The sequence below is a fragment of the Cervus canadensis genome, chromosome 2 (genome assembly GCF_019320065.1).
Source record: "Cervus canadensis isolate Bull #8, Minnesota chromosome 2, ASM1932006v1, whole genome shotgun sequence".
Classification (NCBI taxonomy): domain Eukaryota; kingdom Metazoa; phylum Chordata; class Mammalia; order Artiodactyla; family Cervidae; genus Cervus; species Cervus canadensis.
The window spans coordinates 19,191,354-19,301,645 of record NC_057387.1 but is presented as its reverse complement, the minus strand read 5'-3'; the positions used below and the strand labels follow the sequence as shown (position 1 = coordinate 19,301,645).

At 44.6% G+C, this 110,292-nt stretch overlaps 2 protein-coding genes and 1 non-coding gene across 6 annotated transcripts; all 3 read right to left on the bottom strand.

Annotated features, from left to right (window-relative positions):
• Nucleotides 1-21,633: 21,633 nt before the first annotated feature.
• On the bottom strand, nt 21,634-64,243 carry TUFT1 (tuftelin 1). 4 transcript variants are annotated; one of them, XM_043458333.1, is made up of 13 exons: nt 64,113-64,243; nt 43,816-43,890; nt 43,303-43,404; nt 39,320-39,406; nt 38,674-38,763; nt 36,655-36,720; nt 33,246-33,359; nt 29,076-29,204; nt 28,232-28,326; nt 25,921-26,026; nt 24,994-25,077; nt 23,970-24,070; nt 21,634-23,151 (listed from the first exon to the last, which is right to left on the bottom strand). In XM_043458333.1, the coding sequence occupies exons 1-13, from the start codon at nt 64,170-64,172 to the stop codon at nt 23,088-23,090; spliced, it is 1,173 nt and encodes a 390-aa protein (XP_043314268.1). In that variant the 5' UTR covers nt 64,173-64,243; the 3' UTR covers nt 21,634-23,087. The 4 variants fall into 4 exon arrangements, with proteins under 4 accessions (XP_043314268.1, XP_043314275.1, XP_043314289.1 ...); XM_043458340.1 differs by lacking the exon at nt 36,655-36,720; XM_043458354.1 differs by lacking the exon at nt 38,674-38,763.
• On the bottom strand, nt 61,737-61,866 carry LOC122437542. The gene has a single exon (XR_006268352.1). It is a non-coding gene; the product is annotated as a small nucleolar RNA SNORA11 (small nucleolar RNA).
• Nucleotides 64,244-65,616: 1,373 nt separating the features above from the next.
• Nucleotides 65,617-90,393, bottom strand: CGN (cingulin). Its single transcript, XM_043458325.1, has 21 exons — nt 90,298-90,393; nt 82,879-83,753; nt 82,036-82,136; nt 81,827-81,896; nt 81,630-81,719; nt 79,838-79,965; nt 79,065-79,197; nt 78,285-78,497; nt 77,700-77,848; nt 77,321-77,453; nt 74,380-74,580; nt 73,842-74,048; nt 73,002-73,259; nt 71,841-72,011; nt 70,659-70,820; nt 69,214-69,303; nt 68,653-68,736; nt 68,421-68,539; nt 67,994-68,102; nt 67,409-67,572; nt 65,617-67,118 (listed from the first exon to the last, which is right to left on the bottom strand). The coding sequence occupies exons 2-21, from the start codon at nt 83,737-83,739 to the stop codon at nt 66,977-66,979; spliced, it is 3,585 nt and encodes a 1,194-aa protein (XP_043314260.1). The 5' UTR covers nt 83,740-83,753; nt 90,298-90,393; the 3' UTR covers nt 65,617-66,976.
• Nucleotides 90,394-110,292: the final 19,899 nt, after the last annotated feature.

The following is a 110,292-nucleotide window of genomic DNA, read 5'->3' as shown; positions in this document are numbered from 1 at the left end:
TCGGAGGGAGCTTTTGTGAGATACCAACTTAAACTGTGGGACAGCAAAAGAGAGAGAGAAAATTAACCGGCCCGAACACACTGCCGGCCGTTCGCAGAACAAAGGGTCTGAGCAAGTCCAGAGGAGCTAGCCGGCTGCGGACCGGCCCAGCCCCACCAGAGGCAGGAGGCAGGGGGGAGGGGAAAGGGGCAGGCTTGGCCCCAAAGACGGCATCCCCTACCACACTGCAAACAGGCCTCCAGTTTCTAACCAAAGACTTCCTGAGATTCTGGATGGTCGACATCCGCTGGGAGAGTCGCAGCTAAACACGGGGTGCACGCACCCGACCGGCACGGGCGGAAACTGAGGCTAGGGCCACGGAAGGGAGAAGGCGCACTGCACCCGGGGAGAGTGCGCCCGTCAAGCTCCGGGCTGCCTGAGCTGCTCGGGCCGGGGAAGGCACAAAACGCAGGCACAACAGAGTCCACGCTTTTGTGGAGGACCTGAAAACTGGAACCGCACACAAGGCAGGGCCCGCTCCATATAGAGCAGCTGGGAGCCTAAGCAGTGTAGATGGGGAAAGCAGCGCCCCTCCCTCCCTGCAGCGCGATGGAACTATCGAACCTGAACAAGAGACCACCTCCGCCCGCCTGTGTCAGGGCGGAAATTAGGCCCTGAAGAGACCGGCAAACAGAAGCCAAATAAACAAAGGGAACCGCTCCAGAAAGGACCGGTGCAACAGATTAAAATCCCTGTAGATAACACCAACTACACCAGAAGGGGCCTATAGATATCGAGAAGTGTAAGCTGGAACGAGGAGCTATCTGAAACTGAACCGAACCCACACTGACCGCAACAGCTCCAGAGAAATTCCTAGATATATTTTACTTTTTTTTTTTAATTAAAAAAAATTTTTTTCTTTTCTTTGCTTTTTTATTTTTTCTCTTTTATTTTCTTTTAAAATTCCCTATTACTCCCCCATTACTCCTTAACTGTTATTTTCATATATTTTTACGATTTTTTTAATTAGGAAAAAAATTTTTTTTCTTGTTTTTTTTCTTTTACTCTTATTTTCTTTTAAAGTCCTCTATTACTCCTCTACTACTCCTTAAGTTTCATTTTCATTTCACTATAACCTTGCAAAAAAAAAAAGAGAAGCCCTATTTTTAAACCGAAATTCATATATATTTCTAAAATTTCCTGTGTTTTTGTTTTTGTTTTTAATATTGTATTTTTAATAGTCTAACCTCTACTCTAGATTTTTAATCTTTGTTTTTCAGTATATGATATAAATTTTGGACATTTAAGAATCCAATATTCAGTTCCCATTTTTATTCAGGAGTGTGTTGATTACTCTCTCCCACTTTTGACTCTCCGTTTTCTACCTCAGAACACCTCTATTTCCTCCTTTCCCCTTCTCTTCCCAATCCAATTCTGTGAATCTTTGTGGGTGTCTGGGCTACGGAGAACACTCTGGGAACAGACAACTGCATAAATATGTCTCTCTCCTCTTGAGTCCACCTTTTCCTCCTGCTGCTCATCTCTATCTGCCTCCTCCCGCTCCACTTCTTCATGTAACTCTGTGAACCTCTCTGGGTGTCCCTCACGGGGGAGAATCTTTTCACCATTAACCTAGAAGTTTTATTATCAGTGCTGTATAGTTGGAGAAGTCTTGAGACTACTGGAAGAATAAAACTGAAATACAGAGGCAGGAGGCTTAAGCCCAAAACCTAAGAACACCAGAAAACTCCTGACTACACGGAACATTAAGTAATAAGAGACCATTCAAAAGCCTCCATACCTACACTGAAATCAACCACCACCCAAGAGCCAGTAAGTTTCAGAGCAAGACATACCATGCAAATTCTCCAGCAACGCAGGAACATAGCTCTGAGCGTCAACTTACAGGCTGCCATAGTCACACCTAACACATAGACCCATCTCAAAACTCATTACTGGGCACTCCATTGCACTCCAGAGAGAAGAAATCCAGTTTCATGCACCAGAACACCGACACAAGCTTCCCTAACCAGGAAACCTTGACAAGCCAATCGTCCAACCCCACCCACTGGGTGAAACCTCCACAATAAAAAGGAACCGCAGACCTCCAGAATACAGAAAGCCCACTCCAGACACAGCAATCTAAACAAGATGAAAAGGCAGATAAATACCCAACAGGTAAAGGAACATGAAAAATGCCCACCAAGTCAAACAAAAGAGGAGGAGATAGGGAATCTACCTGAAAAAGAATTTAGAATAATGATAATAAAAATGATCCAAAATCTTGAAATCAAAATGGAGCTACAGATAAATAGCCTGGAGACAAAGATTGAGAAGATGCAAGAAATGTTTAATAAAGACCTAGAAGAAATAAAAAAGAGTCAATTAAAAATGAATAATGAAATAAATGAGATCAAAAACACTCTGGAGGGAACCAAGAGTAGAATAACGGAGACAGAAGATAGGATAAGTGAGGTAGAAGATAAAATGATGGAAATAAATGAAGCAGAGAGGAAAAAAGAAAAAAGAATCAAAAGAAATGAGGACAACCTCAGGGACCTCCGGGACAATGTGAAACGCCCCAACATTTGAATCATAGGAGTCCCAGAAGAAGAAGACAAAAAGAAAGGCCATGAGAAAATACTCGAGGAGATAATAGCTGAAAACTTCCCTAAAATGGGGGAGGAAATAGCCACCCAAGTCCAAGAAGCCCAGAGAGTCCCAAACAGGATAAACCCAAGGCGAAACACCCCAAGACACATATTAATCAAATTAACAAAGATCAAACACAAAGAACAAATATTAAAAGCAGCAAGGGAGAAACAACAAATAACACACAATGGGATTCCCATAAGGATAACAGCTGATCTATCAATAGAAACCCTCCAGGCCAGAAGGGAATGGCAGGACATACTTAAAGTAATGAAAGAGAATAACCTACAACCTAGATTACTGTACCCAGCAAGGATCTCATTCAGATATGAAGGAGAACTCAAAAGCTTTACAGACAAGCAAAAGCTGAGAGAATTCAGCACCACCAAACCAGCTCTTCAACAAATGCTAAAGGATCTTCTCTAGACAGGAAACACAGAAAGGTTGTGTAAACGTGAACCCAAAACAACAAAGTAAATGGCAACGGGACCACACCTATCAATAATTACCTTAAATGTAAATGGGTTGAATGCCCCAACCAAAAGACAAAGATTGGCTGAATGGATACAAAAACAAGACCCCTATATATGCTGTCTACAAGAGACCCATCTCAAAACAAGAGACACATACAGACTAAAAGTGAAGGGCTGGAAAAAAATATTTCACGTAAATGGAGAACAAAAGAAAGCAGGAGTCGCAATACTCATATCAGATAAAATAGACTTTCAAATAAAGGCTGTGAAAAGAGACAAAGAAGGACACTACATAATGATCAAAGGATCAATCCAAGAAGAAGATGTAATGATTATAAATATATATGCACCCAACATAGGAGGACCGCAATATGTAAGGCAAACACTAACAAGTATGAAAGAGGAAATTAATAGCAACACAATAATAGTGGGAGACTTTAATACCCCACTCACAACTATGGATAGATCAACTAAACAGAAAGTTAACAAGGAAACACAAACTTTAAATGACACAATGGACCAGCTAGACCTAATTGATATCTATCGGACATTTCACCCCAAAACAATCAACTTCACCTTTTTCTCAAGAGCACACGGAACCTTCTCCAGAATAGATCACATCCTGGGCCATAAATCTAGTCTTTGTAAATTTCAAAAATTGAAATCATTCCAGTCATCTTTTCTGACCACAATGCGGTAAGATTAGATCTCAATTACAGGAAAAAAAATTGTTAAAAATTCAAACATATGGAGGCTAAATAACACGCTTCTGAATAACCAACAAATCATAGAAGAAATCAAAATATGCATAGAAATGAATGAAAATGAAAACACAGCAACCCAAAACCTATGGAACACTGTAAAAGCAGCGCTAGGGGGAAGGTTCATAGCATTACAGGCTTACCTCAAGAAACAAGAAAAAAGTCAAATAAATAACCTAACTCTACACCTAAAGCAACTAGAGAAGGAAGAAATGAAGAACCCCAGGGTTAGTAGAAGGAAAGAAATCTTAAAAATTAGGGCAGAAATAAATGCAAAAGAAACCAAAGAGACCATAGCAAAAATCAACAAAGCTAAAAGCTGGTTTTTTGAAAAAATAAACAAAATTGACAAACCATTAGCAAGACTCATTAAGAAACAAAGGGAGAAGAACCAAATTAACAAAATTAGAAATGAAAATGGAGAAATCACAACAGACAACACTGAAATACAAAGGATCATAAGAGACTACTACCAGCAGCTCTATGCCAAAAAAATGGACAACCTGGAAAAAATGGACAAATTCTTAGAAAAGTATAACTTTCCAAAACTGAACCAGGAAGAAATAGAAGATCTTAACAAACCCATCACAAGCAAGGAAATTGAAACTGTAATCAGAAATCTTCCAGCAAACAAAAGCCCAGGACTAGACGACTTCACAGCTGAATTCTACCAAATATTTAGAGAAGAGCTAACACCTATCTTACTCAAGCTCTTCCAGAAACTTGCAGAAGAAGGTAAACTTCCAAACTCATTCTATGAGGCCACCAACACCCTAATTCCAAAACCAGACAAAGATGCCACAAAAAAAGAAAACTACAGGCCAATATCACTGATGAACATAGATGCAAAAATCCTTAACAAAATTCTAGCAAACAGAATCCAACAACATATTAAAAAAATCATATACCATGACCAAGTGGGCTTTATCCCAGGAATGCAAGGATTCTTTAATATCCACAAATCAATCAATGTAACACACCACATTAACAAATTGAAAGATAAAAACCATATGATTATCTCAATAGATGCAGAGAAAGCCTTTGACAAAATTCAACACTCATTTATGATTAAAACTCTCCAGGAAGCAGGAATAGAAGGAACATACCTCAACATAATAAAAGCTATATATGACAAACCCACAGCAAGCATCACCCTCAATGGTGAAAAACTGAAAGCATTTCCCCTGAAATCAGGAACAAGACAAGGGTGCCCACTCTCACCACTACTATTCAACATAGTTTTGGAAGTTTTGGCCACAGCAATCAGAGCAGAAAAAGAAGCAAAAGGAATCCAGATAGGAAAAGAAGAAGTGAAACTCTCACTGTTTGCAGATGACATGATCCTCTACATAGAAAACCCTAAAGACTCTACCAGAAAATTACTAGAGCCGATCAACGAATATAGTAAAGTAGCAGGATATAAAATTAACACACAGAAATCCCTGGCATTCCTATACACTAACAATGAGAAAACAGAAAGAGAAATTAAGGAAACAATACCATTCACCACTGCAACAAAAAGAATAAAATACTTAGGAGTATATCTACCTAAAGAAACAAAAGACCTGTACATAGAAAACTATAAAACACTGATGAAAGAAATCAAAGAGGACACAAACAGATGGAGAAACATACCGTGTTCATGGATTGGAAGAATCAATATTGTCAAAATGGCTATTCTACCAAAGCAATCTATAGATTCAATGCAATCCCTATCAAGCTACCAAAGGTTATTTTCACAGAACTAGAACAAAATAATTTCTCAATTTGTATGGACATACAAAAAACCTCGAATAGCCAAAGTAATCTTGAGAAAGAAGAATGGAACTGGAGGAATCAACCTGCCTGACTTCAGGCTCTACTACAAAGCCACAGTCATCAAGACAGTATGGTACTGGCACAAAGACAGAAATATAGATCAATGGAACAGAATAGAAAGCCCAGAGATAAATCCACGAACCTATGGACACCTTATCTTTGACAAAGGAGGCAAGGATATACAATGGAAAAAAGACAACCTCTTTAACAAGTGGTGCTGGGAAAACTGGTCAACCACTTGTAAAAGAATGAAACTAGAACACTTTCTAACACCATACACAAAAATAAACTCAAAATGGATTAAAGATCTAAATGTAAGACCAGAAACTATAAAACTCCTAGAGGAGAACATAGGCAAAACCCTCTCTGACATAAATCACAGCAGGATCCTCTATGACCCACCTCCCAGAATATTGGAAATAAAAGCAAAAATAAACAAATGGGACCTAATGAAACTTAAAAGCTTTTGCACAACAAAGGAAACTATAAGCAAGGTGAAAAGACAGCCCTCAGAATGGGAGAAAATAATAGCAAATGAAGCAACAGACAAAGGATTAATCTCAAAAATATACAAGCAACTCCTGCAGCTCAATTCCAGAAAAATAAATGACCCAATCAAAAAATGGGCCAAAGAACTAAACAGACATTTCTCCAAAGAAGACATACAGATGGCTAACAAACACATGAAAAGATGCTCAACATCACTCATTATCAGAGAAATGCAAATCAAAACCACAATGAGGTACCATTACACGCCAGTCAGGATGGCTGCTATCCAAAAGTCTACAAGCAATAAATGCTGGAGAGGGTGTGGAGAAAAGGGAACCCTCTTACACTGTTGGTGGGAATGCAAACTAGTACAGCCACTATGGAGAACAGTGTGGAGATTCCTTAAAAAACTGGAAATAGAACTGCCATATGACCCAGCAATCCCACTTCTGGGCATACACACCGAGGAAACCAGATCTGAAAGAGACACGTGCACCCCAATGTTCATCGCAGCACTGTTTATAATAGCCAGGACATGGAAGCAACCTAGATGCCCATCAGCAGATGAATGGATAAGGAAGCTGTGGTACATATACACCATGGAATATTACTCAGCCATTAAAAAGAATTCATTTGAATCAGTTCTAATGAGATGGATGAAACTGGAGCCCATTATACAGAGTGAAGTAAGCCAGAAAGATAAAGAACATTACAGCATACTAACACATATATATGGAATTTAGAAAGATGGTAACGATAACCCTATATGCAAAACAGAAAAAGAGACACAGATGTACAGAACAGAATTTTGGACTCTGTGGGAGAAGGCGAGGGTGGGATGTTTCAAGAGAACAGCATCGAAACATGTATATTATCTATAGTGAAACAGATCACCAGTCCAGGTTGGATGCATGAGACAAGTGCTCGGGCCTGGTGCACTGGGAAGACTCAGAGGGATTGGGTAGAGAGGGAGGTGGGAGGGGGGATCAGGATGAGGAATACATGTAAATCCATGGCTGATTCATGTCAATGTATGACAAAACCCACTACAATATTGTCAAGTAATTAGCCTCCAACTAATAAAAATAAATGGAAAAAAAAAAAAAAAAGATATGTTGTTGTTCAGTTGCTAAGTTGTATCTGACTGTTTGCAACCCCATGGACTGCAGCACTCCAGGCTCCTCAGTCCTCCACTGTCTCCCAGTTTGCTCAAGTTCATGTCCACTGAGTCAGTGATACTATCTAACCATCTCATTCTCTGCCACCCCCTTCTCCTTTTGCCTTCAATCTTTCCCAGCATCAGAGGTTTTTCCAGTGAGTTGGCTTTTCGCATCAAGTGGCCAAAGTACTGGAGCTTTAGCATCAGTCCTTCCAATGAAAATTCAGGGTTGATTTCCTTTAAACTTGACTGGTTTGATCTCCTTGCCGTCCAGTGACTCTCAAGAGTGTTCTCCAGCACCACAATTCGAAAGCAAAAATAGAGCAAAGATGTTGTGCTGAGCTTGAAAAATGTACAATATAAATTCTTGGTTCTAATAACCTTAATGTTGAACTTTTGCTTAATTTGAATTGTAGGTGGGAACCATTTCCCAGCCTCAGCTATCACTTTTGTCCAAATTGTGTGCCGTTCTCTCCTCTTACCTCACATTAACAGTTATTTTGACCAAGGTGCAGATCAAGAAATTCCATCTCCAAAAAATGCCCAGAATGCAATTAGTCATGATGCCCACTTACTTGCCCCTTGAAGGTTATCTTCCCCTTCCTTCCTTTGTCTTCTAGTCCTTTTTCAATGTAACTGGCTCTCCCCATGCCCATGCCAAGAGGCTTGGGGAAAAGGAGGAGGGGAAGACTGGGAGCCAGAGAGAAGCCCAAGCACAAAACCCCAGCGGGTGTTGGCAGCTCTCGCAAAATCTATTTACTGACAGCACATATGTACTAATATTTACTGATCCCTCAAATGTTTGCAAATGAGGCAAAGCTGTAAGGAGCTGTGTAGAAAAGTGGCAGCTATGTATCCAACTCCAACACCCATTTATAGAGGACCAGGTAATTCCACGTGCAGCTACTAAAGCCTCCACCCCATGTCCAATGCCCAGAGCTGGGCAGTTCTATCACATAAACTTGAAAACAGAGATCATCTATTCACATTTATTTGTTTTGTTTGTTTGTTTGTTTTTTGGCCATAGCATGCAGGATCTTATCACCAGGGATCGAACCCCTGCCACCTGCAATAGAAGTGCGGAGTCCTAGCCACTGCACTGCCAGGGAAGTCCCGTCATCTATTCATATTTATCTTACTCATTCTGGATAGTCTTTTCCAAAACATTTAGATTATAAAGACCTTCAACATGGAGCACTCAACACTCCATTAAATTCATGTCTCAGAGCTTAATTACACTATCAGAAGGTATCTCCTTACATATAACTTTCTACTGTAATTAAAATGGATTCTGGGCAAATGGCCTCCATCAAATTTTGAGTGATGTGTGCCTTCCAATGCAATAGAATGTTAGCAATCAGTTATATGCATTTAGCTCCTGGTACTAGGCAAGCGCCCCAGGGCTCCCTCCAGGAATGATTTTCTTTTGTTCAGTGATCCTGGTTGGTCACCTTGTAAAACACCCTGCTGGTTACAGGAAAGAGAATCCATTTCTGTTCAGCCAGCATTGACTGAGGTTGCACAGTAAGCAATGGTCCAGGACTGAGGACACAGAGATAATTTCTCAGCCCCTGCCCTTTAGGAATTCTCAAGTCTGCCGGGGCAAGGGGACGGGGGAAACAGACAAGAAAACAAACAATGACTGCACAATGTGATAAGTTTTGAACCAGCTGTTCTCGGAGTACTGATGAAGGATGATTAACTGTCTGGGGAGTTAGGGAAGTTTTCACCAAACAGTGTCATCGAATGGGGTTTTGAAGGATGAGTAAAAGTTTGCTGAGCTTCCCTGATAGCTCAGTTGGTAAAGAACCCACCTGCAATGCAGGAGACCAAGGTTGGATTCCTGGATCAGGAAGATCCTCTGGAGAAGGGATAGGCTACCCTCTCCAGTATTCTTGGACTTCCCTTGTGGCTCAGCTGGTAAAGAATCCGCCTGCAATGCAGGAGACCTGGATTTGACCCCTGGGTCGGGAAGATTCCCTGGAGAAGGGAAAGGCTACCCACTCCAGTATTCTGGCCTGGAGAATTCCATGGACTGTATAGTCCATGGCAAAGAGTCAGACCCCACTGAGAGACTTTCACTTTCACAAGTTCACTGGAAAGCTGAAGCAGGGAAAAGATTTCCAGGCAGAGGGTGTATGCAAAGGCAGAGAGGTGAGGAAGCACTTGGTGTGTTTCGGAAACAATTGGCAAGGTGGCAGATGCTCAGAAATGAGGCTGGGCAAGTAAGGCAGTGGGCAGTTTAATCCCAGCCATGACCCCTCCGTGGCCCTGGGGGAGGGAGGCAAAAAACAAAACTCTAGCTCTATGGCTGGTGAATAAGCAATGTTATCTTTCTATAGAAACCTCATATCCTTATATATCCTTTTCTGTGGGTGTTCTAGGTATTTTGCAAGGTTATATTCTTCTAGAAACTGTCTTCTCAAGGAATCAAGTTCTTTTATATATTTAAAAAGACCCTTGAGCAGGCCATGTGGAATTTTTGACTGCTGATCTGATCTGAAATGTGATCATTCCTGAATGGAACTCTGAGGAGAGCAAGACAGGCCAGTGCCCCACACTCCTTACCACCCTCACTGAATTCCCTCTCCATCCTTTCAGATCCCTCAGGTGCCCAGGCTGGCACTCTTCATTAAATAAACACATGATAATTTTGTTTATTTTCATCCTTTCCAGAAAAATTGATTGATTAAGCATTGGTTTAGCTGAGCTTTCTGGAAACTTCCAGAGCCAATTCTTTCTTGAGTAAGAGCTTATTAAACATGAGCAGAATGAACAGAGACTTCTCAAGGAACTCTAAGAAATGATGGTCTAACACACAAGCCTTACAGATGAATTTTAACAATCATCTTTCTGCCTGCTAAAAATTTTGTTCAGTCCCTTAGTCATGTCTGATTCTTTGCAATCCCATGGACTGCAGCACATCAGGCTACCCTGTCCTTCACTATCTCCCAGAGTTTGCTCAAATTCATCTCCATTGACTCGGTGATGCTAGCTAACCATTTAACCATCTCATCCTCTGCCGCCCTCTTCTTCTGCCCTCAATCTTTCCCAGCATCAGGGTTTTTTCTAATGAATCACATCAGGTGACAACATACTGGAACTTCAGCTTCAGCATCAGTCCTTCCAATGAATATTCAGGGTTGATTTCCTTTATGATTGCTGGTTTGGTCTCCTTGCAGTCCAAGGGACTCTCAAGAGTCTTCTCCAGCACCACAGTTCAAAAGCATCAATTCTTTTCTCCCAACTCCCAGCTCTTTTCCAAGCACTGCCTCTGATGATGTGAGCTGTAGGCAACTTAAACCAGGACAGAGATACATTTTCAGTTTTTCATAAAATATTTATTTTCCTAGAATCCAAATTCTTTTTAGGCCCAGACTTTCATCTTTCTGGTGCTAGACTTAATTTGCAAAACTGCTCCCTTGTCTCACTCCAACCTGGCTGGCTGCCCTTCACTAAATAAGTGAGTTTGGGATTTACAACAGGAAGGCTCCAGGGCCAGGCAAGGTCTATGGAGAGTGGTTGCTTTTCTTCCTGTGAGGCCCATGGTAGGCACCTGCCTAGGGGCTCAAGGACCTGCTGCCCTCTTGTGGCTGCAGCCTGGGGTGTAGTAGCACCTCCTCTTGGCAAACAAAAAAACCTCCTCTAGTTTTCAAGTTCACTGGCTGAACATTGTAGGGCCCTCTCCACTCCCACCCCTACAAAGATCCATGTAATTTTAGAACTGGAAGAGGCCTGGGTCCAACCCCCTTTTTTGATGGTGGAGGTTGTTTTTTCTTAAGAGAAGGAGCCCAAGGTTAAGAGAGATTTGGTCATTTAGTTAAGGACACACCCTGGTTAGAGAAGTCATCTGGAATGGAACACTCACCCTCATTAGAAGACAAGAAAGCTAAAAGAAGTTGCCAGCTGAAATTTAGAAAGACAGCGGCTGCTAAAGAGTTGCAGATGCAGTGAGTCAGCTGAGTATGGAGGATCTACTGGGCTTCTCTCCACCCGTCAGCGACCACTCCTCCCATTTTTTTGCTTGCCAAGGAAAGCTGCATTATCATTTCACACAGGCTTTGGATAAGAACCACCTCTCTGTCTTTTTTGAACACTACATTATGCCAAGGATGCAGCACTCCAGTGTAGGAGATCAGGACTTTTGTCCAAGCTTCACTTTTTAATTACTCATATACCTCACTCCCACTTTGGGGCCTCAGTTTTCTCCTCTGAAAAATCAGGGAGTTGGATTGGATGTTTTCTTTTTTCTTTGAATTAATTTATTTATTTTCATCGGAGGATAATTACAATATTGTGATGCTTTTCACCATACATCAGTATGAATACATGTGTCCCCTCCGTCCTGAAACCTCCTCCCACCTCCCTCCCCACCCCATCCCTCCAGGTTGGCACAGAGCACCAGCTTTGGGTACTCTGCTTCATACATCAAACTCGCACTGGTTATGTATTTTACATATGGTGATGTATATGTTTCAATACTATTCTCTCAAATCATCCCACCCTCTCCTTCTCCCACTGAGCCCAAAGATCTGTTCTTTACCTCTGTGTTTCCTTTGTGTCTCCTCGTACGTAGGATCCTTGGTACTATCTTTCTAGATTCCATATATATGTGTTAATATATGTTATTTGTCTTTATGACTTACTTCACTATGTGTAATAGGCTATAGGTTCATATACCTCATTGGAACTGACTCAAATGTATTCCTTTTTGCAGCTGAGGATATTCCATTGTGTATATGTACCACAGCGTCCTTATCCATTCATCTGCTGATGGACATCTCGGCTGTTTCTATATCCTAGCTATTGTAAATGGTGCTGCAGTAAACACTGGGGCACATATGTCTTTTTCAATCTCGTTTCCTTGGGGAATATGCCCAGTGGTGGGGGTTGCTGGTTCATATGGTGGTTTTATTCCTAGTGTTTTAAGGACTCTCCATACAGTTCTCCATAGTGGCTGCACCCGTCTGCATTCCCACCAACAGTACAAGAGGGTTCCCTTTTCTACACACCTTCTCCAGCATTTAGTTTGTAGACTTTTTGATGGCCATTCTGACCGGTGTAAGATGATACCTCCTTGTCGTTTTGATTTGCATTTCTCTAATAATGAGTGATGTTGAGCATCTTTTCATGTGTTTATTAGCCACCTGTATGTCTTCTTTGGAGAAATGTCTCTTCAGGTCTTCTGCCCACTTTTTGATTGGGTTGTTCATTTTTCTGGTATGGAGCAGCATGAGCTGCTTGTATATTTTGGAGATTAATTCTTTGTCAGTCGTTTTGTTTGCTATTATTTTCTCCCATTCTGAGGGCTGTCTTTTCACCTTGCTTATAGTTTCCTTCATTGTGCAAAAGCTTTTAAGTTTAATTAGGTCCCATTTGTTTATTCTTGGATTGGATGTTTTCTAAAGTTTCCTTTAGTACTGATAGTTTATGACTGTCTGTTTGCCTTTTGGCATAGGAATGTCTGGTGGCATTGTTAAGCCTGGGAGAAACTTGAGGGCTGAGTCTGTATCCTTTCCTCTTCACATCCCCAAAGCCTAACCCAAACCACAGACATATTACATGCTTGAAAATATTTGTTAACAATAATTAGCATATTCCGGGACTTCCCTGATTGTCCAGTGGTTAAGACTTTGTGTCAAATGCAGAGGACCCAGATTTGATCCCTGGTCAGGAAACTAGATCCCACATGACACTAGGAAGACCACCCCCATCCCACAGCTAAGACCCGGACCAACCAAGTAAGTAAATAAATATTTAAAATAGCAATAATAATAATAAGCATACTCAGTGTCTGCTGACACACCAGAAACATTACATGTGATATTTAGATATGGTTTTGTATTGACAGTCGCCACGCCTGTGAGGTTATAAAGTGCAGCATTAAGCACAGGGACTCTGGGACCAGATTGCTGATGACCGACTACTGGTTCCGTACTTCTACTTGCGCATCCTTTCTCTGTGTCTCAATTTCCTCATTTGTGAAATGGGCATTAAACAGCAGTGCCCAGCACATAAGTTTTCAGTAAATGTTCTCATTAGGTAGAAATGGTTGTCTTGATTTTATGGATGAGGAAATTAAAACTGGTGGTGCGAGCTCAGTCATGTCTGACTCTTTGTGACTCCATGGACTATAGCCCCCCAAGCTCTTCTGTCCATGGGATTTTCCAGGCAAGAATACTGGAGTGGGTTGTCATGCCTTCCTCCAGGGCATCTGCCCAACTCAGAGATCAAATCCATGTCTCTTATGTCTCCTGCTTGGCTGGCAGGTTCTTTACCGCCCTTTACCACACTACCTGGGACCAATTAAGAGAAAAGATGAAAACAATTCAAAACAAAAAACAGAGGTAAGTGCCCTCTTCAGTACAGAAGAGAATACAGATTTCTTCTAATCAGTGAGGATTTACGGAGCATATACTTTGTGGCAGTACCAGGGTCAGGCACTGTGGGGATTAAATATTTCCTTGACCTTTCAAAGCTTGCAGTCTAGTTGGGGAAACAAACATATGCAAAGTCTGGATTATAATATTATAATTATTACATCCTAATACAGGATGATATAGGTTGTTTGTGTTAATTTTATACAGAAACAGAATACACAGCACAGGCTTGAGGATTCTGGGAAGGCTTCCTAGAAGAGGAACTCAGGCTGAGTCTTGAACCATAATTCTGATATTGTCTTTGATTTTTTTCTATTTCTGTAGATCTGGTTGGTCAGTCACCAAGGCCTATTGGTTCTTTCCAAATGATTCTCACACCAGTCCTTTACTTTCAAGTCCAGTGGCCATAATTCTAGTTCAGCCCCTCATTATTTCATGCCTGGAAGTACCCTAATAATCTATTAACTTCTCTCTTTGCTGCCAGCCTCTACCTTTTCAGTCTGTGTCATCCACCTGTTTTGGATTAACCTTTGTCTTTTATGATGACACTCCTATGATTCATTCATTCCAACTTCCATTCAACTAATATTTATTACTGAGCATCTACTGGGTTCTAGGCACCACTCTTCTATGTACTAAGGTATTCAGTATTGAACAAGACAGGCAAGGAAGAACCTTGCCCACCCTGGGATGTACATATTAGTTTTTTAAAACTCCAAAGGACAGGGCTTCCCTGCTGATCCAGTGGTTAAGACTCCACGCTCCCAATGCAAGGGGCATGAGTTTGATCCCAGGTAGAGGAACTAAGATTCTGCATGCCACATAGTGCAACCCAAATAAGTAAATTAATTAAATAAAATAAAAATGCCAGCAGTGTGGCTTACCTCCCCCTAACCTCCTACCACTTTCCAACAGGATCTTCAGCCAGGCTCACCACCCTCCCACATGCCTCATTTATTTCCAACTCAAGCTTTCTTTGTGTCCTTTCTCTCTGAACCTTCCTGTCCCCAAACCCCCAGGGTCTGGTTCTAGCTCTGCCTCCTCCAACCCTTCTTCTCTGCTTTCCTCTTATAGCACTGACTGCCTCTCTCATATTTGCATCTCACATGTTCCATTATCTATTTCTATTTATTTCATTTCTATCCATTTCTGTTCCACAATGTGGTATTTTTTTCCCCTCTTCCCATCTGATAAGATCCTAAGCTTCTGGAGGACTGCAGAATGTTCTGTTTTTCTATCCTGCCCTCCCCTAGGACCCAGCACAATATTGTATAAATAATAGTTTTTTCTCTTCCTTTGCTTCCTCTTCTCTTTTTTTCTCCTAACAATAACAATTAACATCCCTAAAACACTTCACATAGTACTCTCATGTACATTATACTCCATAAACTGCACAATACCCTTGTATCAATTATCCATAAATATTTAATGGATTAAGAGGTCAAAACAGGAAGGCATTTCTGGTGAAGGAAATAACACAAGCAAATATACAAGGGAGTAATGATCCTGGCATGAATGGAGGGCAGTGTGGGAACACAGGCTTGCTGGAAAGGGAAGGCTGAACCCTATAGAAAATTTGGAAAATGAAAAATAAAGATAGCAAAAAGCAAACAGAAGAATAAATCCTGCCTGAACACTAACATGATTAGTAGTTAGGTGTGTTTATTTCTAGCCTTTTGGAGAAACTTTATTTTTTTTTTTTTTGCAAAGCTGAAATAAGTGTCCATAAAATTTTGTGTCCTACTTTTTTTCACTTAACATTCTAAGCAGTTTCCTGATGTGACATAAAGTTCCCTGATGTGACATAAAGGTCATTTGTAAATGCATAATATTCCAGAGTGGCTGTATCCGCAGGTACTTATCCATTTCTTTTTTTATTGGACACGTTGTTTCCCATTTTATGCTACTATTAATGTAAGAAGCACAAATCTCTTGTGCAGAGAGAAGAAATGGAAGGAGATGGGTCCTTAGTGAGACCTCAAACTGTTCTGTGAAGGCTCACTTGAGCCTAAAGAGTCTCTGGACTTTCTAGTCACCTGAGCCAATCAAACTGATCCTTTATTGCTTAACCCAATTGAGCTGCATTTTCTCTGATTTGCAACCCACCTAACACAAGGACTCCAAGAGCAGGACGGCGCTTGTCTGGCTCACTGTCGTAACCCTACCTCAATCCTCAGTCCAAGGCATGAAGTAGGAGCCTCATAAACATGTGCAGAAAAAAGAATATGAACTCTTGCATGAATTATCCATTCTAATCCTCACTGTTGATCTCTAAGGATCTTAGTACTTTTATCAGTTTGAGCTTATCAACAAAAACATTACCTCTTCATCATATTTGCTACTAATAATTCCTCATATTTTGGCCTTCTTTAGTTTTTTAATTTAGAACTCTTACTTTTTATGAACTAAAATATTTTCCTTCATGGCCTTTATTTCTGTTTTTTTAACTGAGATGCAATTGACATATACCTTCTTGACCTTTAATACTAAAATGCTAAATAGATCTCTCAGAGTAGATATTCAGTTGTATATTCTTCTACTTTTCCTACAGTTAAGGTGTGATATTTAATTTCTTTAATTTACCTAGAATTTATTCAGGTGTACTGTTTAAGGTTAGAATTCTTTTTTTGTTTTCCAAATTCTTAACCAATTGTTCAAATACCTTTTCCCCATTGAGTTGCAATGCTTCTTTTATCCTTTTTAATGCTTCTATAAAATTGGGTCTACTTCTGCCTTGCAAGCATATTAAATTGATGTGTAAGCTATGTAATGTTTCAGTATCCCCAAGGCTAATAATCCCCTAATTAAACTCTGTCTTCAAAATTTCCTTTGCCATCTCCCCTGTTTATTTTTCCGGATGAATTTTTTAAATAATTATATCCAATTCTAAAAGGACTCTATTGGAATTTTCATTATAATTACACAAAGCCTGAAAGTAAATTAAGGAAGAAATGACATCTTTACAATTTTAACTTTGCCATCTGGGAAAGTTTTTCTTCATTTAGTTTCCCATATTTCTCAACAAAATATGGTCATTTTTCTCACATAGATCACTGACATGTCAAATAAAGTTCATTCCTTGGTATATTGTATTGAGTATTTGTTATTTTAGGTCGCTTTCTAATTGGGAAAATACTTGTGCATGTGGGGAAACTCACTAACTTGTCAAGACAGTCCAATTGACACTCAAATTGTCAACTCATCCTTTTGTTTCTTAGCCATCTCCCTGCAGGTACCACCCACATGTCTGAGTTCTGCCCTCTGGAGCTAGATGGAGTAAAACTGCACCTCCTTCTATGAGACAGATTCTCATCTCTTTGGAGACTGCTATCATATTTCCATCAGCCTTCTTTTGTCCTGACTAAACAAACCCATCTGGTAGGATGAAAATAGTATCTGGGAAAAATTCAAATAACAGTGGTGAGGAGAGTAGATTTGGGGTAGGTTGGGATGGAGGTGGGGGACCAGTAGGGACTGGTTTCTGCTGTAATCCAGGCTTACAAAGGTGGGCTACAGGGACTTCTCTGGCAGTCCAGTGGTTAAGGCTCTGAGTTTCCAATGCAGGGGGCACAGGTTTGATCCCTGGTCAGGAAAATACAGTATCAATAACATCCTGCATGGCATGCAGCATGACCAAAAAAGAGACAGATGAGGTGCAATGAGACTGTGAACATGAGAAAGAGAAAGTCTGGGGTATTTCTCAATAGAGGAAACATTAGGACGTGTTGACAAACTAGATATAAGGGATAAAGAAATGGAAATAAGAGTCTAAAGTGGCTTTAAATTTCTAGTTTGAATCACTGAAGAGAGTGAGTCTCTCTACTAAGAGGAAGTATGAGAGTTGAAAACGGAAGTCTGTTTCAAAGGAAGTCAGTTTCATTTCTCTTGACCCTGAAATTACGATATATCCAGGGACTTCCCTGGTGGTCCAGTGGTTAAGATGCCATGCTCCCAATGCGGGTGCATGGGTTCAATCCCTGGTCAGGGCACTAAGATCTCATACGCTGCATGGAGTGGTCAAAAAAAAGTACAATATATCCTAGGAGACAGCTCTATTGACTTGTTGTCCAGTAATAGAAGACATATGTATTGGTCTGTGACCCAGTGTTCCTGGCACATAATTTCTACCACCTTTATAAATTCCTGCATGATAAAAGCACTGGGATCATCTTTTGCTCTAATGAAGTGACTCTGGATGTATATCTGGTTGGGGGCTGGTCACCAGAGAGCCTGAGCCATGGTTAGAAACTTGGAATTCTCAGCTTCACTCCCCACTTATCCAGAGAAGGGAGAGGAGCTAGAAATGGAATTCATGATTAATCATGCCTACATGAGGAAGAGTCCATAAAATCCCAACAGTATGGGATTTAGAGAGCTTCCAGGTATGTGAACACATCCTTACACTAGGGAGGTGATGTACCTCAACTTCACAAAAACGAAGGCCCCTGCACTCAGGACCCTCCCAGACTTCACCCTATGGATCTCTTCACCTGGCTATTAATCTGCATCCTTTATTATATCTTTTTATAAACCGGTAAAGGTAAGTAGGTGTTTCCCTGAGTTCTGTGAGTCTCTCTAGCAAATTAATTGAACCCAAGGAGAGGGTTGTGGGAATCTCTGGTTCACAGTCAAGTCAGACAAAAATCCAGCTAGGGACCTGCTACTTACCTTTGGCATCTGATGTTAGGGAGGGGCAGCCTCTTGCAATTTAGCCCTTAACCTTATCTCCAGGTAGATGGTATCAGAATTGAGCTAAACCCAGCTGGTGGTTGCTGAGAATTGCCTGTTGTGGGGAGCAGAAAACCCCACACACTTGGTGACCACAAGTGAAGTGGTCTGTATATGTTGTAAAGAAGACATACAGGTGGAAAACTGAGTTTTTCCTGGTGGTTCAGTGGTTCAGAATTCACCTTGCAATGCAGGGGATGCAGGTTCATTCCTGGTCAGGGAACTAAGATCACACATGCTGAGAAGCAAGTAAGCCCAAGCTCACAACTAGAAAGTCCATGCGCCACAAGAAAGAAAGTGTAACAAAGATCATGTGTGCCACCACTAAGACTCAACACAGCCAAATAATTAGTATAAAAACTGATAATATTATTGTTATATTATTATAACTGATAAATTATTATAAAAACTAATATTTTCCCTAAGTATAAGTATTTTTCTGATTTTCCTCCATAATCACATATTTTACATAGCAGGCCAGTTCAAACACATAGAAATAGATATAAAACAGACATAGGGTGCCCCAACTCCTGCAGACATGCAGGAGTCTGGCCTGGAATACTAGTGAGGGGGAGGAAAGGTGAGATGCATAATCAGCACTGAATTGGTAGATAAAGTCATGAGGACAAATGACTTCCTTCCCCTCGGCTTGTGAGGTCCTGAGGTCTAAGACTTGGAGACCAACACCCGGTCAGGAAATTAATTATCCTGCCATCATCTATCCTCAATCCTAAGTCCCAGAGGACTTCAGAGGAAGAGAGATTCCAGGAGAAAAGGCCCACACATTTGAGAGTTCAGTGTAGGTCTCACTGCCAACCCACAAGAGCACACAGAGCTAGAAATTTCTCACCTTTTGGAAAAAAAAAAAAAAAGATCTTCTTTAGCCTCAGCCTGGATAAGGATTTTCCTTGGAGAAAGAGGGGCGAAAGAATATTTAGGTCTCCAACTTTGAGTTTCAAGGCCATGGTGCTTAGAACTGGGACAGGGAAGATAGGAAACGATTTCTCTTTGCGAAGCTAGAGTCCTAAATCGAAGCATGGAAAAGAGGCCAAGGGCCCTAGGCGAACATCTGCTGTTGGGTCAGAGCCTGAACAAACTCAGGCCCATGCTCCGCAACGCTTGGCTCTGAGGAACAAGGGAGCCCAGGGGATTAGCAGAGGCCCCACAAAAACCAGCAACACACATCGAAGCGCTGATTAGAGACAGAGTATTACCCTCCTCAGTCAAATTAAGTTGCTTTAAGCCACCTCATGTCAAAGCATCTTTCCAGAGGACATCGTGGAACATTTCATAATGCAAAGTTTTTTAAAACAGAGATGAAAATAAGTTAATCAATTTTTGGTTTTAGGTACTTAGTTTTTTGTTTTTTTTTTTAAAAGGCCCAATACACCATTTGGTTGAAATACCATGTCCCGATCAGGCTTTTTTCTACCCAAGGAAGGTAGGGAGGCTTTTTTCTACCCCGGGAGGACAGGGGCAGTTATTCAGGAGGCAGGGAGCACTCTTCCAAGCTTTTCCCACGTTGAGGTGATGCTCCCAGTTTACAGGGTGCTGCTGATGACGGCTGCATGTCCGGGCAGCTCTCAGCACCCAGCTCAAAGAAACAGGCCATCATGGCAAACGTCCCAGAGAGTGGAACTCAATCTTCTCTGTACAACACATTCAGGGAGCACAGGGGAGTGGCTTACACATGACATAACGCAGGCAATAAACAGGCTGCTGAGGTCAGGGGCAGCTTCTCAGCACGCCCTTTCTCAGGCCTGGGCCTCTACCGTTCCCCAGTCCCCAGTGTCCATCTCTAATTGAAAAGGTTGCCAGGATATAAACTATCTTTCCCTTGACTACTTCTCTTCCCATAGAACCTCCTTAGCCCCTGTTCCTTTGGGCAGTAGTACAATTAAACTTGGGGAAATGTACACCAGAGGTACTTTTTGGTCCCAGGAACCTCTTGGAGCGCTAGTTCTTTTTTTTTTTTTTTAATTCAGTCATGCTGTGTGGCTTGTGGGATCTTAATTCCCCAACCAGGGATTGAACCCAGGCCCATGGCAGTGAAAACACAGAGTCCTAAGCACCAAACAGCCAGGGAACTCCCGTTAGAGCTCTAGTTCTCTCCCCAGAACATTTCCAGGCCATTTCATTACCTCCAAGTCCAACCTCTGCTTGTCTCACCAAGTCCCTGAGGCTCAGTCCAGAGCTTCTCTTTCCTGTATGGCGGGCTCACTCACTCCATCTTCTTCCTCACTGCATCTTCTTCCAGCTCTGCAAGTCTTCTTGGCTCCTTAAGCAACCCCACCCTGCTTCCACCCTCTTAATATTCTGAAAACAAGCACAGTCTAGATACACCCATGCCAGGCAAGACTGCCAGAGAAAGAAGAGAACTTAGGCTGCTCAAAGACAAACCCAGGTCTGGAATGGAAGGAGGTTTCCAGTATATTCTGAAGCCTGAGTGTGAATTAGCTGAGAAGCAGAAAGGGGAAGAAAAGTCACAAGAGAAAAATATTACACTTTTCTGATTGAAGGCGAAAGGGGACGAGAGAGGAATTGGGGCCAGAGATGAAGGGGGTTTCTAGTTCCTTTGGCCCAGGGAAGATTCCTGTAAATTTAGCTATGTCCCCGTTGGGCCCTGCAGTCAACTACATTTTTTTGGCAGGAAGAAAAAGATGATCATTGGATTAATTGAATGCAATACCTAGAGATGCCAAAACCTAAAGCCTCAAACAGCTGCAGTCAGCTTTTCATTTCTGCGAAGGATGTGGAGTTAGTCACCTCCCTCCAGTGCTGATCGGTAAATCTTTGTTTTGAGATTGGTAAAACTCTAAGTAATCACAGGACCTCTGTCTGCAAATAAATCTCTAACTTTCGGGATTGGTAAATCTCTAAATAATCACAAGACCTCTGTCTGCGAGCAGCCTTTTTCCAACTGGCCAAGCTTAGGGATCCCACAAGGCCACCACCCCAGACAGGTCACAGCAAAAGCTAGGAGCTACCTCCTACAACAAGGACTCAGACCATGGAGCTGAGCTGCTTAACAGAGACACTCTAACTCCTTTGAATGCCTCAAAGTCCCCAAATTATAGTACTGGGGATGTCTCCACACCTTCCAGATATGGACAGCAGGGTGCCCACCTGCAAGAAGCACTAGAATTATGTTCTTTCATCCTCCCGGAAAAGTGACAAGAAACCACACCAGGAGCTCAAAGAGACACATTAACATAATTTATTAAACTCACCATACAAAGAGTATGCCATGGGAAAGAGTATCAGAACTGGAAGGACCCATGGAAATTATCTGGTGCAACCCCCTCATTGTGCAAATGGGAACGGTGTGAAGAACACTCGAACACCACAACGAACAAAGCTAGCACGGGAGCTCAGCCACAATGCACAGAAACCACAGACTTAAGGCTTCTGGTTTTGAGCCAAGTAGAACCTAAAGAGACTTAATGTTTATTTTTCATTTTCCTGTGTCCTAGAGTACCACATTCTGATGCTTACCTCCTTCTTAAGGCTGCAGGAAGAGCCCTAAAGAGAACACAGATGAGTGGCAGGTTCATTCAGAGCCAGGATAACAAACTGATGGTGGAGCACCGGGGCACAGCAGGGTTAAGAGAGGAATTCAATCCCTCCAGATGGCTGTCTTCCCCCAAACAACAGACATTCAGACCCTGATGCCTCAGGGTAAATATACTTGCCTTCTTGAGGTTTGGAGGAGGAAGGGAAAGGCAGCAGGTAGAGGAAAGAGAGAAAAAGACTTATAACATCATTCTGAAATCAATGAGTCCATTGGAAATGCTCTTTTCCCTCTGTCAAGTAAATCCAAACACCGCAAGAGAAGACTGCAAAACTCTGGGATTAAATCAGTTGTGAGATGGAAGGAAAAACACCAATAACTTAGCAAAATAAATACCATAAGAGTTTCTTCGCTGAGATTGATGTAACCCAGTGAAACAGTTTTTAGGCTCTGAGTCAAGAAGAATGAGGTGTATCTTGCACCTCCACTTAGGGGGAAACCCTAAGAGGTTCTGGGAGCCTTCACAGCAGAGAGAAGTTGCCCGTAACTGTCCATGGCCTCACAGAACCTTTCTGCTCACAGCTACGCCTTGAAGGACATTTCCCCTCCCCCAAAGACAAGACCACCTGGTCAAAGTTGAGGTTCACTGACTCTGACCAGGCCATGACAGGCAGCCCCAAAGTCTGTCTGCAGGAGGCCCTGCTCAGCATGGGCTGAGGGTGGAGCAAGTAGAAAAACAAACAGTTTGTTGCTAAGAACTGAGCTATGTTTACGGAAGGAACTCTGTTCCCCCAGGACTCCAGCTTCTAGGACAGATCTCATCACCTCTCCAGACCTGACCCATGGAGGGCCTGCTTCTGGGGCAGCTGAACTCCAGGCTACAACAGAAGGGAGGCTCTGCTACAGAGAGAAATAGTAACTATGGGAACAAGGCTACTGCCCTGGCCCCTGCAGGCAGGGTACCAGCCTCCAGAGGCCACAGTGTCCAGAGGGGCGTTAGTCCTCCTTCTGCCCAGCGTACAGAACCGTGAGCACAGCCAGGGAGCAGGTGGGAAGTCAAAGTCAGGGCCGGCAGCCTCCAGGGGTGATGGGTTCCTCCGCAGGCCAAAGGCGGCAGCAACGTCCATCTCCTTGGGCTCATGTTTCCACCACTCGGATGAGAGGCAGGGGCTTTGGGCTGGGGGGCTTGGATATCCTGACGCTGAAAAGAAAGTCGGAAACGCTGAGTGCCCTGTCATGGCCCAGCCTTCCCAGGGCCACCCCTCTGGCTTGCCTCCAGGTCACGCCCTGCAGGGCCCACTGATCTCTTGGTTCTAATGTCCTGAAACCATCACTGTCAGTGCTAAGGGGCCAGGGGACTGGTGCTTTTATCTCATGACAAGGGTGCGGAACACAGAGGGTGCAGCTCAACACCTACAGAGCGGGACGACTGTGATTCCTGATTTTTCTTCCAAAGTTTTGGACCTTTCTGTGAATCTCTCAGAAACAAAAAGCCCTCTGCCTAGACATATGCCCTTGCTGTATATGTGTGTGCTCAATCACGTCCGACTCTGCGACCCCATGGACTGTCCCCCGCCAGGCTCCTTTGTCCATGGAATTTTCCATGCAAGAATACTGGAGTGGGTTGCCATTTCCTACTCCAGGGGATCTTCCTAACCCAGGGATCGAACCTGCGTCTCTTTGCACCTCCTGCACTAGCAGGCGGGTTCTTTATCACTGTTCCACCTGGGAAGCTCCATATGTCCTTGCTACACAGTCACAATTTTTACATCCAATTTCGGGGGTTCATATGCCTCTAGTGTTGTTCATGGGCCTCCCTGGGGTTGTGCTATCAGGCTCTACTCTAACCTGGTTAGAAAGTGGTTCAGGTGGAGAATGGATCAGATGAGAGACAGAGAGAATGAAACTGGACCTTGAAGAGCCTTGTCCTGACCTTGGTACTAAAGGTTTCTTTTCTGTGGCTCTGCCCCTCCTTCCTTCACTTCCTACCTGGGCCTGGCTCCATGTGGACTCACTCACCTGCCCAGGTTCTCGGTCTTGGCCCGGTTCTGGGTGCTGAAGTTGCCATGACTGATTTGTTTTTCTATCAGGTGTTCCATCCGGTCATGCATCTCTAAATTCTGTAACACAAGCTTATGCGATCAGAATTGGTTTCTTCTGGTTTGCCACGGGTCACATTTAACCAGCTCATCCTGTTCTCTACCTCTAGGTGCTGCTGCCACCCCCACCCTCACTGTGCATGCCACCACCAGGAAGCCCATCTTCACCACTCCAGGCTGCACTCTCCTTCCGGTACTTGCTTCAGCCTCCTTCTCTGAGGACGTGTTCTCTCGATAACTGTTAAACACTGATCATCTCCTGTACTTCCCTTCTATACATTTCCTGCATATAATCTCCTAGAGTCTGTTGGGAAATTTACTTGCATTTGCTGATGTGCTTTTCTATAAAGTACCCTTAGGTATATTTTTAATGGATTTTATCTCTAAATCTAGACTGCTGACTCCCTGGAGATAAACAACTCTGTCTCCTATTTCTTTTGATCTCCCCCTCTATCTGAGACACCCTCACACAACGGCTGCAAAGTAATCTCAGGGAGTCAGTCAATGGACAGGAAGGCCTCTGAAGTATGGTAGACATCAGACCAAGAAGAACTCCTCAGCCAATCAAGCCCATCACCTTAGCCATGGAGAAGACTCCATCTATAGGATGTGTTCTCCTTCAAGGCTCAGCTCACTGTCAGCTCCTCTGCTAAGCCCACAGAATCAGAATGAAGGGCTGGCCTTCATGCAGCTGTGGCACAGGGGTGGCACCACAAGGATTATCCCTTCAGAGTGGGGACAGGTCTTACCATTGCCCGCAATCCCTAAAGAGTCTCAGAAAACGTTCACTCAGCAGAAAAGCTGGAGATCAACCAACCACCTCAGATACTCACTTCTGAGCAGCAGCAAGACACGACCAAGATCCCTCCAGAATTTCCCCCTCCCCATGTCCAGTTTCTTCTTCAAGAGTCTGCTCCCTTCCCAGGGCTGCCTGGAACACACACCTCGGCTTCCAGGTAGGCAATCTTCTCCTTGAGCTCCTGGATGGTGCTATCCTTGGACTGGATCACAGCTTTTGAGTTCTGGAGCTGCAAAGATTCGGGAGACACGAGGGCTCGCTCTGAAATGACTCATGACACACTCATCCAACTTTGCCCGGCTGCTGGGGGAGCCAGTGGAGACAAAGGGCAGAGTACTGCACCTCTCACGTGACTTCCTTAGCTTTTCAGTAAACATTAAACTCTTGATTATCCCAGATTTGCGTGAGGGGGGTGAGGGGGAACACCACCCTCATAATCCAAAATAATGGATGGCTCAAAAACCATTTCATTTGCCTTTGGGAAATACAAATGATGTACTGGTTCAAGAAAGGAATATTGAATGCCAGACTATATAACAGTCCCTATTTTAGACAATGGGAAAAACAGCAGTGAACAAGATGGAAGAAATCCTAGCACACATGGAGCTGACATGCCACAACTCTGCCCTCCCAACTAGGGGGTCTGAAATTCTCAAAACAATTCCACAAAACAGCACATTCTGACCACCTAAAGCTCAGGAAAGGAAAAGCAGAAAATACATCATGAGGTGCAAAGGTTGAAAATCTACACACAGATAAGTGAGTTTATTGGGACTGAATTATTTATTCACCAGCACTTTTTAACATGCAAGGAACTAATCTTTTCCTTCTTTTCCCATGGAAAACCACAAGGCAAATGACCAAAAAAGTAGGGGAAAGATGGAAGAAAAGCAAATCCCAATCACCCTAATTTAATAGGCAGACTTAAGTGTTTTATGGGACACTCAAGAATATAAGACAAGATACCCAGGAGAATAAATAAATAAAGGTGTAGGCTTGACAGGAAAACAGGGCTGGACGCAATGCAGAGACTCCCAGAGTGGGCCCCCCGGAGCAGGGGTTACCCATGTACCTGCTCTATCATTTGCCGGACTTTTCGTTGCTGGCTCTTAAGCATGTCATCCAAGTGGTGGATCTTCTCCCGCAACCCAGCCACTTCCTTTTCCAGGTTAGCAGCCCTGGGAATTAAGACCAAAAGGCTGAGGTAAGAGGAAAAGATGCTTTCTCCACCTGGTCACAGTAAGGACCTTGAGCTCAGGGGGTTCTGATCAGGTGTGTTTCCTTCCACCCCAGGTCTGCTGCAAGGAGGAGGCAGTGGGAACACACATCAGAAGCATCACTAGAGATCATCCAGTCCAAACAAGGGAACTGAGGCTCAGAAAGGTTAGAAAGGATAAATCATTCCGGATAGTTCCACCAGTAAAACTAGGGCCAATAGGTAGATGTACCAAGGTAGCAGCTCTTATGTTATTTAATAACATAGGAAAGACATTCTCAGTATTAAAGCTGTCAGAAAGTGGACTGCCTCACATCTAATGAGCTCCTTATTCCTGGAAAGATTCATGTACAAGCTGGGATTATGATACCCAAGACCATCAAGCTGTTAGCAGGGATTTTATACCAAGAGGGAGATAAGATTTGAGGACCCTTAGCGCCTCTTCACATTGGAGAAGGAAATGGCAACCCACTCCAGTATTCTTGCCTGGAGAATCCCAGGGACAGAGAAGCCTGGTGGGCTGCTATCTATGGGGTCACACAGAGTTGGACACGACTGAAGCGACTTAGCAGCAGCAGCAGCAGCAGCAACACCTCTTCACACGAGTCTGGTTTTGTTTTGTTTTTTGGCTGTGCCAGGCAGTACGTGGGATCTTAGTCCCCTGACCAGGGGGACTAAGTGCAGAGCACTGGGAGCGAGAAGTCATAACCACTGGACCACGAGGGAAGTCCCAGGTCTAAGTCTCTTGATTCCCAGACACTGCTGAGCAAACTGGGTCAAGATCTCCAAAGGTCAGGCGGCTAGGGAGAGTGCCCAGGAGTTCAGGGCATTTAAGAATTGCTGGCACCCATTATTCTCTGGGTCTGCCTGAGGAAGCAGACAAAAGCCCATTGCTAGAGGATGGGCAGCTCTAGGAGTGGGGGACAATGCAATCTGAGCCCAACTCACCTTCCTAAGTTCAGACACTCTAAGTTCCTACCCTCAGCTCTCCAGTGTGCTATTCCTGTCTCCTTTTATTTAGAAAATCAGTGTTTATGATGTGTAACTGTCACTTGCCATCCCCAAATCTCGGTCTTCTGGTCTTCTCTGTCTCTCCTGCTCCTTCCCCTCAGTCCTTTGTCTGTGAGCACCTCCACCACAGGAGTGGTGAGGGAGTGCTGAGTAATTTAAAGCAATTCTGCTATGAAGTCTGAAAGAAGGTTACAATAAGATGTCTGTAGTTACCATGCCAGGCGGGCCTAGATCAAGGTTATCCCAAAGAAGAGAAGATAACCCTAGCAGACCGAGGGGTCCAAGAAGGCAAGGATTGTATCTGTTCATCTTGGAATCCCTTAGAAGGCCCTTCAGGTAATGTCTGTTGAACTTAGAAAGGTCCAGGTTTTTAATTATTTATTTGACTGTGTCAACTCTCAGTTGTGGCACTCAGGATCTTCAATCTTCATTGCAGCATGTGGGATTTTTAGTTGTGGCATGTGAAATCTTAGTTGCAGAATGTGCGATCTAGTTCCCCAATCAGGGATCAAACCTGGGCCCTCTGCATTGGCAGCGTGGAGTCTTAGCCACTAGACCACCAGGGAAGTCCCCCAATATCCTAATGTTAAATTTGATTTACCATCTGTGATCTTCCCAGGTGGCGCAAGTGGTAAAGAACCCACCTGCCAATGCAGGAGATGTAAGAGATGTGGGTTCAAACCCTGCTTCAGGAAGATCCCCTGGAGGAGGACATGGCAACCCACTCCAGTATTCTTGCCTGGAGAATTCCATGGACAGAGGAGCCTGGTGGGCTACAGTCCATGGGGTCACAAAGAGTCAGACACGACTGAGCGATTAACACTTTGTCTAGGGGGGAGTAGGCTGTGGTGCAATCTAGTAACACATCCAGGGTAACAACCTCAGAATCTCAGAATGACGTGCCGCAACGGTAGATGCTTCACCAGCTCCCTCCTGCCCCTGACCCTACAACCGCAGAAGCCTTTTCTTCGGGGTATTGGAAAATGAGCTGCTCAGACATGACAGCCTCCCCACAGTATCTCTCTGGGCGGGGCCCCAGCCCGAGCAGGCACACAGTGAGTCAGAGCTGGAAGGCCTGACACCAGCACCAGCTTCCGCCCCAGGCCGGCACCCTCTCCTCCCCGCACCCAGCCTCATGGTGAGCCAGGGCCCTTACTTCTCTTGTTCTGCTCGGCAGTCAACATTCATACTCCGGAGTTCCTCCAGGGCTGTCTCCCCTTCCCTGACCTTCGCCAGTAAGGCCTGATGCTCCTGGTGGGCCAAAGGAAAGAAAATCTACAATGAGGAGACGGTGATGGTGTCTGTGTTCGGGGTAAGATGGGCACGAAGGGCTGGGACTCAGCCCCTGCGGGGCCTGGGACAGCTGCCAGGGAGCAGCAGGTCAAGCTGGTTTGATGGGGTGCTCTCCCCTGTCAGGGATAACCCTTCCCACCCTCAGCACATAGAAACTTCTCAGCCTCGCCCAGCTGCCCGAAGGGAGAATCCGGCCCTGCATCAGCTGGGTCCACCTGCCAGTTCTGGCTACCAATCCCCGGGAAACTAGGCTGAATCGCTCCTGAAGAACTGTCTTCAAAGGCCAAAGGGCAGCTCTACCAGAACCCACCTAAAACAGAAATGGGTTCACGTCGAGTTACCAAGGGCTAAGTTAGATAAAGAAAGACCTTCCCGGGACTTCCCAGGTGGTCCAGTGACTAAGACTCTGTGCTCCCAATGTAGGGGACCCAGGTTCGATACCTGGTTGGGGAACTAGATCCCGCATGCCACAACTAAAGATCCCACATGCTGCAACTAAGACCCAGCACAGCCAAATACATAAATAAAAGATTAAAAAAAACCCCTTCCCATTCCTTAAGGGCTAAACGGTACTGCAAACAAAGCTGTGAAATGTGCTTTTCTGGAACCGCTCAGAAAAGGAAGGTCTCTGCAACCATCTCAGTCAGTCTGCCCGCACCTTCCGGCCCAGGAGTCTGGGTGCTGAAGAGCAAGACCCCAGCAGTTACCGTCTCCATTCCCAGCAAGCGCCTCTGCAGCTCCCCGACTTCTGCCTCCTTCTGCTCTGCTCTGTCCTCCGCTCTCTGAAGGGCCACCTGACTCTGTTTGGCTTCTCTCTGGTACTCGCTGAGTGTGACCTGGGACACAGGATGGGGACTGTGTGAACTGTGTGTAAGGACAAACATGGATAAAAAGGAAAAAACCCAGGAATGCGGGTGCAGGGATGGGAGGAGGAGGCAACCCTGATGGGCATACTGCTGTCTCCCCCTCACTGTTCCAGGGCCACTCAGGAGATCAGCAGATTAACTCCACTCCCAAGGATAATTGTCACATAATCAGAGTGACACCTGGAACCCACAAGCTCCACTTTCCAGACGGCTGACATCTTCGGCATCCCCACCAGCCCTCCAGGGTCACCCAAGGTTAAACCAGTGTTATGGCTTTCTTCCTAATACAAAGAATCCAATGGAGGAATCTCGGTCCCTCCTTCTGTCTCCACTCTTCCTCATCCTCACTTCCAGCAATCCTGGAAAGACCAAAACAGCACCCGGAAGCATTACTAGCACCAGGAAGAATTTTCCAATGTGGAAAGGACAAAAGTGGAATTTAGAGTGAAAAAGTAAACTAAGAACTTGCCTCCTTTCCTCCTGTGTGCATTTTGCCAACTCCTGATCATCTTTCAGGTCTCAGCCTAGACATCCCTTCTTCCAGGGAGCTGGAGCTCGGATGAGGTGTGTGTCCTTTGTGTGTCTACAGAGGACACACAACCTTTCCCTCTTATGCACTGAGCAGATTTTGCCTGGTGACTTGTGCGCACCCCCCAGGAGACCATCAGCTTCATGACGGCAGAGACCCTGGGCACCATTACCTTTCCAGAGCTTAGAACAGCGCTGAGCACACAGCCAATGCTCTGCAACATCATGAATGGACCGGATGATCACCTAGTCCAACCCTCTCCTTTCACAACGAAAGGTCAAATGACCTATTCAAGATTACACAGCCAGTAAATGATAGTAAACTCAGCTGTTTCATCATCGATTTCAATGCTTTCCAGGTACCCCACTCTGACTCCCCATTCAGAGGCCAAAAAAGAATCTGAGTAACCTCTGGAAAGCCTAACCAGGCCTGGTAAAACGAACCAGCAACCAGTTTGTCTGGCTCCTCCTGAAGTCAGAATCAAGGAGAAGAAAGCAAAGCAAAGAATGATGTGTGATGGGACTTGTCCACATTGTACAGAGCCCCATCCAGAGTAAATCCTTCCTGACAGCCAGGAGCCAGTAGAACGGGAAACCCACGCTTAATGACAGGTTGTCTTCATGGTAATAGACAATCTTGCCCTTCTTGCCCCCCAGCTTCAGAAAAAAAGACCAGAGAGTCTAATCCATCCGAAGAGACTGAGAAAAGCCTTCCAGTGTCCCATATCAGCCTAAAACAGGCCAGCCCCTTGGGCAGAAGTGTAAAAAGAAGGCCTCTCATTTCTGTACACAGACATCGCACCCAGGTTGCTGTGTGCCCCGAACACAGCACTAACGAGCCACAGATGATCCTCACACGCAGCTGTGAAGTCACAAAGGGAAAAAGCCACACTCTGCTACATCGGTCCCACAGCTCCAGCCAGCCCTGCCCTAAGGGAATCCCTTAACCATGAGAGGGTCTGGGGACCTACCCCAGTAGTGGGAGCAACCCAAGGAGCATCTCCTATTGTAGATCTGTGCTACATGTCTTGGGGTTAAAGGGCAGCCCCTTGTAAGAAGCCATGAGTGTGTGGTTAACAGCAGTCAGAGGCCTTACAGCCTTGGGCTTTTACTGAGGATACTTTTGCTCAAGTTTTGAAGCCCAGGGTTAGCAGAGCTCCCCCATTTGTCACCAAAACCAACTAGTACTTCACAGTGTTTCTCAATGTAGAAATTTCTTTCCAACATTCACAGTCTGGTCAGCGCTACAGCCTCAACCTCTCCTTCCTCCTGTTCTATTCTAGGAAAGTAAGAAAGGGTCACTGAACTGATTCATTATCGACTGAATTATCCAAATTGGGGAATCTGAAATAGACTCAATAAACTCCTTTACCACACAGCTACTTTGTTCTGAGACCAAATTAATCTGAGTATTACCCTATTGTTGGCGTTGTTATTTAGTCACTAAGTCGTGTTCAACTCTTGCGACCCCACGGACTGTAGCCCTCAGCGCCTCTGTGCACGGGATTTCCTAGACAGGAATACTGGAGTGGGTTGCCATTTCCATTTCCAGGGGATCTTTGCAACCCAGGGGCTGAACCCCCTTCTCTTAGATTGACAGATGGATTCTTTATCTCCCAGCCACTGGGGGCCCTAAGCCTAATTTATTTAGGACAGGAAAACCCACCTGTTAAACTGATGACTAAGAAAAATGTAGAATATTTATTATTTCTAAAACTCTTTCAAGCAATAAATATACTTACAAATATTACCTCACTCAATCAATGCACCAAACTTGCAAGGTATATTTCATGACCCTTTTTAAAAAAATATGTCCTTATATATATATTTGAATATCTTCATAATCTCATTTTTCTGCATTTACTCTTTAATCCAGTTGGATTCTATTTTTGTAAACAGTGACGTATTAAGGATCCCTGTAGTTTATTTTTAATACTAGTTAATTAATTCCATCTTCATTTATTGAATAGTCTCATCTATCTCTATTGGTTTAAAAGGACACCTCCATCATATACTATATTCCTAAATAATCACGACTCATGACCCCTTTTTACGAAAGTTGAAACTAATGGTTAGGGAGGTTAAATTACCCAGATAAGACTTTAAGTGCTCTTGAGGCAGTTAATCACTCTCACTACCTTTGGTCCACACCCTCAATACATCTCTCAAAAATTCTCTCTCTTTAGTCCATGAAAGAGAAGAGTTCAGGCTGGGAGTTCTCCTTCCATCAGCCCCAGGCAAGCCTGGGCAGGGCAGAATCCTATCATTACTTATTTATGACTGAGTGAACAACCGCAGACACCAGATGGTTCTCACACAGAGCAGTAGGAGAACTGCTCTGTGTCCGTCCTGTGTACCTCATCCTCTACCCCAAGAATTTTCTGGAAAGCATGGAACACCTCACACACTTTTAATAGTTGGGAAGGGGCTTTATATATATAGACTTCGGTATTTTAAAAATCTTCTATAATAACCTTTTATAACAATAATTGAGATACTCAAGATTATAGAGCTCTGGGTGGGGAGAAGGATAAATTGGGAATGTGGGATTAACAGATACACACTGACTATTTATAAAACAGATAAACAACAAGCGCCTACTATATAGCACAGGAACATTCAATATCTTATAATAACCTATAATAGAAAAGAAGCTGAAAAAGAATATGTGTCTGTGTGTGTGTAACTGAATCACTTTGCTGGACACTTAAAACACTGTTGGGGGACTTCCCTGGTGACTCAGACGGTACAATCATCCGCTTGCAATGCTGGAGACCCAGGTTCAATCCCCGGGTTGGGAAGATCCCCTGGAGAAGGAAATGGCAATGCACTCCAGTACTCTTGCCTGGAAAATTCCATGGATGGAGGAACCTCATAGGCTACTATCAATGGAGTCACAAAGAGTCAGACACAACTGAGTGACTTCACTTTCACTTAAAACACTGTTAATAAATTATATCTCAATTAAATAAAAAATCACAGAGCTCTGTGTAGTAAAGCCAAGACTTGATCTAAAGTTTCCTGATTCCACAGGCACATTTCTTCTTAAGACCACACCAATCCATCCACTCATCCCATCCACACTTGAGGCACCCACCCGATACCTAGAATTGTCTCAGACACTGGGGACGCAGTGGTGAACTTTACAGGAACAATCTTTGCCTGCATGGCACATACAGCCCAGCAGTTCTTACCACGGATTGACAGAAAGGACTTCTGAATTACCTGTTCTCCTAAATCAGCGCCACTTCTCCACTCCAGTAGAGCAGAGACTCAAAAGCTGACCTTCAAACTATGGGCTAGCCTTGGACAGCAAAAACTATAAATATCCAAGAAAGGGCAAAGCTGACAGGAAGTGCCCCAGGCCACCAAACCTAGCCTTTCCAGTTGATTGATGGCATCCCAGCCAGGAAGAAATTCATCTGCACCTGTATCCAGTGGCCCTGCCCTTAGGGCACTTTCTCCTCAAATCCCAAATCTCACCTTAAAAGCCGAACAGTCTGACTGGTGCTGCCGCTCAGCTTCCTGCAGCTTGACAAGCAAGTCCTGAACCGTCTTCCTCAAGCTCTCGACATCTTCTTTTATATAGGTGTCCACCTATAGCCAGAAGGACGAGAAGGTGAAGCCACTATGTGACTTGGTAAGACAAGGTTGCCCCATAATAAACACTTGTTAGACCGACTGGCCCAGACCACCCTCATGAAGGAATTTACATCGCATAAGCGAGTAAAGTTAGTCGTCTTAGGCACCCAGGTGTTCTAAGTTATTCATATGAAAACACACTCGTACCCTAAAGAACTCAACTAGCTTCCAATCACCTCATTATTTTAGGACACACTACAGCAGTTTTTATGTACTTGTCAACAGACTGATGACCAGGTATGGTTATGCCATCTTCACACGCGTGTCCTGCTTTTCCACCAGACTAGAGCCCTCTGAGAGCGGGGACCATGATCCTCTTTAGACTTCCGTCCCCAAGGGCGAGGGCTGTGCCATGCTGGTCAAGAGGGGCACAGCCCAGAGGCACGTCTTTTGTGGTTCTCTGCGCAGAGCACAGAGATCGGCAGATAAAGGGTTACTGACAGATGGGCAGCTTAGGGCAAAAGACTAGTGAATCCAGGAATCAGATGCGATGTAGGAAAAGGTGTCTCATCGAGGTTACTGTGAGTGTCTCCCGCAGACACACCCAAACTGGGGGCGGTTAGGGCTGAGTTGGCATGTAGGGTCTCGCCATTTCAGCCACACTTCAGTTACCAAACCCCCCCGAGTCTGACAGAAGAGTCTCTCCCTGTCTTGCACAGTGGGAGGCAGCAGCACCTTCAAACCAGAGTGCAGAGCTCAGCGGGGAGGAGAGGACAGTGTCCCAGGTGGTGTGTTATCACTGAGTACTGTGGACCTTGCTTCTCTAACTGGGAAACAGGGAGAAGACTCCTTACCACACCCTGCCTTCAAGGCTGCCTCAAAACTAAGTAAGATAATATCTTGGAGCTTGGAAGAAGAAAGGCTGAACAGATGGTGCCAGGTGTTATTATAACTTGTTGCTAACAGCATATTTGCCAAATATGGTGACTCAGGGGAAGGAAAAAATCCAAACTGCACACCTAAAGTGAGTGGCTAGAATCACAACATTCCCAATCCAGCCATTAGGGACGTCCCTGGTAGTACAATGGCTAAGGCTCTGTGCTCCCAATGCAGGGGCCCAGGTTTAATCCCTGGTCGGGGAACTAGATCTCACATGGCACAAGTAAGAGTTTGCATGCTGCAAATAAAGATCAAGACCTGGGGCAGCCAAAAAAATTAATTAAAAAAATTTCCAAAAAAAAAAAAAAATGCATCCAAATGTCATTCTTGTAAGACTCTTTGATGACATGGAAAAATTTCATGATACAATATGAAGAGAATAAAAGGGAGTTATAAAATTTTACATGTAGGAGCTAAAGACAAGAAAACTGGTTTTATTAACACAGCAATGTAAACAGAGCCCTAAAAACATGGTGTTGGATGAAAAAGGAAAAAACAAATAGAGTGCAAATCTATTATGAAAATTAAAAACATACTTAATAGGCATATTTAAATTATATAGTAAATATGTTAGAGTGAGCACCTTTTGGTCAGGGAGACCAAAAAAAGAAAAAAGTCAAAGCAGTGACAGGCCTTTTCGGGCCCAGTGATGATAACGAGCCCTGAATTGAAGGGAAGGTCTGAGTCAGCTCTGCACTTGAGGGCCAAACACACCCAACGCAAAAAAATAACCGCCCAAGAAACAAGTACAAAGAACTGCTGCTGCTGCTAAGTCGCTTCAGTCGTGTCCAACTCTGTTCGACCCCATAGACAGCAGCCCACCTGGCTCCTCCGTCCCTGGGATTCTCCAGGCAAGAACACTGGAGTGGGTTGCCATTTCCTTCTCCAATGCATGAAAGTGTAAAGTGAAAGGGAAGTCAGTCTAATCTCAATATTGTAAATATATATTTGCACTGAAGGGAAAACAAAGGAAAGTTCACCAAACTGATTTTTCTCTGGATAGATTACAATTGATATCTTTTTCTTCTTTCAACTTTTCTATGTTTCTGAATTTCCCTAATTTTCAACAGTATGCATGTCTTGTATTACTACATAATCACAAAAAATATAACAACAAAAGTCATTTTTAAAAAGTATAGCCATGTGTTTGTCGATTATACTTCAATAAAGCTGAGGGAGATTAAAAATACTATGTTGTTATTCAAAAGAATGAGACAGATTTACATATTGTTGTTATTTAGTTGCTCAGTCGTGTCCAGCTTTTTGCAACCCCATGGACTGTAGCCTGCCAGGCTCCACTGTCCATGGGATTTCCCAGGCAAGAGTACTGGAGTGGGTTGCCTTTTCCTTCTCCAGGGGATCTTCCCGACCCAAGGATTGAACCTGTGTCTCCTGCATCGCAGGCAGATTCTTTACCTCTGAGTCATCAGGGAAGCCCTAGATTTACATGTACTAACATGGAAAGAAGGCTGTACTCTTCAGTTTAAAACAACAAAGAAATAAGAAGAAATAATATTTTATTTATCACAACTCTATTTGTAAAAAGCATGTGCATATTATATACGTATATTTATACATATATATATAACGCATGTCTATATATTACTGTATACACACACACACACACACATATGGCTTTTAAATATGGATGTCTATGTACGGAAAAACACTCTAGAACTTTAAACTAGAATATTGAACTAATAGAACAGGCTAAATATTAGAATCAAGTGAAGAGCTTTTAAAAGTCCTAATGCAGAACTTCCCTGGTGGCCCAATGGTTAAGATTCCCCGCTTCCACTGCAGGGGGTGAAGTTTTGGTCCCTGGTCAGGAACTAAGATCCTGCATGCTGCATGGCATGCATAGTCAAAAAGAATTTTTTTTAAGTCCTGGTGCATAGGCCACATCTCAGATCCGTTAAATTACAGTCTCTAGCGACAGCACACAGGTATTGCATCCTTTAAAGCTCCCAAGGCCATCTTAATAACCAACGGTGAGCACTGCTCTAAAAGGACCCACCCATGGGAACTCCCTGGCAGTCTAGTTAGGACTCTGCACTTTCACTGAGGAGGGCAAGGTTTGATCCCTGGTCAGAGAACTAAGATCCCATAAGCCATGCAGCGCAGCCAGAAAAACAAATAAATAAAAGGACCTACCCACTTCTGTTAACCATGGATATTTACAAGGAGTGGAACTGGGGAAGCAGAATTTCCGCTTTATATATTTCTCCTTTGTTTGCATTTTTACAGCCAGTAAACATTACTGTCATAGTTAGTGAGACAGAGAGAGCAAGCAATAAACAAAAAGATAAGGAAGGTGTATTTCCTGCCTCTTGGCTAACCAGTAGTTGCCACTACTTTCCCTGTTACCTACCTCGGGTGGGCTGTTATACGTGGTCAGGGGACCTTCACTAAGGCCATTTGGCTTTTCTAGCACCACCTGTTCAAAGAAAAATCAAATTGGTAGTGAAAATTGCTCCTGTTGTTTAGTCGCTCGGTTATGTCCAGCTCTTTGCGACCCCATGGACTGCAGACCAGCCTCTGTCCATGGGATTCTCCAGGCAAGAATACTGGAGTGGGTTGCCATGCCCTCCCCTCCAGGGATATAGAGTAGTGTGTGTGTGTTAATCCCAAATTTCTAATTTATCCCTCCTCTCCTTTCTCCTTTTGTAACCTTGAGTTTGTTCTATATGTCTGTGGGTCTATTTCTGTTTTGTATATAAATTTATTTGTATCACTTTTTTAAGATTCCATATAAACCATATAAAACATTATTTTTCTAAGAGTTCAAATTTAGATTAAAAGGGAAAAGGAAGAGTGGGGGGAGAGGAAGAGGAAAAAGAAAAAGAAGGGAGGAAAGAAAAGAAGAAAAGACGTCTAGTGCTCTGCAGGAAAACGGAGAAAAGAGGGAGTGGAGAAACACGCACAGCCTTGAGAGAAAATACCTGAGCCTCAGCAGGAGGAGGAAGGAAACCCCAGGCTAAAACCTTTCAGCAGACTGGAAAATGTGCCGGCCCATTCCCCGAAGCCCAGGAAACACAAGCAGCTGCCTGCCGTAAACAAAGCGTTTCCCTTGCCCCTCGGGGATCCTGACAAGGTTTGACAAAACATAAATCAAAAGGGGAAGCTGCATTTGCTGCCATTCTTTCCAACCCAAAGCCTAATTAGTCATCATATGACTGCTGGTTTATAAAAACAAGGGCCCTGGACTTCTGGGCTCTGAGCACATTAGGCTCTTCAATCATAAGACAAAGCACCTCCCACCAGCTAGATGTGAGCTCAGGCAGTGAAAGTCTTACCTTGAGCCAAAGCTAAATGAATTAGGGGGTGTCCACCACACGAGCCTGGCACATGCCCAAGGCGAAGGGTAATTGTGCCAGCTCTAGCTGCAAGGTCACTGTTCCCCTTAGGAGAAGGAAGGCAGGGGCTACTGGAGAAGGACCACCCCACCCAAACTGAAAGCAGACGAAGGAGACACTGCCCAGAATCTAAGGGAGGATGAGGGTGAACTCATGGAAGAGACAGTTCTGCTCTCCTGGGGACATCTCTATCCTCAAATTTTTGAAGGACCAAAAAGCAGGATCCCAGGACCATCCACGCCCAGAAGGATTCTCCAATCAGTTTGGTCCAACAAACACTTACTGATGACCCTGTGCACCCCTGCTGGCTCAGCTGGCAAAGAATGGCCTGCAAGGTGGGAGACCTGGGCTCAATCCCTGGGTTGGGAAGATCCCCTCGAGAAGGGAACAGCTACCCCCTCCAGTATTCTGGCCTGGAGAATTCCATGGACTGTGTAGTCCATGGGGTTGCAAAGAGTCCAATACGACTGAGAGACTTTCACTTTGCGCATCCCAGACCCTGGGCTGGGGTGGGACGGCACAGAGACGAGGGTGGGAGGATGAATTCTCACCTGGAGAAGCTTCCTGTGCTAGGGTAGAGATAGCTCTAGACACACACAGAAACAGACAAGGACCAAGACTTCCAATTTACACCACAAGCATCACCAAATTAAGCAAGATCAACTTGTGAGAAGTTTGGATTTATAGGTGATTGTCTGCTTTATAAGACTTTGTATTACAAGAAGATTGGTCACAGAATCCCTACGGACAAGATGGCTTGCCATTAATTGAAAGATAATTTTATTGATATAAATTCTATTTCTTTTGTACATGTTTTAGGGACAGGTGTGGTTGTATATAGGCTGACATGTGTGAATACAAGTGTCCATCTTCTGGAGAGCCCTAACAAGATGTGAATGCTCAGAGAAGCCAGCATCACCCGTATTCTCAACTTCCCTGGCACTGGCATTAGATTTGGCAACCAATGAGTGACTGGTAAATGGCACAACTCCACCTCCTCAGTTTGGACTCAACTGTGGACCATTTCTTATTACCTGTATCTCCTTTTTATGGACAGAATCTCCTGGATCTCTGTCAAGCTTGCTACTTATATCCTCCCGGAGCTTCTGCAAGCAGTTCCTGGCCTGGGAGGAGAGGGCAAGAGGCTTTAGCTTCGGGAAAGAGAGTACACCAACTCACCCACCTCAATCCCCTTTCCCAACCCATACCCCTATGAGCCAAGTACTGTTCTAAGTACTGGCTGGGAAAGGAGAGACTCTCCTCAAGTGGGGCTGTAGTCCAGTCTCTCCTACCGAAGCAACAAAATAATAAAAAATCCTGCCTTTTAAGTGTATCTAACTTTCCAGCTGGGGAGACACACCACCCAATGGGATATGTTATGGCCACAAGTGCCAAGAAGAAATACGAGCCAGGTTAAGGCTTAAGAAAAGTGAGGAAGCAAGGCTGGCACTTTAGATAGGATGACTGGGGGACAGCGCTAGGTGTATGGTGCTTAATAAGTATTTGTTGATTAATGGAAGGGTCAGAAATGCTATTTACACATGAGGGGGCATGGTGGCACTTTGGAGATATGAAGGAAGCAGAAGGGAGAAAATCAGAACCTATGAAAGAAGGGAGCTATAAAATGTGAGGTTTAGAGAAATGACTTTGGTCATTTCCACAAAGGGAAGGGGTGCCCACCTCTTGGATATACTGGACCTCACTCTTCAGCTGGTTAATATTCTTCTCATGGATCATCTTGTCTCCAGACCTCCCCTTCAAGTACACCTGAAATAAGGAAAACAACACTAATTAAGAAATCTCCAGTGGAAGTAATCTAAATGTCCATTGACAGATGAACAGATACAGAAAATGTGGTACAGGGGCTTCGCTGGTGGCCCAGTGGTAAAGAATCTGCCTGCTAATGCAGGAGACACGGGTTTAATTCCTGATGCAGGAAGATCCCACATGCCACGGGGCAACTAAGCTCACGTGCTCAACTACTGAGCCTGTGCTCTAGAGCCCACGTGCCACAACTACTGCAGCCCTCACATCCTAGAGCCTGTGCTCCACGACAAGAGAAGACACCGCAGTGAGAATCCCACGTACCACAACCAGAGAGTAGCCCGTGCCTGCCACAACTAGAGAAAAGCCCAAGTGGCAACAAAGACCTAGCACAGCCAAAACTAAATAAATACATAAAAACTGGGGGGAAAAAGAGGTGGTCGGTACACACACACACAGGCTAAAATATGACTCAGTCATAAAAAAGAATGAAATAATGCCATTTGCAGCAACATGGATGAACCTAGAGATTATCATACTAAGTGGAGTAAGCCAGAAAACTATCACATGAGATCCCTTACATGTGAAAATTAGAAAAGCAAAATGATACAAATGAGATTAACTCTTTTGATCAATTTATATACAAGATAGAAATTGACCTGCAGACAGAAAACGAACTTATGGTTAGCAAAGGAGAGGGGGGAAGGATAAACTAGGAGGGTGGGATTAACATATATACACACACTAGTATATATAAAATAGATAAGCAACAAGGACCTACTGTTAGCACAGGGAGCTATACTCAATATTTTGTGATAATCTATAAGGGAAAAGAATCTGAAAAAAGATATCTGTAACTGAATCACTTTGCTGAAACTAACACATCATTGTAAATCAGCTATACTTCAATAAAAATTTTAGAAAAAGAAAAGAAACCTCCAGTTAAATTAACTCCACCCAGGTAGCCTCATACACTGCCGTTCAGTTCAGTGGCTCAGTCATGTCCGACTCTTACACTGCTGGTGGGAGGGTAAATTGTCACCACCTTTCTGGGTGGTAATTTGGTGGTTCTGATCAGAAGACTTAAAACTATATTTACTCTTTGACCTATCAAAGCTATTTCTGGAAATTTATCCTAATGAAATAAATTTAGCTAAAAACTAGGATAAATACTTATGTACATACATGTAAATTCATGAAAAGGGGATTGTAAAGGGGATTTACACACTTTTCTCTGTATACCATGCTTGAATTTTTTACAATTGAGAAAATATTTCTTTATTATTTATACTATAAAACATATACACAAGTTAGCAATACATATACTTGACAAAATATTGTTTATGGCTGCAAAAAGTAGAAATAGACAAAATGTTCAACAATAGGGGATTAAAGAAATTATAGGGTATGTGTATAATAGAATACTATGAAGTCATTTATGGATATAGAAGATATTATAAACTACAATTAAAGGGAGGCAAGAAAATTGTAGTATAAATATACAATTTTTAAAAAATACAAACATAGGAAAATATCTGAGAGGATACACAATAAAATGTTAACAATGATGATATTAATAGAATTATGGGGTGGTAATCTAATGGCCAAGTAAAGGCCATGTAATGACTTTGAATAAAAAAATTAATTGAAAGTATACAGGTTGGATAGGGTAAAACTATTCATAGATAACAAGAACATGTATACAGAATAACCTTGGAATTCAATAAAAAACTATTAGAACAAAAAATGAATTCAGCAAGGTTGTAGGATACAAGTATAATATATGAAAAATAGTTGTATTTCTATACACTATTAATAGCAATGAACAATCCAAAAGAAAAAAAATCTAGAAATAAATTTAACAAAGCAAAACACTGCATTCTGAAAGTTATAGAACATAACAGAAACAAGAAATTACAGAACAGGAAATAAGAGAAGACCTTAAAAAGTGAACAAACATCCTATTTTCATGGATTAGAAAACTTAATATTGCTCAGATGGCAATACTCCCCAAATTGAACTACAAATTCAACACAATTCTTATCAAGATCCAAGCTGGTTTCTTTGCAGAAACTGACAAACTAATACTAAAATTCATATGGAAATGCAAAGGACCCTAAATAGCTAAAACATTCTTGAAAAAGAACAAAATTACTACAGAGCTACAGAAGTCAAGACAACGTGGGGCTGATATAGGATAGACATGTAGATCAATGGTATACAAAGCGTCCAGGAATAATAATTACATACTCTGATTTTTGTCAACTGATTTTTGACAAGTGTGCCAAGTAAGTCTTTTCAACAACCCATGCTGGTTAAAATGGACATCATGTGCAAAAGAATGAAGTCACATCATACACAAAAATTAACCCAAATGGATCATAGACCTATGCATAAGAGCTAAAACTATAACTCTCTGAAGAAAGTATAGGGATAAATCTTTGTGACCTTTGGTTTGGCAAAGTCTTCTTAGATACAATACTAAAAGCACGGTAACAAAAGAAAAATATATATAAATTGGATTTCAACAAACTAAAAATTTTTGTTTCAAAGGACATCATCAAGAAAGCAAAAAAAAAAAAAAAAGCCCACAGAATGGGAAAAAAATAAAAATTTTTTCCAAAACATTTATCTGATAAGCACTTACTATCCAGAATATATAAAAGAACCCTTATACTGTAACAATTAAAGCACAATTGGATTTTTAAAGAGCAAAGGATTTGAATAAATATTTTTCCAAAAAAGATATACAAACAGGCAATAAGCATATAAAAAGATGTCATTAGGGAAATGCAAATTAAAACCACCATAAGACACCACTTCACATCCACTAGGATGGCAATAATCAAAAAAATGGATAATAACAAGTGTTAATAAGGATATACAGAAATTGAAACCCACATATATAACTGGTGGGAATACAAAATAGAGCAGATGCTTTGGAAAAATGTCTGGTAGTTTCTCAAAAGATTAAATATAAATATAGAATTACCATATGACCTAGCAATTTCACTACTGCTAGGTATATACTAAGAGAATTGAAAACACATGTTCACCAAAAAACTTGTACATGAATATTCAAAGCAGCATTATTCATAAGAGAGTGGAAACAACCCAAATGCCCATCAACTGATGAATGGGTAACAAAATATAATATATTCATTCAAGGGAATATGATTCAGCCATTAAAAGCAGTGAGTACTGATGTATGTTACAATATGGCTGATCCCTGAAACTACTTTGCTAAGTGAAAGAAGTCAGACACAAAAAGCCACATGTTGTGCTGTGATTCCGTTTATATAAAATGTCTAGAAAGGGCAAATCCATAGAGACAGAAGGTACTGATAGACTGGTGATCACCAGGGGCTAGAAGGAGTGACTGAAAAAGTTCTGAAATTAGTAGTGGTGACGGCTGCACAACTCTGTGAATATATTAAAAACTACTGAATTGTACACTTTAACTGAGTTAATTGTAGGGTATGTGAATTACATCTCAAAAAGCTGTTTTTAGGAAAGAAACTTTTCATTTTTTTAAATTGTTTTAATTGTCTTAATTAAACAAAAATTATTTTAATTAAAAAAAAAAGTTCCGTAAACATACTTTCTACCTGTCTCCACAGCTTTCAGCAGCTGAAATGAATACAGACAGTAAATAAGCACCTTGAAAGGTCATCTCATCCATTCCCCTGCCGAGTGCCAGGTAGCACTAGAGCCACTATAGCCTGACTGTGATCTCCTGGTGTTAATTAAGATCTTTCCAGGAGACAGTCAAGAACCAGCATCACAGATCTAGTTCTTCCCAGTCAAACCACAAGGGCCCTTTGGCAAAGTCAGCCGTTTCCTCTCCTGTGTCTGTAGGGAGAGTGGAGGGAGAAACAGTGGAGGTGAATGAAGCCTACCTTAATGATCTCTTCGTGTCCATCATTGGACTCCACCAGTTCTGAGGCCAGAGAATGACTACTTGAGCGGCTGGACACCATGGCATAGGTCTTCCTGCCCGCCTGCCAGAGAGAGAGAAAGAAAAGTGGATCAGAAACCATACGACCAGCACTGAACTTCTGTCCCTCAACCAATGCAGAACTGCTCCTCAAAAGACTTGAAGGGTTAGTCCAATGTTTCCCTCCAAAAATTCATTTCAGAACCTCAACCCGAAGCCACAGGATGAATGCAGCAGCAACAAGAACACAGGACGGGGAGAATTAGTTGAAATTGCAGTTTGGTTTTCATTGTAATGGGGGCCTCTACATCCCCAAAGCAAGGCACGATGCTGAGGTCAGCTGGCTGTGTCTGAAAGGAGATGCTCCCAGGCAGCAGAGGAGATGGCTCCAGCCAGCACTGAGCCGAGGGGTCAGCAGCAAAGAAAGAGAACCGGCAGAGACAAGGAGGCCTCGCTCCACCAGCAACCTCAATACCTTCTGGGCTAAGCGTTCAAGTTCATCTCCTGTCAGGTCACTCTGGAGAGTCAGCCTGAGCACGTCCACGCTGCCCTAATAATGACAATCACAGCAACAAAAATCTCTCAGCTTTACAGTCTACTACCAGTACACATGCACTTCTGCCAGTCCTGTAGAGTGAGCTTTATTATTGCCATTTCATAGACAAGAAAAGCTGAGGTCTGGAGGGGAACATCAGCTTGCCCAAGGTCAGTTCACTCAGGGACTCTGACAGCGTTCTTTACACAGCACATTGGATGTGCTCTCCTTTCCCCACTGTTTAGAAGGCATCCCTGGATTGGTCACCCCCAGTTCAGAATTTCTGCCCCTGACATCCAACCAGGAAGTTACTGATTCCCTTCACAAGACTAGGATATCTTTCCTGAACCAAATCATAGGAAGGTACCTGAATCCAAACCCTTATTTCTGTGAGCCACACAGAAATTACCCAGAAGAAAGCAGGCAATACAATAGATCAGCCTAATTTCAAAGGAAGAAGCAGGTGTTCTTTCGTAACGTAAAGAAGGTTTAAAAAACTTCTTTTCATTGTGAGGAAAATAGAAAACCTGAGGGGGAAAACATGCAAGAAGAGGGAAAAGTGGGGGGCTGGAGATCTGGGGAGATAATAACATTGAGAGAGGATCAGCAAGGCAGAATGGACCAAACCCTGCCAATAACCCGTCTAACATGTACAGGTAGACAAGAGGCTGAGCGACTCTGGATCTGTGGATCTCACTAGAAAAATAAGGGTTGAGCTAAGTATCTCTAAGGCTCCTTCCATATTTGATATTATAACAGCATAAAAGAGGAGTACATGCCCCTTGCAGCTAATGATGGGAAGATGGGTACTGGACTAACCAAGACAAAAGTGACTTTGAGGTCATCTGGTCATACCCTGCCATGAGGTCCAGAAGTGTAAATGCCATCTTACTCTTAACAGTTCTGAGGAAACCTCCTAACCTTCCAAATATCTGATGGAGTGACAGGAGGAAGAAAGAATGGACTCTGCCCAGAAAGCTGGGAGAAGCTTCTCTGGGAGGCAACAGATCTTCCTACACAAGAAAAAACAAATGGGTGGAGAAGTAATCAGTCTCTGTAATCAGATACTCTGTGTTCTCCCTATAAAATGGAAATACTACCATCCAAGTGAGGGCTTTTTTGTTTAAGATTAACTGAAAGTATATGGAGGTTGTTCTCTGCCACATAAGAGTGTATGCTCAGTCGGTCAGTCATGTCTGACTCTTTGAGACCCCATAGACTGTAGCCCACTAGGCTCCTCTGTCCATGGGATTCTCCAGGCAAGAATACTGGAGTGGGTTGCTATTTCCTTCTCCAGGGATCTTACTAACCCAGGGATCGAGCCCAGGTCTCTTGCGTCTGCTGCACTGCAGGTGGATCTACCAGCAGAACCATTGGGGAAGCCACATAAGAGGAAAGTATTCAAATATTAGCCTCTTCCCACTTCTTGGAACAAGTTCAAATATAAGAAAGATTGAAGACAGTCCCACATGGCCCTTAAGACTTACCAAACCTGGCAATGTAGCTAGCTTTTACAAAAACACTTAATTCCTACCAAATAAAAGCCAGACCCTTAGTGTGGCGTTTAAGGCTCTCCACAACCTGAGGCAACTCGCCTCCGCTGTCACTGGTCTTCATTGCCCCTGGTCCAATGTGCCCCATGCTTCCCTACTTTAGTAACTTCGCTCTCTTCATTTCCTTTGCCTAAATGTTCTTTCTTCTCATTTTTACCAGGGTCACCTGTGAGTTGAGTTTGCATTCAACTGCCACATCTTCCATGACACTTCCCCACATCCTGCGGGAAACACATACTCCCTTCTCTGTGCCCCCGCTGCTTCACAAGGCCTCTGGTGGCAAGTGCCTCTCACTTATTTGTGAACCATGTGATCTTCTACCTGTCAACTCCTTGTGGGCAGCTGTCTGCCACAGCCCCTAACAAAGGTAAGCATTTTCTGAATGCATAGTGAGTGTTCTATGACATCTAGGTCAAGAGACCATTACAAAAGAAAGAAGAAATGACTTCAAAATAGCCAAGTGAAAGTGAAAGTCACTCAGTTGTGTCCAACTTTGTGACCGCAAGGAGTATACAGTCCATGGAGTTCTCCAGGCCAGAATACTGGAGTGGGTAGCCATTCCCTCCTCCAGGGGATCTTCCCAACCCAGGGATCGAACCCAGGTCTCCTGCATTGCAGGCGGATTCTTTACCACCTGAACCACCAGGGAAGCCCAAAATAGCCAAAGTGGCTGCTAACTCTTTTCCCCGGTACACAGGCATGTGCTTTGATTAAAGCATAGTCTCGGAAGTTCCCTGATGGTCCAATGGTTAGGATTTGATGCTTTGACTGCCATGTCCCGGATTCAGCCATGGTATTTTAACTGGAACAGCACAGACGACTAGTCTGGATTTGGGCCTTGAGAGGTCATCTCCTATATTCATGTCATCAGAATCTCAGTTGGAGACAAGAAAGAAAGTTGAAGAAGTACTCAACTTGCTGAAAGAAACAATGGCTGAAAGACAGAGAAAACAAACAACAAACAAAAATAAAATAGCAGGCTTACCATACCAATAATTACACTAAATGTACACAGTCTAAATACATCACTTAAAAACAGATTGGCAGGAATTCCCTGCTGGTCCAATGGTTAGGACTCCATACTTTCCCCCAGCTTAGACCCCTGATTGGGGAACTAAGATCCAGTAAGCTGTACAACCACAGCCAAAAAATAAAAAGCAGATTGGCAGAATAGATTTTAAAAAATGACTCATTACATGCTGTCTATAAGAAACATATTCAATACTTTAAATATAAAAATATAGACTGGTTGAAGTAAAAGAATGGGAAAAGATATATCATGCAAATATTAATCAAAGGAAAGCAGGAGTGCTATGTGAATATCAGATAAAGTAGACTTCAGAGCAAAGAAAATTACCATAAATAGAAAAGGACATTATGTAATGTAAATCCACAAAGAAGACAGAGCAATCCCAAATGTATATTCATCAAACACCAAGCTGCAAAAAATATATGAAACAAAAACTGATAGAACAAATCCACAAATCCACAGTTATAGTTACAGACTTCAATACCTATCTCTCAACAACTGATAGAACAACTTGGGTGGGGGAAATTAGCAAGAAAATATAAGAACTCAACCACACCATCAATCAACAAGATCTAATCAACATTTATAGAATACTCCACCCAACATCAGCAGAATACATATTCTTTTCATGGATCTATGAAACATATACTAAGACAGACCATAATCTGGACTATGAAAAATCTCAACAAATTTGAAAGAACTGAAATATACAGAGTATGTTATATGACCACAATGGATTCAAACTAGAAACAAATAACAGAAGCATAATGGGAAATTTTCCAAACACTAGGAAACTAAACAATATACTTCTAAATAATCTTTGGGTCCAAAAGACACTCTTAAAGTAAATTTTTAAAAATCGCTGAACTGAATGAAAATGAAAAACCAAATGTCAAACTTAGTCGGATATAGCTAAAGTAGTTCTTTAGAGAGGGAAAGAGAGAGAAATTTTCTAAACTCCCTCCAAAGAGAGGGAAATTCATAGCACTAAATGTATGTATTAGATGAAAAGAAAGTCTCAAATCAATAATTTAAGCTCCCACTACAAGAATCTAGAAAAAAAAAAACAAACTAAAACTCAAAGCAAGCAGGGAAAAGGACTTAATAAAAATAACAGCATGGATAAATAATATTTAACACAGAACAACAATGGAGAAAAACCAATGAAACAAAGAGCTGTTCTTTGAAAGGATCAATGAAATTCATAACTTCAAATAAGACTGACAAAGAAAAAAAGAGAGAGACATAAATACCAATATCAGGAATGAAACACAATATTTCTACAGAACTTGGAGGTATTAAAAGTATAAGGTCAACTAATAAAAAAAAAAGTTTCAAGACCAACTAATAAAAAAAAAAAAGTATAAGGTAATACTATGAACAACTCGATGAGCATAAATTTGACAATTTAGAAAAATGAATCAATTCTTTTAAAAAATATGAACTATCGAAGTTCTTCATCTAACATGACATAGGTAATATGAATAGCCTTATAACTATTAAGGAAATTAAAATCAGAGTTTAAAAATTCTCAGAGGAGTTCCCTGGCGACCTAGTTGTTAGGATTCCAGGCTTTCACTGCCATGGCCTGCGTTCAGTCCCTGGTCGGGGAGCTGACGTCCCACAAGCCACAGGGCACAGCCAAAAAAAGAAAAACTCCTCTAAGAAGAAATATCCAGGCCCAGATGACTCCACTGGAGAATTCTATGAAATATTTTAAAAATTAGCACCAATACTATTTCTACATAATCTCATCCAAAAAATAAGAGGAGGAACACTTTCAAATTCATTTTATGAAGCTATTCTTATTGTGACACCAAGACCAAAGACAATTTTAAAAAGAAAACAAAAACAAAAAAAATTACAAACCAATCTCTCTCATAAATACAAAGATTTTATCCCCTAACATTTTGTTAGAACATGGGTAAAAGACATGAAAAGATATTTCACTGAAGAAAATATATGGGTGGCAAACAAACATACAAAAAGATGTTCAACATCATTAGTCATTAGGGAAAGGCAAATTAAAACCACAGTGAGATATCATTACACACCTATTAGAATGGCTAAAACAAAGACTACAGTACCAAATGCCGGCAAGGATGCAGAGAAACGATCACTCACACGTTACTGGTGGGAATATAAAGTGACACAGCCACTCTGAAAAATAGTTTGGCATTTCTTTAAAAATTAAACATACAATCACCATATGACCCAGGAATTATGCTCCTGGGCATTTATCACAAAGAAATGCAGACTTAATGTTCACACAAAAAAATTGCACACTTGAGGTAGGAGGTGAGAGGAAGGTTCAAGAGGGAGGGGACATATGTATACCAATGGCTGATTCATGTTGATGTGTGGCAGAAACCAACACAGTATTGTAAAGCAATTATCCTTCAATTAAAAATAACTAAATATGTTTTTAAAAACTTGCACACTAATGCTTATAGCAGCTTTACTTGTAAAACCCCAAAACCAGAAACAACCCAGATGCCCTTCAGTAAGTGAATGATTAAACAAACTATGGTAAGGCCATATCATGGAATGCTTATTATTCTGCAATAAAAAGGAACTAATTACTGATGCATGCAACACCAATTTCCCAAGAATTAAGCTAAATGGAAGAAGCCAATCACAAGAGGTTACATACTATATGATTCCATTTACCCAATAGTCTTGAAATGACAAAACTACAGAAATAGAAAACAAGCAAAGGGGTTCAAGAGTTAGGGAGAAGATGGAAGTGGAAAGGAAGTGGGTGTGACTCTAAAATGGCAAACTGAAGTATCTTTGTAGTGATGGAAATAGTCTGTATCTTGACTGTATTGATGTCACTATCCTGGTTTTGACAATGCATTATGGTTTTATAAGATGTTACCACTGAGGAATGCTAAGTAAATGCAAAAGATCTCTATTATTTCTTATGACTGCATGTGAATCTACAACTGTGTTTAAAAAAAATACCTACAGAGATAAAAATTAAAGAAATAATGAAGGAAATAAGTAATTATTATCCTACTACTCTAAAATATTATTAAAATGTATTCCTATTCCTATTCCTATTCCACTATTAAAATGTATTCCTTACAATTTTTCTATGCACATTTTTGAAAGGCATACTACTATATACAGTTATATACTTGTTTTGCCCCCCTTTACTATTTCATCATTAATTTCCATCACACTAAGCATTCTTCAAAAGTGGCTTTTAATGGCCATTAGTGTTAGTACTCCATGAATAGATCAGACTAATTTATTCAGCCTAACTGCTCCCCAACTTCAGTGTAGGATATGATCAACTTCTTTCATTTTATTTTTCATATACTTATTTTTTATTTTAGAAAATATATTTTATTTTGATCGAATGAGAATGATACATAACAAACAGTACCCAAATCACCACCAGGTCTGTTGCCTGGTCCATTATCCCTCAAGCCCAAACTGATTTTCTACCTTCTTTGCAGAAAAAGAATAGCATTTAGAACAGTTAGACCTTGGCCCAAACATTAGCTCTGACTTTCATTTGTTGTGTGTATTAATTTTATTCTCCTTCAGCCTTACTTTACTAGTTGATAAGATGGATAGTACAACACTTAAGTGAGAACACAGTGACTAATACACATAGACATACAAAAGTGTCAGTTCCTCAAATTTGACAATGCTCTTTAAAATACTCTCCATAAGCATATAGGTTAAAGTAAATATGCCTTGTTATGGGAAAAAAATGCATATTAATTCCTACTTCATACTATATAAAAACATTAATTCTGAGTGGATTGCAGATGTAAATGTGAAAAGCAGAAAAATAAAGGTTTTTAAAATTTTTTTTTAATTTTTATTTATTTGGCTGCATAGGGTCTTAGTTGTGACACATGGGATCTAGTTTCCTGACCAGGGATCAAACCCAGGCCCCCTGTATTGGGAGAGCAGAGTCTTAGCCACTGAACCACCAGGGAATTCCTAGAAAAATAAAAGTTTTTATAGAATTTTTTTTTTAGGATTCCCTAGTGGCTCAGATGATAAAGAGTCTGCCTGCAATGTGGAAGACCCAGGTTGGATCCCTGGGTCAGGAAGATCTCCTGGAGAAGGAAATGTCAACCCACTCCGGTATTCTTGCCTGGAAAATCCCACGGACAGAGGAGCCTGGCAGGCTATAGTCACAAAGAGGTCATAAAGAGTTGGACGTGACTGAGCAACTTCACTTTTCTTTCAGAACATTTTTACGGCCTTGACAAAGGCAAAATTTTTCTTAAACACAGCATTAAAAAATCCTTCTCGTAAAAAATTGATAAATTGAACTATATTAAAGTTTTGAACTTTCATTCATCAGAAGACACCATTAAGAGAGTGCATGACAACCCACAGAGTAGAAGATATTCATTCTACGACCATCTGACAAAGGATATTCAGAATACATTAAGAATTCCTGTAAGACAAAAAACAACATGATATCCTGGACTGAATCCTGGATCAGAAAAAGGACATTAGTGAAAAATCTGGTGAAATTCAATTAAACTCTACAATTTAGTTAACCAGTATTACATCAATTAAAAATTTCTTAGTTATGATAAATGTGCCATGGTTACGTAAGATGCTAGCATTGAGAAAACTGGGTGAAGAGTATATGAGTATTATCTTTGCAACTTTTCTGTAAACCTAAAATTATTTCAAAGTAAAGAGCATATTTAAAGGAAGAAAGAAGGGGAGGGAGGGAACATGAGAGGGAGAGAGAGTGGTGCCCAACAGAAAAATGAGCAAAACACTTCAATAGAATCATCATATAAGAGGATATTCACATAGCCAATAAACATATGAAAAGGGTTCTATCTCATTAGCCATGTCATCAAAGAACTAGGAACTAAAACCACAAGGCAATACCACAAAATACCCATCAGAATGAAGGGTTAAAAAAAAAAAACCACCACCAAGCGTTAGGGGCTGTAGAACAATCAGAACTCTCCTACACTGATGGAGGGTGTGCTCATCATCACAAACAATCACAATCACTTTGGAAGTATCTACCACAGATGAACACATGACACCCTCAGTCCAGTTGCTCAGTCGTGTCCAACTCTTTGCGACCCCATGGTTATCCACTCAATAGAAATGCACATATACTTTCCCCATAAAAAACACATGCTAGAATGTTCATGGTAGCATTTTTCACAATAGCCAAAATTAGCAATGTTTTGGAGTAGAGTGGATTAATTGCGATATAGCCATCCATACAACAGAACACTGTACAACAATGGAAAAGAATGAACTAATGGACATGCAACCTGGATATGTTATGGATATGTTTACAGATAGGGTAAGCAAAAGGAGTCAGACAATAAAGTATACCATATGACTCCATTTCTACAAAAAGTATAAAAACAAGCAAAATTAAGAATGCTTTCAGAAGTCAAGATTGTGGTTACCCCTGAGGACAGAGGGTAGGTAGTAACTAGAAGGGGACAAAAGGGGACTCCCTGATACTGGTAATGATCTGTTTCTTGATCTGGGTGATGGTTAGTGTCCAGTTTGTGAAAATTACTTGATTGTACATTTATGTATGTATGTTATTGCACACATACATAAATGCATGCCTTTTTTAAAAGTAAACAAAAAAATTAAAAACTGCTTATCATAGCATTAAAACGCCCTTATGATCAGACCTATTATCACTGTCTGCATCACATAATGTCTTGACTCCCACCAGGACCTCACCTGTACCCAACACGAGCTATTCCAAACTTTCCTGATCCAACTGTAGCAAAGCACCCAAATCCAAATTTCTGTTGATGAGCCTTCCAATGCAATACACGTTCCCACCTCCCCAAAGGTGTACACGTTGTGTTCTCCTCTGAGATTACCTTCCCTCCCTTGCCTCCTTGGAGAGTTGCACTTAACCTTAAGGCTCCGCTCTAACAGTCCTATCCCAGCAGCCCTCTGTCAGAGCCTGCTCCTGCACCCACTGCTTCCTACATACTCTACACTGTAACACAGGTCCCATTCCTTCATAACTACTTATTCACTCTTCTCCCCGATAAAATCATAAGCTCCTGAAGACCTCCTTGATGGCTTATTTAGCACAGTGCCTTGCTTAGAGTAGGCACGTCGAAGAATATGTGTTGCACGAATTCCAGGTAATGTGGTCTGGGATCTTCCCAATTCCTTTTCTTTTGAGAACATTAGACTCCTCAGTTTAGAGAAGTGGTACAGAACACTGGAAAAAAGCAGACATGAAAAGGGGGGAAACAAGGAAAAAATGAGCAAAGACCAAGAAAGGCAACACTAAGAAAAACTACAGGGACTACTCTTGTGGTCTAGTGGTTGAGAATCAGCCTGCCAATGCAGAAGGCATGGGTTCAATCCCTAGTCCGGGAAGATTCCACATGTTGCAGAGCAACTTAGCCCATGAACCACAACTACTGCACCCATATGTCACAACTGCTGAAGCCTGTGTACGGCAGCTACCGAGTCCAGGCACCCAAGAGTCTGTGCTCTGCAACAGGAGAAGCCACTGCAATGAGAAGCCCATGCACACAACTAGAGAGTAGCCCCTGCTTGCCGCAACTAGAGAAAGCCCATGGGCAGCAATGACGACCCAGCACAGCCAATAAATAAAATAAATGAATGAATAAATGAATTTAAAACAGAAATACAAATGGCTAAAAAAATATACAAAAGATGCTCAACATTACCAGTAACAAAGGAAATGCAAAAATTAAAATAATAATGAGTTATCATTTGCGGGGAATTTCATTAAATTTTGATTTGAAAAGTGTAAGACAAGACACACAGAAGTACGCTCACAGCAGCAAGGCTTGCAGTGGGAAAACGCTGGAAACAACCCAGATGGTGCGCTGACAAGGGAATGGATGAATAAACTCTGCCAGAGTAATACAATGAACCACTATATTCAGCCGTGAAAATAAATGAACTACAGCTACATGCATCGACATGACAGAATCTCAAAATTAATATTATGCAAAAAAGTAAGCAGTAGAATACAGATGATGCCAGGTATACAAAGTTCAAAACACGTCAAACTAAGCAATACATTACTTGAGTATGTAGTCAAAGTATAATAAAAAGCAAAAAAATAAAAACACAAAATTCCCAAATTCTGTGCAGGAAGCAGAAGGGTTATGATCCATAAGGGACCCAGAGAGCTTCAAAGTATTGGTAATGTTCTGTTTCTTAAGGCGGCTGTTCAGTACACAGGTGACCATTTTCTCTGCTGTGTTTTAAAACTTCCCATATAGGGACTTTTCTGGTGATCTAGTGATGAAGACTCTGTGCTTCCACTGCGGGGGCACAGGCATGGGTTCAATCCCTGGGCATCAGGGAATTAAAATCCCGTATGCCACATGGTGTGACAGGAAAAAAAAAAAAACCTTCCTATATACAAAGGTATCCTTTCTTGCTTTTCAGTAAAGTGAGTGAGTTACTTCATGTAAATCCTGCAGAAATATCATTTTTAAATCAAGTGAATGGCAAATTTTAAAGATACTGATAATACCTAAGATGAGGATGCAGGAAAAAAGACTAATTTCACATGTATATCATCAGAGATTATAAAAGTATTTTTAGAAATCAATTTGGTCAATATTAAGAGTGCATACTTTTTTAAACCCTTTGACTAATTCCACTTTTAGGAATATGCACATTTACCCAAAGATATGTGTGTAAAAATGTTAACTGCAATCCTCTTTACAATACTTAAAGACCTGGAAACAGCATAAATAGTCTCAAGTGAGTGAATTAAGTATGGTAATATCCATGCTATGAAATACTACACTGCTGATAAGTAAACCTCTGCAAGTTGACAGGAAAAGACCTCCAAGATACATCAAGTGAGGAATTTCCCTGGTGGTCCAGTAGTTAAGAATCCACCTTGCAATGCAGAGGATGCAGGTTAGATCCCTGGTCGGGAACTAAGATCCCATGCCGTGAAGCAACTAAGTCTGTACACTGCAACTACTGAAGACCATGTGCTCTGGAGCCCAAGTGCCGCAACTAGAAAGGCTGCATGCCACAAACAGACAGTACATGCACCCCAACTAGAGAGTCTGTGCACCGCAACAAACATCCCACATGATGCAGCAAAGATCCCGTGCTACAACTAAGACCAGATGCAGCCAAATAAATATTGAAAAGATATGTTAAGTGAAAAAAGCAAGTCACAATTTAATTCATAAAATATGACCTCTTATTTATTTAAGTACATATATATGTTCAGAGTATTAGTAATTGTCAACTCCTAAGTAAAGCGAATACTACATGCTAAGCCCTACTGGGTCCTGTTCTAAGCGCTTTATATGTATTAACTCATTTAATCCTCATAAGGCAACTATAAGTTAGGTATAAATCCCCATTTTACAGATGAGAAAATGGAGGCACATAAGTATCTTGCCCAAGGTCACATAATTAGTAAGGAGAAGAGTCAGGATTCAAACCCAGGCCCTGTGACTCCAGAGTCTGTACTCCTAACCACCATGCCACACTGGCGTTTCTTGAAAGTAACCACAACAGAAAAGCACTGAACTCACACACACTAAGCTAGAAAAAGTCTACTCAGTGGTAAAGAATCTGCCTGCAACACAGGAGATTCGGGTTCGATCCCTGGGTTGGGAAGATCCCCTGGAGGAGGAAATGGCAACTCACTCCAATATTCTTGCTTGAAAACTCCCATGGACAGAGGAACCTAGCAGGCCACAGTCCGTGGGGTCGCAAAGAGTTGGACACGACTGAACACAAGGAAAAAGTCAGAGGAGTAAAGGGACTTTCAGCTCATACATCAACACTTCTACAGTGTTTTAAACGTCTGCAACAAAAATGTATTTGTGTGACATTCCTATATAAAATAGATAAAAGAAAGAGAAGGAAAGAAAAAATACTAAACTTCGAGACAAAGGTGGAGTTTGAGTACAAATGGCACCTACTAATCCTTGAGCAAATCATTTTATCTCTCTGGGCAATTTCCCATCTGCAAATGGGGGGTAATAATACCCACCTTGCCTGTACTTTAGGCAAGTAGGTAGCAGATATTTAGGAAGAGTGTGAAAGTACTTTGCAAACCATAAATCACTTCCCAAAAGTGAGGCAAGCATTGACTTTCCCAAGGAGCTCTAGGAAAACTTCAAGGGAGGGGAGTGGGTGAAACCAACTGTCTAAAAGGAGCCTGTGAGGGCTTCCTTGGTGGCTTAATGGTAAAGAATCTGCCTGCCAATGCAGGAGACTCGGGTTCTATCCCTGGTCCAGGAAGATCCCACACGCCATGGAGCAACTAAGCCCGTGTGCCTTCAATAAATAAAAAAATAAAAGGAGCCTATGAATAAATCTAGGGTTCTTTCTGGCACTTCATCCTCCGGAACCAGAGGATCCAGTCTGTAAGGCCACAGACTTCACCCCACAGCCCCAAACCACAGCCAAGGAGGAAAACCCAGGCCCCTCTCTGTTTGGTGCCACTGGTTTCTGGGGCTGGAGGGACCCCAGGGCTGTGAGCAGGCTTCAGGGAGCTTTAGGAATACCCCAAAATATCTAGCAGGGGGGTCCCCTCTGGGGACTCTCTGAACGGTAAGATAGCAAGGGGAGCCATCTTCTCTAGGGAAAAAGGAACAGAGCTAATCACAAGGTAAGCAGCCTCTAACCTCATAAACATTCTTGGGGAGAAGCCCAGCCACCTCTAAATTATAGGCAGCCTCTCCACTCTGTTCAAACAAATCTCCAGCTGTGACTCACTCCTCAGAGCGGGGAGGGGGTAAACACATAGCTAAGGGCTTAGAGATCAAGACGCTAAGGAACAGTGATAGGGAGATAAACAGGGAGGCCCCAGAGGTTCTCACACCTCAGGCTCACATGAATAGTGGAAAGATCCATGGGAAAATGTATCTCCCCAGCTCCTACTCCCCAGGCTGCTACGAGGGCCATGAGGACTGAATGGCAGGTGAGAGTCAAGGGCCTCTGAGTAAGATCGTCCCTCAGCTGGAAACCAGCATCCTTAATTTATCCGTACCCTATAATCCACTCCTCCACCATCTTGTCCCTTGACCCTGTTCCCTGTTTCCACTTGGAATGTCTGTGGTCTCTCAAGCAGCCCCCTCAATTTTTCCCTTCTGAGAAATGGAAATAGCCAGCCTCTTGAAACAATGGTTCCCAAGAGGTCAGGTCGAGGAAAGCCCCAGTAAAGTCAAAGAGGCTAGGTGCAGTGACTGGGGGACCATCCTCTCTGGGCTGAGACTCCTAACCCACTTGGCTCACAGGTCTCATGGGGTCCTCTTGGTCCTGCCTCTTGCAGGGCTCTCTAGGTCAGAGCTGGCCCTTTGTTGCATTCCTGCTCCTCCCCACAGAGTAACCAACAAAACAGGTGTTTGCTTTTTGTCTGGTTCCCTGCCCAAAGGCATGGGCTGGACAAGCTCTATGCAGAGAGCTGACCAAGGTGATTGGGAGGTGAAGTGAGAAAAAGGGATTTAGGGTGGCACCCTAAATTGAGGCAGTTCTCATTCTCTGGACCGCTGGCACAGCAAAACACAGGGGCTAGCAGTGAGAGGGAGGTGGGCTCCTGAACTCTCAACTCTGAGGAATACACCCTTTTGCTCAGCCAGTCTTCCTTTAGGAAACCCACCTCATGCCCAGCCAGCCTGGAATCCCCAGTTCCCTGGCACCCCCTCCCCTTCTCCAGTCTCTGATTACCTTGCTTTGTGATTTTTGCTTTCTTTGCCCCTAAGCTCTAGAAGACCATTTCCTTTTCCTTCCTCTCTGTTTTCTTTTCCTCTTCCTGCCCCTGCTGGCCAGGCTTCAATCTGGGCCAAGAGTCCCCTGGCACATACCTGTTCCCTCAACTAAACCTCCCCACCCCTAGGAGACAAAGGTATTTCACAAGACTGAATCGTGACCCAAAGAGGCACATACCATAATTATCAGCAGGCGAGGAAGCTTGTCCCACCTGCTCTGAGTACACGTGTATGGAACTGAAACCATCTGGGTGCATACTCCACCCCACCACTCCCACCTGCGGGAAATATGGGCAGACGTTGGCGCCAAATGCCTGGTGACTCCATAAACCTCCCCTCTCAGATCCTCCCACAGAGCCCAGCATTCCCCAAATTCCTGGCAGGTTTGGAGACATCATCAGCTGTAGTGCTCCTAAAGGTAAAAACTTGGCAACGAATGGGGGAAATAGAATGGTGTGAGGAGGAATTTACGGGCTGAGCTTGTGGCAGAGCTCATGAGTGAAAGGAACAGGCAGTCACTGAACCTGAATGGCTCCTCTGCCCAGGAGTTTCTTTCCCCATCCAGGTGGCAGGGCTGCCACCGGCTTAGAATTCATTCATTCCTTTGGAGTAAGCATCAATGGCTCCAGAAGAATCCTCTTTTAAAATGCAAATATTCCGACGCAGCAATTCCAAACCTAGGTATTTCTTGCCAAGAGAAATTAAAACATAAGTCCACATAAAAACTTGTCAACAAATGTTCATAAGAGCATTATTCATAAAAGAAGAAAAGAAGAAACAACCAACTAATAAGAAGCCACTGGGAAAGATTGAGGGCAGGAGAAGGGGACGACAGAGGATAAGATGGCTGGATGGCATCACCGACTCAATGGACATGGGTTTGGGTGGACTCCAGGAATTGGTGATGGACAGGGAGGCCTGGCGTGCTGCGGTTCATTGGGTTGTAAAGAGTCAGACACAACTGAGCAACTGAACTGAACTGAACTGTATAGTGCAGGGAACTCCACTCAATACTCTGTTATGGCCTATATAGGAAAAGATTCTAGAAAAGAGTGGATATATGCATAAGTGATTTGCTTTGCCATACACCTGAAACAAACACAACACTGTAAATCAACTAGACTCCAATTTCAAAACATTTTTTTTTAAAAGAAGCAACCCAGACGCCCAGTGACATTTACCCGTGATGAACACGTCAGAATATTTCCATGCAATGTAACACTTGTTATTCGGTCATAAAGAGGAATGAAATACTGATTCAGGTTACAACATGGGTCAACCTTAAAAACATGCTAACCAGAGGAAGCCAGTCACAAAGGATCACATATTACATGATTACATTTAGATAAAATATCTAGAATAGGCAAACCATAGAGAAAGACAGTAGACTGCTATGGCTGGGGTCAGGGACTATTGGAGAAAAATGGGGAGTGCTTGCTAATGCGTCAGGATTTCTTTATGGGGTGATGAAATATGTTCTAAAATCAGCTGTGTTGATGACTATACAACTCTGTGAATATACTAAAACCCATTAAATTGTATATGGAATGGGTGATATGTATGGCATGTGAATTATATCTCAATAAAACTATTATAAAAAGAAAATGAAAATGAGGCCTATAGTGAGCCTTCAGTAAATCATAACTTTAGTAAAAGAAAAAAAAAAAGTCTTTCTAAATTAGGAAAGACTTGGCATTAAACTAATGCAGCTTCTGAGGTCCTAAAGAAATGACACCTATTTCAGGATAAAGACAAAGGTTCAGACTGCAGCTGATGTAAAATTTCAAATCCACTCAGATATTGAGAAAACCTCTCTAGCTAGACTGACCAATATAAACATTGTAGAGAGGACTGGGTGCTGGTGGGGGGGAGTGTTAGTTGCTCAGTCCTGTCTGACTTTTTGCAACCCACAGACTATAGCCTCTGTCCATGGAATTCTCCAGGCAAGAACTGTGGAGTGGGTAGCCATTCCCTTCTCCAGGGGACCTTCCCAACCCAGGGACTGAACTTGGGTCTCCCACATTGCGGGCAGATTCTTTACCATCTGAGCCACCAGGGAAGTCCTGGGGTGGAGGCAGGGAGAAAATATTCTAAGGAAGGGTAACACTGACAGGATGCTTAAAAGGACCTTCTCACAGCCCAGACATCATGGGACACCAGCTGCCTTGGCCATGATTTCAGAAAAAGGAGAAGGAGGAAAAGAGCCCAGAACAAGATGCTAAAACATGAACCCTGACTATCACTCTAAGACAGTCCCTGCTGAGTTGAGACTAGCCGAGGTGATTCAGGTCTTCACTCTGGATCTACATAGATGTCCCTTTTGACCCTCAAGACCCTCCACTGACAGAGGAAAGGGGAAAGGAACAGGTAAGAGCAGACATCAACATAATGAGGAGCAAAACTTCTTTCTCCATCCCTTGACCAGGGGGAGTTAAAACAGTCTAGCCGTAAGTAACAAAGAGAAAATAATGACTAACATCTGAGCACTTACCATGTGCCAGGCATTGTACGTAATATTTCATATGCATTCTTCACAACAACCTTATGAAAAGGATGTAATTATTATCCCCGTTTTACAAATGAGGAAACTGAGACTAAAGAGATAAAGTAGTTTATCAAAGTGATCTTGGGCAAAGCAAACACTGAAGCTCTGACTATAGTCCAGTGGGTCAGACTCCCAGAACCAGGCTCTTAACTGCAATGTTATGAATAGAACCACAATTTAGTCAAAAATTGTGATATAATTTCTTTGGGAAGAAGGCAGAAGGAAAAGGAAGCATGTAAGGGGTGCCAGTATAAACCTTCCTATAATTCCTACAACAGGAAGTCAACAATGTCTAAAACTGACAAATCATAAGCAAACTATTTAGAAACATGGCCATAAACACTAGACAGAACTAAGAGTTAAGAGCGGTAACTTCCACTTTGGGTGGTTTTGGGTGGCTTCTGTTTTAGTCACTAAGTGTAAGTCATGTCTGACTCTTTACGACCCCATGGACTGGAGCCTGCCAGCCTCCCCTGTGCATGGGATTCCCAGGCAAGAATACTGGAGTGAGTTGCCATTTCCTTCTCCAGGGGATCTTCTCTACCCAGGGATAGAATCTGCATCTCCTGCCTCAGCAGGATTCTTTACTCAGGAATCTCAGGAGATTCTTTACTGCTCAGCTGGTCTTAGGTAGGGAATTGCTTACTATTTTCTTTTAAAGGCCTTTGATATTACTAGATCTTTTTAAAATCATACACATACATTCCTTTGATTAAAAATGATTTAAAAAGGAAAAGAAAGATAATCAGAGATCATTTAAATTAAGTCTATTGCTGTTCTTGTTACCAATTTCCATCCTCCTCCACTGATAACAGCATTGGGGTTTTGTTTCAGAGAATCTCCTCCTTTACTGGGTAATCTGGTGGGCCTCTTAATCAAGGAACCCCAAGCCCTGGCCAAGAGGGGAAGGGGCCAATGACACTTTCTCCCTGGAATCTTGAACAGAATGGCAAAAAGACCTAACACAGCTGGAAACAGTGGACCCAGAACTGGAAACCCTCCATTCTCTCCTTCCATTTACCCAGGCCCCAGGACTCCCTTGGTTTAGACTTTTTAAGCTTAAATTCTGTGAGCTGCCCATTTCCTTCTAATAAAGTCCTCTTTTGCTTAAGTTAGTTGAAGCCACTCTCTGTTGTTTATAATAAGGGAACTTAATGGAATGTCTTTAAAAAAATGAGTATGAGGTTAATCTGTGCTTTTATTTGCCAGTACAATTTACTACAGTGGCTTGCAAAGTTTTTTGGCCTTAAAAAACACATTTAAAAAAAAAACACATTTTACATCACAATCAAATAAATACACATACGCATATATAATATGTAAACAAAGATCTAACTGAAACAAAAGTTTCACCAAAAGTGTCTACCCTAACACTCTGAGCCTGTTAACTCTTATTTCTTATTTTAAGAAATAAGAAGTTTGTTGCTTTTTAGAGCAGTTTTAGGTTTGTAACAAAATTGACAGGAAGATATAGAAATTTCCCATATGCCCCCTCCCCACACACATGCATAGCCATTATCAGTATCATTCACCAGAATGGTACTTTTTAACCGAAGATGAACATATACTGATACATCATAACCACCTAGGATCCACAGATCATCTTAACATTCACTCTAAGTCAAGTGAGTATGTTACACCTTCCATGGGTTTGGACAAATGTATAATGACGTATATTCATCATTATACTATCAAGTATTTTCACTGCCCTAAAAAACTTCTGTACTCTTTGTATTCATCTGCATTCTCCCCCCAGATTCCTGGCATCCATTGGTCTTTTTATTGTCTCCATAGTTTTACCATTTCCAGAATGGCATACAGTTGGACTCACTTTCTTTTTTCCTGAAAAGAGAAGTTCAAAGCTTTTATGACTGTAAGACCATTCATAGCTCACCCATGTAAGGGCCAGACAGGCTGTAGGTGGCAAACTCTTCCACTAAATACTGCAACTTCTCTTCCAATACTGAGCCCTATCCCACTGTCCCTGCCCAGTGGAGGTGCAGGCGGACATGTGTAGGGTATTTATTCATAGGAAGGCCACAAGTTTTGTGCCTCTCGTTACAGTGAACCCAGATTCCTGTTGGGTGTGTTACAAATAGAGGGGCCATTTCTTCAGGCCTCCTGCTCTGAGCACATCTATTTCTTTTTTACAGCTGGTTCTGACCCACTAAGTTGATTTTAGTGACTGTGTGATTATGATCAGCAGTTGGAAAGCACTGGCTCCTTGTACCTGCCGCATCTGCCTCCAACAATAAAAACAACCCAGAGAATGCAGCAGCCATATTTCCAGTGACCATGTGTGGTGCACTGAGGCACATGGCCTGGTTGTTGGAGAAACACCAACACAGTCCCAGGGTCCTGACACTCAGCAGGACACACCAGTCAGTTAAACTGTCTGCACTGCTGACACCAAAAGAAACAACTTCTTCGTTCATTTATTCACTCACTCACTTTGCACACGCACTGAGCACTCATTCAACAGTGTGAATATACAAGAGGTTCCTGGGGACTGTCCAGAGCCATAAATTGTCTTCAAGATGGCTCAGAGGAAAGGAATCCAGGACAAAGCCTGTCTCCTGACTGATTGATTGTTTACCATCTCCTCTTCTGTAAGAGCTCAGGAATGTCTCCAACACCAGATATGGGCAATAGTGATTTCATTCCCACCTTTGAAGTCAAATAACTCTCAAATTCAGCCTGGTAAGAAGGAATAAAAGAAAATTTCTGTCTCTCTCTTACTCTAGAGGCCTCTGATTAGCTTCAAACTAATCCACAGCTGGAGACTGTCTGAATTTCTTGCTATTTTCCAATCCACTCTTTCTGCCCCACCAGACAAGCAGCAAAACATCAAGGGATAGAAGAGAGTGTCAATTCATTCTCAACACTGCCAATGCCTTAGATTTAAGACTTCTCTGAATCTCTTTTCTACAATAAGCAAAAAGAAGTCAAGTCATTCCTCTCCTTTATGTCCCTCATATCCTGCCTCAGCCATTCCAAAACAGTGAGCAAGCATTTGGAATAGGACTTGGGTCTAACACAATAGAGGATGGATTTTTTTCCCCCATCTCTTCTGTGTCCCAGAGCTGGGGGAGTGGCAAATAACAGAAGACAGGGGTGGGGGTATTGGGGTTGGGCAGTAGCAATACCTGAATTGTAATGTGATAGAAACTCACAGCCTGGACAGAAATGGAGGGGGGACTGTGAGCCGAATTAAGTGATCATCTATACCCTAAACTTGAAATGACCAACTATTCTACAAATATACTTTGAAAAGCCACAATCCAGGTGCAGATGGATTAGCTCTATCTCAAGGGCATGCTGAAACAGGAAGACAGGAACAGAATCAGAGTGCAGTGGGGGAAAGGGAGGGATACAAACTCCCAATCACCTTGGCTCCCGTTCATTCTCCCCCAGAATAGCTTGGAAACTGATGAAACAGTACACATTCATTCTGGGTTAGGTTTCCCAGCAGAGCCACAAGTTACCCTCCTCTGAGGGTATGAGGAAAAACCACACGGTCTGCTGTGGTGGGGAGGAGACCAAGGGAGTGAGGGGAGCTGGGCAGATAGCTTAGCACTGGAGCAAATGGGAAGGGCTGCTCGCTCCCCCACTCTCACTCTGTCTAGAAGCTCGTGCAGGTCACTTCCCTCCCCTTCTCAGCCCAGGTTCTGGCATCCCTTCCCACTTGCTCCGTGCTTGAAGACGGAAGCAAAACCAACCGAAAGTCCCAGGAAGCTATCGGCTGACCGATGGGAGGAGGGGAGCAGGAAAACCGGCATGGGGGAAAGAGCAGAAATCATAGCAGAGAGAGGTGACCCCAAGCAGACAGCCTCCTAGCGCAAAATAAGAGTCCTTGGCCAATCTCGGCGTACTTGGAGTTCTACCACCCCCACCCTCCAGTCCAAGCCCTAGAATTTCACTTTGTAGCCTTTGTCTTGCTACTGATCGCCCAAAGCACTACGAAGTTCTTTGAAGAACCCCTGAAGTCATCAAGACCCACAGAAAAGCCTAATCCCCCTCGATGGGAACCAAAGTCCAAAAGGGCACAGGGATCCCGTCCCTGGAGCTCATTCTCCTACGACACAGCCTAACAGCCCATAGGACGCCTGAGCAGCGCGCACCGGTGACCCGCGCCGAGTTCCGGGCAGGAGCCGCAGTGTCCTCCCAAAGGGCAGGGAAGCCCCGTGTCCTCTAGCCTCAGAAGAGTCTTTATCCAGCTGACCCCACTGCCCGCCGCGAAGTGGCAGAAAAAGAGAAGCGCCGCGACGAGCTACCACACCGAGCGCGACATCAGATGTCAAAGAACCCCTCGCGGGGCACTGCAAAGGAAGAATTCGAAAACGAGAATATCAAGCTAGGTAGTCGGCGCGAACGCTTTTTCTTACCGCGTTCTGCCCCTCCGGGTGCACGTCCACCAATGTACACCAATTACTCGTCCCGTTCATCTTTTCCTGCGGGGGTCGCAGCACAAAGCCCAACCCTCTGCCCTGCAGTCTGGCTCTTACTAAGCGGGCGCGCGCCGAACCGCCCCACCTTGTATAGTCGCGTCAGGGGCGGGGGCAAAACAGGACACGCCCCTAAGACGCCATTGGCCAACGAGTGGGCGAAAGGGCGCAATGGGCGTGGTCTAGATGTATCAGGACGCGCCCATCTGAGCTCGCACTGATTTACCTAGAGGTGGGGCTTATGGCTTGGGAGCAACTTATTTGCTTAACTGAAGTTTTGTATAGCGTTTTATGCCTATATGAAGAAATGGCAACCCACTGCAGCATTCTTGCCTGGAAAATCCCATGGACAGAGGAGCCTGACGGGTTACAGTCCAGAGCGTCGCAAAGAGTAGGACATGACTGAGCGACTAAGCACATATGCGTGTATGGTTGTCCCTCAAACATTAGTCTTGCCTTCACCTTTCAATTCAGACCAGTGTTTGTAAGATAGAATTACCCTGCCAGCCCCTAGAGGATGAGGAGTTGGAAAAATCTTCCATACATTCTCCTGTTCCTACATATCGGCCAGCCTGTAGGGTTCGTGGAGCTGAGCAAACCTTACAGACTTCCAGGACCAGCTCGCTCAGACTGGCCTAAGCCAGTCTGGCAAGTGCCCTTCGCTGGCAGGAAGCCCAGGCCAAAGTCAATGCCAGCTTGGCTATGGGTGGGGCTTGTTTGGCAGAAGCTATTATATCGAAGCTGCCCTTATATAGAAGGGAGAGGCGGGACACATTGCCTTAAAAGGAATTTGTATTCTTGAGAAGGGATAAATCTCAACTTCTCCAGTGGCATTTGCTCCCCAAGCCCAGGTTAGCATCTTAAGGGCCCATGAGAGAGGCTGGTCTAGCAGGACCTTGGAGCCTCTCCCAGCCCAACTGCTCTTGGCAGGTGGCTTCTCAGTGGGGCTGTGATCTTCATGGACATCAGACAGGAGGAGGTCTGACCTACTCTTGAGTGGGCAGAACTTCTGAATCTGACAATAGACTCTGGTGAACACCTAATCCCCTCTTCAAGGGGACACAAGGGCAGGGATGACAGAAACTTCCCAGGTAGGAACTGGGTCATATGAAATGTAGGAATGGATGGTGTCTTTGCAACTGGAAGGTAAATATTTAGGATATCCTTATGCCCCATAGGAATAAAACTCAGTTCTAGCCTGTCTTCTTTAATTCTCAAAGACGGCATTTACTATTCTTGGTCTTGCTATTCCCAGGAAGAATGGAGCTGCTATAAACTTCTCGTCTCCCTAGATCCCATCTGATCTGTTGTAAAAGGCCTCCAAAAGTGAGGTAAGAAAACTCCAGTTTCAGCCTCTAAGTTGCATAGTAAGATGGCTTCTTCATGTAATTTAGACCTCCAAATAAGTCAGGAAAATGAATGAGAAGACAAGTCAAGGGTTTCAGTATAGATATATAATTTTTATTTAATTTAAAATAAAAATTCAATGCTTGATTGGATTGGGAGAGAATATATGATTTGCAGAATAGAGGAATTTTTCTAAATCATGAAATTACAAGTCATTGATGAGAACAGGCTTCTCCCTCCCCTAGGCTCCTTACAGAGCCTGCTTAGGAAATAAGAAAGGTGAATCATCTTCCTCACCTCCTCCCCACCAGAACTTGGCTCTCCCCGAATCCCAGAAGAGGAACAAATCCTCCATTGCCTCTTCCCATTTCTACCAAGAGTCAGCCTCTAGCCCCTCTGTGTCAGGTCCAGGCTCCTGAGATAATGAGGGTCCCTCAATTCCCTACTGGGCTTGGGCACCTCCGATAAGAGAAACCACAGTATGGCCACAGAGACTGAAACCTTTGCTTTTCAAACTTGTGTAGACAGTTGTCAGGGTTTCCAGGTCCAACCATCTTATAAACACAACATAATCCAGAGGGGGAGAAGGAAGGATGGAAACCCTGAGCAGAAGCAGGCTCCACCACCTTATCACAGCCCTACCAAAGCCCCTCTCACAGGGGCTAATAGGCAGAGAAGCCGGTAGATCTCTCAACCAGTCACTGGGGCGGCAGGGAAGGCAGAGGGCCCCAGCTGGGGAAAAGGTGATCTTTGGAGAGGTATGAATGTGCAGGTAATAAAAGGCAAGAAGAGCATCCATATCTCCTCACCCTGGCTAAGGCACTGAGAAGAAAGAAGGAACGTAGAAATGGTAAAGATGGGAAGGGAAGGAGAAAGGGTCCCTTGGATCCTAGCCTAGGGAAGACAAAAAATACAGTAATGGAGACAGGTGGGGACTACCGCATGGGCCCCATGACTGTGCAAAGAAGAGCATGTGAGAAGTGGGCAGAGTCACGCCAGCATGTCCATTACCCACAATGCTCCCCTAACCCTGCTCCAGAATAGGAAGGAGAGGAATTGCAGGAGTCAAGGGGGCAGAATCACGTAGGGTATTTCCCTGAGCCTGGGGTTAAGGGCTAAAGAAAGAAAGCTTTATATACATGGCAATTTCTATCCCTTCCTTTTCTACTCAATCCCCCTGACCAGCCTGCTGCTATGAGGGAGCAGAGGAGGGGGTTATCGGCACTTAAGGAGGGGGCTCAGTTGGCCTAAAGAGCCCACTCCCCCCAGAGGAAGGGGAAAGTTCCTCTACTGGTTTAGCGCAGATGCATTTTTTTATCACCATCACTCAAACCCCCCCCCATCTTAGGTCTTTAATAACTGGATCCATGCCAGAGATGAGGAATCTGAAGCTGGGCAGAGCAGAGCAGAACTGGCCAGGCCTCAAGTGTGGTTTATGGGCCCTTGTGGACCACAAGCTAACAAGAACTGGTCTGCAGGTTGCTCTCTGTAAGCAGTGAGGCGATGGAGGAAGGATCGTAGACACTGTCAAATTCCTCATCTGAGCTCAGTCCTTCGTGCTGGAGGGTTGACTCAGCAGCTGAGCGGGAAGCTTTGCGCCTGAGTCAAAGAGAGGAATACCAGTCAGGGAAGATGACAGAAAGATTTAAACAGCCTCCCTTCTCATGCTAAGGAAACTCAGTTTTCTAAAGCCTAAAACTACGCATAAGATTCCCCTAAGAAGTAGGGGAGATGGGGTACAGGATGGATATTGAGGTACTAAAACACAACCATCCTGGCTTTCATCCAAGAATGAGTGCCTGCAAAGTCCCCTCTTAGAGACCCTCCTCCCCACCCAGCTCAGGAGAGCTCATTCCCAATGGAGCTGGGGGCAGAAGAGCAGCCCCTACCAGGAGTCCTTCTCCAGGGCTTTGATGCGGGCCTGGAGCTGTTCATTGACCTCATGCTGCTCCTCCAGCTCACGCTGGGCTTTCTTCCTCAGGCTGTCCAGTCGCTCAATTTCCTCTTCGGCTTCATCCACTTGCCGCTTCAAAGCCTTCACCCTCAGGCTTAGCTAGGCAAGATACCAAATCCCCCCATTAGAAAAGTAGCTGCTGCTACCATGGCCTGAGACCCTCCCCTGTAGCAATCTTGACAAGGTATATGTAGTTGCCCCTAGAAAAATGTTGTGACCATAGGCAAGTTCCCTAACCTTATAGGTTTGTCTTGGGGGTTAAATGAGTTAATACATCACTTAGAAAAGGTACCCAGTGCATCGTAAGTACTCAGTACATATGCTTACTATGCACTAATCTAGTCCTTTTACTCTAGCTTCTCTGTCCTTATAGAAAAAAGGTCTAAGATAGAACACCTATGAGGGAGGCCCTCCCCTGGCCTTCAAGAAAATGCATAGTAAAAAAAAAATAAAAAAAAAAAAAGAAAATGCATAGTATATACTTGCCCTATGGTTGCCTGGCCCTGGCTGCCATCCTTACCTGGTCTTTCTGGTCATTCACATGCTGCCTTTCATCATCAATCTGGATGGACAGCTCTTTAACTCTCCGCTCCAGTTTTCGGTTGGTAGACTGCAGAACTGTCTTCTCCCTAAAAGGGCGGGGTACGGGGATGTCTACGCTGTTGTCATTTCTAAAGAAGCTGCTACTTGGCCCCGTACTGCCTCCAAGGACTCCAAGGGCTCAGCCACAAGCCCCACCATTAGGCTGGGGAGGATCCAGGGCAGATCCAAAGAACTGGGTAGACAGAGGCCATTCACATTTCAGAATTTCCATAATTCTCTCTTCTCCCTATCAAGATAAGAGGGCTCCCAAAAGATCAAGCCAGATTGCCATGACTGAGACAGAAGACGGAGGGGCCCAGAGGAGAAAAAGCCCAGAGGGAGAGAGAAAGGATGGCTCATGTCACCTCTCTTCTGCCTGCAGCCGCTCCTGCAACTCCCGATTCTGGGACTCAAGCTGCGAGAGGCTGGCGCTGGGCTTCTGGAAGCCTTCTGAGCTGGCCAACCGGCTCTTCAAGTCCTTGTTCTGAGAGGGGACAGGAAGCCTCCTTGGTTTGCACTCTACTTCCAATTGCTTCCATGGTCATTCTACCCACCTCCCAAGGTCTCTCCCTGAGACTGCCCACCCCACCCCCTCACCTGTCTCTCCAAGGAGATTTTGTCACACTCCAGGTCCTGCCGGGCTGACCTCTCTTGCATGAGCTCTGTCCTCAGCTGGTCCACCTAGCAGGGATAGGCCAGAGGAACTGGACTTGGGGAGGACTGATGATGAACCAGCAAGCTGAAACCAAGCTGGGCAGAGTAAATGGAAGGTGCTCTCTGAATCCCCCAAATTCCCAGGCAACTAAGAAATCACAGCCTACTCGAATGGGAGGAGCCATAAGGATTGAAACAAGGCCTCCTCAGTCTCACCAGGAACCAGAATCCTTTCTGAATGGAAATGGACCGGACTCAGGTCAGTAGCCCAGGCCACCAAGGATTCCTTCCTCCATTCAAATTCCTGGCTTCTTTCCACTTGAGGAAACCTGCCAACCCCTCCCGAAAGCAGATGAGACTCTGCAGTAGAACTAGCCACGCACCAATTCTGCAGCCAGAGCTCTCCAGACATGAAAGATGGGAAGGTAGGGTTGTTTTTGAAAGGGCGAGAGGCATAAACTGTCATCAGGCGTAAACATAGATGAGGGGTCAGGAAGGGGTTACCTGATCTCGGCCACGATTCATCCGGTCGGTCAGCAGCTCCACCGTGCTCTTCTCCTCATCTAACTCTGCCTCCAGCCGTGAGACTTTTTCCTGGCAGAGGGACAACAATTTGGGTTAATTCTGCCCCAAATGCTGGACACCACAATGCCACTCTGACCTGGACTCTCTCAGACCCCAGCCTCCGAAGATTCTTTCTCCCCATCCCACAATCCGTTGGTCCCTCCCCCTGCCCAGAGCTACCATGGAGCTAGCGCCCTCTGCTGCCCAAGTGAGGCATCAAGAGGAAGGAGTGGGCCCACTTTGATCTTGACCCCTTGGCAGGAGGACAAACCCCAGAATCTATTTCTCACTGGGGCAGCCCTATTTCCCTAATGGGAAAATAGAAACCCAAGCTTCTAAATTCAAGCCAGGCAGTACCATATACAGACTAAGAGCGTGGGCACCAGAGCCAGACTGCCTGGGTTTAAAAATCAGATCTACCACTTCCTTCCCTGGTGGTTCAGAGGGTAAAGAATCCACCTGCAATGCAGGAGACCCCGATTCAATCCCTCCATTGGGAAGATCCCTTGGAGAAGGGAAAGGCTACCCACTCCAGTATTCTGGCCTGGAGAATTCCATGAACTGTATAGTCCACGGGGTTGCAAAGAGTCGGACGTGAGTGAGCGACTTTCACTTCATTTCATTTCACCACTTCCTAGCAAAGGGGCCATGGACAAGTGGCTTAGCCTCTCTGTGTCTGTTTTCCACATCTGTAAAATGGACAGAACAAAACTACCCATTCCAAAGGGCTATTCTCAGGACTGAGTGAGTGAATGAGTGTTAGCTGCTCAGTTATATCTGACTCTTTGTGACCCCATGGACCATAGCCCACCAGGTTCCTCTGTCCATGGGATTCTCCAGGCAAGAATACTGGAGTGGGTTGCCATTCACTTCTCCAGTGGATCTTCTGGGCCCAGGGATCAAACCCAGGTCTCCTGCATTGCTCAGGATTAAATGATTCTTAACTACTTGGCACACAGCACAATATATTAAGTGTTTGCTGCTATTATTACTGTTGTTGTTATTGCCAAATACAGCAAACTGAAGGCCACTGTTGACTCTAAAGGGGAGAAGCCGCTGCTCAGCTCCAGCCAACTACTACCAAGCAGACAACTCGGAACTCAAAGCCCCTCACTGTTATATTTTTCAAAGGTAGACAAGAGGCTAGAAATCCAAAATTTTATTTGACATCTTTAAATTTCTAAACAGTGGCAATTAATTCAAAGTTGTTTAAAGCATTGCAGTCAAACAAAACCCATCAGCTGTGGGCTGCCAGTTTTCCATCCCTAATACAGAAAGAGGCTGGGAGTGTCCTGGCTTCTCTTCCCACAGAAGTCCCACCTGCACCAGGATTCAGACCTCCCCCCGTCTTCCCCCACCCTGCCTCCACACGTCAGTGTCCTCACCTCAAGGCTCTTGAGTTGCCGACTCTTATCATCCTGAGAGCGTTTTTTGTTCTCTGCCTCTTGTTCCAGCCCCTGCAATCGCTGGACCAGTAGCTCTTTGTCCAGCCGGGCTGTGTCCCGATCAGCCTGGGAAGCCTGCAGGGCCTGTCGCAGCCTCTGAGTCTGGTCAGAAGGGAAAAATGCAATAGCTCAGATAAAGTGAGGCGGAGGTAGGGTGGGAGCAGTCCACCCTGCGGGGTTTATGATTTAAGTGGACAGGATGCATCCTGGGTATTGAGATTTTTCAAAATCTCCCCAGGTGTCCCTAATGTGCAGCAGGGTTTGAAAACGCATCAGGAGAGGATGTGTTGTCTGTACAAGAGTGATGTAAGTGCATCACTACAGTATACAGCCCTGCCTAAGTGCATGCATGCTCAGTTGATTCAGTCATGTCGGATTCTTTATGACCCTATGGACTACAGCCTGCCAGGCTATTCAGTCCATGTGATTCTCCAGGCAAGAACACTGGAGTGAGTGGCCATTTCCTCCTCCAGGGGATCTTCCCAATCTAGGGATCGAACCTGCATCTCCTATGTCTCCTGCATTGTAGGAGGAGTCTTTACTGCTGAGCCACTGGGGAATGCATCCTCTGTCTGCATCTGCATCTAGGGTGGACAACTCCCTCCACCCTCCCCCGCCTAAGTGATTAGACCTAAACCCAGATCCTAGGATCCTTTGGTAACAGCTTTAATTAAGAGGCAGGCTTCCCTCATGGCTCAGCTGGTAAAGAATCCGCCTACAATGTGGGAGACTTGGGTTCGATCCCTGGATTGGGATGATCCCCTGGAGAAGGGAACAGCTACCCACTCCAGTATTCTAGCCTGGAGAATTCCATGGACTCTGTAGTCCATGGGGCCGTGAAGAGTTGGACACGACTGAGCAACTTTCACTTCACTTCCTTCGTGGCTCAGAAGGTAAAGAGTATGCCTGCAATGCAGGAGACCCTGGTTCTATCCCTGGGTCAGGAAGATCCCCTAGAGAAAGGAATGGCTACCCACTCCAGTATTCTTGCCTGGAGAATCTCATGGACATAAAAGCCTGGTGGGCTACAGTCCATGGAGTCCCAAAGAGTCAGACACACTTAATTAAGAGGCAATGAGAACGCTGGGAGGATTCCCACTATCCTGCCATTTAGGCTCCTACCTCATCCTGAAGCCGGCTTAGCCCCCCAGAGGTCTTCTCAGCTTCACTGGCCCACTCCTTGGCCTGGCGCTGGGCATCTGCCACCTCCCGCCGAGCCTTTTCCTTGTAATCCTCCAGCTGGGCCTGGAGCTGCTGCAGGGCTTGCTTTGAGTCGTCCCCAATCTGCTCCAGCTGTGAGACAGAGAGAAGAGCTTTTTCAACCCTGCAACTCTTTAACAGATGCCTCTGTCCCTTCTCTGGGCCCAGACTCCCAAGGTTCTTTCTGCCCAAGCAGCCGTCTCTTGCTCTCTCCTGGACCTAGGTCCCTAGTGTGGCTGGGAGTAATATATAGATCTCCTGGGTTCAAATCCGGCTCTACCACTTAGCTGTGCGACCACAGGCAAGTTACTTATCCTCTCAGTCTCAGTTCCCTATCTGTAAAATGGGATAATAACAGTACATCACAAGATTGTTGTGAGAATTATGTTAATTAATTATATACGTACTTACAGCAGGGCCTGATACAAAGTAAGCCTGAAATGACCATATTTTAGCAAACCCATGATACCAATTATTATAAGGTATACCACTGAAAGAAAAAGTTGCCAACTGAACTATAACATACCATCAATTTTAAGACAAATCAATCTCAGAGATGATACAATGTACATTTAAGAACTGATGAAATAGGTGTTGCTCCAGTTTTATAAATAAGAGACTGGGTGGATGATCTTAGCCGAGAAAAAGCAATTTCTTTCCTTTTCTTCCTTTCTCCTTCCCTCCCCCAAATATAAAATTCTACCAATGAAAATTCCTGTTTTTAGGTCTTACAGATGTCTAAGGAGGGACCATAGGCCTTTTTCTTCCCTTCCTCTACATATAAAACTCTACCAATGAAGATTCCTCTGTTTAGGTCTTATAGACTTCTAAAAGGAACTCCAGGAGACAGAAGGGCTCCAAGGATTAGACCGTAAAGGAATGGGATGGCGGGGGACGGCAAGAACACTCAGGGGACACAGGAAGGATGCCACTCTGCCTCTTTGGCCTTGGCTTCCCCAACAATGAACTTGAGGAAAGCAAACACCACACGCTGTGACCCCACTCCCTCCCCTGTCCACTGCTCCAGGCAAGCTTCTACAGGAGCTGAGCCTCCTCCTGAGGCTGGGCCAGCCCGTGCCCCACCTCCTTGTTCAGCCGGTCCACAGTCCTGTCCAGCAAGCGCTTCTGCTCCTCCAGCTCGGCCTTGCTGCGCCGGAGCGCCTCCCGCTGCTTCCCCTCCTCCTCCAGCGCCCGGTTCAGCGCCTGCTGCTCCTGCCCCAGGCGGGTCAGCCCCCGCTGGGCCTCCTCCAGCCGTGCCTCCAGTGCCCGCTTGGCTGCTGCCAGGCTCCCCTCCTCTTCCTGAGCTGCATTCAAGGCCTCCTCTAGCCGCTGTTTCTCGGCCTGGGAGAGGGAAAGGTGAGGGATGTTGGACCAAGAGGATGCCAAGCTCAGGCTCAAGCCATTTGGAGGTGAGTAGATGGGAGGGAAGAGGAAGAGATATTTCTGAAACAGGTGGACGATAAAAACAGGCTCAGAGGAACCAACCAAGATCAGAGACCATGCAGAGTGGGAGATGGACAAAAACACTAGTGCAAAGGCTGAGGCATTCACACCAAAGCACACTCCAGAAACAAACCCAAGGTTAACAGAGGGCTAGGGAGACAAACAGAAACACATTACAGGCAAAATAAAAGCGATGGCTGAGTTCATGTTCATGTTCATGTTAGTTGCTCAGTCGTGTCCGACTCTTTGTGACCCGATGGACTATAGCCCGCCAGGCTCCTCTGTCCATGGGATTCTCCAGGCAAGAATACTGGAGTGGGCTGCCATTCCCTTCTCCAGGGGATCTTCCTGACCCAGGGATTGAACTCAGGTCTCCTGCATTGCAGGCAGTTTCTTTACCATCTGGGCCACCAGTATTTAGCCAGGGATGAGAGGACAGAGGACAGGGAGGAAGCCAAAGATGTTAGCGAAAGCACCAACCTCTAGCCGCTGCACCTTGTCGCGAAGTCGAGCCTCCGCCACTTCCCCACCCTCCGCCAAGCCTCGTGCCTCCTTCAGTTGCTGCTCCAGACCCAGGATGCGCCGTCGGAATTCGTCATTTTCTTCCTGGGTCTCCCGAAGCGTTGTCTCCACTGCTGTTCGACGCTGCCCCAGCACTGCCGCTTCCGTCTCTGCTGCCATCTGAGCCTGAGGCGGGTTCAGAGAGGTGGCTCAGACCCCGGGGCTCGAGGTCATCGACAACTCCCAGGAAAACCACCCCACAGAGAGCGACTGAAAGAGGGGTGATACCGCCAGCCAGAGGCTTCCCTGAGAACCCCACCCTACAGAGAAGCAGTGGCTGTCACAAGGTAAAGTCCGGCCTCCCCAGCCACATCCTGACTACGTTTAAGCACACACCTAGGACCGTGGTATTTGGTCTATACATACCCATGATAGGTCATTTTGCACGCCCTCTGGCTCCTCAGCCCTCCAGACCCCTCAGCCTCCACCTCCTAAGCCCTATGCCCACTCCCCTTGCCTTGGAAGCCTCTTCACAGTCTTGTCTCAGTTGCTGGAGGGTCTTTTGTAGCTGGAGGTTCTGCTGTTCCAGCCCCTGGCTTCGTTCAGCCTCGACCCTCAGCTGCTTCTCCAACTCCCGCTCGCGGTGTCGCCCTGCCACCTCCCGGCTCTGCTGCTCTTCCTGCAGCTCCTTAAGTTCCTCCTGTGTCCGGTGCAGCTCCTAGAAGGGAAGGGAAATGGTGACAGGGCAGACAGAGCCAGCTTGGGATACCAGAGAGTGGAGGAACTGAAACTCTCACACATTGCTGGTGAGAATGTGAAATGGCATGGCCACTTTGGAAAATAATTTGGCAATGTCTCAAAGAGTTCTTGGGCTTCCCTTGTGGCTCAGCAGGTAAAGAATCTGCCTGCAATGCGGGAGACCTGGGTTGGGCAGATTCCCTGGAGAAGGGAATGGCTACCCACTCCAGTATTCTGGCCTGGAGAATTCCATGGACTGTATAGTTCATGGGGTCACAAAGAGTCAGACACGAATGAATGACTTCCACTTTCAAAGAGTTAACCATAAAGTGACCATATGACCCAGCAATTCCACTCCTAGCTATATACCCAAGAGAACTATATAAATGTATGTTCAGAAAAATCCTGTAAGTGAAAGTTCATAGTGGCATTATTCATTATAGTTAAATATAGAAATGACCCAAATGTCCACCAGCTGATGAACAGATAAGACTTCCCTGGTGGCCAATGCAGGGGACACAGGTTCTATTCCTGGTCCAGGAAGATTCCACATGCCACAGAGTAATTAAGCCCATGCACCACAAGTGCTAAGCTCCTGTGCTGCAACTACTGAAGCCCACTTGTCTAGAGTCTATGTTCCACAATAAGAGAAGCCGCCACAATGAGAAGCCTATGCACCACAACAAAGAGTAGCCCCCACTTGCCGCAACTAGAGAAAGAAAGCAATGAAGATCCAGCACAGCCACAAATAAATTATAAAATGTTTAAAAACTGATGAAGATAAACAAATGTGGTATATCCATGCAGTGGAATATTATTCAGCCATAAAAAGTAATGAAATACTGTTAGTTGGTACAACACAGATAAACCTTGAGAAACATACTAGATGAAAGAAGCCAGACACAAAAGGCTAGATATTATAGGAGGCCAATTATACGAAATGTCCAGAATAAGCAAATCCATAGAGAGAGAAAGCAGCTTAGTGGCTCCCGGAAATGAGGAGAGTGACTGCTAATGGATACAGGGTTCTTTTTTGGGGTAATTAGAATATCCTATAATTAGATAGTGGTGATGGTTGTAAAATTCTGTGAGTGTACAAAACCCCACTAAACTGTATTCTTTAAAAGGGTGACTTTTATGGTACATGGACTAAATCTCTACTTTAAAAAAACTATATGGAATAAGAACAGATGAGTGTATGAATAAAATAAAAATAGCTATTTTTTTTCAAATGCTGAAAACCAAAGTATGTGACACAATAAATATTAGTGTGATTTGCTGATCTGATTTCTTTTTAAAAATATTAAAATATGATTTCTGGTTCTAATTATCTAGTAGCTACTTCTGAAATTCAGAAAATATCATAATTAGACTGAAAGGTTATATGTATATAGTGAGTCTTCTATATAAGACAATAACATACTACCTACAACGAAAAAGAAAACTACCACAGAGTATGGTTTAGAGTGGACTGGGTTAGTCTGTTTTCCTAACGTATATGTTATAGGTTGATTAAATAGTTAATAAAATATACTTAATATATCAGAAAAATGAAACAGTAGTTATTACTTTTTAGCTTTACCTAGCATAATAAATCAATTGAGATTGTCCAGAGGAATATCCAAGTTCACTATGTCAGCTAATATAATGAACAGACTTCAGACTATCTTTATTTGTTAACTTAATAACAATACAGTAAAAACTAGGAGTACTTCTGATTTCACAACCACCTAAGTATATCTGGTTAACATTTATTATCTTTTTCTCCACCAAAAATTCTGTGTAAGCTCAAGCTTTTATTTATCTGGGAAGTCATCATTCAGAGCTATATTTCTTTACTCATTTAAAAATATAATGCTTACTGATTACAATTAGGTAGTCTTATAGTAAATGCATGATAAACAAGCATTGATTAATTAATGCTTGTTAACTGAGCACCTACTACATATCAAGCCTAGACAATCAAAGAAATGTAGACCCAGAAGGATTCTCAAGAGGCCATAAATGCCACTTCTCTATAATTATAATTAATGAAAATATTTTCTAACTTTCAAATCATTTGAAATAATGCATTGCTTTCTTGTCCTTCATAAACTAATACCAGGAATATGAAGAAATTATTTCTGTGTTCATTTCAATTTTATGAGATTGTTTATAAAATATCCACGCATGATAAAAACATTTAGTTCCCTGGGTCTAGATTCTGCAGTAGCCTTCAAATTAAAATTTGGCTTCCCATGTAGGTCAGCTGGCCACGCACTGCAAGTGTTCCAATCCATGTGACAACACTGCTCATTTTAAGTTAATAAGCCAGTGTTCTAACTGTAAATGTTGGTTTCATAAGTGTAGTTAATGAGTCCCCTCTAAAAGATGAAGTAACCCTTGCTATGCTGACCAAATGAGGTTTCCAAGCTTGCAAAAAGGAGCCTGGAGTTTCACAAATTCACCTCAATGTTGCTACCCATAAGGTCTCTTGGGAGGCAGCCAGCAGCCTCTGGCTATAACCCAAGCTGGCCACGGAGAGTTCTTTCCATTAGAAATGTCTACAATGAATGAGGAGACCAGTCCTGCCGGAGTGTGTGCTGTGAAGAGATAAGGCTGAGCAGGCAGGAGGAAGTCTGAAAACAAAGCAGTGGGAGACAGTGTGAAGGCCCTCGTGGATGGGTGAGGCACATGCCCACCACCCCAACCTGCCCTTCTGCCCCCCAGCCTCCAAGTACCTTCTTGAGCTCCTCCACCTGGCGAGTATCTCCAGCACCAGTTCGGGCCTGCCCTAGTTCCCTCTGCAAAGCCTCTATCTTCTCCCCGAGTTCCTCTTCCATCTCCTCCTTCTCCATACGCAGCTGCAGGAGTCTGAGCCCAGCAAGGTGAGAGAAAAGGGAAAGGGAACACAGTGGGGCCACCTGCTGGGGAGAGGCCAGCAGAACGATGAAAACCACCTCCCTGGAGGTTAATACACTGGGCACCCACCCTCAAGAGGGAGGAAGGTGGACACGGAGAAGGGCAGTCTGAGAAACGGGAGAGGAAGGAGCACAGCGCTGACCGAGAAGAGCAGGGATAGAAGAACAGTGGACGAGCTTCCTGGGGGACTATCCTTACTGCTGCTTGGTGGCTCTCAGCTCCTCCTTGTTCTTCTGAAACATGTTCTGCCAATGCCCTGTCTCCTCTGAGGTCTCCTCCAGCTCCTTCTGCAGCCCCCGCACCAGGGCTGACATCTTCTGCTTCTCGGCTTCTAACGCTGCGTGGTCCTAGGGAAGAGGAGAGTTGGGGCCAGGACGTTCAGAGGCAAGAGCTAACTCCAGAGCAAAGTGTGAGAGCGCAGACGGTAAGACTCAGATCCAGGGGCACCGTGCCAGCTGCACACCCTGCCACCCGGGGAGCCTGGCGCAGTGCTAGCACAAGGCTCTCCTCCCAAGACAGTGTGCCTCTGTCATCCAGAGGGAGTCTCCTCCATTATTTCCCCACGGGACTTCAATCACACACCCTCGTGGGACTTCTGGCCCACACCCCTTCTCTCCGCCCTTACAGGTTTCCTGACGAAGGTTTTCATTACATCTCACATGTGTCTTTTAGCAGGAGCTCCGGTGATGACCAGGAAAAAAAAAAATCCCCAGATACCAAGACCTCAAAGCAGGCCCCTTCCCTGGGATGCCCTCTTTTTCCAGCCCTGCTCTCGTCACATGCCTGGGTCGCGTCCTGCATGCTCCGGCGAAGCTGCTCGGTGTCTCGCTGGTACTGCTGCCTCACGTTCTCCACCTCCTGGTCCCGGGAGGCCACCTCCTCCTTCAGGGCGCCCTTCAGGGCCGTCAGCTCTCGCTCCCGCAGCCTCAGCTGCTCCTCCACCCGCTGTTTCCCCTCCAAGACCTCCTCCAGAAGCTCCCGGGTCTCTACCAGGTCCTGGGGAAAGTGAAGGTGGAAGTACAGAGGTGACCATATTAGAACCCACCTGTCTGTCAATTCACCCATTTATTAATCTAGTCAGTCAAAAAATATGTATTGAGCGCCTCCAATCTGCTAGGCATGTGAACAGGTAGGTGCTCTCTGCCCTCTACAATGCCTAGTTAGGCTAAAGGAAATCCACCATTCTGGTCTCTGATATCACCCCACCATTGAACCTGCCTGAAAGCACCCTAAAGAGACAGTTAGCTACCTCCTCCCCATACTTTGGGGGAAACTATAGATGAGCAGACTTGAGGATGCTCTTGCTGAAAGGGAACAGAGATGAGGGTACCCCACCCTACTCCCTGGGCTTTCCCTGGTGTCAGACGATAACAAATCTGCAAAGCAGGAGACCTGGGTTTGATCCCTGGGTTGGGAAGATTCCCCTGGAGAAGGGAATGGCAACCCACTCCAGTATTCTTGCCTGGAGAATTCCCTGGACAGAGGAGCCTGGCAGGCTACAGTCCATGGGGCTGCAGAGTTGGATGTGACTGAAGCAATCAATACACACACTCTCCTCCCTACCTTCATTAGCACCTCCTTAGCAGCTTCAGGACCCTGGGCCTGTTTCAGCTTGTCCTGCAGCTCCATCACCTGGGTCTCCAGCCCATGCCGTACCCTTTCACCCTGGTCCAGGAGAAGCTTCATGTTCTGGAGCCTAATAATCAATCACAGACAACATTATTGAGCATTAAGTATCAGTCCATTTTCTAAACACTTTACTTATAGTAATCCCTTTAAACTTCCTTCAAGCATTTGTTCAAATCTTAACAATGTCTCCCCTGTTTGATTTAATACTGTAACCTGCTCCCCTACAACCCAGCCCTCCTAAGGTTCTTTAACCTACTCTACCTACCACCTTCTCACATGTTACACATTTACTTATATAATATGCTTGTTGTTTACTGTCTCTTCTTCCTCACTAGAAACTTTGCTTCATCTTTATGGCCCACTGATGAACCATAGGAATCTAGATCAGTACCTACTATATAATACTCATCGAAAAACTTCTGCTACATGAATGATTGAATCCTCACAACAATTCGGTGAGGCAGGTACTATTATTAACCCCATTTTACAGATTAAGAACTTGATGCACAGGGCAAACCCAGGCTGCCTAACTCATGCTCTATTAGCACATCTGGTAGAAACGGTAAAGAGAAAGGTCCCATCTTTAACCATCTCTGTCTGCCCCTTTCAGCTTCTGGAGATTTCCCTGTCTCCCCCAACCCTGGGGGAGTCTCTGAGTCTGGCTGAGGCCCCCACGCAGCCCTGGGCGTGCCAGCAGCCGCACTCACTCCTTGGTGCCCTGCTGGGCCTCCCCCTTCCTCCTCTCCAGCAGCTCCTGCAATCGGCTACACTCTTCTGCCTTCTCCTCCAGCTGCCGTTCCAGCCCCACCTGGGACGGCCCTAGCTTCTGCCGTTTCTGGAAAAGGAAAGGAGAATAAAACAGGTGAAGGGTAGGTCAAGCCTCTCAGAAGGACCAGGAATAATGGAAATGTCTAACACCTATTGATATTCACTATGTGACAGGCACTGAACTAGGAACCTTATGTATATTATCTGCATTCAATCCTCATATGAAACCTTGGTATTTGTAAGGGTTTAAAACATGTCCACAGATTCTTTGCCATTCCTTTCGAAAGGTGAAACCTCTCCCCTTGAGCAGAGGCTGGACTTAGTATAGACTCCCCTTGAGTACAGGCTATCCCTTCTAACAAACAGAAAAAGGAGGAAGTGATGTGTCACTTCTAAGACGAGGTCATAAAAAGGCACTGCAGCTTCCTTCTTACCTTCTCTCTTGAACCACTCACTCTGAGGGAAGGTAGTTACCATACTGTGAAGACACTCAGCAACCCTATGAAGAGGTCCACGTGGCAAGGAACTGAGGCCTCCAGCTAGCCACCATTGAGTAAGCCGTGCTAGAAGTAAAGCCTCCAACTCCGGTCAAGTATCCTAGTGACTAGACCCCCCGGCCAATATCTTGACTGGAAGTTCATTACAGGCCCTGAGCCACAACTACCCCGTTAAGTGGCTCCCAGATCTTGGACACTCTGATACCGGGTGATGCTTGCTCTGAGGTAATTTGTTACATGGTAATAACCGTGTGTGTGTGCTCAACTGTGTCTCTTTGTGACCCATGGACTGTAGACTACCAGGCTCCTCTGTCTATGGAATTTTCCAGACAAGAATACTGGAACAGTTTGCCATTTCCTACTCCAAGGGATCTTCCCAACCCAGGGATCGAACCCGCATCTCCTGCATCGCCTGTGCTGGCAGGTAGATTCTTTACCCCTTTGCCAAGGTAGAAGCAGTATTGGAAGAAAAAAAAAAAGAGGAGTACAAAGGCTTGAGCATAAGACTGACCTGAATTTTAAAATTCCTCTACAACTTACCATCTTGGGCAATTCACTTCATCTTTCTGATCTTCAACTTTCTTATCATACAAGAGTCCAGGATACCTACTTTACAGGGTCACTGTAATCATTACATATTACTCGGGATAGTACATACTACAATAATTCAACTCAATAAATGTTAGCTACTATTACTGCCATCATTATGATAATGATGAAAAGAACTGAGGTAAATAATTTGCTCAAGATTTATACAGTCAGTAAGTGGTAGAGCTGGGCTTCCCTGGTGGCTCAGATGGGAAAGAATCTGCCAACAATGCGGGAGACCTGGGTTCAATCCCTGGGTTGGGAAGATCCCCTGGAGGAGGGCATGGCAACCCACTCCAGTATCCTTGCCTGGAGAATCCCACGGACAGAGGAGCCTGGCGGGCTGCAGTCCATGGGGTTTCGAAGAGTCGGACACGACTGAGTGACTAAGCACAGTAGAAGGGGCAGAGCTAGGACAGGCCCTTCCAGAGGAATAGAATGGAAAGTAGCTGGACCCCTGATGAATGTGTTCCTCCTCTCCAAGCTCCGGAGAACCCCAAAGTCCTTCCTGGGACTAGCACACACTCTTGTCTCATCTCACAGGACACACAAGCGCTCTTTCCACGGCTTGGAAGGGCCCATCCAGGCCAAGTTTCTTCTCCCATGTGGTCCTTCATCCCTCCCACACCTCTGATCTTCTCCTCACCTTCACCTCTTCATCCAGCTTTTTCTGTAGCTCCTCCACTTTTTGGGTGAGTTCAGCCTGCCTTGCCTTAGCAGAACCAGGAGAAGCCATCTGCCAGAGACACAGTGGGGAAAGAAGTGAGTGGATCCACATCCAGATCCCGAGGTGCACGAGGCCCTAAGCCTGCCCCCTCCCTCCACCATGAGAAGGCCACTCACCACCAGAGGCTGCATCTGCTCCAGCACCAAACTGACCTTCCTCCTCACAGAGGTTTCACTTTCTGAGCTTCTGGAGGATGAAAGGACAGATGCAAAGGTAAGGGGAGGCAAGGGAGAGAAGAGATGAGGGAAGGGAGGGTTAAGAGCAGGGAAGATGGGGAACAAAGCTAGAACAAGTGACTCTGCTGTTGGGAGAGGTCCCCACTCACCCCTCTCTCAGGATGCCATAGATGGTGGCCTTCACGTGATCCACACTGCCTGGTGGGGCGGCCTCCTGCTGGTCTCGGAGAAGGTCTGGAGTTGATTTGAACTACAAAAGAAGTAAACCCAAAGAAATTGGGAGGTTGAGAAGATTAAGCCAGAAGCGTGTATGGGGTTCAGATAGAAGAGAAGCGGCAGTTGGGAGATGAGGCCCTTCAAGCATGAAGAACGAGCCTGAAAAGGGGGTACAGAGGCAACACTTCTGAGGCCAGAGCAACAGGCCAGGAAGGATCCACATCTCACTATTGCTGCAAACCAGATTTTGCTCAACAGGCAGCTCTCAACCAGTTGTGAGCTGTGTCACAGGCTATTTGTCACTAATGGCAGCTAATGTACTAGAATGTGTAAATGATTTACTTTTAGAATGGATTTAACTTTGTCTCAGAGTAACGTCACTCCCCTACTCACTCACATTCCTGAGTGGGAGGCAAAGGTGGGAGTTTTGGCCAGATCAACAGAGAGCCACTCATATCCTCCAAGCCTGCCTTCCGTCTGTGGCAGCCCTAGCAAATGCTATTGACCGAGGCACACACAGTGGTCAGGCAAGGACGAGTTAACTCTCCAGGCTTGTGAATGGTGATTTCACAGTTACTTCCACTTCCTTTAGAATTCTGCCCATGGAAGTTATCTTGTACACGTGAATATCATCTGTTAAGCAGATGGATAAAGTGAAAGACAAAATGTAGACTCTGCTATAGATCATCTGAGTCCACTTGGGGTCCCAGGGCTGGTGGGTCGGGACTGATGAGAAGGGGCCAGGGGTTGGAAGCCACAGAAGGGTGGAGTCTGACCTGTAGCACTGCAGGGTCCTGTACCCTCCCCTGTGGCTCCTCAAAACTCTGCAGGACCCAGTCCTGGGTCTGACGGGCACGGCTAAAGCCACCCAGAGAGCTCTGGGCTGACGGTTTCGAGCTGCCTACGCGCAGGTCATGCTTTGTGCCAGGGACCCAGTGATCGGGGGACCGGCGCTCCCGTTCCTGGAGGGTGTCTCGTGGCAGCCGGTTGTCCAGGCTCTGGCTCCGCTTTCTCTGTTCAGGGGGCAGCGTCCGCATGCGGCGGCCAGTCCGGCCCCGGATCTGGCCCCCGTGGTGACTGTCAAACTTGTTGATGAGTGAGTCCACCGAAGACAGAGGGGCAGTGTCAATGGTGTTGCCCAGGGAAGTGCCCTGGGGGGCCAGCTCCAGCATGCTGGTGCTCCTGTTGTCTGGACCTATCAGGGCAGGGCCTGCCAGGGAGGCCTGGGACTGGGAGCGGAGTAGTCTTCCATTCCAGTGGGCCCCGGGCTCCTCATCTGAGGTGCTGCCCTGCGAGGGGGCAGGCAACTCCCTGGCCTGAGAGTAGGGGTTCTCGGCAAGTTCTGAGTCAGAGCTCAGAGCTCCTGGCGCCCCTTGGTTGTTGGCCCCTTTGATCTGGACTCCAAAGGAGTCACTGCCTTTCTCTCCACTGTTAAGCACTACAAAGGGCTGCCCGGCGATGCCCTGCACACGGACAGCAACCCCATAAGTATTGGCTCTTGCATCCTTAGCTGGCCGTCGCCCGCCACGACGTAGGGTGCCTATCTCTGCCTCACCCACTGGCTCTGTGATGAAGCGAATCTGGACTCCATGGTCAACAGGGCCCCGGGGCTCGGCCATGGTGGACACCTGCTCCATGGATAGGAGGAGTCCTGGAAGACAAAGGAAAGAGCTTAAGCTGAGAGATTAGAAATAGAAACCCAGAAACCTCCACTTGCCCAGCTTTTATGAGGCTGACTGCCTTACAATCCCCTCTACACAAAACAGTGGTTCTCATACTTCATCCGAGCAGCATCATCTGAAGGACCACAGACTCCACCTCCCAACCCCTCCCACCCCCATGCAGAGCATCAGACTCAGGAGGTAGTCCCCAAGTGCAGATTTACATTTCTAACAAGTTCCCAGGTGATGCTGATGCCACATCCAGATCCCACACTTTGAGACCCACTTACCCAGAAGAACTCCTTTCCTCTAATACAGTCCTGAGGAACTTGGCTTTTCCAAGAGTTTAAAGATTTCTCTTCATCTTCACACATACATATAGCACTACCGTATGCTTCCCCCAACCCCAAGGAAGGCACAAGCCCCACATGCAGATGCCTCCAGCCCAGTGGAGAACAGGGGCCTCCATTCCCAGAGCTCATTTCAAATACAGCAGAACCCAGGGTATGTCATCCCACTTCTGGGAGGATACTCAAAGAAACCGATAGCAGTGATGGCATCAGGGGTGAGGGAACTGAGGATAAGGGACAGGGCTGGGAGAACGACTGGCTCTTTCCTAGATATCTTTTTGTCCCTTTGGGGTTTTTTGTTTGTTTATATTTTTTATTCATTTATTGGGCTGTGCCAGGTCTAGTTGTGGCACGCAGGATCTTAGCTGTGGCACATGAGATTTAGTTCCCTGACCAGGAATCGAACCCAGGCCCCCTACATTGGAAGCATAGTCTTAGCCACTGGACCACCAGGGAAGTCCCTTTTGGTCCCTTTTGAATTTGCTACCATGTACTACCTACTCAAGAAAAAAGTAAAAGTGTTAGTCACTCAGTCAAGTCCAACTCTTTGTAACCCCATGGACTGTAGCCCTCCAGGCTCCTCTTGTCCATGGGATTCTCCAGGCAAGAATACTGGAGTGGGTTGTCATTTCCTTCTCCAGGGGATCTTCCTGACCCAGGGATTGAACCCAGGTCTCCCACACTGCAGGAGGATTCTTTACCATCTGAGCCACCAGGGAAGCCCACTCAAGAAAAGATTTAAATAACATTTAAGAGTACCAGTCCAGGGAGTTCCCTTGCGGTCCAGTAGTTAGAAGTTTGTGCTTTCACTGCGGGGGCCAGGGTTCAGTCCCTGGTTGGAGAACTGAGATCCCGCAGGCCACGTGGGATGAGTCCAAGAGGCCCCAGGGCAGGCAGACTTGTCCATCTGAGGGCCAGAGCCAAGAACACCCGCAGGTCGCCTCCCTGGGTCCATACTGCCTAAGCCCAGAGTCAGCAGATGGAATGTAGTCCAGGTATGTGCTGGCTCCAGGAACTTGGGAAGGAGAGTTTCTCCTCTAAGCAAATAAAAATACAGCTTCACCTGCCCCTTCTGCTAATCTCCACCAGGGCCTAGCACCAAACTGGAGGAGGAGCCTCTGAAGTGCCAGAGACACAAACATACCCGACTCAACCCCCCAGAAGAGCTCTGGGCCAAGGAAACTTGGCAAGGCCCCTTTCGGGCAGGGACTGTAGAAGGGCTAGGAAGCCCAGGAACCAGAGGGAGCAAGGAAAGGAGGGGCAGAGCTCTAGGTGAGACGGGGCTTGGAGGAAAAGCATTCCTAACATTCCCAGTCCCTCCCCTCCAGAGGAAGATACAGCGGGGAGGAACCCCTTATCAGCAATGGTTTTTCACTGTTTTGGTATTTGAGAAAATAATGCACCCTTCCCCCAGGTGACAGCTCACCCAAACTTTTAGCACGGAATCTCAAAAGGTCCTCAAAGACCACCCATGAGCCTGAGGACCCCATCCTTCCACTATGCAGACAATGGGGAGGACCAACCTCTCTGGACCAACCAACCTCTGACTCAGATACCCCAGAAAGCAAGATACTTAGTTGGTTGGACCCTATTCTGGAATTCAAGTAAGAAATAGGACCAGAGGGATTCCCTGGTGACTCAGTGATAAAGAATCCACCTGCCAAGGCAGGAGACACAGATTTAGGGATCTGGGAAGATCCCACATGCTGTGGAGCAACTAAGCCCATGTGCTACAACTACTTAGCCTGTGCTCTAGAGCCTGGAAGCCACAATTACTAAAGCCCAGGCACCCTGGAGACCAGAAGTCACCATAATGAGAAGCCCGTGCACCGCAACTACAGAAAAGCTCAAGAAGCAATGAAGACACAGCACGGCCAAAAATAAATAAATAATTCTTTTTAAAAAAAAGAAAAGAAATGGGACCAGAAAAGAAGCTACAAGGCAAAGGTATAAGTTCTCCAAGCCACTCATCCGATAGAAAAGGCTCTGGACTAGACTCCGGATCTGACCTGGAATCCTTGTTTCTGCTCTTCACTTAATGTATATTACCTTGGACAAATCACAACTTCTCTAAGCCTGTTTCCTCATCTGTAAGATGGACATAATGATACTACCTCACAAGGTAACTGCCCATGAGAATTAGACAATAACAATAATATGGGTGTACGCAACTATAAAAATTTATTGTTACACACTTAAGATTTTTGCCCTTTATTAGATTCTCCTTCAATAAAAAGAGGGAAAATGACAAGATAGTAAACATGAACACACCTAGCAGTAAAGCCTGTCACAAAGTTGTCAACAAATGTTATCCTGCACATACGCTGCTCCTTCCAAGGGGACCTTCCTGGTTTCACTTGCTTTACAGAAGGATGTCACTTCCTCAGAGAAGCCTTTCCTGACCCTTCCCTCCCACAAACTAGATCAGATGCACATTATATGCTCCACAGATGACCTCGTGCATTTGCCTCAGTTTATTTTTGAATTTATTCTTAATTGGAGAATAACTGCTTTACAATGTTGTGTTGCTTTCTACCATACACATGAATCAGCCATAAGTATATATATGTCCCCTCCCTCTTGAACCTACCTCCCACCCCCTACCCCATCCCACTCCCCTAGCTTGTCATAAAGGACCAGGTTGAGCTCCCTGTGTAATACAGTAACTTCCCATTAGCGAGCTGTTTTACATATGGTAACACATATATTTCAATGCTACTCTCTCAATTCATCCCACTCTCTTCTTCCCCAGCTATGTCCCCAAGTCTGTTCTCTACATCCACATGTCTGTTCTGCCCTGCAAATAGGTCCATCAGTACCATTCTTCTGGATTTCATATGTGTGCATTAATATTCAATATCTATTTTTCTCTTTCTGACTGACTTCACTCTGTATAACTGGCTCTAGGTTTATCCACCTCACTAGAACTGATTCCAATTCATTCCTTTTCATGGTTGGGTAATATTCCATTGTACACATGTACCACAATTATACATTTATCAGAGTGACAATTTGTTTACTGTTTCCTCCACTCAATTATAAGCTTCTGGAGGGGAAAAAAACATTGCTCTCAGCTGACTCCTGTGTCCCCAGGGCCTAGCAGATAGTAGACATCAACATATATCTAATTAAAAGTTGTATCCTGAACCAAGGAGAACTCACACAGCAGTGGGGAGATTTCCCAAGGATCCCACACAGCCATTTCTTATTTGTGCTAGTAACAGAACCTCTTCCTGGCCCAGACTCCCTGCCCTCTTCAGTCATTATTTTGGAACCTAGACTGCCAGCTCAGAAGTCATGATGTGGCTCTACCATGATAGTATATCAACTGATCTTCCAGATTCAGGTCAAGGAGTTCTCAGCCTAGTCCCAGAGAGTACACAGCCCCTTGCCCACCCAAGAGCATCAAGTTGATCAGAGGCGGACCCAAGCCTACCCCTAGGTCCCAGGGACTCCCAAACCTCAATCTTCCTCAGCCCCAGAACATGTGACTCCAGGGCCAGGAGGGCTGAAGAGATCTTTGAGATGGGTCAGAAAGCAGGGCTCTAAATGATTCAACATGGAAAACCCGAAACCTATCCGCCTTCAGTTACAGAGGACAGCGGGGCGGGGTCCAGGGAGCAGGGCAGCTCCAAGGTCTTGCGTAAGCGCCAGAGGCAGGTAAACAGTGATCGAGCGCCAGGCAACAGGGAGCCCAGAGTCTCTGTTCTCACCAGATGCCTGACCCTGCTTTTCCCACTGCTGGCCTGTGCCCAGGACGCTCTTCACCAACTGGACTCGGGAAGAAGACTAGACCACAAGTTAATTCAGCTTCATCTGTCTGCCTGTCATTCCTGCCTGCGAGGAGGGGGAGGGCACAGCACCTGTATCAGGCAGCCACTTCTGCCTGAGTTACTCATTAGCCTGCCCTGCCCCAATTCCATCATCTCTGGCCCAGCCATAAGCGTCTGGCTTCCAACTAGGAGTGACAGGGTCTCTGGACTCCTGGCAGAAGTGGGGGTGGGGTGGTTTCGGGTGTGCCCAGGAAGAACTGGAATACAGAGGGCCTGGCAATACACTAGATGCTATATAATTGGCAGACTCAGAAAATGGATAAAAGAGAGGTACACTGATTAGACTCCCCTTGGAGGTAACAAGGAAAACAAAATAGAAAATGACCACTCAGTGACCTTGATCTTTTGGCTCCTATTTTCTCATACAGGTAATGAGATAAGGTTGACTGAGGATCCAAAAAGAACCCCCCAAGTGTACTTCCAGCTCAGTCCACTGAAACAGCCAAACCTGAGCGCCAGGCCAGAGCTGCTGGGCCAGTGGGGGTAAAAAACACAATGAGGAACTGGGCCCCTGCAAACTGGCTGGACAGGTTTGAGAGGCAAGAGGAAGGGGAGGGCCAGGGAGACTCCACTGGCAGTTTGTGAAGCAGATTAGAGAAATTCCACACCACAGAGGAGGCAGAGGGGCAAAACCAGGGGCAGGGACTCTGTCCAGCTTAAGATGCCAAGGCAGAAGGTGGGAAGGGAACAGGTAGGAGGAACAGAGACGCGAACAGATACACAATGAGCCTGGTGAGTGAGAGACAGCCCAGTGTGTGACAGGAAGACTGTCTCCCTCTACCCCTCCCTCTTGAGAGTTCCCAAGGTCGCATTCCAGATCCCACATAACCTGGGCCACCTCCCTGGCCCTTAGGTCTCCCCTTGCCTAGCCTGAAGAAAAGCAGCGGCCCTATTCCTCTCCTCACTTCCCACAGAGGTGGTGGCAAGCAGGTCAGCCTGGGGAAAGCAGGAAGGGTTCTAGGAAGCTAGAATCCTCTTAGGGTCAGGCAAATCTCTGGATTAGCAGTCCCCTAGAGCCAGCCCCCCATTCCCAAATACCCAGGATGAAAAAAGAGGTATGGAAGCATGTGTAGGCAGCCTGTCGGCTACATAGCGGTTGCTAATTATTTCCCAATTATAACAACTCTCCTCAGGCAGAGCATCAAAGGGGCCAAGTTACGGCTGGCTCTGGTTCTCTCACCCGCCTAAGGCAAGGAAATCTGCCTCAGAAGTTTAGTCTAGGCCCTCATGTGCACCTCTCATCCAGCCTGAAGACTTAGAGGTGCTGAATCTCCTAGTCCTGGGATCTCCTGACGAGTCCTGCTTATTTCCTGCACCAGTGCCTTCGGCCAGTCTGACAGCCACCATGGTCCAGCTGTCAGGGATGCCTGGTGGGGTCTCAAGGAATAATGGAGAATTTCCAAGAGGCATCAGGAAAATTGGTTAGGCTCCCAAACCTCACCCAACGACTCCATCTAGAACCCCGAATAATGGAGAATTTCCAAGAGGCATCAGGAAAATTGGTTAGGCTCCCAAACCTCACCCAACGACTCCATCTAGAACCCCGGAAGTATGTGTGCTTGGAGGGAGGGTTTGACATTAGCCCCCAGAAAGAGGCCTCATTAGAAAGAAGTATTTCTACATATTTTGTAGGCCTAGGGATCAGTGTTTACTCAAATCCCTCTCTCATAGGGCACTCTCTCAAGAGGAAGAAGGAAAAATCCTCTCTGGCAAGAAAGCAAAGGAGGACAAATGTCAAAAGCCTTAGTTTCACACCTAGCAAAGAGACGGGGGTATCCTCTCCTGCTACCTCTCAGCGTCTATTAACTGCACCTGTCTCGTCCCGTAGGTGAAAGGTTAAAGACTCCACACCTCAGAGCCATCTCAAACCCAGAAGAGAGGTATCAGGGCCGGCTCAGACTGGCAGTCGGGGAAAGAACCTCAGAGAAACAGCACCTTTCCACGCCCTCGCCCTTCCGTCTCTGAACCACAGACAGCAAGTCCCCTTTGCCCTCCCGAAACTGACTCCTTCCCCCTACCATTCCGGTCTCCAAGAGAAATTCTGCCCCAGGGACCAGCATCTGACCTCCAGAGATATCTTCGCCCTGAAACGCTTTCATGCCCTGGGAATAGCCTTAGCCTCAGGTGCCCCTCACCTGGCACCTTCCCAAGCACCTGCGTCTGGCACCTTAGAGCAGAAGCCAGCTCTTTATCAGTAGTACTCCCACCCTACCTTGACCTCCCCTCCTCCTCTCGCCAACACAGCACCTGTGCCCTGGGTATCTCTGATCGCCTTGACTCCCGCCCCTCAAGGGTACACCTGAGGGCTCGCGCGCCTCTTGGGGGCCCTCGCTCCCGCCCGGTTCACTCACCCTAGCCGGGCTCGGCGCTCCCGGGCTCGGGCTCGGGGAGAGCTGCACGCTCGGCTCCCGGGCCCTCCCCCTCTGTCCCTCGGCGCTCCCTCCTTCTTTCTCCCCCTCCCACCAACCTGTTACTCCCCTCCGGAGCTCCACCTTCATTGGCCGTCACCACCCGCCCCGCCCTACCCTCCCTCCGGTTGGTCCGTTTCCCGCGAGGGGCGGGGCCGCCGCCGCCGGGACCGGGACCCGGGGTCGCCAGCCCGGGTGGGCGGGAGGGGCCGGCGGTCACGTGGGCCGGCGGGCGGCGAAGCGCGGGGGCGGGGGTGGGGCGGCGAGGGGCATCGGGAGGCCATTTTGGGGGCGTAGTGGCTGGCCGCCCTTGACCGGCCCGTGCCCGGGCCCTGGACTGGGAGCCGCACGCCAGAGCATCTTCTCGCCTCAGCTGCGGAGCAGTGCCCCGCCTGCCGGGTTCTCGGCCGGAACCTCCGTCCAGACTCCCTTCTGCCCTTCCCCTACCTCCGCATAAAGCAGAATACTCTTCGGTCGCATCCTGCGGAAGATACCTTCCCGGCCCCCAGACGTCAGCAGCCCCTCCACTTCAGCTCCGTCTCCCTTTTTCCCAACCTGAGCCGGATCCCAATCTTGGATTCTCCTCCCTTATCTCCTGGCCTCCACAAACATTCAGCCTGGCACCTTTTTCTTCATAGTATGTATCACCTACCAGATTATATAATTTAATCTAAAATTCGTATTCGTCGTTTGTCTCTCGCCCTACTCTAAGCTCCACCAGAGCAAAAATCTCTTGTTTTGTTCTCTAGTTTACCCCAAATGCCTGCAACAAGGACAGGCGTCTGTTAGGCGCTTAGTAAATATTTGTCGAGTGAATGAATGGGAAGGGGCGGGGAGAATTTACATGGAATAGGAATGACTCTCATTCTAAACTGAAGGGGATCTCAACCCCAGATTGTAAATCCATTTTAAGACTTTAGCGTTTCAAGAAGTGGGGAAATTGATCCCAGAACTCTGAAGAGTAAAGTCGGGGTGCTCCGCAAACTGCAGACACTCCGGCTGATTAACTAGCTGTAGTTAAACAGCGGGAAAGCTGACTTCCGAGATTTTAATGGTTGAGGTATGTGAAAAAGAGATAGACTTAGTTTGCGTTGCTAGGTCCCGATAATCGTATTTATTCAACAAATATTGATTGTGTATCTATTTGGCGTTGAAGAGGAATCCTACGTGCTGCTGACAGTCTAGTGCTTCCGAGGGAGCTCTTTTCCCTCCCTTCCCCCCAAGCTTCCTAGGCTAGGTGTGGGTCCTGGAGAGTAAAGTCCATCTCACGGTTCCTAGGCTGGGAAGCAAATCTGCATTCCAAGGGAAGCATTCCAAGGAGCTTTAGGTAGGGATTAGAGTCATCAAACTGGCTCTTGCCCCAGGGTGGGACCGAAAAGAAAAGCCAGGGGGTTGGATATCGGAAAAGGAAGTGCCTCTTCTGGACCAAGTACCTCCAAACCCCTGGGGTGGTTTTTTAAGAGATTTTTTTTTTTTTTTAATATAAGATTGTTTAACTGACCTAAATATTGGAAAATGGAAATGCCTAAACTCTCCTAAGGTAACGCCTCAATCGTTAGGCTACTTAGTGTACTTGTAAAGTTAGGAGACACCCACCCCAACCCTATGAATACAGATTACAAGGACAAACCGGGAGGCCTCTGAGTCACAGTGATAGTCACCTGTTCTTCAAGGAAGCACACAATCTCAGAGAGACCAGACACATGGGGCAAAGGTGACACTAAGGCCTTTTTCAGAGCTTATGGTCTCTCTCCGTAAGGAATGTTACACTTGGCAGAAATGACCAGTTTATAGATACAGCGAAGACAGAAAATTAGAACAAAACATAGAATCCAGGAAGAAGAAATGAATTACATTGGTATATATTCAAGAGGGTAATTTTACTTTTGTGAAATGGAATAGAAGAGAATGATATAGGTAAACTAGAGAAGGCTTCATGAAAGAAAAGTGAATTTGGCGCCAAATTCTTATCCTACCATTCTTTCCTCGGTTCTTCTTGAGTTATCCAAGACTGTCACCACTACCACTAACAACTCTACTGAAATCGTTGTCTCAGAGATCACCTGTTATTCTGTGCCCAATTCCTAAATGGAGCAGCAGGAAGGCTACGCAGGAAGAGTATTTAAAGATAAGTAAATAACTGAAAAAGAGTGATGCCACTGGCTGAGCTTGAAAGGACAGGAGACAGAAAGGATTTGGGGATAACCTAAAAGAGGAAGAATAAAATAAATTAGCTTTGGAAATTCCATCTTGGGAGGTGGGACACACACACTGTAAGGTATAGTTCGGGCTGAGACAGAAAAGAAGGAGAGACGACCTCAACGGAGGTAGGTTACCTTTATTTAGGCAAGGAGGGGGCAACAGGTGGCCTAAGGACCAGACTGAGTGCAAGAGGGATCAAGGAGGCTTCATATTTAAAGGGAGGTTTGTGGAAGCAATAAGGGAAACGTTAGTCAGGTGGGATGTTTTGGGTATTCTTTAGTTGAGATGGCATTTGTAGTTGGGCAGGGGGTGATAAGTCCCTGGCAGATGTAGGGGGTGATAAGTCCCAGGTAGATACAACCGGCCTGCAGCATCAAGGCAGGACCTAAAGTTCAGTTCAGCAAGGGTCTTTGAGACTGTTGTTTTCTTTTCTAGGCCCAAAGACTCCTTCACACACAAACACAGTCTAGCAAACAACTAGAAATGAAGTTAAAGTTAGCACTAGAGACCGGATCTAAGAATCATCCTCATAGATGTGAAAGTTTCTAAACAGGACCAAACCTTGAGAAGTATGGAGTAGGTGGATAAAAGCAAAAATAAAAACCAGTGATGGAGTAGGCAGAGAGGTAGATGAAAAAGTCCATAGAAGAGGGTTGTTTAAGTAGAAGGGTTGGGATATAGAAATTATGGTTGATCTTCTAGATGTCAGTTTCAGCAGAGTGGCAGACCCTTAGGGCAAACTGCAATAACAGAATTATATCAAGAAAAGAGGAAAATGTACCTTGACTTAAAGAAAAACAGGGTGAAAGAAAGGGGAAGTTTTATGTTGGTTTTGTTTTCAGGAAAGAGAGACTTGATTGTATTTTAAGAATAAGCCAGAAGAGTGAGCAAGATTCAAGAAATAGAGAACAGTGAAAGCCTGCACATAGAAGAAAAGGTCAATTTTGTGTTCTGGAACTTAAATTGGAAGGCCAGATATGAAGGAGTGAGGAGTTGCAGAAGTTGAGTCAGATAACTTTAGCCCACCAGATTGATGGAGAAATTAAATTATTTATTATTAATATTATTTTAGTATTTATTTGTTTGTTTATTTGCTGTGCTGGGTCTTAGTGGAGGCATGCAGGATCTATTAGCTGAGGAACATGAACTGCCAGTTGTGGCATGTGGGATGTAGTTCCCCAATCAGGGACTAAACCTGCTCCTCTACACTGGAAGCACAGAGTCCGAGCCACTGGACCACCAGGGAAGTCCCAGGGAGTGTGATTCTGAGGGCTGGAGACTTGGTAAATAAGTTTTGAAGCTGTTGGAATTACCCATAAGCCTCAGGAAGAGTATGAAAACTGCCAAATGAATGGCACAAGTGAAATACTGCTGAAAAGTCTTCCTTTCAACTAGAATGGGAAGGTATCTAATGTGGACCTTAAAAAAAAACAGGTAGGTGAAAGGGTAGGGGGAGGCCCTTGGAGCAGGAAGGCACAATGTTTATTGTGGACACTGAAAGGAGATCCTCCAGGCTGAACAGAGGGACAGGCGAGTACTGAGAAACAGACTGGAAAGGTAAATTGTAGGGTAGCAAGGCCTTGCTTCCCTCATAGCTCAGTTGGTAAAGAATCTGCCTGCAAGGCAGGAGACCCCAGTTTGATTCCTGGGTCAGGAAGATCTGCTGGAGAAGGGAAAGGCTACCCATTCCAGTATTCTTGGGTTTCCCTGGTGGCTCAGCTGGTAAAGAATCCGTCTGCAATGCAGGAGACCTGGCTTTGATCCCTGGGTTGGCAAGATCCCCTGGAGAAGGGAAGAGCTACCCACTCCAGTATTCTGGTCTGGAGAATTAGTCCGTGGGGTCACAAAGAGTCGGACATGGCTGAGCAACTTTCACTTTCACTTTATGAATATCAAGGTAAGGAATGTGGGCTTTATTGATAGATCACAGAGAGCTACTGTAGATTTTTGAACAAGAAAGTGAAGGTGTACTTCAGAAGGTGAACCTAGGTAGGGATGATGAATGCAGTGGCGAGTCTTGACTGAGGTGGTAAGCCCTGCACTAGAGTAGTGACCAAGGGAGGAATGTCCGTTTAGCACATTACTCACCATTTCTTTACAAATTTCATTACAGATATTTTGCTCTTCCAATAGCAGTAACAACAGGTAATTGCACTCATGCTTAGGGCTTTTCCTGGTTGAGTAAAATTTCAATTATGGGTGTTGTTAGGGAAGATAAGAAATGGTCACTTTATATACTACTTGATACACTCTTCCAATTTTGGGGTTCAGGATTGCCAAGAGTCCCCCAAAGATATTTCACTTCTTCTGACCCACATCTTCCACTCTCTCCACAGAGATTTTATGAGTGGACATCACTGAGGCAGAGCATGAGTCAAGAGTCAAGAGACCTGTACTCTAATTTTCACTTCTGAAAAAGCTATAATCCTAGCCAAATTTCCTAAATTTGGAGCTCAGTTTCTTCTGAGAAATTAAGATAATTCCAGATTCCTTAATTATTTTGTTTCTTTTACGCTCCTTGGGAGGAAAAAGTCATGTTGGTCTTGCAGCTCCTCCTTTTATTATCAGCTGGAAACATGAATATATGTAACAATATCTAATATATAACAAGGTAACTGTTTGGGACAAAGAAGTCCAAGCAACATTTTGGGTCTAATCAGAGTCACTTCTTGATAAGGGAAAGACTTCTCTCCCAGCTCCTGAGTTGACCCCTTAACCTCAAACCCTTTCATCAGTACCAGCTTCTAATGCTCTGAGCAACGAAATTCCAGTATGTTCAGTCTCCAGCATACATTCAAAATATGGGTATCATTTAAAAGAAAAAAAGAGCAAGAAGGCTACATACTTCCAATTCCAATGGAAATTAAATGGAACAGATTCCTTCTGCATACTTTTTTTTTTCCCCTGAGCTGGTAAATCGCCATTCTGAGGAGAGAACCAGCTTTCTTCCACACACCCAAACAACAGCTGATTCCACCTCCCACCCTGCTTTCCTTTTCTCATCGGTGAAGGAGGCAGAAGCTAGACAGCTTAAACCTATACACACTTTCCCAAAACCCCACTTTCTCTCACAGTCCATGGTGGCAAAGAATTTCAGCAGAGTCTCACATTGATTTACTTAGGTTCTTTATCTGAATGATTTTCAAAGTCTGTCTCAAATACAGAGGCGAGATGATACACAGATAGAGCACTGGACTCGAAAACAAAACGCCTGATACAGCAGCCGCAGAGAAATGTTAACTCAGATCCATTCAACTGCCAGAGTGCTGTTAGCTGTCCGCCTTCAGTGACATAACCTTAGGATCTATCACCTTCCCAGGTGGCTTAGACAGTAAAGAATCCGCCTGCAATGCAGAAGACCTGGGTTCAGTCCCTGGACCGGAAAGAACCCCTGGAGAAGGAAATGGCAACCCACTCCAGTATTCTTGCCTGGAAATTTACATGGACGGAGGAGAGCCCATGAGGTCGCAAAGGGTTGGACACGACTGAGTGACTGAACTGTGAGGCAAGGACTTATTTATTTATTTGGCCACCCACAGCATGTGGAATCTAGTTCCCTGACCAGGGATCAAACCTGTACCCCTTGCATTAGAAATGAGGAGTCTTAACCCTTGGACTACCGGGGAAGTGCCCAGGAGGGGTTCTTTTTGCCAGCCAGGTGGTGAATAATGCCGTTCCCAAACTCCATCTTATAGTCTGCTTTCTCAGACCTGTCCTGGAACCAAGTGAGTCAGTTCAGGTGGTCTGGTAAGCAGATGCTGAGACAAATTTAGGAGTGCACGAGATTGATTGGGTAGTATCCCAGGTGGTGCTAGTGGTAAAGAACCCGCCTGCTAATGCAGGAGATGTAAGAGAGGCAGGTTCGATCCCTGGGTCGGGAAGATAGCCTGGAGAAGGGCACAGCAACCCCACTCCAGTGTTCTTCCCTGGAGAATCCCATGGACAGAGGAGACTGGCGGACTACAGTCCATAGACTTGAAAACAGTTGGACATTTGATGAAGTGACTTCGCAGTTCAGTTCCGTTCAGTTGCTCAGTCGTGTCCAACTCTTTGAGACCCATGGACTGCAGCACGCCAGGCCTCCCTGTCCATCACCAACTCCTGGAGCTTACTCAAACTCATGTCCATTGAGTCAGTGATCCCATCCAACCATCTCATCCTCTATCATCCCCTTCTCCTCCTGCCCTCAACCTTTCCCAGCATCAGGGTCTTTTCAAGTGAGTCAGTTCTTTGCATCAGGTGGCCAAAATACTGGAGTTTCAGCTTCAGCATCAATCCTTCCAATGAATATTCAGGACTGATTTGCTTTAGGATGGACTGGTTGGATCGCTTGCAGTCCAAGGGACTTTCAAGAGTCTTCTCCAACACCACAGTTCAAAAGCATCAATTTGTTTGGCACTCAGCTTTCTTTATAGTCCACCTCTCACATCCATACATGACTATAGGAAAAACCATAGCTTTGACTAAATGGATCTTTGTTGGCAAAGTAATGTCTCTGCTTTTTAGTACTCTGTATATGTTGGTTATATCTTTTCTTCAAAGGAGTAAGCATCTTTTAATTTCATGGCTGCAATCACCATCTGCAGTGATTTTGGAGCCCAAGAAAATAAAGTCTGTCACTGTTTCCACTGTTTCCGTATCTATTTGCCATGAACTGATGAGACCAGTTGCCATGGTCTTAGTTTTCTGAATGTTGAGCTTTAAGCCATCTTTTTCACTCTCCTCTTTCACTTTCATCAAGAGGCTCTTCAGTTCTTCTTCGCTTTCTGCCATAAGGGTGGTGTCATCTGCATATCTGAGGTTATTGATATTTCTCCTGACAATCTTGATTCCAGCTTGTGCTTCATCCAGTCCAGCATTTCTCATGATGTACTCTGCATATAAGATAAATAAGCAGGGTAACAATAGACAGCCTTGATGTACCCCTTTTCCTATTGGAACCAGTCTGTTGTTCCATGTCCAGTTCTAACTATTGCTTCCTGACCTGCGTACAGATTTCTCAAGAGGCAGGTCAGGTGGTCTGGTATTCCCATCTCTTGAATAATTTTCCACAGTTTGTTGTGATTCACACAGTCAAAGGCTTTGGCATAGTCAATAAAGCAGAAATAGATGTTTTTCTGGAAGTCTCTTGCTTTTTCAATGATCCAGTGGATGTTGGCAATTTGATTTCTGGTTCCTCTGACTTTTTTAAATCCAGCTTGAATATCTGGAAGTTCCCAGTTCATGTACTGTTGAAGTCTGGCTTGGAGAATTTTGAGCATTACTTTACTAGTGTGTGAGATGAGTGTAGTTGTGTGGTAGTTTGAGCATTCTTTGGAATTGGAATGAAAACTGATCTTTTCCAGTCCTGTGGCCACTGCTGAGTTTTCCAAATTTGCTGGCATATTGAGTGCAGCACTTTCACAGCATCATCTTTTAGGATATGAAATAGCTCCACTGGAATTCCATCACCTCCACTAGCTTTGTTTGTAATGATGCTTCCTAAAGCCCACTTGACTTCGCATTCCAGGATGTCTGGCTCTAGGTGAGTGATCACACCATCGTGATTATATGGGTCGTGAAGATCTTTTTTATATAGTTCTTCTGTGTATTATTGCCACCTCTTTTTAATATTTTCTGCTTCTGTTAGGTCCATACCATTTCTTTCCTTTATTGTGTCCATCTTTGCATGAAATGTTTCCTTGGTATTGCTAATTTTCTTGAAGAGATCTCTAGTCTTTCCCATTCTATTGTTTTCCTCTACTTCTTTGCCCTGATCACTGAGGAAGGCTTTCTTATCTCTCCTTGCTATTCTTTGGAACTCTGCATTCAGACAGGTATATCTTTCCTTTTCTCCTTTGCCTTTCACTTCACTTTTTTTTTCAGCTATTTGTAAGGCCTCCTCAGACAACCATTTTGCCATTTTGCCTCACTGAACCTTAAAAAAAGAACCCCTCCTGGATGGTTTGTGGAGTACAGATAGATAGTCTCTGAGACAAAAGGGCAATCCAATTGCTAAAACTTTCACTGATGATGAAGCAGGAAAATATTCCTATGTTGCAACAATTCGGACATATGTGGTAGGCGGAGGGATAGCAGTGAATCCAAGGACAATGGAATGGGCTGACTGTTATTAAGTAGTGTTGAGCCCTGCCAAGAGATAATGAAAAGCTGAGAGCAGTTACCAAACACTGAAAATTGACTGTGAAGGCCAAGAGAGCCTCTTTGATGGGTTACAAAGAGGCCCTTATCTATTGCAGTGGGGGAGGAAGGAAAAAAGAAAAAATGCTGAAGACCAAACTCAGGACTTAAGAATTCTGGGAGGCAGATCTGTACTCAAGGTCAGGATCCTAGTTCGGAAAACCCAGGACCCTGACGCACTGAACGGAGGTATCTAGGGGATTCCCTCAAAGATTCTTGACTCCCTACAATCTTCTCAACTCCTCGGCGCCTTAAGGGGGGCCCACCCTTTCCTATTAGGACCTAGCAGCCCCTCCATGTGGAAAGATACTGCAGAGGCCTACCCCCGCCACCACCCCTACCCCCTCAGAATTTGTCTCCATCTCCTCTCTTGACTGCCAGGATCTTACTAGGGTTAAGTTGCAGCATAGTCCAGTGAGAACATACTGGTCCTGATGAGGGAAGAAAATGACATACCCCCAAAGTAGCTGTGGCAACTGACCAATATGAGCTGTAAGAGTTGGGGAATATCTATAGAATTGGATTTTTGATGGTGCTTAATCAAGGGGCTGAAATACAAGACTGGGTAAGGAAGAGTTTATTGACTGGGACCCCCCCCTCCCCTCCTGGGATAGAATATAACTTCCTCTTAAGGCCCTGCCTCAGTGGCTCCTAGGAACATGGAGGATATGATAACCTTTGCTGAGTGAAGTTCAGTTGCCTGGACTGCCACAGCAATTGGGGGAAGAAAGGATTAAATGGCTCAGTAAAATGATCATGCCAGAGTCAATGATAAGAGACCAGAAACCCTACCAAAGGATGTTCCATGGAAGGTCTACGTGGATGCTAATTCACTCCAGTCATGTCAGACTCTTTGTGACCCCATGGACTGTAGCCCACCAGGTTCCTCTGTCCATGGGATTCTCTAGGCAAGAATACTGGAGTGGGCTAGAACAGTCCATTTAGCAGCGTCATCAGGAATGTGCTGGTGAGAGGAGGAACGCATTACTAGGAAGCTCAGTGTTGGTTTTCTTCTGCAAACCAGGGCTAGCAAGAGGAGATGCTGCCACAGCCTGCCTCTGCAACAGCAACAGGGATAATGGGGTCCCAAAGCAATAGAGGCCAAGTGGCAACATTTACCTGCCAGTAGGTTGGGGGTTATAATGATCTTAATGACTAGCATTGAAAAAGCAAGAGAGTTCCAGAAAACATCTATTTCTGCTTTATTGACTATGCCAAAGCCTTTGACTGTGTGGATCATAATAAACTGTGGAAAGTTAAAAATAAATAAATAAATAAACTGTGGAAAGTTCTGAAAGAGATGGGAATACCAGACCACCTGACCTGCCTCTTGAGAAACCTGTATGCAGGTCAAGAAGCAACAGTTAGAACTGGACATGGATCAACAGACTGGTTCCAAATAGGCAAAGGAGTACGTCAAGGCTGTATATTGTCACCCTGCTATGTAACTCATATGCAGAGTACATCATGAGAAACATTGGGCTAGAGGAAGCAAGAATCTTCCAGCAAGCTGGAATCAAGATTGCCAGGAGAAATATCAATAACCTCAGATATGCAGATGACACCACCCTTATGGCAGAAAGTGAAGAAGAACTAAAGGGCCTCTTGATGAAAGTGAAAGAGGACAGTGAAAAAGTTGGCTTAAAGCTCAACATTCAGAAAACTAAGATCATGGCATCCGGTCCCATCACTTCATGGCAAATAGATAGGGAAACAGTGGCTGACTTTATATTTCTGGGCTCCAAAATCACTGCAGATGGTAATTGCAGCCATGAAATTAAAAGACGCTTACTCCTTGGAAGGAAAGTTATGACCAACCTAGACAGCATATTAAAAAGCAGAGACTTTACTTTGTCAACAAAGGTCCATCTAGTCAAGGCTATGGTTTTTCCAGTGCTCATGTTTGGATGTGAGAGTTGGACTATAAAGAAAGCTGAGCACCAAAGAATTGATGCTTTTGAACTGTGGTGTTGGAGAAGACTCTTGAGAGTCCCTTGGCCTGCAAGGAGATCCAACCAGTCCATCCTAAAGGAGATCAGTCCTGGGTGTTCATTGGTAGGACTGATTTTGAAGCTGAAACTTCAATACTTTGGCCACCTGATGGGAAAAGCTGACTCATTTGAAAAGACCCTGATGCTGGGAAAGTTTGAAGGCAGGAGGAGAAGGGGACGAGAGAGAATGAGATGGTTGGATGGCATCACTTACTCAATGGACATGGGTTTGGGTGGACTCCAGGAGTTGGTGATGGACAGGGAGGCCTGGCGTGCTGTGGTTCATGGGGGGTCACAAAGAGTCGGACACAACTGAGGAACTGAACTGAACTTAATGACTAGCAAGGTCATAGTGACAGCCCAGGAGCTTGAAACAAGGAGTTGTGCAGGTGGGTAATAGAACATGGCATCCCTCGAGACAGTCAAAACAAGGGTATTATTGAATATATGTAATCACAAGAAAGCAAACATATATGAGCAAAAACTCAAGATGGAGGTCCCAGTAAAAAAAAAAAAAAAATCATTATCCCTTATCTAGTTCCCCAGCCTCAGTCAGTTTCCAGATCCAGAATTCACCGATTAAAGAGATGCCCATGTCTCCAAGACTGGCAACACCGCAGTAAGTATATATTGTAGTGATTCCCCAGTCTTTCCAGAAAGGAACTTATGACTATTTACTCAGGTGACTGTAAATATAGGAAAGAACCCCCAGGTTTATTGAGGACTGTGGGACACAGAATCTCAGTTGACGTTGACACCTGGAGACCCAAAGCATCATCCTTACCCCACTGCTGGGGTGGGACCCTCTGTGAGTCAGGTGGTAAGTAGAGTCCCAGTCAAAGTCCAGGGTCCTGAGGATCCACTCTATCTAGTCTCGCGGTGTGGACTGTGTGGACATCCTGCGGAGCACCCTTTGGTCTACTGCCTTGATGACATCATGCTGATGGGTCAGGATGAGCAAGAGCTGCACACTAAAAGCCTTGGGAAAACGCATGCACTCCAGAGCGTGGAAGATAATCCCTACAGAAATTCAGGGGCCCACCATATCAGTCAAGTTCTTAACATTCCAGTGTTGAAGAGACATGCCAGGACATCCCTTCCAAAGGAAAAGACATACTACTTCATCTTCCATGCCTTATCGCAAAGAAGGGATCACAGACCTGGGAGGCCTCTTCAGCTTGTGAAGACAATCCTTTCCACACTAGGAATAGTGCTCTGGCCCACATACAAGGTGACAAAAAACTGCCAGCTCTGAATGGGGCCCAGAACAGGAAAGGAGTAGCCCCCAAATCTTAGTCACCCACACTGTTATAACAAAATGCCACATATCAGGTAGCTAATAAACAACAAACATTTATTTCTCATGGTTCAGAAGTCTGGGAAATCCAGGATCTCAGTATTTGGTAAGGGCTTCCTGATTCTTAGATGTCTGTCTTTTCACTGTGTCCTCACATGGAGAAGCACGGAGGCGTCTCTCTTGGACTTCTTTAATAAGGACACTTAATACCATTCATGAGGGCTCTACCCTCCTGGCCTAATCACCTCCCAAAGACCCCACCTCCTAACACCATCACACTGAGCATGAGGATTTCAACGTATGAATTTTGGAGGGACGAAAACATTCAGACAATAGCACCCACTCACCATCACTCTCAGTGACTCACTGGGGACTTTGCACTGACTGTTTCTGCAACTCTGGGCTCTGCAGGGTTTGAAGTTCTAATCCCCAGAGGGTTATAGTCTTCCCAGAAGGGTAACATTGAGTTTCATGCTATGGCTGCCACCTGGTCACTTTGGATTCCTTATACACAGGGAGCAGCAGGCAAGAAGAGAAATGACCATGTTGTCAGGGGTCATTGGCCCTGATTAGGGAAGAGGTAGACTGCTGCTACCCAGTTTGGGAAGGGAGGAATATGTGCAGTGACCAGGCACATCTTGGTTCTCCCTTGCCTAGTTTGACCTTGAATGGACAAATGTAGCAATTCTGACCTGAGAAGGTACCCCACACCCCTCAGGGGCTAGGGTTTGGGCTGCGCCACTGGGTAAGCCACTGAGACCAGTAGAGGTAATGGCTGAGAGCAAAGGGGATTTGGAGTGGAGGAAGGAAGCACTGAGCACAAGTTGCAGCCCTGAGACCAGCTGCAGCAATGGGACTGCGCGCTATTGCACTAACCTCCCTTGTCTAAGTTTCTCCTGAGGAGGAGAGGTCCAGGGAACGCTTACTCAATATGTAGGGAGAAGTGAATCCTCATGACATAAGGGGTGGACTGTAGTAGCCATGGAGGTGCCCCACTTGGATTCCCTTCGGGAAAGTACTTGTATTCACCTGCCAGAATGCAATGACCTCACAGCTTCCAGTTGAAGTACCTTCAGGATTCATTATTATATTCAAGCTGAGACCAGATTCTTCCCAGACAGCCCCCAGGAATGACTGAGCCCAATGTGGGTACCAGGACTGACCAGTTCTGCTCCATGTTGTTCAGTTGCTCAGTTGTGTCCGCATCTTTGCGCCCCGAGGACTCCAGCACGCCAGGCTTCCCTGCCCTTCACCATCTCCTGGAGCTTGCTCAAACTTGTGTCCATTGAGTCAGTAATGCCATCCAACCATTTCATCTTCTGTTATCCCCTTCTTCTCCTGCCTTCAATTTTTCCCAGCATCAGGGTCTTTTCCAATGAGTCAGCTCTTCACATCAGTTGGCCAAAGTGTTAGAGCTTCAGCTTCATGGAGCTTCTGCTCCATGAGACTCCTCTCACTGGCCATCTTTGTCCCAGATCTCCCTGCTGGGCCTGCTGAGATTGTCAGAGCTGCACCATGATTTGGGATTCTCCTCGCCCAATCCTGCTTCCTCGCTCTGTATCTTTCACAGGTATTATCCCCAATAAACTTCTTCTATTGTTAATTTTGTCTTAGCATCTGTTTCCCAAAAGACCCAAACCAATACACCCAGGCAGTAAACTGTATTAACAAGAAAAATTAAAACTACATATGTATATATCACATACTATAATTACAAAGATTTTTTACATAGATAAAACCTGGAAGAAAACATAGAAAAATAAAACTGATTGATCTATTAGAGTAATAGGACTGCAAATGAATTTTTTTAAACCTGTCCTTTACTGTTAATATTGTTTATAGATTACACAAAAATAAGGAGAAAATAAGAATAATGGTTCTGAATCTACTTTCTGCCTCTTAAAACCTATGGGAATTTGGACAACTGAGTTTTTATTTCCCTGTCTGTAATATAAGGATCATAATTGTGAAAATAAAATGAATTTAGGATTATGAACACACTTGGCTATTATACACCACCATGAAGTTTGCAAAGTGTTGTTTGTATTGTTGACTGGGGCCTCATATATAAGGAAGTTGGTTAACCGATAAATGTTTGTTAAGAGTCTGTTATGCATCAGGTATCATTTGTGTTAGTTTTCTGTGGGTGCTGTAACAAATTAGCACAAATTTAACAGCTTAAAACAACACAAATTTATCATCTTACAGTTCTAGAGATTAGAAATCCTAAAATCATGTTGTCACGGGGCTGTATTCCTTCTAAAGGCTAGTAGAGAATCTATTTCCCTGTCTTGTCCAGCTTCTAGGAGCTGTCTACATTCTTTAGCTCATGGCCCCTTCCTCCATCTTCAAAGCCAGTCCCTCTCCCCCTTTCTGATAGCTACTTCTGTTGTCATGTCTCTTCTGATACTGATCCTCTTTCCCTCTTATAAAGACCCTCGTGATTACATTGGGCCCACTTGGAAAATGCAGGATATTCTCCCTACTTTTAAATCCCCATCCTTAACTTAAATCTGCAAAGTCCCTTTAATGACATGAGGTAGCATACTCAGGAGTTCCTAGAATTAGGACGTGACCATCTTTAGTTTGTTGTTTAGTCACTAAGTTTGCATCAAACTCTTTTGCGACCCCGTGGACTACAGATATACAGTATTGAACAAGACAGGCAAGGAAAGAACCCTGCCCACCACTCCCCCTGGGACTTACGTGTGTGTGTGTGTGTGTGTGTGTGTGTGTGTGTGTGCACGCTCAGTCATGTTTGACTCTTTTCAACCCCATAGACTATAGTCCACCAGGTTCCTCTGTCCATGGGATTCTCCAGGCAAGAATGCTGGAGTGGGTTGCCATTTCCTTTTCAAGGGGATCTTCCTGTCAGGAGAGTGCATAATTTCCTCTGTTCAGTCTTGCCAAAACAAAGATTTGAAACGAAGAACCAGGGTTACAGCTCAGAGTTTTATTTGGTAAACAAAGGATAATACACCCAGGAGGCATAAGGGCAGGCCAACCCTGGAAGGAGAGGCCCCAGCCTGTCTTGGCTCCCTCTTTTTATACCTTTTGCCTCCTCCCCCTGAGCCTGTCCTGTGCAAATTAAGACTAGCATAACAGCTATCAGTGATCAGGAAGGGGGAGTGTTTGTTTCACCTGAGGTTCCCATTCTGGGCCCACAGATTTTTCCTTTGCTCCCTTTTCAAGGACTTTTTCCTCTTGTCTTTTAGCCACCACCATTTTTGGACTCCTGTTTCCTGTTCTAACTACCTAACATTCCCAACCCAGGGATTAAACCTGCGTCTCCTGCATTGGCAGGCAAGTTCTTCACCAGTGAGCCACAAGGGAAGCCCATTTTGGGGAAGCCATTATACTACATTATTGTGGCAATACAGTGTCGAAAACAGGAGGTAAGATCCCTGCTCCCATGGAGATTCTCTTCCAGTGTAGGGGAGACAGAAAATAGATAAATTAATTGATGAAACACTGATAAGTGCTATGAAGACAATTTTAAAAGGGCATCAGGATGGTGACAAGTTTTGGGGAGTGATCGGACCAAAAGCAGGAACTGGCTTTGGAGCCGCAGCCTGAAGGATTAGAAAGCAATTACTAGCACCCTTGGCTCTTTTCCCTCTAGAGTCCCTTGGAGATTTTTGGTGAATTGGGGGGCCTTTTAGTTCAGGAAGTGAGTTGATGTTTACCCTCCTCACTTATGAATGAGCTTTATTAAGCAGACCAGTTCCAACTCACAAAGTAAATATTGATTTGTTACCCCCACCCCAGGGATTTTTATTCTCTAGGCTTTCTGAATTTCAAGTTGAGATCAAGAACCAACCTGCCTCTTTAGGGTTAAGAACAGCACCCAGCACTGTTTCATGCATATTGTCTGGCATAAAAACCCTAAGACTGCCAGGTGATGGCAGAGACCACAGTGGGAGTAATATCAGTCCTGACTCGATTAAATTTAATTCCTTTGGAAATGATTTACAAAACCTCTTCAGAAAAGTTTAAAGTAAACTGGCCTCAGCCAGGATTTGGTTCACCGCTGAGGCCCCAGATCCATCTATGTGGTGAGTTGTACCGGTGTCTCTCGAGTTCTGTAGTGTATCAGGAGGATGAAGAAATGTGACCCTTGGCAGCAGCAGAGTGGCAGAGCAACTGGCCTTCCTAGGAAAAAGCCATCTTTCTCTGCAGGCTGTGAAAGAGGGGGTCTTCTACAGATTGAAGATTACCAGGAGAGCATGACCTCAAGGAGAATTACAAAAAGTTTACAAAAAGAACACAACACTCTCACCCCCAGCTAACCAAAAACTTTCTTTCTCCTCTTCAGTTTTTCCCCTGAGAGAAGGAATTCCTTTATCCTGGGATGTACCTGGAAATCTTACAGTGATTCTCTTTGTATCTTGTCTCCCTAGATTGACCTTTATTTTCCCCTCAAATAATTTATTTCAAAATAACTTTCTCTTGGATTGTAAAGATAAATTAGATGAATTTATATATGCAAGTAAATATATATGTGTATATGTGTGTGTGTGTTAGTTGCTCAGTCGTGTCTGACTCTTTGTGACCCCATGAATTGTAGCCTGCCAGGCTCCTCGGTCCATGGGATTCTCCAGGCAAGAATACAGGAGTGGGTTGCCATTCCCTTCTCCAGGGGATCTTCCCGACCCAGAGATCAAACCTGGGTCTCCTACACTGCAGGCAGATTCTTTACCATCTGAGCCACCAGGGAAGCCCCATGTGTGTATGTATATATATATTATATATAATTCAAACTCTGTGATTGAAATAATTTTACATATAAGATTCTGTTTTCCTTTTTCTTAATAGCTTGACTGAGGTATAATTGACACACAGTGAACTGCGCACATATAAATATACCATTTGACTATATGTACATATATATATATACACATACACACACACACATGTCTGTGAAATCCTCACAATCAAGAATAAGGTAAGAGGGTTAAAAAAAAAAAGAATAAGGTGAGAGGGTGAACGTACCCATCCACCAAAAACTGGGCTGTGGGATAGGGTGGGGGTAGCTGTGTTCTCCCTAGGTTTTAAACTCTTCTTATCAATTCGTGCTCTTGAGTAATGAGACAAGATGAATCATTCATAAAAATTTTTTTCCATAGAAGCAGGCAGACAAAAACAACTTCCCACCCACTTGGCAGATGATCAGTAGTTCATTAACCTAAATCATGTCACTGCACTGTCAGTCCCCTTTCTTCATTGTGTAGGGTATTCGGCTGGAATGCAAGGGCTGGGAAGAGTGCCCAGCTGGTGTCCCAGGCCAGTTCTTGGCTTCCCTGCATGGAAGCAGGAAGGGATTTTTGCCCCGAGTTCCCTGCCAGATTTGCTTTCCTGCAGTCCATCATCATTGGGTACCTTATTATTCAGTTTAGGGCCTCAGGTATAAATTCCTTCTTCCCTCTGGCTCCTCAGTTTTCCTCATGGTCTCAGAGGAAGAGATATTTATTTATAGTTGATTCTAAAACCAGCCTCTCCTCTTAGTGTCTAGACTTAATAATTTCTGTTCCTTTCCACCATTCAGCAATATTTATGAAAACCCACCAGGTACCAGACACTGTTTTAGGCTCCTGGAATATTAAAGAAGTCAAAACAGACAGAAACCCCTGCCTTCATGAGTTGACATCCTAAGTGAAGTAGGACAACTAAAAGCTAGAATCGTATTTCCACTAATTTCCCTTTCTTCTCTATCATCTTCAATAATTCTTCCCTGTGATACGTTCCTTATGGCCTAAAGATGTATAGGAGAAATTTAGCCCCATTCTTTCACAGATTGAAGCTGCTGTCTTCTTGCTTTCCTTTCTGTTTACTATGTCTGAGTCAAGCACTTTATTTTACGCGAGGGTTCCAAGTCCTCTCATCCCTCCTCTGCAGGTGAGTTCAGAAACTGAAGGCTTTTCGCAGTCCTCCCTATACTGAATGCCTTCCTGGTGTTCCACATTCCTTTCTCCTTGGGTTCCTACACCAATGCTCTGTCCGTGATCTGCTCCAGCTCCTTCCCTGCCTCCTACGCGGGAGTGACTTCCCCGTCCCCTGACTGTGGACAAGGTTCTTTCCTCTGCCCCCTACTCTTCTCTCTCACTTTCATGCTTCCTACTGACACCTCCAAAAGTAGACAACATCTCTCCAAGCTCTGTTTTAGACACTGGCCTCTCATCAGTGTATGACATCTGTACTTCTAACTTGCTCCAGGATTTCTGCACATGTGCCTCTCCCCTTTACTTAGGACACATACAAACGAGGTGCGCTAAATTCCCCAGCAACCGGTTCTCCTACCCAGCTTCCCGGCCTCTGCTAATTATAGTCCTCCTTCTCTCCAGTATCAGGAGCAACTCCAGGCTTAGAATTGTACTAGAGACTAGCTGCTAAGAAAACTAGCCAGCTACCCTGATTCAGGGGATAAACAAACAAACAATTATATAAACAAACAAATAAAGCAAATTTACGGGAAGATGTGGGGGTTAATCCTAATCTTAGGCAAAGGAGTCTAGAAAACAGTCTTTGATTTCAAAGGAAGACTTAACCAATACTAGGTTGAAGTCAGAGGGCAAAGAAGGAATGTGCAGGGTACTGAAGTGAATGTAGGGGAAGTGGAGGGTGGCTGAGAGCCTCAGAAAAGGGGGATTTGAAGCAGGAAGAGAGGGAAGATAGGAATCTAGAGTCAGTTATTTGCTGATCCTCTATCCTGGGACGGGTAGCTCAGATGGGATTTTGCTCCCATTAGTGAACTGATGTGGAATGACAGACAAAAATCAGGAAACTCAATTGTCACAGCCAAGAAGAAGCTAAAAAAGACATTACCACTGGTATCCTGGAATAGAAAAAGGATATGAGACTAAAAACCAAGGAAATCTGAAGTAAATATGGACTTTAGTCAATAGCAATGTGTCAATATTGGCTCATTAATTGCTATAAATACACCATGTTAATGTAATATGTTAATAATAGGGAAAATTGGGCATAGGGTATCTGAGAACCATCTCTTACTTACTATCTTTGCAACTTTTCTGTGAATCTAAAATTATTCCTAAATCATTTATTAAAAAATAAAAGCAGTAAACTCTAATGAATTCTTGATTTCGAAACTTCCGCTCCCTAAGCTCATGGTGAAGGACCTATCACCGAGAGAATCCCTGTCAGGGAAGCCTGGTAAAGACACTATTACCCCCCAGACCTAGAAACACTACTGTTGTCTTTGATGTCTTCCTCTCCCGGGCCCTTTACACCTGAGCTATCATCAAGTAATATTGATTAAAAAAGGTTTTTTTTGGTTACACCACTCAGCTTGCTCGCCCCAGACCCCAGCAGTGAAAGCGCACAGTCCTAATCAGTGGACTACCAGGGAATTCCCTGTTTGAAATTTAAAATATCTCTCATCTAGAAGTTTCAGTGTATAACACAAAAATCTTCATTTCTGTTTTGGAAAAAACAATGCTGCAAATAAAAGCAAAAGACTCATAAGTCAGGATTATTTATAATTCATATAACAAGCAAAGGGTTAATTTCTTTAATTTATATAAAGTACAAAAACAACCTATTAGGAAAATGAACAAAGGATAGCAACGGGAAATGCAAAAACAGAGAAAAAATGATTAACAAATAAACATGCAGAAAAAAATGTTCTGCTTCACACATGATTAAATACATGCAAATTAAAATAACTACAAAATGCCTCTTCAGTATGTTAGCTGCTTGGTCATGTCTCTTTGCAACCCCATGGACTGTAGCCAGCCAGGCTCCTCTGTTCATGGAATTCTCCAGGCAAGAATACTGGAGTGGGTTGCCATTTCCCTCTCCAGGGGATCTTCTCAACCCAGGGATTGAACCCAGGTCTCCTGCATTGCAGGCAGATTCTTTACCAGTGAGCCACCAGGAAAGCTCAAAATACCTCTTCTGATGATTAGATTGGCAAATTTTTTTCCACTATTTTTTTGTTTTAGAATGGTATTGTTGTTGTTTAGCCGATTAGCTGTATCCAACTCTTTTGTGACTCCATGGACTATAACCCACCAGGCTTCTCTGTCTATGGGATCTTCCAGGCAAGAATACTGGAGTGGGTTGCCATTTCCTTCTCCAGGGGATCTTCCATTCTTTACCTCTGAGCCACCAGGAAAGCCCAGATTAACAAATTTTTTTAAGTTTGGAAATTTGTGGAGTTGGCAAGCTGTATTTAAGAACATAAATTCTCAAATTTTCTTGGTATGAGTGAGAACTGGTACAAACTTTTTAGAGAGCAACAAGGCAATA

What these genes read in the sequence shown, in the direction of transcription:
- TUFT1 (XM_043458333.1), bottom strand. Translation starts at nt 64,172, where the DNA reads ATGAACGGGACGAGTAATTGGTGTACATTGGTGGACGTGCACCCGGAG. An exon ending in TCCATAAAAAGGAGATACAG is followed by an intron (nt 36,721 to 38,673) that starts GTAATAAGAAAT and finishes TTCTTTGAACAG; the next exon opens with GTGGTGCTAGAAAAGCCAAA. An exon ending in CAGACTGTTCGGCTTTTAAG is followed by an intron (nt 29,205 to 33,245) that starts GTGAGATTTGGG and finishes CCTGTGTCCCAG; the next exon opens with GTCACACTCAGCGAGTACCA.
- CGN (XM_043458325.1), bottom strand. Translation starts at nt 83,739, where the DNA reads ATGGAGCAGGTGTCCACCATGGCCGAGCCCCGGGGCCCTGTTGACCAT. An exon ending in AGGTGGAGGAGCTCAAGAAG is followed by an intron (nt 74,581 to 77,320) that starts GTACTTGGAGGC and finishes CTTCCCTTCTAG; the next exon opens with GAGCTGCACCGGACACAGGA. An exon ending in ACTGTGAAGAGGCTTCCAAG is followed by an intron (nt 74,049 to 74,379) that starts GCAAGGGGAGTG and finishes AACCCGCCTCAG; the next exon opens with GCTCAGATGGCAGCAGAGAC.